Source organism: Fundulus heteroclitus, chromosome 6 (genome assembly GCF_011125445.2).
Source record: "Fundulus heteroclitus isolate FHET01 chromosome 6, MU-UCD_Fhet_4.1, whole genome shotgun sequence".
In the NCBI taxonomy this organism is placed as follows: Eukaryota; Metazoa; Chordata; class Actinopteri; order Cyprinodontiformes; family Fundulidae; genus Fundulus; species Fundulus heteroclitus.
Genome location: NC_046366.1, coordinates 13,374,411 through 13,496,105, shown reverse-complemented (window position 1 = coordinate 13,496,105; position 121,695 = coordinate 13,374,411). Strand labels below are relative to the sequence as shown.

Here is a 121,695-nt window from a genome sequence, read left to right as displayed (position 1 = left end):
GATATTTTGTCAGTTTGCTGGTCTGGAGATTACAGGTGTGTGTTAATCTAATACCAGGATAGTAAAAGTAGCAGCTATTTATCTGGGAAGGACTACAAAATCTTCTTAAACTAGTTAGTGTCAATCATTTGCAGAGAGAAGCAGAATCAGTTTTGTTACAGGAATTTAACTTTAGTTCCATTTTTAACTCAATGAACAAAATTTTAATATGAATCTTTTTAACAATTATTCACATGTCTAAAACATTTAAAATAGTCCTCTAGAAGTGGGTGTACCAGCAATTCACACCAAAGTTAAATTTTGTAATTCTGAGAAATTGCAAAGATAAGAGAACGAAACAAAACTACACCTTTATTTCTGAATCTACAGGCCTGAGTTAGCGTGTTAATTTGTGAATATCATGACAGGATAGTTAAAGACGACGTGTTTGAGACAGAAAAGCCTTTATTGTCTTAACATTTTTTTTTAAAGTAATATTTCCAACATTTCATCTGATTCAGCAGCAACACATCTGGATTATTGTCCTTTGAACAGATGTGCATAAAGTAGAGATGATTGCCCATAATGCACAGTGCCACGTGGGAAGACAACCAACCACACAACAGTCAAGCATGTCGGTGGAAGAATAATGATTCAGTTTTGCTTTGCAGCACCAGGACCTGGTGTGTGACAGCTGAGGCCCAAACTGGGTATGCAACAATAAAATGATCCCAAACATCTTTAGAAGAATGGCCAAAAATGGCAACGACCCAGTCAAAGGCCAGGCCTCTATCAGTGGAAATGCTGTAAGCTGCACCAGGTGCTGTCATGAAAGCAATGCATGGTAACCTCGACAAAACGAGAAATCCAGGCCTCCTGCACAAAGATGTCAGGAACCAAATTACTACTTTAATTTATTTTGGATGAATATGGCTTTCACATTTTTTAAATCATGGACTGTATTTCATTTTTCATGCATGCTTTTAGTTCAGCATTGCTTTATAGGTGTGTTATTACACAAATGATGAAGAAAAATTAACCGTTGTTTTAGCTTTTCAGCCTGATTGTATTGTGCAATGCTATGTGTCACTGCTCAGTTCTATAAATTTAATTTTGCCTGTTGGAAAATCATACAGTCGTGTGATATTGCAAGTTAAATGCAGGAGTGGAGTCAGGAGTTGAAATTTTCAGCAACGGAGGAATCTCCCAAATAAGTGAAAGCAGTTGCAGGAACACTAGATGTCAGTGTTTGCAAACCAGCCGCAGCTTGTTACTAATGAACCAAGCTGTCTTTATGTAATCACACTCAGTCCACGGGATGTAGTGCTATCTAGGAACCAACCCTAATAACCATTCTCTGTTTTTCCCAACTCAGAAAGATGTCTATAGCTAAAAGAAACTAAGTATTTTTTTTATATATATCTGTGAGTACAAATGGAACGCATAAAATACATTTAGTACAAATTGACATTTTTACCAGTCCTTCTCGCCTATGTTGATCTTATCAGATGGAAAACAATAATGTGTTTAGACTCTGGAAGTGTGTAAAAGAAGCTTAAGATTACACAGTGAAATCTGACAGCTAATAACCCCTGAGAATTTGTTTAACTCCACAGGCAGCTCCTTATCTGTAGCGTGTTTAATTGTGTAACAGAAACAAACTTCAACGTTACAAACAAAATTAAATTCTTCAGGTGACCAGAAAAAAAATCAGACTGCCAGTCAGTCTCTGCGTCAAGCGGAGGAGTTTAAATAACTTGGTGTCTCGTTCCCGAGTGATGATAGGATAGAACGAGAGATGGACAGACGGAATGGGACGTTGTCTGCAGAAATACGAGTACTACTTTGGTTTGTTGTGAAGAAAGAGCTGAACCGATAAGCAAAGCTCTCGATTTACCGGCCCATCTGCGCTTCGACACTGACCTATGGTCATGAGGTCTGGATCAAGACCAAAAAAACGAGAACCCGGATACAAGCGTCCAAAATCAGCTTACTCCAGAGGGTTCAGCCTTCAGAGACAGGGTGAGGTGCTCTGTTACCCAGGTGGAGCTCAAAGTAGAGCCGCTGCTTTTCTGCAGTGAAAGGAGTCAGTCAAAGGGGTTTGGACGTCTGATCAGTGCCTCCTGGGTACCTCCTCTTGGAGGTTTTCTGAGCATGTTCCACTGGGAGGGGGTCCAGAACTCACTGGAAGTACTATATATCTTGCCTGGCCTGGGAACACGTTGTGGTTTCCCAGAAGGAGCTGGAGGATGTCTCTGGGGAGAAGGATGTCTGGGTTTCCAGAAGCAGAAGAGGAGGTAAGGAGATAAAAAAATAAAAAAACATGATCCTCTTTTTGTTCACTTCACTGAATTATGGACAGAGCCAACAAATGCACAGATCCTAGCTTGAATCTGGCAAAATGCTACATTTAGAGAGATTATCCCATTCCTCTGTTTATCAGGTACGATCAGAGGTTTGGATGCATCTGCCCTCTACTGGCTGCAGGACAGAAATTATACTCCCGGTGTTCACACAGCCCAGGGATATTCCTAAACAAGTTAAAAACAACCAAAAATGTTAAGTGTGTATCATGCTCTATTTGGTACTTTGAAATATAATAAAAGACTTCACATTCAAGTTCAAAGAAATAATAAAAAAAATGGTTTCGTGACCAACATTTTTCCAATCAAACCATTGTTCCTGCTCCGTTATGTGAAGCTAGTTATCGATCCAGTGATATTTAATATATATATATATATATATATATATGCAGTGGTAGTTATTGGGATTGCTGCAGTCATGAGGGGTCTAGTTGACAACAGTGACTCGTTTAAGGGCCCAAGACGGGGATGTCAGGGAGCTCAAGTGTCTGCCTGAGCAGAAATGTTGGGAACCTCTTCTCCCTTGCGTACCCCACTGACCCAGATTTCAATTGTTTTCTCTCTCAGACAATGGGAGAAATGGTTTCATAACCGAACACAATGGTCGGGTGTTATTCAACACGATTGTTGTGAAGGTGCTCATTGTTGCCAGTGAGTTTGTGCTGAGCATTGCTTTTTCAGATTTATTTTTTGTATTGTAACCTGTTCAGGCATCCAATTGGTCATGATCTGCTGTAAACCAGACTTATAGTCCAAATCTTTTTAGTAGCTCTGGTGTCATTTGTTTTATGACTGTCAGCATATAGAAAACACATCTACTTATTCATCATGGAACAAATCTGTTTCTCATGGTTTCCCTGCAACTATGAACATTATCACAGCTTCCAGAAAGCAAAAAGCACAGCCATAGCTACTGCAGACTATTCAATTTGCCCTGGTTTCACAACTGTTTTTTAATTTATTGCTAAATAAAAACACATTTCAAGGCAAGTGTGTCTCAAAAGTGTGCACACATCTGTTAACATGCCAGGGGTTTGTAGTGTACAAAATAACACCATGATAAAGCTAGGCCCATTTGTTTCCAGATATAATGTGACAATATTCTAAACTTGACAATATGTCCACCCTGCCTTTCCAAATTTCTCCAGATCTGTTAGATGGTGTGGACATTCCTTGTCTGCAGCCCTTTTCAGGTGAGAATTGTAATCCTCTTCTGAAGATGACGTTCTTCAGTTCATTTAGATGTAGATTTGGACGCATTGTAATGAAGAAAGAAAATTAATATATCTTCTTCTTGAGCGTTCTAGCAGATACCTGACAGCTTTGGCTCAAAAGTAACTGTGTTTGGAAATATTCAGAATATTCAATCCACCTTGGTTAAAAAGGCCAAATCTCTGTAAAGTAATCCCAGACCATAATGCTCCCAACACCTGGGCGTGGTGTTCTTTCAGTGATGTTTTTGGGACAAACAAGAAATTTTCAATTGTGACCCAGAAGTTTAGTTTTGCCTCTATCCTAATACCTCTAGTTGTACATCCCAGTTGCTACTTCTTAACTTTATCGTGGGGAGGAAAGAATGTTTGGACTGCTGTGGCAATTTTGGACAGCCTTTAACTCTGACGTCATTATGTGATGGAAACGCACATGGATGATGTGAGTCAAATCCAGGTCAAAGCCTTCTGAAAAAATTAACTATAAAGTGTGCACTCCCTTCTCTCCGGACATTTTCCACGAGGTGGTCTGTGCTTATACGGCATGCCATGCAAAGGATTGTGGGATTTCTTTATAGCTCCATAGCACTGGTAAGGGACATCTCGAGTTTAAAGTAGCTACAAGAGGAAGCATACAGGTTCCCTTTCCTACCTCCATCTTTACTGACAGCACTATTCAGATTTTGTCTTGCCACAGCAATTTTTAGCCCAATAGATACGGCAGACACAGGATATTGTTGTCAGAAAGCAGTACTTTTCAGGAAAAGCCATCTCAAAAACTGAACTTTATTCAAATTTACAAGAAGCAATTTTCTGAGTGAACTTTAAAGGGTAACTCATCCCCAAATCATACCATTTTCTTGCTGATAAACTGTTAACATGGATTATTGTGGTGCAGTCTACATGTCCTGGTCATTAATTTGACAAATCGCGGCATCGCCTTTGAAATCCTGCTTTTGTGTCTAAAACCGTCAGCGTGACGCCCTTCTTGTGTCTAATGGGTGTCTTGCATTGCATTTTGATTCAGTTTTGCTATTAGCTCAAAAGATTGTGACGTCACCCAGAAAGACTGACGTCAGTAGCACTGCTGCTGTGGGGCATAAAAGCAGCTCCATCTAGTGCGCCTCCATGACGAGTTGAAACAGTGAGCGTTGCAATCCTTCTGTCAGTTTTCAGGTCTGTGACTTATTACCTTAGCATTCAGTTAGTTTATTTAGCATTTATTTAGCTTTTTCTTGTATCCGTGAACACGCCAAAAGAACAAGATCCTGGATGCAAGCAGCCAAACTAAGCTTCCTCCAGAGGGTGGCCTGCCTCAGCCTTGGAGATTGGATGAGGAACTCTGCCATCCGTGGGGAGCTCAAAGTAGAGCTTTGCTGTGTCAAAAGGAGTCCGTTAAGGTGGTTTGGAAATCTGATCAGGATGGCGCCTTGGCCCGTCCCACTGGGAGGAGACCTAGAACTCACTGGAGGGAACGAGCTGGGATCCGCCAGAAGGAGCAGGAGGATGTTGCTGGGGAGAAGAATGTCTGGGCTTCCCTCCTGGACCTGCTGCTGTGTGCGTGTAGCTCTGGCTTGTTCAGACCAATCAGGAGGAGCATATAGAGGAGCAGGTTCCCTGAGGCACATGCCACATTGTTTCTACTTGCTAAGTAGTAATCAAAAAAAAGACCTCTTCTGTTACACTGTAACCTTCATGTTCTTTAGCTTGCCTCTTGTGTCTTCCTTCCAGGAATAAAGCTGCTCTCCAGTCCATCCTCTGGTGTTCAGTTCTAAGCGTCTTTGTTTCCCAGAGTTTGTTGTCAAACTCAGGTCGCTCCCTCCTTGATCTGCTTCTTGGACCACCCGTACTCTTCTTCCTGTCCACCGTCTTATCCATTTCCCCCTACAATAAGGAAATCAACACCATCATTTTCCATTCCACACACCACAACATCCCAAGCTCAGTCCCCGTGGGTAATATACTCACGTCTCTGACAGAATCCTCTTCTGATCCGACAACTCCAGTTTCTTCTCAAACAACACTGCATTTTATGAAAACAATCCCTGCATTCACCAACCACCTACCTCTTCTCATCGGTGCTGTTCTGACACCCTCTACCAAATCTGGAAGAAACTTTCTGTTTTGTGCCAATAAACAATTTAAACCTCATCCTACGGTCTGTAGCTGTTGCACGCACAAGGATCCTGGTAACAAACACCATGACACTTTACTGATATCAGCCGCCATCTTGAATCAGCTCTGCTGTCATCTGTGCGTCCAATAAAAATTACCTCTAACAGTGGTCCGATTTCAGAATTGGGCAGGTTGGACATGCATTAGAGTTGGGACGTCTAGTGGAGTGCATTTTTACGTGTAGATCATAAAATAAGTAAAACCTCCACTTAGAAAATTAGAGGAGTCGAGCCTTCAGTAAATCTTCAAAACTAGTTGATATATTGGAATATTTTCCAATATATTAGAAATATATAATAAATAATAGCATAAACAGAAGAGTTTGTCAATGAATATGAATTGACAGAAAAGTTAAATAGTTTTTTTTTGGCAGCCTCTGTCTAAAATAACTGCGATCAAAGGTATCAAAGGAAGACTTGTGTTGTAAAAAAAAAAAAATCTGTTTTAATTAGTTGTCTTAACATAAACAATACATATACTGCCCCTTGGCTGATTAATATGGTTAACAGAGATTGTAGTTGTCTACATTTTTCCTCATATAAAGAACCTTTTCTAAAGCGATGGGTTGTGAACTACAAACGTGGTTCAGTTGACTATCAAGAATGGACCTATACAGGCGTGTGTGTATGCCTGGTAATGAAGTCAAAAGATGAAGGTAGAATGTCATAGATGTAGACACTGAGGCAGGCTGGCAGTGGACTAAAGGAAGTTGTTCATGCCTGGTGGATAAAAGAAGAAAGAGTGAGCAGAAGGCAAATTAATCAAAGGACATCAAAGGCAAATGAGTGGAGAGAAGGAAAAAATGAAAGAGAGCCGCCCGGTCGGCCCATGCCGTTCCCGCTCCACTCTGCCTGATTTCTCAGATCTCGCAGCCGTCATGCCTTTTTTCTTTGCCGGGGTTTGGGGGGGATGGGGGGGTGGGGGCATAGCCACAAAACAGAAGTAAAGCTATAAATTTCACTTTTAACTTTTAAATTTCACAGTCTGCAGCCTTTATTCTTCTTTAAACTTATGAAACAATCAGCCAAAACAACAGACAAGTCCAACACTAAAAAAAAAGCTGTATGTTGCTGTGAAAGTGCAGACCCAACTTTTGTCCCTAGTCATCAGTTATACTGGATCCAGTTGCTGTTGTTTTAAACATCCGGTTAGCTAAAATATCGAATCTGTATTCAGGTTGATTAAAAATATCATATCAATCCAAAAGGGAAAGTAAATGCTGTTTGAACGTCTATAGATTTTTATTTTTAGCTTAGGGGCAAGAAGGTTCTCCTGTAGAGGTCCATTTTCCAGTGGTTCTGCAGAGGCCTCTGACTGGAGACGCTGTTGTTGTATCAAAGTCTTGTTAAGAGGATGCTCAAGGATGCTCTTTATTGTATGAAGTCTCATTCTTTGTTTAATCTTCTCCAGAGGCTTCAGAGGAGTCCACAGAACAGATTTTTTTAAACTCCCTGTCGAGCTCTTCCTCCTCCATATTACTGGCACTCTTCCTCATCCTGACTGTGAGCAACTCCGTCTGCAGCCTGCAAGCGAACAAATCTCTTTTTCTCAACAGTTTAACTAATATTTCACCAAGTTTAAATTGCCAAACAAATATAGAGAATATTATTATGGTAGTCAGAGCTAACTCTTACTGCAATTTCATTTTAGTCATTCATTTTATGTATGTTTATATAACCTTCATTGTACCAATTTCAATAAAAGTGGGGGTAAAAATCTTATTTTAAGAACAACAAGCTAAGCTGGTGTAATTTAGAATTAGAAATACATTAAATATTTTTAAACAATATAAAACTTAAAACCAATTAATACACGAAGGGCTAAATCTTTTTATAAACTAGAAAGAATCATCTGCAGAGCTTAGTTGCAAGCTGTAGTTGGGAGTTGATAGTCCCTCAGTTTGCAAATATTTCTAAATAAAATATTTGCCCCAAAATGAGCCACTGCTGCAGATACTGCAAAGTTTAAACTCTGAGGCAGTTTAGATGCGTCAAATTTAAGGAATTACAAACTGAATTTGGACCAAACAGTCACCGGGTAATAAGTCTAATATTGTTTACATCTTAGGACAAAATACCAAAGTAGACACTAAAACTAAGTCCATGCTTTTCTTGCTAAATTATTTTTCCTGAACATCCTTCATGTTCAGAAGCAGTGCATTACAGTACCTTTATGTAACAAAGGCAGAGTTCAGCAGAGAAAGACAAAAGTGATGTGAACTGACAATATTTTAATGGGAGAGACAAAAGACTGTAAGTGATCAATGGATGCGGCAGCCAAGTGATGCCCGGCGCCCGGCTTTGATGTGGGTATCCTCAGAGGGACGCCGGAGACAATGCCCTCTTTGAGGGACACGAATGGCAGACACTTCCCTCTCCCTCGAACACTCAGCGTTGCTGTGCTTCCAGCCCACTGGGAGTCTCGGCAGCAATCTTCGCTTTAGATTTCTCGTAAAAAACCGCACGTTCCTCCGTGTCCCATCGGCGCACGTCCTTTTTCTACAAAAACTTTCTCCCGCTTTCTCTCACACTAATTATTTCAAACGACTCCCCGTTCCCTTCCGCCCAGCCAATCGCTCGGCTCTACCCCCCCCACCCCCTTCTGCGTCTCTGCATCTCCCTCCCTCTGTCTCCTTTCATAAAACCAAACCTCTTTGTGATGGTCAGCCTTGGCAAGTTGCACCCGATTTGCTGTCATAGTCTTAATGAATTCATCTGTTTGTGTATTGGCCATGGGAGCATCTCTCCCTCCCTTCCCTATCCCCCCCCTCTCTCTCTTTCTGGTCTTCCCTCTGGGACTCTATATATATTCCAGGGTCCACTTCAGGCGCCTATTGTTCCTCAGAGTACCTTACAGACAGATGCCCTGCATCACAGTGTGGGAGAGAGCCCAGAGAGTCAGGAGGAGGGAGACAGAGCCCACAGACAATAAGGACGTGGAAACTCTGCAGACCGGCCTAGTCTCCATCACCTCTGCATCCTCTTTATTCACACCGCCGCTATCCCGCCTGTTCGCCTGCCGTCACGGTGGGGGTCTGATGCTCCAGCACTATGTTGCTACTGTTCTTCTCACTGCTGCTCACGGGGCCGGACTGTTTGCACGGAGCCCCGGCAGGTAGAGAAGTCCACAGGATGCCCCAGAGCGCTCTCAGAGGTATCTTTTCTTAACTTCCTAAAGCTGTTCATCATGACGTTTACTTTGCAAAGTCACAAATGCTAGAATTAGCGGTGGAAATTCTGATTGTTAGCTCAACTTGAGAGGAGATTTTATTCAAACTAGGACTGGGTTGGTTGTATCTTAGCTGTGACTGTCGTAGTAATATTATTGCTGTGTGGCGCGGCTTGTCTTAAAATAGAGTCACATGTCTCCTTGGACACATGCAAATGCTAAAGAAACGGAGATCGTCAGTGCTCTCACCTTGGTTTTTGGGCTCTGTGTCCATTCAGTCAAAGACTTGTGAGGGGTGTATTCATAGGTGTTTGATTTCTGTTTCATGCACAGGATTAGTGATACAGCTAAACTGTGGGTGTGTGACTCTAACGGTATGATAACCTTGAGCAAAAATGGTGTAAGCTGAACTCATCTATGTTGGTCCAAACCGAGAATCCACCCGTTTCCCTGCTGTGTTTGAAATAATATACCGTACTGATTGTTGTGGTTATTCTGTAGTACATTTTTGACATTTATTGTGAATATGCTTTCTACAACCAGAAATATTTTCAGAAAGCTGAATATGTCCCTGTTGGTAAACATGTGACAGCCGTCTTTCAGCTAGCCGGCCAGCAGTGTGCAGCAACAGGTGTTAGCGGGGGGCAGCACAGTTACCTCATTCTTCTTAAAGTCAGATGAACTTGTCAAAGCCCACCCTCAAACTTCTGCACAGATACAGCTGAGCCGTCAAACATGACTGCAGAGATGCACCAAGTCTGCGGGCCCTTGCTGGCCTCACGCCTGCCGGTCCCCTCGAGGCCCATCCTAAAACCCCTTCTGCCTCTGGCCGCTAAGTCCTGGCCTTCTAATTAAGTCTCCAGTAAGCATTGTTGTTGTTAGTTGTCCTTTCCTGTGATGTGGTGCGGAGCAGGAGGGAGGGGGGGGGGGGGGGGGGCACTGAGGGGTCGGCAGCGTGATTGAAGGTTGTACGAGAAGCCTCACTGGCGGGCTGAGCACGAGCTAGCTTCCCTCAAAGGCCTGCTGTGAGCTCAAAGAGCCGCATGGACTGCAACCTGAACTGTTACGGAGACACGATCATTTAAAACAAAATATTCTGCATGCTTGTTGAGCAGGAACATTAATCTACTTGGAACACAGTTTGTCATTTTTGCATCCTCTTAGTACTAACAGATGGATGCTTAAAATCTGATTAATGCCTTTTATTTCCTGCGCTGTCCCGCAGCTCTGTCTGATCGGGGCACAGTTGTCCTGGAGGCGGCCATGGCGAGCGCCCTGTCTGCCCTCCAGCGCGCATCGTCAGAAAGAAGTCGGGCGGAGGCCGGCTGTCGAGGTTGTGCTCCCTGCCTGTTTCAGGACTGTGGACAGCTGTCAGGATCCTGCTGTGAGCTCGGTTGTCCACCTATGATCAGCCAACGTTGTCGAGTCCTCACCGGCATGTTCTTGACACCAAGTTGTCTCTGCTTCCATCGTTCACCAGCATCGCCTTCTGACGCCTTGTCGGAGCCCAGCTGTGATGTCATCAGTAAGGCCCAGAAGCTTCAAAGCGAGGCCGAGCGGAGCTGGGCTCTGAGTCAGGCCTGTGGGTACTACCGGCACCGCTGTCTCCCCGGCGAGCTGAACACCGAGAGCTGCATCAGGATCATGGGGGAGAGCTGCAGCGCCCGCGTCCTCCAGTGCAGCCTGCTCAACACCATGCAGAACCTGGAGCCTGATATGCAGTCACATGCAAAAGGTACGTTTTCCCATATTCCCCCCCATTTCCTATAGTCCTGGTTCGTATTTAAGCATCTGTTGGTGTCTGTCTTAGCAGCAGTTTGTGGTCAGAGGTCCTCCAGAGTGCAGAACGTCACACAGCCACGCTCCAGGATTGTGGGTGGCTCCGCTGCGCCTCTGGGCAGCTGGCCCTGGCTGGTGAACCTGCAGCTAAACGGTGAACTGATGTGTGGAGGGGTCTTGGTGGACAGCTCCTGGGTGGTCACTGCAGCACATTGTTTCGCCGGGTAAGTGCTCCGGTGACGCCGACCGGGATGGAATGTTTTATAGTGATTCTTTTCTTTTTCAACCTGTCGCACTTAGCTTTGCGTCTGTTTACTGCGCTGCTATTGAAGCAGTTGATCATAAGATACTGACTGAGAAACAAGAAAAGAGGAACAGGGTTTTCTGGTAGTGCGTTGAATTGGTTCAGATCCGCTTTGTTAAACCGATACTACCTTGTGTCATTTGGCACACATCATACAAATTGTAAATCTGAAATTTGATATGCTATATTCTTAGGTGCATTTTTATGAAATGTTATATACTATATTTTATCATATTTAGCTAAGTTTTATAATCTCTTCCAGCTCACATAATGAGGTACTACAACATCTCTTATCATGCATTTGTTGACGACACATTACTTTATATTTCTGTCACCACACGACTAGTGAATGACATTTTTTATTTTGGTATTTCCATCCATCCATTTTCTATCACGTCTATCCCTATTGGGGTCGTGAGGGGTGCTGGTGCCTATCTCCAGCTTATATTGGTATTTCCCTGACATATATTTTTTAATTTCAACTATATTTCCGGACTTTTGGTCTATTTAAAACAAAAACAAAGACAAGACAATCAAACTCAAAGATTGATCAGAACTATCCAAAAAAAAAAAGGTTTAAAAAGTAAAACCAGGTCATCCAGGTCATTGATCATGACCTGTATGACTGAGAACCAACACTTCTATCAGAACACCATCTAGAAAGGACAAACAGGGCTGTTTTTGGTAAAAAAAAAAAAAAAAAAAAAAAACAATGGTAGATATGAGCGCTCAGTGAGCCTTGCTACAGCTAAAGGCAAAGGATCATACAAGAAACCTTGTTGTTGTTATGGACTCTGACCTAAATTTCAAAAAGCGCTTAAGTTTATTTTTAGATCAGCCTACCACCATTGGGGGGAAAACATTCTCAGAATAAATGACACATTAAGACTGCCTTTTTCCAGTGTCTATACTGGTCTCTGTTAAAAACTAATTAGGAAGCTTTAGCTCATCCAATATGCTGCTGCTAGAGTACCAACCAACACTGGCAAAATGGATCACATCACACCACTGCACTGACTCCCTGCTTTTAAAGGCAAATTCTGTACATCTTCTTACTGGTCTATAGAGCACCAAATAGTCCTGGACCTAATAAATGTCTGAATTATATGCCATGCACCATGTAGATTCTCAGGTCATCAGACACCATCTCACTCAGTGCTCCTAGGGCCAGAACTAAAATCTGAAATGTGCAGAAACTGTTGGCTTCTTTAAATTCAGACAGCATATATATTTTTGTCCAGTTTTGGCCTTAAGAGTAAAATATAATTTTATCAGTTCATTATTTTTATCATGGGTTAGTTGAGCTTTTTATGTTTCTTTTTACATGATGCTTAAGTTTGACTATATACTTTACTCTCTCTAGTGTGATTCTCTTCAACTTTGTTGCTTTCCCCCCTATAAAACACTTTGAAAGTGTATTGACTGTGCTTTACAACTAAATCTTCATGTCCTTCCATCTTTTCTCTTTAGCAGCCGCAGTGAAAGCTACTGGAGCGCTGTGGTGGGCGAGTTTGACATCACCAAGAAAGACCCTGATGAACAGGTTCTTAAAGTCAACCGTATCATCGCCCATCCTAAGGTACAAAGAAATGATAGTCATTAAATTATAGTGAACAATAAAACTAGTCAACAGAACGCTCTAATAAGCCAAATTATCACGATTTCCTGCAGTTCAACCCAAAGACGTTTAACAATGACATAGCCCTGGTGGAGCTGACATCCCCGGTGGTCCTGTCTGAACATGTGACCCCAGTGTGTCTTCCTTCTGGTGTGGACCCCCCCACAGGCAGCCCGTGTCTGGTGGCGGGCTGGGGGTCCCTCTATGAAGGTGAGGGTATAATGTCGCGCTTTTGTTTGTCCAGTTTTTAGAGGATTTGGAAAATAGAATCTTAAAAATGTTAAGTCTGCTATCCATCTCATTATACTGTTGGTAAACTTTGTCGTTTTAGACTTTTTTAAGGGTAGATCAGATTTTCTTATACTTTGTATTAAATTGACATTGGCAGGGTTAAAATTTAAATTCTTCCTTACTTTAAATGACATTTGATCACAAACATGTTTGAATTAATTGTAGATGGGCCTTCGGCCGACATAGTGATGGAGGCCAAGGTTCCCCTGCTGCCTCAGAGCACCTGTAAGAGCGCCCTCGGCAAAGAGCTGGTCACCAACACCATGCTGTGCGCCGGCTATCTGTCTGGAGGCATAGACTCCTGTCAGGTGGGTAGAGTAGCAACTTATTTTATCCTGTGATGTCCTTCCGTGTGATTTCTCTCATGCTATAAATACACACTTTCAGAAGAGGTTGAATTCATAGGCTATGGATGCACTGTGCAAATCTTAAAGTTTTTAGCCCTTAGATATATTTTGTTGTGTACTTGGAGTCTCTAGTACAGGGGTGTCAAACTCATTTCTAAATTTGGCCAATTTGACATCATGAAGTCATTAAAAGGGCTGGTTGCACGAGTAATAATGATACTTTTGATTTTGTAATTTCATTTCAGTTCACATAGAAATATAAAGCAATGCACATTAACATAAATGCACGCTTAGGCTCCGTTTATACTGTTTATCTGCAAAAAGAAGTTGATGTTGGGGTGAGTACCACTTTAAACTCTCATCAGTCTGCATCACTTTTTCTCTTTTTGGAAATTTCTGGGTGGTTTAAATGAATTGTGGGAAAACTACACAGTTAAAAAATAAATATTTACTTCAAGAGGCACAGTTTTTGCCACTTTATACAGTTTAAAAAGATATATACCCCTACTTTATGACATGATAAGCCTTTTTTTGGCTCTTGAGGGCTGGATAAATTGCCTTGATGGGCCAGATTCGGCCCACGGGCCTTGAGTTTGACATGTGTGCTCTAGTAGAACAGAAAATTTAATGTAGTCCCTCCAGGAGCTGCATATATATCTTTATGTTGGGTTTGGGTCATATTTTACAAGCTTTTCAGTTTTCTCTATCCTCTATCGTCTTTATCGAGCAGTTACGTCACAGCATTTGTTGCAGAGCTGCTAAGCAAGGCCATGGACATCCAGCTAACCAGTCTCACAAATCCGCTAGTTATATTTCTCTGAACAATTTTGTAGTTCAAGTGGAAGGATGCCAAAGCAACAGGTGGATAAGTTTGGTTGTACTATAAAAATGGCCGATTGGGGTGGAGAGAAACGCTCTGCAACACGGAAAGGGGGGGGGGCTTTAGATTTAAAGGGACAGCACCTCACGACAGAGGTAAAAAGGGTGAAGGTGGGGGTAAATGCAGTTCCACTTTACATAGACCACAACTGAATGAATTCAATCTGAAAAGGAAGAATTGACAAGCCTGATATGTCTCCTTTTAAGCGTATTGAAAACTTTTTTATATTTAAACATCTTTCTTTCTTGCCATCTGTAGGGAGACTCTGGGGGCCCCCTGATCTACCAGGATCAAATTTCAGGTCGCTTCCAGCTCTTCGGTATCACCTCCTGGGGGGATGGCTGTGGAGAAAAAGGCAAACCTGGAGTGTATACACGGGTGTCTGCTTTCTCTGACTGGATTCAGGCTGAGATACAGAGTGAGTTTCAAGCAGCTATAACACACCACCATCTTTTCTCTCTTAATATCATCTGAAAAAGGAATTTACCAGGTTGTCTGATGTCCTGACGATAAACGTATCTGATCTTTTCAGGATCACTAGGAAGCAGGGAACCAACATGTCCAGAACTCCTGAAAACCACAGACATGACTGAAGTGGAGCAGAGGTCCGAGTTTAACTCTCTCTGCCACTTCTACACCCTGACCTGTCCTCCTGGTCAGTCTGCCAGCGCTTGCAGTCGTATGGCTGAGGACAAATGCCTCACCCGCTTCAAGAAATGCCGTAGGTCCCTCCATTCAAAAGCCAAAGTTGACATGATGCATCCCCGTTAGTTTAAAGTTGCTGAAACGTTTTTTCCCCTTTCTGTCTTGTAGAGTTACGCTCATTCCTCGAAACCCTGCTGGACTTGCTCCAGAGGGCCGAAGACTACATCAGAGACAAAATGGACTTGACCTTCTTCACCCAGACGCTTCCTCAGCTTGTGGAGCACATCTACAGCGCAGCGTTTACCCACAACAGAGAGAGGAGAGACCTCGGTCTGAGCTACAGCCTCACTCAGATTAAAGGTACACATGTGATCATGTTCCTGCGCCGTTGCATGTTTCCACAAGAATATAGACGCTCACGCATCTATTTTGCCGCTATATGATACTGAATATGCGTTACGTCATGTTTGGTTTGTAACTCATATTTCATTATTTGCAGAACAGCTAGGTGGAGCTGTGAAACGAGCAGCGCAGGATCTGCCTCATGCTCCACCAGCTTTATTTAGATATGTCGGCCCTTCAGTGGCTGAATGGGAGGAATACCTGAGAAACATGGCCGACGATATGGATAGACAACACCAGACCGGAGTTACAGACATGTCCTCCATAACAAAAAGTAATGAGGAAAAGCTTTTTCTACAGGTAAGGTTTTTTTTTAAATATACGACTGGGGTAGTACTGTTGTAGAGTTTTGGTTTTTCTTTTTTCGTTTTTGTTTAACATCAATATTTTCTTCAAAAATAAAACATTTCACAAGTACTTTAAAGAGCCATGAAGACAGGTTATTGGGTTGAAAATATGGGGTTGGGTTGAATATGGATAGAAGTAAAAAAGACACTTAGCATCCATCAGCATGTCACATCTCGATACATAAATTAATCTGTTTCATTTCAGTCCAGAAATCTAAAAAAAATATGTCTAATAGATTTTTTGTGTGTGTCAACAAGCAGGAGAGTATGAGTATATTTCATAGATCAAAATTTGTTTGCCATCAATCAACTTCCATCATCAACTTCCTTAAGGACTGTAAGAAAAAAAACACCAAGAACTGGTAATCAAAATAATCACAAATTATTTTGAACAATAATAAACTTAACAAGTATTGTCTAATGATTCAATTATTTTTAAAATAAATATGCAAACGGAAATAAAGCAAAGATTCAAATGCTAACCACCACATGAACTCCCTCTACAGCTGAGGGGTAGTTTTGTAAATAAGAAAAGAAATAACAAAAAAAATTTTTTTTGCAAAACTCTACCAGCCCCTCAGGAGTTTAAATAAAGATTAATGTGGCCTAGTTTTCTATTTTTAATACTTAATGTGGATTTATCAGGGAGAGGTTAATAAAGGAGGAGATCAAAGTTTTTTAATCACTTTTGTCCCATTAGCTTTCCACATCAGAAAAGTAAAAGAGAGCGGCCCACCATGGGACCAGTTGCACTTCTGCTCTGTAGTTGTGCCATCGGTGACTCTCCTCACTTTAGGTTCAGGAACAGGCGAAAAAGAGACATTCATTAATCAATGTCAGAGGTGCGTAAGAAAAGCTAAAACTCACAAAAACTTCACACAAGAAAAACATCTATCTCAACACCAGATCCCAGACGGGTCCCCTGGTTCTGTTCTCTTGACTGGGACAAAACTCCGACAGGAAGGAGTTGTCACAAGGTGCTGATCAACCAATCAAAAAGTGGACAAGGGACAATAAAATATATACATCATATCAGTAGACACATGATAAAAATGATCCTGACTGTTTTTACTATCACATTTCTTGCACTGTAGCAAGGCCGACTTTTTAGACACAACGAAAAAAAATATTATCTTCTATCTGGAGCTGTTTCAAACATGTGATCATTACATCCATGTTATCTTCAAGTATGATGAGGCCTTAGATGACTTATTATGAATATTCATGTGATTACTTTACCCTCTTCTCAACGTCCATTTATGTTTCTAATTCTTTACAGACACAGGATCCTTTGGTGCAACAACTGGCTGGACAATATCAGTCTGTTATTTCAGATCTTTTCTCCAAACTGGGCTCCAGAGCAGCTCCTCCTCATCTGCACCTGGAGGCAGCCCACCTTGAAGAGCGCTCTCCTGACGGTCCTTCTGCGACCGGAACATCGGGCCACGCCGCTCCATCGTCCTCGTCCCAGAAATCCCAGGAGCCCTGGTCCCTCCTGTCAGTCTTGCTAGATGAACTTAGAAGAATCAGAACGCAGGATGAGACTGTGGATGATGGCGCGTCACAAAGTGAAGCTTCCTTCAATGGGGACGTTTCTCCTGAGTGGAGCGCCACATCAGGGGATTTCACATTTGATGGCAATAGAGACGGAGAAGGATTAAAAGCTTCGGCAGTGCCGCTTCTGGATCCGTTGACATCGGCGCTCCCGAAGGTTGATGAGAGTCCGCACGCAGAAACCTCTGATCCGAAACGTGACGGAAAGTCATTCCTTCTTCTGAGAAGACCCAGGAGCGTTCTCCAAAAGAGGCAGATCCCTGGCAACAGTGCAAAAAGTACTTGTCAAACATTTGTGGCTTTCTAAAGATGTTGCTCACCAGTAAAGCTGCGGATGGATCAAACTGACATGCCGCTTTGTTTCCCTGTAGTTTGTCCTGGCCTGAGAGAGTCTTCACAACAAGTCAGCCAGATCCGCGAGTCTTACAGCTGGATCCTAAACATACCGCGGGACAACCTGCGGATGAACTTCCAAGAGGTAAATGAGTGTCAAAGGCTAGGCTTCTAGAGCTAACTTGGTTTCCATTGTGAGATAACTTTCACTTACTTCTCTTTGTCGCTTCTTAGGTCTTAGTTGATCTGACCTCCAAGAACGATCAGGGGCTTTACCAGGCGCGGATCAGAGCTGTGGTGGCAGGGAGACCCTCGACCTTCTACTGTCACGTGGGTCTTGAGAATGAATCGTTCAACCGCAGCGTGCCGAGGATTATCGCCGTGGCTCTGGATACTCTCAAGTCTTAACTATGATTACCAGGAGAGAACCCAGAAGAACTGGAAGATCTTCCTCGGCTGAAGATGCTCGTCAAGGCACGCTCAAAGACGTTTTCTACCACCTCCTGTTAAAGGCATCACTTTGACTCGGGGAGCCTGACTTTGACTCTAAATGCAAATATGAATGTACCCCTTGAATTATTGACCGTGACACACTTTCCTACTGAGCCGCATTTATGGCCCACCTCTGATAAAGATGTGTAAAATCCCCTAAACTAAATTCATCTTTTATTACAGCAACAGAATCTAAAAGTTATTCAATCCTTAATTTGACTCATTTTATATTGTGAGGAAAAATTATATATAGCACACCAGATTGTTTTTGTATTTCAAAGATTTTTTTTGCCCTGCCATTTAGCAAGATTCCCAGGATGTTGTGGAGAGAACAAAAGGCCCACATCATCACAGGTCCTCCACCGTACCTAAAGGTCGCCATGAAGTGTTTCTCCTACATTTTCATCCCACTGGATGTTTCAAGCCAAACCCATCCTGAGTGTTTACAGATGAAAAGCTCATTTTCCATTTTTCCATTTTTCCGTTTCCGTTAAGGTCCCATTAGAGTTTGTAATGGTAGGACAAAAGAGGCTTTTGTCTCTCATTACTACTAAAACAACCAGTTGGCAAGTAGATATTCTGTAATAGTCGTTATGGGGAGTTAATGATCCCAGGATGACACAATTTACTCCAGTTCTCTCCCATTGGAGATTTTTCTCCTTCTTTACCATCCTGCTCACTTTATGCGGCAGCAAGATTAATTGGGCCGTTGTCCAGCCTAGTGGCCAGCGAGGTAATGATAATGGTCCTTATCTTATAATTGTCTAAAAAAGAGTAATGGATTAGTAATTCCAAGTTTCTAAAAACTTGAATCTACTTAAAGCAGAAAAGCAAGAACTTAAAAAAATTACCGCAGTTAAATTTGCTTTACAGGATTGTAAGGCGTATCAGTAGTTGTGAGACCAGTGATTTTGTTTAAAAACAATATTTCTTAACAATTTTTCTGCCACTAAACAAATGTACATAAATCAAGGGTTGGGTTTTTCTAAAGTTTTCGAAGTGAAATTGGTTTAACGTGATAAAACGTGAATTGATTTTAGGGCTTTTCACGCATCTTTAACGGGGTTGTCAATAAATGTTGTCAGCGCTGTATGTGGTCGGAGGTGCAGCCTTGTTTAAGTTATAAATTTGTATAAGAAAATAAGTTATTCCTAATGTATTTTTACAAAGGTTGAGCCTCTTGTGAAGCACACAGATTGTATATATTATGCCAACTATCTTTATCCCTGAAATATTTATTTGTATAGAGAAAGTTGTATTTTTTATAATAAAAAAGCATATATACCTAAAATATTGTACACACTGCTGTGTGCTGGGTTGAAAGTCATTTTAGACTATTTGGTCGATTATTTAGTCTAAAATATGTGGGAAGTGCAGCTTGTCCCACAGAAATATACGGTTGCGGTTCTACCAGGAACCATGCTAGACCATACTACGGAAAACAAATGAACAGGACTTTGTGATACTTAATAATAATATTAATAAAAATAATAATACATTTTATTTCAGGGCACCTGTCAAGAAGCACAGGGTCATGATATAAAGAGAGAAATAAAACACAAACCATTAAGACAGAAGAAGAAGCAATATCAAAACAAGCAATAAAACTAGACAGTGAAATAAAAACAAAAAAAGAGATATGGATGTTTAGTTAGATATGCAATTTGGAGGAGGTGCATCATAGTCTAGTTTTAAAAACAGAAAGTGATTGAGAGTTGTGTTGATCAGGAGGAGGTGAGTTCCAGAGATGGGGAGCAGAGCAGCTGCTCCTCATAGCATTGAGAGGGCAGGAGGGACAGTAAGATTGATGGAAGAGAAGGACCTGAGGGAACGGGAGTATGTGGGAACATGAAGGAGTGCATAAAGATAAGAGGGAGCGAGGCTGTGGATGGATTTGAAAGTGAAAAGCAGACTTTTGAACTGAATGCGATAGTGGACAGGAAATCATTGAAGCTGCTGCAGAGCCGGAGTGATGTGAGGAAAGGAGGAGGTGCTGGTGACGATCCGAGCCGCTGCATTTTGAAGGAGTTGTAGTTTATGGATAGTTTTATGGGGGAGACCATCCAGGAGGCAGTTCCAGTAATCAAGTAATTTAGACTAGACTAATGGCAAGAATGGCAGCTGTGTGGGGGGTGAGGGAAGGACGAAGGCGGTTAATAATGTTTCTCAGATGAAAATAAGCAGTCCATGTGATGTTATGAATATGAGACTGGAAAGAAAGTGTACTCACAAGGACGACACCCAAGTTCTATGCCTGAGAGGATGGGAAAATAAAAGAGTTATCATTGTTATTAACAAAACTGTCGACTTTGTTAATTTGGTGTCATTTGGTGGCAATTAGGAGGACTTCAGTTTTATTGTTGCTTAGTTTCAAGAAGTTAGAGGAAAACCAGGATTTAATTTGCTGGAGACAATTGGAAAGGGAGGAGGGAGAGTATGGGTGACAGTTTGGAAGAGCTATAGAGTCAGGAGTCATCAGCATAACAATGGAAGTTTGTGTCATGTTTTCTGAAAATGTAACCAAATGGAAGGAGATTTCTTTCTGACTGACTTTCTGACTTCTCTGACACGATCCCATGGATCAGGGGTCTTTGGATCTTCCACAATAGCTGTTAAAAACTTTGGCTAAAAATGCTGGATGACCAACTAAGGTTTTTACTTATAAATATAACAAAAGCAGTTTTTGCATTGAAATTGTACAAGGGAATGACACTAAAAGAAACTAAAACAGAAATATAAATATAAATAAAATCAGAACCAATTTCCTTAAGTGGATATTTATCAAAAATTATACATTATCATTTCTTTTTCAGTCGGTCATCTGCAGCTCTAGACGAGTTTTAGTCAGCTGGACTGAGGGAAAATTACTCTTTAGATTGCAAAGGTCGCACACCCCTGCCATAGAGGTATCAGTGTAACTATCAACGTTGCAGCTGCTGCAGTGTGGACACACATACCTCTCTATTTTCTCACCATATTTCCCAAAGAGAGAATCAAGAGTGCACCAGGAGCCACAGCGGCTCAACGTAGCCCGTTAATATTTAACACTCCTTTTGCACCGAGTGGTTTTTTGTGCGCTTTGCTTTGCTTTGCTGCTTGTGTGTGGCAGTGGCTGCCTGACATAACTCCTCTCTGTGAGTTTGCTTTAGTAGTCCAGCCCAGTCACGTGCGATTTTGAAAAAGAAAAATATAATAAAATGGATACTCCTTTGAGTGAAACTCGACGATACTTAGCCGTGATTCATCAGTTCCCACTTGACGCTTACGTGTTGATCTGAGTGGGAAGTGCTTCTTATTATGGGAAGTGTTTTTACACCCACACCCAAAGTAACCTCAGCAGATCCCAGTCAGTCATCACACAGAGTATGCGGCAAATTAATAGGACTCACCACCTGTTCTCATGACCACCATGGACTTCCCTTTTTTTTCTACTTTTCCTGTATCACAGACAGACATCATCTAGCTTTACTTATTTTCTAATGCTTGTCTTGTTTAAACATATTAAACAGAGATGTGTTGTTTTTTTTAAATCATGAAAAGTGGACTGCGTGCTAAATTTACCACCAGAGACTCCATATTACATTGTCCGTGCCAAGCGATGATGAATGACAATGGCCAGGTGCACGGAGCAAATCTCCACCACCCGGAGGACAGGGGTGCTCAGAGTGCTTTGTCCAAACTGTTAGCGTGCCGTGTCCCCTGTGTATGTGTGTCCCAGCTGCTTATGACAGAAATACATTTTGGATTTGACCCTAACCAGCAACGACTTCTCCATCCTTACTATCAGCCCCTCCTTATTGAGCCCAGGCCCTGACTCGATAACCGCAGCTACCCCACCTGGTAGTGTCCGTGCACACATGCAGGGCTTTCTTTCAGACTCTGCTGCACAAACGCACTCATGGGTTCTGGACCTGGATGCTCCCCGTTGCTCTTTCTAAGAGTCCTCATGATTTCTGCTGCAGGTAGGGACTCACAGCAAAGACCGCTATAACGCTAACTGTCTTGGGAATTAGCATTTTCTTTAAATTGGTTAAATTATGAAGAAATTACTTTATTTCATAAAGATGATCCCAGCTGTTTCAGCAGCTTGTGTGCTACTTTTTAACTTTAGAAAAACAATAATGACAATATCTCTTTTGGGTTGAAGATGAAAGGTTTGCAAAAATGCAATCAAAAATCTTAATTTATGTTTTTTTATTACATTAGTTTAAATCATTTGATTTATGGCTTTTCATTTGCACGCACACAACAAAAGAAATACCTGAAATATCTGACAGAAAGTGCTCATGCTTTGTGTCAGTGTGTTTGTCATGATCTGCTATAAACACCAATTTATAAGCCATGTGAGAAAGTATACATAGAAACAATGCAGGTTTTATTAAGGAACTTTAAATGTCAATGAAAAAAACGTCCTTGAAATGCATCTAAAAACATCGGGTTTGCCAAGTGAATGAACAATTTCATCATCTTTGCTGTTTGGTTAAGGCCATATGTCTTTCAAAGTGATTTGATAAGTATTGAAAATTATGCTCTCATTTATTCTAAACAATCATATTTTTTGCCATTAAATTTAAGATTGAAAATGTAATAAATAAATAAATAAAAAAAGGTCCACTATAACCAGGTAAAAACTGACAATGAGACATTTCAGTTGTGTTCCTGTTATTTCCCGAAAACAATTAAAGAGACACGTTTGGCTCCAGAAATCACAGATTATTTGTTTTTCTTCTTGGAAGACAAGATTAGATCCAAGATTGTTTTTTAAACCCTAAAACTTAAACTTTTTTCTGATTCTTTTTCCACTAATAATAGAAGTTCTATTAATTTCTAAAGTATAATATTTCCATGGCACTATTATGTCTAATTTATTTGTCTGACACGGTCAGTGTTTTATATTTCCCTAATTTCTGTGCTTTGCTTACAGCATGTGCGGTCAACCTGGAAGGAGCCCTTTTCAAGGATTTGATGGAGGGCTATAACAAGAATGTGCAACCAAATGAGAAAAATGGAAACGTCACCCAAGTCTCCATCAAGATGATTCTCACCAACCTCATCTCTCTGGTGATCTGGTCTCAGTCTGATGTTTTTTTTCCCTTGTAGCCAGAGGCTGCACAGGCCTATAAGCTGACTCTGTCGCCTATTCTGTCTTCACTAAAGAATGAAAAAGAGGAAGTCCTGACAACCAGCGTGTGGATCGAAATGGTAACCTCACATGCCGTTAAACTGCTGACATGTTTGTTTGCCACTGTGCAGTTATCTGTTTGAAAGTGAAAAGTTAATCACGCAGATATGCTGTGTGAAGGTGTGGTGTGACTACAGGCTGAGGTGGGACAAACCACCAAGATCAGCTTTGTATGGGAACATAACGTCGAAACTACGCGTTCCCTCCAAAAACATCTGGCTGCCGGATATCGTGTTGGAGAACAAGTAGGTATATTTAAACTAACGTGACTTTAAACTCAGACTGATTGTTGTTGGGTTTTTTTTTTTTAATGAGCTGCATCAATTCAAATGAATAGTATGAAGAGCAAAAGACAAAAAAACTATTTTTTCAAAATACATATATATAATATATTAATATATATAAATTATTAAGGGTCTGATGTGTAAATTTTCTCTGCAGGGGAGCCTAAATTGCAAAATGATGAATAAATTGTCTACAATATTGCTCCCGGTGTCGTCTTAAAATTTATGATTATGATGTTACTGAGTTGATAAGAAGCCGAAATGCAAATGGAAGAATAGATAAAAGTGAGTGTACATAAAGTGTGAGCTCAGAAATGTTGCAGAATAACTTTTTATTTGTGGGTGTTTTTAACAAACCTGCCTGAGTTAATTCTGCTTCCCCTTCTTTTCTCCAGCGTGGACGGACAGTTTGAGATAGCATATTACTGTAACGCGCTGGTGTCCCCGGACGGCTGCGTGTACTGGCTGCCTCCTGCCATCTACCGTAGCGCCTGTGCCATCACAGTGAACTATTTCCCCTTTGACTGGCAAAACTGCACTATGATCTTCCGGTAAGCATCCCCAGATAATGATCACACCTCTAAAAACAATAATGGAGAGAAAAGGGGAAAAAAGTTATGTATAATATAAACAATTTTAAAATCACTTAAGGTCCTAACCCTCCTTAATTTCCCTCTGGGATAAATAATTTTTTAATTGAATTGAATTAAATTGAACACATTAAAGAAAAAAATCAGTTGCATTGAAGTGATCTGTGTATTTTAGCTATTTTGGGGATGTCAGATGGTTTGTTGCACTATTTTTTAATTGAATTGAATTAAATTGAACACGTTAAAGAAAAAAATCAGTTGCATTGAAGTGATCTGTGTATTTTAGCTATTTTGGGGATGTCAGATGGTTTGTTGCACTTATATCCTATAATTTGAACATCTAATGTCTTAATTTATGTTTGCCATATTTCTGCATTGTGTCTTGTAGTTTTTACTTCTTTTTTTTTTTTAAATTTACCTTCTTGAGCGTAGATACCCCTTGGGTTTCTTTATTTAGTGTAAGGGCCATTTGAAAGTTTGCTAGCGTTTCCTCACATCCTTTTTTTTATCTTATTTGGTTTATTGATTGAAAGTCTGTTGCTTGCTAATTTCTTTAAAAAACATTAAATTTCGGCCTTGTGTCGGGATCTCTGGGAACTGTATGCAAGGATTCAGATGTAGACTTTCAGGAAGCGATAAAATAAATTAACCAACAGTATATGAGCTAAATACACAGCAACTGTGAGTAGCATTAATCAAAAACATGAAAACATGGCAGGATCAAAGCCAAAGCCAACAAAAGATGAAAAACACAAAGCATAAAACCAAGACGAGACTCGCATACATCCTGAGGTAATTAAAACTATTCCAATACATTCAAGTAACAATCAAACGTCGGCTTAAAAAGGGAAACACTGGAACAGATTATTTCTAATCAAGTTTCTTTGGGCATTAAAATAAGTCACTGTGCATGTATGAACTCTGGTCATCAACTTCTCATGTGAAATAGGACTTTTGTTAGATGTATCATACTTATAGTTAAACGTACCGAGGAGATATATTATGTGTTTCTTGTCTTTTCAGCTCCCAGAGTTACAGCGCCAATGAGATTGAACTGGATCTCCAAAAAACGGAGAACTATACCCTGGAGTGGGTGGAAATTGATAAAGAAGCTTGTACAGGTACAGAAACGCAATAGCAAAGCGGTTATTGAACTAGAAGCTGATGTTTTCTACAGTGGAAGCAAAAGACTTTGGTGCTTGTGGTTTTAGAGAACGGCGAGTGGACCATCAGACACCGACCCGCCAAGAAGGTGATCGACACACAGTATACTAAAGATGACCTGGAGTACCAGCAGATTGTTTTCTTCCTCATCATCCAGAGAAAGCCAGTTTTCTACATCATCAACATCATAGTCCCCTGTGTCCTCTTCTCCTCCCTTAGCCTGCTGGTTTACTTCTTGCCTGCTCGAGGTTTTTATCCTTTTAAGATCCCTTTCATCTTTTTAATATAGCATGTTAAGCTTATACAGCAGTTGTGCAATCTCTAAATACTGCATTAGAAAATTAAAAACTATGCAATACCTTTGCATATGGTTATAAATGTACTAAAGGTATGCAAACATCTTTGTTTCTTCCTAGATGATATTAGAAGAACACAGCATGAAAAGTTTCATGCTGTAGATAAGTTAGGACTACCAAAGTTATTTCTATTTTTTAAATGCCAAAAATAATGACAGATTTCTCAGAGAATTTCCAATTCATTGCCTCAAATTAAAAGTTCACGTACATCTCCACCAAACTTGTTAGAATTTCATTCTAAGCTGTTTTACTTGGGTCAGATGTTCTCCATGTCCTTCAGCAATCTTCTCGCAATAGTTTGCTGGAGCCTTGGCCCGTCCCTCCTGGCCGAACTGGTGGGAGCGAGTCGGGTTTGTTGACCGTGCTGTTCACTCATACCTTTTCCACTCTGAACCACAAATTCTCTACAATTTGTGTTCCTGATTACATTTTTTAACTGTAGTGTGGGTTTTACGGTTGCTTTTGCAATGAAGGCTTCCTCCTCTCTGAGAGACCTTTTGGCCCATGTGGGTACAGAACTCATAATAATATGAGTGGATCATAATGATATTCTCTGGCCAATGAAGTCTATTGTATTGATGAAAATAAGCCAACGTTTATTTGTCATTAATCTGGGATTTAACCAATAGAAGTAAATCTGGTAATTTTGGTAATCCGGGCTGACTGTTTAGACTGATCTATGTCAGTAAGCAAGCAAAAGGTATATTTCTGTAAACCGTATGTACATTTCTGGTTTCAGCTCTTGCTCTGAGTGAATATTGATTTAAATTTTCATAGCTGGGGGTCAGAAGTGCAACATGGCTATTTACTCGCTTCTGGGTCAGACCGTGTTTCTCTTCTTGATCGCTAAGAAAGTTCCAGAGACTTCAAAAGCCGTGCCTCTAATTGGGAAGTAAGTTCACGGGTCTCGCTTTTGTTTCCCTTTTAGTTCCACTTGATTTCAAACTGTGATTTATGTCTTTTATGAACTTTTCATTGCAGATATCTGATGTTTGTGATGTCAGTGACCACCATTGTAATAATAAACTGTGTGATTGTCCTCAACGTGTCTTTAAGGACTCCGAACACTCACAGAATGACAGACAAAGTTCGTAAGGTAGGACTTTTACCAGACCACCGTTCCAGATCTTCTGAAGGAGCTGGTTAAAAACCTGTAAGTGTGGTTTATTTCGTGGATTCACTCTAATTCTGTTTCCACTTCAGATCTTCTTGAACGTGCTGCCTCAGCTGCTCAGGATGAGGATGAAAGTCTGGACACCAGACGATGAGAAAACTTCTGAAACTCCTGACGGAAAACCTCTTTACAGAGACCGACTCCACTGCCGCCGCTGCAGCTCCATTTCTCTCATCACTAAAGCGGAGGAATATTTAGTGGAAGTGGCCCGATCTGAGCTGATGTTTGAAAAACTCAAAGAGAGGAACGGATTAATGAAGTCAGTTTTAGAAACGCTTCGTAAGTATTGCAGCTTAAATACTCTAAAGAAATGTTTTACTCATGATGGAGCGAAACATTATAATAATATTGGGCTTTTTATGATTTATTTGAACCATTCTTTCTCTATTGTGGAATAATTACCTAGTATACAGTGTCAATAATTAAAAAAAATAAGATTTGAGAACACAGGTTTGAATTTATTATAGATTTTCTCTAATCCAGGGTCAAAATTATACATATAAATGTCCATGTACTCATTTGGTAGGTGGTGTTCATGTGACAAAGCTACACTACAAACCTCTCTTTGGTTACCTTAATTGACCACAATATGGCTGGATTATATAGAAAAAATCGATATCGATAATTAACAGAAACTTCAAAACATATATTTTAAGTGCTGGCCTTTCCATTTTATGCTGTTGGCTAATTACCTATTTTTTAGATAAAGAACACACAAACACTGAATTCAAACTCAACCCTTTATTCAACCAACTATTTACCACTGCAAGTTTTTGCAAGTTTTTAAAGAAGACAAAGAAGAAAGCGTGATCTCTGAACTCTTTAAAGGGGGCGGAGCTTGGTGACGAAGTGTTCCTGGGTCTGCGTTTGATTGGTTGGGAGGATGTAATGACTGTTGTATTAACCTACATGTTAGGCTAGAATGCAAAAGAAATCAAAACTCTTCTATTGAACTTTTTATTGACCCTTTTTTTTCCTATCGAACTACACGTCTATCAGTCAATATACATTGGTATTGAATTATCATGCATCCCTAGACCACAGCTGGTAGTTTGTTTTCACTGCATTTAATAAAGAACGTGTTTAAAAACACAGCACAAAGCGTAAGGAGCTTGTGAAGGATAAAGGTGACAACTCATAAAAGTTGGGGGAACACAGATTGCAGCTTCATCAGTTCCTCCAGTTGTGAAAATATAACTGTGAATGTAATTTCTCCATGAACCTGTACATGGGCCGCTTTGATCTTGCAGAACAACTGCACTCCACTCAGAGATTTACATTTTTCATGAAAGCCTCTTAGGGGGTGATCACTGGTTTATACACGGTTTACTAAGAAGAGGAGAAGAAACAGAGCTCCTCTTTGGTATTGCCAGGGATCTCTGTTCTGTAGTGGAGTAGGCGTGGTTGGGACAGGCTGGGACCTTACAGAGCTCCCCAACACTTTGCTTGGCCCCATCCAGCACCTCAGTTTTAATTAAAGCCCAGTTCCACTCGCTCTTATTGGCAGGACACCGCAGGGCTGCTCAGGAGCAGTTGTTTTTTTGTTTTTTTTTGTCAGGGTCAGCCGGGGGTTCTGCTTCTCTGCTGAGGAGTAAGGCCAAACCGTGCTGACTCGAGAGGAGTTTTGAGTAAACACGCCTCTTTTCAGTGATTGGCCGAGGGGGGGAGGAGAAATTAGAAGGTTTTCTCTGAGGAGGAGTCCAGAAAAACTGAATATTAAGGACCACTACGAACAGAGTGGGTCAAACCAACATAAATATTTGTAAAACCATGAATCACACCTGAGGAATAAAATAAGAAAAAGGACACTTCAGGTTTCTATTATCGCCCTATATCATTATATTTATCGAGGCTTTCTCTCATTTCATCCTGGAAGCTGTTAAGTTTCGTCTCTAAAGTGTCCATCCATCCACCTCATGTGGTACAAGATCACAAGTGTGACTGTAATGTTACTGATTTGTCTTTTGCACAGACGGTGGAGTGAAAGGAGGCACCGCTGAACAGCTTAGTGTCAGCCTGGCGCAGGCCTCACCGGAGCTGAGGCAGTGCGTGGCCTCCTGCAAACACATAGCAGAGACTGCAAGACAACAGAACAACTTCCAGAGTGTAAGCTCTCACAAAGCGGTGCCCAACTTTGATGCTCACAAAGAGTCAGACAGATGCATTTTCAGACTCAAGGGGGGGAAGTTTTTTGATTTCATCATGCTTGTGCTGTTAGTAGGGGGAAGAAATTAACATTTCCTTCATCCTAGGAAAATGAAGAATGGTTCCTGGTGGCTCGTGTGATCGACAGGGTCTGCTTCATCGTCATGGCGTTAGTGTTTTTCGTCGGCACAACTGGCATTTTCCTGATGGGCCACTTCAACCAGCCTCCCTCAACACCATTTGATGGGGATCCAAAGGAGTATCTCCCGCCCTATTAAAGAAATCCCAGTGATGTAACTGTGAGGGCAGAACAGGAGCAAACCTCCTGGGCCGGACCAGGAACAAGTCTTTAATTGAATCTGATCACCAAACATTGAATTCTGATGGCTTTTGTTGCAGGTACATCACAGACATCTCTGGCACAAAGAATTGAGAGATGACTGTTGAAGCAGGAGTGGAGAGTCCTTCAAAGATTCAGATTTTGCTCTCAATGGTTCAGTCTGAAAGTCAACTTTCATTGTATCCAAATGAATGCATTTATAAATAAAGTCACTGGACAATGTTTTGACATTTTTTTATTGTTATTTTACATCATCTTATGTTTGAGACCCTCCATGAGGAAAAAGAGCCCGTCCAGCTATCAGGTTACATTCCACCAATGAGATGAAATTTCACCAGCAGCAAGACTATCCATCCACATCCCTGTTTGTAAAATAGCATCTTAGTGTGGTACAGAAATAGTAGCCATATAAGAATAGAACAGAAAATAAATATCTTCATTCTCCCACAGTAGAAAAATTACTAAAGTGAAGTTTATTGAGAACAGAAGGTAGAGGGGTCAGGGGAAGAAGATTATGAGGAAGAGGAGTCCGTGAACAAGGTGGCAGTGTAGCTGGAGGGGCTGAAGTTACAGATGAAATTTGGGCATCTATGATTGATCATGTGGTAAATCATGGCCATTCACTTAGAGGGGCGGGACAAAGAGTCCAAACTTTTCTCAATAGAAACAAGGTTGCATCCATGGTAAGAGTTTTTCGACGGGAGAACAGGTATTGCTGCTATACAGTATATACATCTCTATCTATTCCTATAGAGGAATTCTTCAGTGCATGGAGATGGAAGGTATATGATCACTGTCCCTATGAGCAAATGTCCTTGCTCAATGCAATGTCTGCTGCTGCCCATGATATAGATGCAGAGGCATGTCAAGGATGGATCAGGCATGAAAGAAGATTTTTCCCTAGGTGCAAGGAAAAATATTGAATGTGACGTAGATGGGGCCATGTGGCCTATTCGTCTGGACAGAATGGACCACAAGGAACAAACAGCCCTAGTATTTTCTGTTGGAATCTTTCATTTTTTGGAATATTTCATTTGTTTATCTGGAAAAAAAAGAATGAAGAATCAATAAAAATTGCATCACAACATATTTGCTTCTGGATTAATTTTTTGCAAAAAGGCAAATTTGACTACAAATGACACTGCCATGTAAGCTGCGTACAGTCTTTGGCTACAATGAACCAGCAATGCTCCACTGATTCACATTGAGTGTGGTGTTTTGTATTTTGTTGCCCCTTGTGTAACAAATGATTGGAAGGGCTCCAACATTTGTGTGCAAGTTGTGTTGTTTGAGGGCAAATTTAGCTTTTGGTTCATATTTTAAATGTTTTGGCAGAGTTGGAGCCTTTTGCAAACGAAATTTGCAATTTTGACCATTGGTGCCACTGTTTAGGTCTCTGCGTTAACTGTTTTGAAAAATGTGGGTTTTGAGTTGACTGCTGCGTCAAAGCAATCTATAAAAACTGTAAGGAAACCCCAAAACACCCAGGATCATGACAAATCTCTAACATCATCTTTGAGCATAAGAGAGCAGAAACATCTCCTCCCTTCCCCCTGAAACACAATCTCACCGTACCAGCCGCCCACCTCTAGAACCAGGATTTCAATTACATGGCTGAGTGGTGCCTTTCTAGCGCAACAAAAGGCAGAGAGCCGGCTGGTTGAGATGGAAACGTAAGTAGAGGAGGGGGTTCACTTAGTTGGCTCAAGACATCCAGAGACACACACACACACACACACACACACACACACACACACACACCAAGGCATTGCCCCATGAATAGTTACACACAGGTGTTGGTTGACGCTGAACTCCTCCTGATCATTAAAGTTGGCCTGGTTGCTTCCATCTCGTTGTTAGCTGACCCGACACATGGAGGTTGACCACTACTGGTAAGAAAGCATGACATGATTTTGTTTATTGCTGTCAGAAATATGGGATCAGAGGAAGATTATAACGTTTAACCTTTTCACTTTGTTGAGGGTCATATTACATGCGTGGTGCACTGTTGAGCAGGGCATTAGCTTGGTATCCCTAGGAGCTGTATTGTAAAACAGAAGTGCTGTGAACGTGAATACAAAAACAGCCCCAGGCTTTTTTCTGTGGCTACCAGGGAGCAGACTTGACTCTGTAGGGAGGACCACTGAGTCAGAGGGGGAAACTGTTTTCAAGAGGTCTTCCACAACATTTATCAATATTCAATAAGGTAAGGCGTCTGTGGATTTTTACAAAAGAGGATTATGATTTGAAAAAGTCTAATGTTTGGGGAGTAGGTCTTTAACGTTACCTTGCAAAGGGAGTGGTCGTGCTCACATAGTGTCCCTTGGGAACATCAGATTTAAATGTTTGTGTAGTGCAGAGAACTAACTCTGCACATAACCCTGAACCCATCATCTCCACTGTCAAGCACGGTGTTGGCAGCATGATGCTGTGGGAATGCTATTCTTGTGCAGAGCTAAGGAAGCTGGTAAGAGTTGATGAAAAGAATGGATGGAGCTAAATACAGAGCAGTCCAAGAAGAAAACCTGTTGGAGGCTGCAAAAAAATTGACACTGGGGGAAAAGTTCACTTTTCAGCAAGTTAGCGACATCAAATATAGCCAGGGCTAAACTGGAATGGTTCATACTATAGTGACGGCTTGTATTAGAATGGCCCAGTCAAAGTCCAAACTTAAATGCAATTAAAAATCGATTCCCAGACTTGAAAATGGGACCCTCACAGACCCTTTCCAGCTTACGTGACTGAGCTTGTGTATTAAAATAAAAACTCTGGCTATGTATGAAATTTTCAGGTATACATCATGTCGGCCGTGACCAGTCAGCCTCTCCCATTTGGTCCACTTGAGCGGGAGAAGCACATCCAGGGGGTCTCCAGAGCTTTCAAGAACCGTTGTGGGACTTCGTGTGAGTGCCAGACTCACCCAGTGGGAGCCAAATCGCGCCAAGGGCTTCCTGACAGGGAATCTGATGGACACGATTCAGATCTTAATGCTCGCAGGGGGACGCAGAACATGCGCGCACAGCCACCAGCGCAACTGATGCTCGAGGCTGTGAAGCAGAACCTTAAAGAGGACGCCGGATTGCAGTTTTTGTCAGAGTTAGAGACAGTAAGGCAGATACATGTCACTGCAAGACCTGAGCTGCAGGGTGAGTACGGGGAAATATGGCCATGGTAAAAAGAAAAACACTTTACTAGGTTCCAACATGATTTAATGCAACCTCAGTCATGTCAAATTACACAACAGAGTTCACAGTGCCATTGTTAACTAAGTACATACCCAGCTACCTTCATATAGTGTATGCCAAATGGATTTTACTTGTCTGCATTCACACACATCCAAACTTGAGTCAGATTCTCTTCTTAATCTGTGGGTTCAATATGATGTTGCTTCACGCCTTGGTGCTACAACAGCTGGTAGGGTTAGGTGTCTGTTAATGGAAACTTTTGACTATTCTTTGAGAAGGCCATGGCTCATGTGATTGACAGGGTCTGTTTTATGGGAGGTCAGATGCTAATGTTGGGCAAGAAGGCCTGGCTCTAATTCAGCCCAAAGGTTTTCTACCGAGTTGAGATCAGGATCTTAACCCAATAGAAAATCCCATCCCCTGAAAAAGCAGCCCTACACCGTGATCCTCTCTGCACCAACATTTCCTCTCACACAATGCAGTCAAGCATGGGGTGTTTTTGCTGGCAGCTGCCAAACCCAGACTGGTCCAGAGCGGCATAATTCATCACTGCAGAGAACACTTCTCCGCTACTCTAGAGTCCAGTGCCGGCGTGCTTCACACAACTACATCTAGCACCTTGCATTGCACTTGGTGATGCAAGGCTGTGACACAGCTGCTCTGTTACAAAAAGCCATTACATGCAGCTCTTTATGTAATGTTCTTGAGCTAATCTGACCACCACACGTTGCTTGAAGGTGTAGCTATTAACCCTACAGAGAGCTAGCAAGCTCTGCATGCTGTGTACCTCGGCATCTGCTGACCAGGTGCTGTGATTTTACATGGGCTACTGAGTTGTTGTTTTTCCCAATGGTGTTGACTTTGTTATAAGACCACTAACAGCTGACCGCTGTGAAATAGTCAGTAGCAAGAAAAATCAACAACTGGATTCATTGCAGAGGTTGTATACTGTTACGGTACCATGCTGAAATTGATTGAGCTCCTGGGAGTGACCCGGTCCTTCAAAAATGTGTTTAGAGGCCCTTACATGCTGAGGGGCTGCAGTTTATGGCCATGGAAGTGGTTTAAAGACCTGAGTACAATGATTTTGATGGGTGACCCAATACTTTTGGCAATATTGTGTCAAACTTTCCTAATATGAAAAAATATCAGCCAGGGGTCGTCTATCAAGTTCACGTCATTCACTGATCATCATGTGATCACCACCTGACGAGCAGCCGTTATAGCAGGTCTCGGGTCTGGAGCGCAGGGGTGTGTGCAAATATAATGGAAAGAGATCGTCAATAACCTTGGATTAGCTATTGCTTCTGCCTGTGTGATCAGAAACTATTTAGACTTCATAATTCCACAGTTAGAATCATTATTTACAAGTGGAAAATATTTAAGGCATTTACCAATCCTCCCAGTAATGTGTATATCTCACAACACCTCAAGTCAAACCAACATGGCACAAAGAAACAGCAAAGAAACGACGACTATATTTTAGACCCTGTCAGCTTGAAATATGTTAAAGTGCAATTAGAAAAAAGGGACTAAACTAGTTGAGAGGAGAACAACACTTCTCTCTAAAATATGACTGTGGCAGCAATATTTAGGTTCGCAAATATGCATCTGAATGATATCCGGCCATCTTATATCTGGCCATAAAGTACCACGTTTGGGGCAAGTCACTCAGCTCACACACTGCTCACATCAGCTCTAACAGCTCTAACGGCGCTTCTAGAAGCTATTTAGTCATGGAGATGATCATGGAGTAAGTTTAGATTTTCGCATACAGCCTTTCCAGATTAGCTTTGTTTTTGCTGTGTGGAGTCTGTACTGTGTTTTTTGTACATTAAAGCTTAACAATGTTTAAAACCAGGTTGAGAGCAGGCCATTTTTAATTACTTCCTGACAAGTGAAACCCTATAACCGAGAGAAGCCGTACCTTTTCCTTGTACCGTGACTTTCCTTTTGTCTATTTGAGCATTTCGCTGTGTTGAAGCGGGACTCTTGCCCTTTCATCGCAGGTCCACGGTGTGCCTCCAGAAGGATTCACAGCATCACCACAGGAAGTAGCAAGTCCCAGATGTTTGTGGCTGTAGAGGGTACTCGTTTCTTTCATCTATGACCAAACTGACCGTAGAGTCATAAATAATGTGCTGTAGTGCATTTTCCTTATTCACCGTTCTCCCATTTCTGCCAGAGAGCTCCTGCGTGTGTCCCCAGTGCCGCGGTCCAGCTCGGGCCTGCTCCTTCCAGGGTTTTGACTATCAGGGAAGACAGGTCTTTTACTTTGAAAGGACCCTTAGGGCGGACACCTGCTGCTTTGGCTGCTGCCTGATGGAGATGAGGGCATATTCACCTCAAAAGCATCTCGTCGGCACTGTATGTCAGAGGTCAGCATTGTTCTGTAGGTCTTTATAGGAACCTGAGCTTTGTTTATTCTGTTTTAAGAGTTCTGTACCTGTTTTGCTAATTTTTCATAAGTAACAGAACTGATTAAATTACTTTTTGATAAAAAAAATAACATTTTGCAAATCTAAATATTGTGACATAGAACTTTAGAACCTTATTGGATTAGTCAAATATAGATGATGCCTTACACTTTCTCAGACTGTCTGACTGAATAGCTTATCTTACTTTTTCAATGTCACTCCATCCTCTGACCAGACTGAGCCACTTTAGATTCCCAGGCCTTTCTGTAAATAGCAATAAGAGTCTTTAATGTTCCACACAACCCAGCTGCTGTCTAAACCTGGACGAGCTCATGCACAAAGCAGCTGCCTGCATGGAAATACACCGACAGAGATGTTTCTGGCTCTCAGTGATGGGAAGAGTCAAAATACTTCATTTATACATACGGTCTAAATCTGACTCCATGGCTAGCTGGAGAGCCTTTATGTGCATCCGCGATATTCGACGTTGTGTCTAATTGGGACTGACCTGGCAGAGGTTCGAGTGACCAGAGATTGACTTGATATAAATATTCTCTCGGTCATGTGAGAATGAATTGTGCTCCAATTTGAGCCCTTCTGATGCTGAGCAGACCCTGGTTTTTGGTGCTGCGGAGCAGAGAGTCACGACAGCTGAAAATGCGGTCCCCCGAGCATCAGAGCGTGTGAAGTTCTGGACGATGTTTCTGCCAGGTTGCTTATTGCTGCGTGTTGGCTGATTGTGTGGTCAGGTGGAGCATGTTTACCCCTCGGCTGGAGGTGTGCGACCCAGAAGGAGGCTCCACAATCCGAATCCAGGGTCCTTGCTGCCCGTGCCGCTGCTTGTCCAACCCAAAATTCCAGGTAATCTTATTTATATGCAGAACCTTGCAATAGGTATTCATACCTGTTGAACATATTCATATTTTATCACATTATTTGCCCTATGTAGATGTAGAGCACATCACCCCAGTTCTAAAGTCCTTACATTGGTTCCCTGTATCTCAGAGAATAGACTTTAAAATCCTTCTGTTAGTCTATAAATCCCTAAATGGCTTAGCACCTAAATACATCACAGACTTGTTATCAGTGTATCAACCCTCCAGACCACTCAGGTCTTCTGGCTCCAGCCTGCTCTGCATACCTAGAACACAAACCAAACACAGAGAAGCAGCATTTAGTTCCTATGCTCTACTTATCTGGAATAAACTTCCAGAAAACTGTAAAAGTGCGGAAAGCCTGAGTTCTTTTAAATCAAGATTAAAAACACATTTGTTTAAAATTGCCTTTGAATGTTCAAGTTAAACTGTTTTACTGTTTTTAAATGTTCTTTTTTTTGTTTCTACATTCTATCCCTACTTGCTTTTATTCTTATATTTTAATCATGTAAAGCACTTTGCATTGTCTCTGTACTGAATTGTGCTATATAAATAAATTTGCCTTGCCTTGCCTTGCCTTGCCTTGCCTATATCTATCTCCATTCATCAGCTCTGACCAGCTCCCAGTATTAAAGAAGCATCCCCTCATCATCATGCTTCCACCAGCATGTTTCACTGTGGGGATGGTGTGCTGAGGGTGATGGGCAGTGTTGGTTTTCTTTCACTTTTTTAAATGTAGGTTTAAATCTAGGCTCAAAACGTTTTGGTCTCACCCCAAAGCATCCTATTCCTCCACATAACGTGTAACCAAACTGCAGTTATGGCTTTTTAAGAGTAAAGGGAAGTGAATGTGGCCTGCATAGGGGTGCAATTGGTAGCACTGCTGTCTTGCAGCAGGAATGTCCTGGCCCCTCTAAATTGCCCTTAGGTGTGAGGCTGTGCATGGCTGTCTGTCCTGTGTCTCTATGTTACCCTGTGATGGACTGGCGACCTGTCCACGGTGTACCCTTCGCTGGAGATAGGCACTAGCCCCAGTCCCCTGCCCCCACCCCTGACTTTGCACAGATAAGCGAGTATAGCTGATGGATGGATGGGAACTGAGTGCAAATGCACACCCTCGTTTTTTTTATTGTATCTGTAAAATGTCCTTCCACTTCACAATTACGTATGCACAACTTTACTGCATACAAATCCCAATAAAATACATTGTATGTTGTGGTTCTATCACTGAGAGGTTCAAGGGGTTCAAAGTCTTCAGCTGATCCAAAATGCTGCAGCTAGAGTTCTGATGAAAATCAACAAGAGGGATCATATTTCTCCAATTTTAGCTTCCCTTCATTGGCTTCCTGTTAAATCAAGAATAGAATTTAAAATTCTCCTCCTCACGTATAAAGCCCTTAATAATCAAGCTCCATCATATATCAGAGCTCTGATTACCCCGTATGTTCCTAACAGAGCACTTCGCTCTCAGACTGCAGGTCTGCTGGTGGTTCCTAGAGTCTCTAAAAGTAGAATGGGAGGCAGATCCTTTAGCTATCAGGCTCCTCTCCTGTGGAACCAACTCCCAGTTTTGGTCCGTGAGGCAGACACCCTGTCTACTTTTAAGACTAGGCTTAAAACTTTCCTTTTTGACAAAGCTTATAGTTGGAGTGGCTCATGTTAGTCTGAGCTACCTTTATAGTTATGCTGCTATAAGCTTAGGCTGCTGGAGGACATCAGGGTCTATTTTTCCCACTCTGCTGAGTTCTCCTACTGTTCTCCAATTTACATTGTTGTTGTTATTTCAACTTTTAACTTTATGTTCTGTCTTTTTTCGCTTCATAGTAGGTACACCTGGTCTGGTGTTCAGTTAGCTGTGACAACATCAGGGGTGTCACAGCTATGTTACCCTACAACATAGAAAGGATTCCTGGATCAATGTCTCTGCTCTGTCTTCTCTAACCCCCAGTCAGTCGAAGCAGATGACCGTTCATACTGACTCTGGTTCTGGTTCTGCTGGAGGTTTTCCTTCCTGTTAACGGGGAGTTTTCCTCTCCACTGCCGCTTCATGCATGCTCAGTATGAGGGATTGCTGAAAAGCCATCAACAATGCAGATGAATGTCCGCTGTGGCTCTACTCTCTTTCAGGAGGAGTGAAAGACTTGATGAAATCTGCTGGATTTCCTTAGATAGGAAACTTTTTGACCAATCTGTCTGTATGATTTGATTGAATTTGACTTTGTAAAGTGCCTTGAGATGATGTGTAGTGAATTGGCGCAATATAAATAAAACTGAATTGAATACTTTTGCAAGTGACTCGAAATCTTCACAACACCTATGCAGTGCTCTTTTGATAATGATTTTAAAATTGACAGATTGTTTCCAACATTGGAGAGCAAATAGGTACGATATGGAAGAAATGGCCCGGCTTCGGCGATGAACGTAACATGGATCATGAATATTTTGGGCTGGAGGGTGAGTTCTACTTCGATAAAATATATTTTCTTCTTTTCTTTTCCTGTGATGTGGTTCATTCTTTTGAGTTTTAGTGCAACACGTTTATTTTCCTTCTCCTGTACTGACAGGAACTTCAACAGAAAAATCAACTATAAGTCCTTTGAAATAAGCAAAACCTTTTCTGTCACATACGACCATCCTGCAGCTCAGTCATGTACATATAAATCTGAAATGGCTGGCGTGCATTTTTATTCAGCCCCCCAGAGTCAGTTTTCTGTATAAAAACCCTTTTGCTGCAGCTACAGATGCAAGCCTCATGGCTCTGACAGCTTCGTAGAGATTGTGATTTATTTATTTCCCCCATTTTATTTTTAATACTAGCCACTGATTCTCAGCCGGAGTTGGTTTTGGACTTTGAATATGGTTTGATTGAAGACATTCCTTTGTAGCTCTGGTGGGATATTCAGGGATAATTTACTGGCAAAAGGTGAACCTGCATCACAAACTCAACTGCTTTAACAGATTTTCTTACAGTATTGTCCTTTATTCGGCTCCGCCCAGCTGCCCATTGCCTGGTTTTATTTGGGTGTATCACTCAGTGTTGGTGTATCACAGTAAAATCCCGACAAAAATACTTTGAAGCTTGTGGTTGTTACGTGACTAAACGTAAAAAGGTTTAAGGGGTATGAACACTGTAGCTCTTCAGATAAGTGTAAGTGGGAACAATTGGAAACTAACATTTATACCTTGATTTATTGGATCAGTCTCTTCCAGCAACAGAACCTGCCCCGGGTTACTAAACAGACTCAGTGGTGAATCTGAAATCTAAGAGCTTGAAAGAAAACATGCTAAGAAACAAAGTTGTTCTGGTACGTGATCAAACATTTTAATAGGGCACATTAAGCGTTTTTCTGTCGTTTCTTTCGTTTGGTAAATTACATTCTTCTGAGATAAGACCTTGAACTTGCACCAAATAAGATATCAGTCCCCTAACTTTGGCGGGTTTGTGCTTTTTCTGCAGTGTTGCAGACTCTGGATCCACAGACTAAACTCCTGCTCCTGGCAGCTACTTTCTTACTGGTAAGTATGGAGCTGCTGTCAGTGAAGCTGGTTGATGCATAAAGATTAAAGCCGTACATCTTCTCTCATGCTTTTTATAAGCGAGCAACATCCGTAGTTTATCCACAGCATCTCATCAACCACCAAAGGATAATGTAGGACCTCAAGCTGGTAGATCTGATGCAATGTAGGCATGGGTTGGTTAACGTTATAACTTTTTACTAAGGTTTGGAAGTTTTAAAATTGCTGATTTTTCTTTTTGCCCTGACGTTCCTGCAGTCAAGTCTTTTTCACAAGCTGCCAGAGTTCTCTCCAGTTGCGTGGAGCATAGAGTAAGGAAGTCCTCCTCCTCGCCCACCTGTTGCTGCACCATGCTGGTCAGCTGGCTGAACGAGGACTCCTCCACTCCACCCCACTTAAGTGTAGTCAGGCTGTTTGGAAATATTTCCAGTTGGGAAAAACAGACACTCATGGTGTGGAAACCTAGCCCAGCCAGCCAGATACTGAGCATAAGTCAGTCTGGTAAGGCTGCATTCACAGCACGGGAGGTGGGACTTTACGATGCGTCCCTTGCAGCAGCAGAATTGCCCATAATGCAACCGCGCTTTTCTGCTACCATAACAGTCTCGAAACGTACAGAGATTTTTGTTGCTTGGTGCCTTGGAAGATTAAGAAAATGTGTGTGAGTACAGCATGTGTCCTCTGATTTTTTTTTTTTTTTTTTTTTTGGTAGACAAAAGTGGCAAAAAGAATAGTTTACTGAAGAGTTTGCTTGATGGGATGACATGATTCACAGACTGCAAATTGAAAAAACAAAAACAAAAAAAAAAACAGCATGTTGCTTGGAGTTTATTTGCGTAATATCAGTAGTTATCCGATTGGTTCCAACCTGATGACGCTGACCCGGATGGTCCCGCCTTTGAAATCTGGCTCTACTAGCCACTGAGCTATATTATACACTGGAGTGATGATTTTGCCGAAAAACTGAAGTGACTGGCCGCCATCTTGCTACTCCCTACTCTCACAGAACCAAATCATAGGATTTGGTTGCAACAAGCAGATTTCTGGCTGTGTGAAAACGTTTCACAGGTAATTCTACAGACAGTGGATGTACTAACACTATCAACTACTAGGAAATTAGGTGCTGAAATATTTTACATGTTATTCATATTAAATATACATATATGTATATATAAGTATGTGTATATGTATATATGTATATATATGTATACACATTTGTAAATATATGTTTTTGTATATTGTTATTTATATATTTATAAATGTTAAACATATATATTTAAATATAAAAAATGCAAAATATTTCAGCACATGACTTTTTCAGTACTTGATAGTTTTAGAACATAACATAAAAGTATATGGCATTTGACATTTTAAAAGTTTTAAGCCCCCCCCCCCCTGAACATGACAAAATCTTCGTTATTCGATGCTGTAGCGCACATATTCCCTAGTTACTGGGGGGGAAATAGGGAGTACCAATATGGCGGCTGGTGGCTTCAAAGCGACTCGTTCAAACAGACGGTGATTAGCACTCCAGTGCATAATATAGCTCAGTGCTACTAGCTCCTTACCAGACTGATACGCCAGGCTAGTATAAACCAGGAGCGCCACCCACCCCTCTGAAACCAAAACCCTGTTTCAGAGGTAAACTTGGCTAGCTATGAGGTACGTTTCCATTAAGCAGCAAACTGCAGGCTAATACCAGCTTGTTTTACTCTTTAAAAAGCAGTACAGCAAAAAGCACAATATTCTGCACAATGAGCACTTTATTACAGGTTTTTGCTCAAGTCTATGTATCAAAATAAATGATATTTCTATAATGTATTTTTGCAGGAATAACAGTTTTTATGTTTTAAATGAAAGCATTTAGGTCATATACATTTTTGTTTAAAAGCTGTGCAAATACCTTAATATTTGCACTCAAGGCTAAAGCATCAGATACTAAACACCAGCCTGTCTAATGCAGCCTTGCTAATAAACATCACCTTCATGTTGTCGTTACCTAACCCGCTGCTCTCCTTTCAGAATCACATGTTCTTTGAGATGAGCTGAAAACCAAACAAGAGACCAGAAGAAGGAAAAAAAAAAAAAAAAAAGAGATTGCATACATACGAGTCAAAAGCTATCTTGGCACGGCACCGATGGAAAAAAGGCAAGAAATAAAACTGCAGCAGCGGTTTGGTTCCTTCAGCTCTGTGGCTTCTTTTCATTAATGAGAGAATCTGAGCCAGCTTTAGCAGCAGATGCATGTTTAACTTTTATTGCTAGAATCCATCAGGTGCACATCCCCAGCAGTGTTTCCATTCCAGCATTTGCACCAACGGTTTGGGCAAAAATTAAGACTTCCTCACAAACTTTAGATGTAAAAAAAAAAAAAAAAAAAAAAAAAAAACTGTGCACAGTGTGAAATTACACAAAAACCCTGATCCTGGCCAAAGCTTCATGAATTTTGAACTGTGATGAATGTCGGTTTCAGGGTGCCGTTACACTTTTACTGTCGACTTTTAAGCAAAGTCCTTTCTATGAACCATCTGAAGACCGTATTGACCGTGGACTGGTCTGGGAGACGCCCGGTGCAGCCCTGAGCCTGAGGCCGGCCCCTGTGACTAAAGCAGCTGGTGGTGAACTTTAAAGACCGCTCTCATACGACCTCCTGCTCGGCACAGGACGGTCCGCCTCTGTTCAGAGTAAACACGGATAGTAAAATGATGCAGACCCATGGTGTACATACAAACACATTGTGCACAGAAACGTGTTTAGAATGACTGAGGAATGGCATTTCAACGGCATCGCTGTAATGAAACGTCGTCCACCTGCTGCTCCTGCTAAAACTGCTCAGCACAGGCTGGTGTCATCAGCTCGGGTGAAATCCGTTTAACAATAAATGACATTCGTTGTTTTGTTTTTTATATAAAACAGGGTTTGTTGTATTTTTTTTGTCAAGTACACTTTGTCAACAGCAAACAGCCAGATAAGACATACCCAACAGTCACACAGCAACCCTCTCTGTTGGCAGGTTAACGTGTTAAAACTTGCCCACAAGAATAATGAAGGCTTTGTTTTTCCTCCGGCTGACCGGTCGCTTCTCTCTCTTCGGTTCGCTTTAACCGGTCGCCGACATGTCTTTCCACTCAAACATCAAATTGGACAAAAATAGGGAATGGTCTTCAGGCCCTCTGATCCTGCGGATATTTCCTCGGTCCTCATGTTGCACGGTGCCGATCCACGCAGAGGTATCCAGCCCCGGACTCGTCCACCCCTCAACACGCCACATATACACACAAACCTGCACGGCACAGACAGACCCAGCGGGGGGTTGGTGGGGGGGATTAAAGCGCATGGGGGGGAAGATCTGTGTAGCTCTGGTTAACTACGATAGGAGCGGCTCTTACTCTTCACAGAGCATCTTCGTGTGAGGGGCTAACGTCCGCCGCTAGCATTCACCAGACCATGGAAGTCTTCCCAGGCTCTGAGAAGAGAGGAGCATCCAGTGCATCATCATTCAAAGTAAAATACAAAGGTTTAGATAAATAGCTTTTTTTTTTTTTTAAAGGAGACTTAAAACAGCAAGACGAAAAAAATGCACATTAAACATATGAACATATTTAGAATGCTTTAATAACATTCGTGATCTTAATGTTAAGGTAACTCTGGGGAACTGGGGGCAGCACAACTGGATCAGTGCAGCCAGCTGACTGACTCCATTTTCTTATCACAACCACAGACCTCAATATATTATTAGAATGTTTAAATGATGCACCCTTGACTCCAATATCAATATTTATTATTTCAAAGTCATTCAATCAACAAAACCAGCCAAATGTTATATTTATGTTCAATTTATTGAACACTGCATATTAAAAACAGGAAAATAAAGTTAATTTGGTTCAATGCATAAATAATTAAATTATATAAATAAATTAAATAATTTCCCTCTGGGATTATTAAAGTATTTCTGATTCTGATGCATTTAACGTATCACAGAAACCAAAAAAGGTGCCATTCCAAAAAAGTTAAAAAACAAAACAACTGGACCTTTTTCTGAAGTTCAAAGATGTTTCACTTCCATATCCAGAAAGCTTTCTCAATTCAAAATGTCTGGAGTAATGTGGAGTTCCAAGCTTTACACTACTGCCCAACAAAGGCCTTGTAATGGCTTAGATAACATGCAAATTGAACCGAAACTGGTCCACCCCTTAGTAATGGGGAGTAGAAAATGTGCCCAAACGTCTGATTTTAGGGATGAAGACGCTTCTAAAATCCTGTCTGCCATTCTGCAAATTCGTCTCACTTGCTCTTCCTTGCTATGGACAGCAATGGTGTGCTGCAATAACGCCCCCTAGGGATGGGAGGTATATCGATATTGAAAGCCAGAATATCGATATTAAATTGTTTTTGAAAACATCGATATTAATCTTTGTATCGATTTTTATGCACGACCCTAAAGAGTACTGTGGAGAAACTACAGTCTGCTCAGGTATTCTAGCTGAATTTTATTAAAACAACACCACATGATTAAGAGGTTTTGATTTTGTAATGTCACAAATGAATTTAGAGATCAAGAGGCAGGTTCGTAGGAATCCACTGGCATCACTATTGTAATGAAAAGAGGAACTGGTTCTAATAATACAGACAAGAGGAGCATAAAACAAATACTGTTGCCAAGCAGGTTAAGTGGGTTCACAACACTGGGCTTAATTCACAACATGCCAACAAAGAGTTTCCTCCCACATGCAGCAGATGTCTTCTTCATCTACACATGGCTGTTGTTTTAAACGATAGTTTTATAATATGAGCTGATCTCTCTACCAAAGGTTTATATTCGACAAAATACTCTATTTAAATCTAGACGACCTAGAAACAGGACATTTATGGTCCAAAACGCAGAATGATTTCTCAGATATGATGTGACAACAAGTATTTCTGTCTCGTTAGAACCGCAAACCCCAATGTGTTTATTAGGATTTATGTGACAGTAGTGAATAACTCAAGCAGAAGGAAAATGACACATGGGTTTTACATTTTTGACTATAATTTTAAAAAGTGCTGTGCACATGTATTTAGGGCAAGTCTTTTGGGACACGTCTACCAGCTTCTAACATCAGACTGACGTTTTTCCCCCTGACCAGCGGATCTGTTTCTGCTGAAGAAAACCGTCTTCAACATTAGTATGTAGGCAAAAAGTATGAATTTCGGTCTCCTGTGATCCCAGCACGGTCTTCGTTTGGCATGTCCTCTACGAGGCTCGTGGCAAACGTAAAAAGGAACCTCTAATGGGTTTGAACAGTGCTTTTCCAGCTGTCCAGTCCACAGGTTTCACTAGCAGAGGCGTAAATCTCTGCAGCTCCTCCAGAGTTACCGTAGACCTCCTGGCAGCATCTATGAGTTAGTGCTCTCCTGGCCTGGACTATAAAGTCCGCCCGTGTCTTGGCAGGTTTGCAGTCGGGCCATAGTCTCTGATGAATGACTGAACAGGGCTGCTGTGTGAGATGCTTAATGCTTTCTAAACTAACCCTGCTTTATAATTGATCCCGACCTGTCTGCTATGTTCACTGGTCTTCAGAGCGGATTCGTTTAAGTGATTAAGTAACTGCTAAAGGTGACTGGTTAATCTGGATTTTGTTTAAGGATGTATAGCTTAAAGTTCTAATAGCATTACACAGACCTAAACATATGAAGGCGTGTAAACTTCTACAGACTGTGTTTATACGTCACGCAAAGGACTGTGGGATTCCTTATAGCTTCTTAGCACTGGCGAGGGACCTAGTGAGGTTCTAATGCTAAAGGAAGCATACAGGCTACTTTTCCTACCCCCTTCCTTACTGACTGCACTATTCGTACAGCACTTATCATGGTGACTGCTGACCCACTTCCCCTTTGGCTAAAGAGTCTTTACAATTAGACCTTTTCGGATGCAGCCCTAGAACGCCTGTCTGTCTCCTGAAATCCCCTCATTGCTCTGGAGACGGAGCTGAGAGAGGCAGGAAACCTTCTGGCAGACTGATGTGCCAACCCGGTGCAGTTGGAGTACACTCATGCTACCAGTAGTGACGCTGAGCCTGGTCATTTGCAAAACTACTGAAAAGCTGTCAAAAAAGTAAATAAATAAATGAGGGAAAACATGCCTGTGACCTCCACCTGCAAAACCCTTCCTTTCTTTTGTCCCGCTCCTATTGTTGTCCCTTTAGTGCTCCTGTTTTTGATTTAATTAACACTAAAACAGCTAAAACTCACTAATAACCTCCTCTAATGCTGACCTGATATATTCTGACTGAGAAGCGTCCCTTTAATATTTGAGCAGTGTATTATGCAAGTCACTGGACGTCATATCAATTTAAAGAAATTATGCGGGAAAAGTTATGAGAATTTAAATTCAAGTGGCTGCCGACTAAGACAACATTTTTAAACAGGAAAAACATCGACAACGACAAGTAAACAGAATAGTAATAAAAAAATAATAAAGCGTGGAGACATACATACTTAATGCTGTCTGTGTGAGTCTTGTACTCCATGATGGTGTTGGGCGGCAGGTTGAGGACTCGGCGCAACGTGTCTCTGATGCGAGCCGTCGTCGCTTGGTCGCTCGCCGTTTTGTTCCAGATGGATATAATGTCCTCCTGATAAAAAAAAAAAAAAAAAAAACTAAGTGGTGAGATGAGGTGATAAACGTGCAACCGCAGTGTGCCTATGTGTAACTGGATTTACCTGGAAGCGCACGGACACGACCGCCCCGCAGATCTCCTCTCCTACCATGAACTGCTCCCCCAGCATGGCCAGGATCAGGTTCTCCCAGCATCGAGACGCCAGGCCTTTCCTTAAGCGGATGATCCACTTCCCACCCATCTTATTGGCATCATCCTAAAAAGAGCAAACGTTTCCAAAGCACGGTGAAAACTCACGTTCCAGGTGGACTACACAGAAAAATCAAGCTATCGAACAAACCTTAGGATGTGAGAAAATAATCCTTACCTCCCACATAGGCTTGATGCCTTCCTTAAACAGGTGGAAGTCGCTATGACCTGTTAGATCACCAGGCCGGATCATGTGGCTATAAAAACGCCAAAACTGCTCCACCTTGAGAGAATCGAAGAATTTTTTTACATTAATAAGAGACGAAATGAGGCAACAAAGCTAGCGTGTAGAGACGGCTGGTAAACAACGGCCAACGGCGGCCTTTTGTGAATTTGGAAGTAGCAACCGACCGAAGCGAAGCTGCCGATCTGTTTGATGTTCTGCTCGTAGCTCTGCGTGCTGGCCGGCCTCCCGGGAGTACGCCTCGAGTACCAGAACGTGTAGTTGTACTGAAGGGGATGCTCTCCTGGCCCTGGAACCACCATCTACCACAAGAAAAAAAAAACGGTTTATCTGCATCTGTAATTATACGGGTGAGAGGCAAGGATAAACCAGGCATTCAGTGACTGGAACAAGTCAACATTTTTCTAGATTAGTCTTGACTGGCAGGTAATTTACTGATAAATTTCCCCACCCCCATAGTCAGTAAATCCATCTAAACTAAGAACTCTCCTTTAACACACTGACTGACAGTGGTTTTTAGTTCAATTAAAACCAGATACATTTGCATGCAACTGGGGATGATCTTGTTTTCTCCATTTTCTGCCAGATTCTAATCTTTTTTTGCATCCTTAAGAAAAACAGACAAAACTAGAATCATTGATTCTGATCTCCAAGCCATAATGGCCTCGGCCAGAAAGAGCCTGACCCGTCCACTTCTTGCATTTCTGCAAGGCTGACAAGAAAAACGCTATGCCTCCTTACTTTTCTCTTTATAATGTTCTGTTCCTTGTCGTCTTCTTCGAGTTTTTCCTTTTCACTGTCTTTCGGTGAGCCTTGATCCTGCTCGTGATCTCCACTGTCATCGTCTTTCAGCCTGGATTGGACGGAACCAGAGAAAGCAGAAAATATATATATTGCAGGTGTTGCCTTAACTGACGTCAAATGCAAACTGATTTTAACAAAAACCATTTAGAGTCAGGAATCGGAATGAGCTTCATTGCCAAGTAGTATTTTACACCATAATCCAGTTTACGGTCATAATGGAGGCCGTAACTATTAGTGGAGGTGTAAATCTATGGCGCTTTAGTGAGAACTAGGTCCATATTTGTTTAGCTTATGAAATAGGAACTAAACGTTAACTGTGACCTCGTGGCGTGAAGATCCGCTGCAGATTACTTTAGTTAGCAGAGTCCGATACATTTACGTGCTCTTACAACGAATAATGCTTAATGGGAAAACGTGAGTCCATGTTCCCTGTTAATTAGCTCTAGAGATTGAATGCAAGTCCATTCCTGTCAAACGTGGCGGTAGTCCACCCGCTTGTCAACCGGGGACCTGGGAGTCTACTTTGCTTCCCGTGTTCACGCGCCGTCTTCGGCTTCTCGACAACCGCCGCCCCGAGGTCTGAGGGCCTACCTGCTTTACGGCATGCTAAGCTACGGCTAACCGCTAGCCGAATCCCTCCTATAAACCAATGTCTACCGTTACATTACTGGTTTTGTTTGGCAGGAAACGCTTCCATGTGAGAAGAGCACACTCTGAGACGAGTTAAAAAAAATTAATTCAGAGAATATAGCACCACGCCATGAAGCTGACACACCTCTCATTTAACACAGCGTAGCCCCGAGAAACTTTCCAATCTTCGGTGAACGGCTGAAAAGCGACAAATAGACAGCTCCAGCGCACGAGTTTCAACAAAACCTTTACTCACGCATCAAATTTGTTGTTCATTATTTTCTGGATAGGAGTCTAGCTTTCGGAGTCCGAGAACAGCCTCCTGGGTTCCGCAGGGACGGTGACGCGCAGCCCCGGCGCATGGACGCGCATGCGGCTTGATGGCAGTTGCGGTGAGCTGGGGAGGTCAGGGGTGAAGCGCGCATGCGCAAGGCCGCGACAGGTCTGAAGCTCGGAAATCTCCGTTTCACAAAAGCCGGGCTGCTCGAAAAGTGTGTGTGCGCCATTCATTGATACCAATGTTGCCTCTAAAGCTGAGAAGTTTAGGAGAGTTTGCTGGCTAATGAGGGCGCAGTGACCCTATGGTTGTTAAACCAGAATGTAGACATTTGACCATGTGGGCAGGTGCTACGTTCTGCTGAAAACCAAAGCAGCATCTCCAAAAGCTTGTTCATAATTGGGACCATTTGGTTATTACCTAATAATACACAGCAGATCAACACCTGCAGATTGACACGCTCCCATAGTTATATCTCACAATAGAAACGTTGGACCTCAAGTGACTTAGATTCAAGTAAGTAAACTTTATTTATATAGCACCTTTTACAGGATGAAAACCACTAAGTGCTTCACAATAAAAATAAAATACAAAATAAAAAGATAAAAACAACATAAATGCAACATTATAGCATAAAACTAGTTTAAAACCAGTCAGAACAAGTGGGTCTTAAACTTCTTAAAAGAAAGAAGAGTCAAGACAGCGTAAAGATAAATGCAACACAATACTCAGTCTGGGGGCGACAGCTTTAAAAGACCAATCTGCTCTGGTCCTGTAATTAGCTCGTGGATCCATTAACAGGATCTCAAACTACTATTCAATGCCTCCTTGACCTCCTCTTGATTTCTCAATAAGATGCAAAATTTATATTCAGCTGAAAAAAAAAAAAAGATTGAGAATATCAAAACACGCTGCACAAGCAGCAATCCTCATTTCAAATGGTGAACATAGCTTCTTCCAGCATGACGGAGAACTGTGACAAGAGAAAACCGGCCCAGTTCTGAGCTCAAACAAACACTGATGCATTTCCCCAATAAGGCTCTAAATCAAATGGCACATTACTAAACTTTAGCATGCCAGAGATATCTGAGAAAAAGATGCAACAGAACTGAAACAACAAAGTTCATGAAGAACAACATTTCTGTCAGTCTCAAACTTTTGCCAACAAATGTTTTTACAGGAAAAAGAAAAATGAACTGTGACACCTGAAAAATCACATAAAAACAACTCACTTAGTTTTAAAGATTTTTATTTAGAATACTTTCAGTAAATGTTAATACATTATAAATATTTCCAAACATGACAAACAGCTAATGATATAATTACAAAGTACCACAGATCGGTCAGATACCGTTTATTTAAAAGTCGTGAGTAAGTCGGGTTGCAGCGATCAGTGATCCTGTGACTTCAGCTCACGGATATGGACGGGGACGAGCAGACGGACGCGCAAAGCCGCACATGCACGGCCTCAACGCAAGAGACCCACAACCGGCGGCCTTGTTGTTTGAACCGCCAGCCTCTGATGTGCTGCGTTTTCTCCTTTCGTCCCCCTCCGCTCCACTCGCCCTCTGTTCTTGCGGCGACTTCAAACGGCGCCTCTGTTCAGGTCCAGGAAGAGTTTTGGACTGAGTCGACGGGACTAGAAGGGAGGAGGGGGTGGAGGGCGAGGACGGGAGCTTGGTTCTACTGGTCGGGCTCACAGATTTAGCTGCGATTAGGCCACTGTAGAAGCAGCGTTTGCCTCTTGAAACAATAATAATGTATGCGGGGGGGAAGGATTGTCTGGGAACTTCTGGGTTGGTATGGTATGGTGTGGTGCGGTTTGGTTGGCTCTGCTACTGCAGACCATCCCCGCACCCCTTGCTCCCCCCCACCCCACCCTACACTCCCAAGCCTCTGTGAGGACCTTCATGAGAGGATTCTTTGTTCCGGGCCGGCGGGCGTACCAGTGAGTGAATGAGCGAGAGAGCAGTGGCGGTATTCTTCAGTGGCCGCTGTTTGTTTACACCAGCCAGTCCCCGTCATACTTCATTAGCAGCCCAGCCCAGCGACAACCTCTGATGTCCTAATCACAGATCATTGTGGAGCTGCGCAGAAACCCCTTCGGTGGTTTGTCCCCCCCCGGGGCCAGGCCGGCCACTCACGGTCCATATATACGAACACAAACACAGTCATGCCTTCTGTGGTCGGCGCTGATGGTGGAACCGGCCGTTTCATCGCAGGCCAAGAGGCACGGGGTGGCGGGCTGACGTCAGTCCCGGAGAACTAGGTTTTCATCACAGAGATGTGAGAGACCTGCCACCCAGAGACACGAGAAAAAAAAACAAAAAAAAAACAGGACGGATGGATTATTAAGTGCTGCCACCTTCTGACGACAAGTGATGGAGTTCAAACCTAAACCTAAGTACAGCGTGTATGCTGCAGTGTGTCCCTGGTTGTTACTGAGGTGATACTGATACCCCTTCAGCTGATGTACCATAAATATTATTTGGTTTCTAGAGAGCAGAAACAGTTGGATATAAAAGGTCCTGACTGAGTTAATATATATGGTTGATCATACACCAGGCAGATTTAGATTTAAAATAATTTTCAAAAAGCTTTTCAAACATATTAATCCACCTTTAGTTACATGTTGAAAAGTATTTGTACCATTTTCAATAATCAATAGAAAGATATCTATTAAAGCAATCAGATCTTTCTCATCTTTGCTGGCCTGATTTTTGCACGTTTCCACTGGCATTTTAATCCGGTGATGAGCTCCAAGGAATGCAAGACAATTCCTGTACTTTAACAACAGCTGTCTTAAATCTTACATTATAACTGATGGATTCATATGCTGGTTTTATTACTTTATTGTAGTTGCAGGCTATCGTTTCCAGATTTGCGTCTTTAAAATGTCAGAAAACTCACTGCGATCCAAACAACAAGCAATATATAAAATAAAGAACAACAAACCCTTTTATACAAAAGGTGTATAACAACAATATTAACATTTTATCGATAGTAAAAGTCAAAACATTTCTTTATCACTTTATTTGAATCAGTTAATTTAAAAAAAAGCTTTAATTCTGACACGGCGCATCAGATAATCAGACCAACCAACCTCGTGAATGGCTCTCCCCAGCTTCTCCTGACTGTTCACCACTTTCCTGGGAGAAAAACAAAACAAACATTGGTTCGGATCAATAAAATAAGTAATTATAAGCAAACTCATTTCAGTTCACATCATCCTCTCTTCTTTAAGTTTAGATGAGTTGACATGTAACAATCAGCCTTAACATTGTCTCCACTTGACCAAAAACAGAAGTCAGACATGCTCAGAGCAGACTGCAAAGCAGTAGGAAGGACGTTTTGGGGGGGTTTCTGAGGTTAGGAAACCACATCAGAACTAGATCTAAGCTTTTTCAAGAGAGAGAGTCAGCGCAGAGTCAGCACAGCCTTTAGCCAGCCCGTGCCCAGAGTACACGCTAGCAACAATAAACCTAGTGAGTTAATTCAATATAAAAGTTATGTTTATTTGGCCATTTGTTAGAAAGAGGGCAGTGTAGTCCAACTTCTCTGTCCTCCCAATAGAGACGGATAGAGAGCTGTGTACATGAAGGGGCGGAGTTATATTACACACTTGGGAAGAATATTTTACAGCGCTATATAATCCGGTGTGCCTTACGGTCCAAAAAATAAGGTATATATTTTTATGAAACACAAAACTGTAGCAATGTCAACATTACCCTGAAAGGCTCTTGAAAACCCAACTTGCTGTCTCTGTATGAAGACCTACAGTTGAAAACATATTTACAGATGTCCCACTGACTCACCCACCTTAAATCAGACTCAACTTTTTCTATTCCAGGTCAGTTCGTTTAACCAAAATTACTAAGATTTGCTAGTTTAAAGACTAATAATGCAGCGGTATTACTTTATTCAAAGTCAGAAGTTTGGATACGCCAAGACTACTATGCCTTTAAACAATTTGGTTAAGCCCAGATGATGATGTCACGGTTTTGTAAACTCTGTCTGTCCCAGAGATTTAACGTGTTTTGGTGTGAAATGTGTGTTTCAGCAGCTACTCCGCAACAAATATAAAAAGACAGATTACAGGGAGAAAGACATGCGCTGGGGTCTAAAGAGACTAAAACTCAAGTGTTTCAACCCAAAGCCCTGATCTCAGTGCCATAGAAAAGTTTGCTTTGAAAAGCTGGATTAGCAAATTAGCCTACAGGACTGACGCGGCTGAAGCAGTTCTGTCAGGAGGATTGTCTGGAACTTAGCAAAACTAAAAAACTAAAAGTAGAGACGCTTAGTCTGATTCAATGTCACAGAGTAAGACAAATAAAAGGGATGTACGTGTCGTTTAAAAGTATCTGGTTAGGAATGTACATAAGAACAGAATTAGGTTAGCAAATAGGTGAGAGATAAGGGGCGGCTTAGATTTAGGGGCTTGTGTTTGAGTACAGCTGTACCATCTAAGGTTGGCCTGTTAACGCCACAGTTTAATACATTTACACTTTCTCGCAGCGGCCCCTGTTAATGAGAAAAAAAAAACAGAACCCAGAGCAAACCTGTTAATTCTCCGAGCCAGGCTGATTGTAAAGTCTGCTGAGCAGTCGGGCTGATACGTGGAAGGCACTATGGTGTAAGATCCAGGAGGAAGAGTGCAGGTCAGACTGACATCCTGGGTGTAACAGTGCGGGGTGCAACTGGCCACAGGCTCCTCATCTTTGGCTACTGGCTGCTCTGAGTCCACCTGTTGTACCTGCGGCAAATCGGACACCAAAAGTTAAATCGCTAGCTCTGATTCATTTTTTTTACCAAGAGGAGTTTAATTTTATCTTAGTTTGTTAATAGCGGTGACGCTAACTGGAGCAATTTAACTACTCTTTAGAGTCAAAAAGTCAAAAATGAGGATTTTTCCCCATCTCAGCTGACTTGTAAACAGACTGTACTCCCTTGACCTCTGACTGACCTTGTAAACATGGAAACCAATGGGATGTAGATCGGTGTCGGGGCAACTCTGGTGCAGAGTAATCCTGACAGCCTCTCCGGATGTCAGCGCTGGCTCATCATCACAAACTGTAAAAGGGAAGCAGGGGTTCTGCCAGTACGACGGGAAGTTCCTGCTTCCGCCCGCCGTCCTTCCCTCCGTCCACGAGCCACGGAAAAAAATGGTCTCCCACTCGCCGTCCGTCGTCAGTGGCAGTGAGGGCGCTGGGCTTTTTAGGGCACTGGCAATAAGAACGGTGTGCCGTTAGGTCACGAGCAAACAACAATACCACTTCTTCTTGGGGGAAGAAATGTGGTATTTAAAGATAAAAAAAAAATCTTTGCAGAATAATAAATCCATGTTCTGTAAAAAGAAAACCCCAAAGTTTTCTGTGGGTTTAACTTCCATGTTGTTTAAATGTCAATTTTTGACAAACATCTTTAATTCAGTGGACTGTGGTCAGGACACATCCAAGCAAATCGACGAAATAAAAATTCACATTCGCACATTACAAGCACCTCCTCCTGTATGGTTTACAGGGATTTTATGTGATAGACCGATGTACAGTAGCACATATTTAAAATGGAAGGAAAACGATACATAGTTGTCAATTTTCTTAACACATAATATGAAAATGTGGACTGCATCCGCATTTAGTCCATATGAGCACTGCTCCAAAACCACCTTTCTTTAAGTTTATGTCTCTACCAGCTGTGCAGATCTCTAGTCTGCCTACTATCCCCCATCAAGCGAAAGCTCAACCAGGTTGGATGGAGAGAGTCTGTGAACGTTAACGCTGATGTCTTTTCTCCTGTAACTGAGCTGTGGGTCTCTGCAGCTCCTCCAGAGTTGTCATGAGCCTCCTGGATCCTATTTACACTCTCCTAAATCAGCTGGTCGGTTTAGAGGGACAGTCATGTCTGGGTAGGTTAGAAGCTGTGGCGTACGCTGTTAAAAGTTCAAATGATAGATTAAGCAGAGCTCCATGATGGCGTGCAGCTGCAGGATCCGTGTGTGTGGTTACTTCTCCAAAGAGACCCCGTCTCACAGGGTTCTGTGAATCTGTCAATTATTAGAAGAGATTTGTTCTCAGGTAAAAACTGATTTCCGTTCCGTTTCACAGCTTAACCTCTATGAGATTCCCATGAGTGATGTTTTAAGATAGCAGGTTGTAATCCCAATGAAGGATCTACGACTTCCTGCCTTTGGAATCGGGATCAGCTTAGTTCATTAAAGATCTTTCTTACGACACATTTCCCCACGGTCTGAAAAGCAATTTGGGACTTTTAAACCATTACAAAATGAACCAACCTGGGATTAATGCTGTGTTGGTCTGATTTCACGGACTCAGTCCCGCTCAGGGCTCCGCTGTTGAGCTGGGCGCAGATCTGTGTGCCGACGTCGGAGCAGCTATCCTAGAGGAGGACTGCTGGAAGTCAGCGCACCTAATCTACATAAAGAGCTCATCTGACGTGACGCCTCATGTTAGTCAATCCTGGAGGCTCGTCAGTAACTGACCAATCAGTGATGGCAGTTTGCCCCAAAGTCAAACACTTCGAAGCTGCAGGACCTGTCAGCTATGGTCAGTTAACAGGACTCCTGATTTCTCACAAAGCTTTTTGTAAAGTAAAATTTGCAATCAATACAGAATTTGCTGCATGTAAATTTGCGCCATGGATAGCTTGGCAGAAACATGAAAACATGTTACTGCTTTAATCTGCAGTAACTATTTTAAGTTACTAATATATATTTTAAGTTGGGTATTTAAACTTGTGCTTTATCATCGATTTGTCTGTTGTTACCTTGAAATAACTTCACTGACTTAATGTACGACTCGTTTGAACTTTTTTGTCCCTGTCTTCTTTGCCTTTATGTGGATAGATAAAGGAAAAATGTCTCTGTTAGCACCGTGAGCTTCACTATCACTGACATTACAACTTCTTTTCTGTGAGATCAATCTTAGCGGAAACAGCAGAACAGCCTAGGTAGACAAAAAGGCTGCTTAAAGTTAGAATCCTTAAAAAAACTCGCAGGAACTCATAACAGAAACACTTTTTGTGCTGCTCTATCACACAAAAAAAAAAAATATTGAAGTTTGTTGTTCTGATGGGATTGAATTACAGGTGACTCCTACCTGAGTGATGCGGGGGAGGAGGAGAAGACCCGGATGAGGAAGTGGGCCTCGGCTCCCGGCTGGTAGGTGCTAGGAATAAGGAGGTAGTATCCAGGCTCGAGCTGCCTGCAGAGGACCACCTCTCTCTCGTAGGAGTGGCAGTGAGTAGAAGCACGAGGCGCTTTGTTTACCATCCGGCTCAGATTAAAACGCTTCTTTTCCACCTGGGGAGAGTGATTTACACGTCCGTCATAGAGTAATGCCCCGCGTCACCGCCGTGTTTCTCGTGGCACAGACCTTCCACATGTGAAGAGCGATGGCTTGGTAGTGCTGGTGCTTTGTGTTACTGCTGTCCTCGAGGGCCGCCTGTGGGCATTTCGTTGTGCTACTGCGTTTCCGACGCTGCAGCAGGGATACCAGTACCTCGCCTCCCTCGCACACTTTCAGCCAGAACTTGGGATTGCTGCTGTAGCTGCTGGTGTTTCGGCTTCCGCCAGCAGAGTAGCCTTTGACCCACCGGCCAGCCAGCTGATGGCTGTGTGTGAGAAGGTTTCCTGTAAGAGGAGGAGGGATGTACATGGTTTAAAAGAAAACATCTAAGTCTGAACCAACCACTAAATGCTGGTTTAACAAGATAAAGGAACAACCTGTGTAAACGCTCTTCAGGTGTCCATCTTTGCTAATAGGATAGCCCACTGTGATGTCATCAAACTGGGACGTAAACTCGGCCTCATCCAACCAGAATTCCCCCTCGGCTGTTCGGCTTTGCAGCTCTGCTGCAGTGACGGGGTCAAGGGAACTCCAACCAACACCACTGAAAGTCAAAGTTTGACACATGAAATGCAGGAAATGCAGGATGGAGGAAAAAAGTGGTTTCATACATCCACTGATCCGGCAGAACATTTTTAATCCCTGAAAGGTGATGTGAACAAATCTGGATTATTTTACTGGTGAGCAATCAAAAAAAAACTAACCGAGAAACAAAGCAACATTGTCAGTGTGAAGCTTAGACATGTGGGTCAGATAATAGAGAGGAACTACCAAAACTGAAAATCTGCAGATTTTTCAAACATTAAGGTGACCGACTTTTTTTGTTTTTGTTAACAGATGGAGCTGTGTGAGATTGTGACGCTAATCTGCGTCTGCAGCTTAAAGCAGTTACACCAAAGATGAATGGCAGAACAGCCAAAGAGAATGAACTGGTCTGACGACGAAAATATAAAGTCTCAGATGGGGGTTTGCCTCTGAACTGAGGAAGACAAAGCACAAGGTGGCGCTATAGGAAAGACAAGGCACTCTCGTGGGTTAAAGGAAGCTCTACTGGGAGATTTCAGCTAGTGCTCCTGATGCAGAACAATAAAACTACTAGTTCTACCTCTGAACTAAAACGATCCAGTGAGATCCTGCAGAGCAACGCTTCTACAAGAGTCTTTAGGATTGTTTTGTGTCAGAAGGTGAAGTTGCACAACACTAGTAGTTAATGTAGTTTATATTCCACACCTTTGTCCTGTTAATATAAAAATTATTTATTACAAGAAGAGATGGATTTAGCATTTATTGTTCTGTTTCTAAAAATACATTGCATCATAAATAGACAAGAGTATGAACAAAATTTGAAAATTCTCCTTTAATATCCCTGATTAAAAAAAAGAAGATCCTTCAAGCTACAATGAGCTCAGAGAAAAAAAAAAAACATTACTGTGGGCAAAAAGTTGCTAAAATGTTTTCAAATCCTAAACTTGGGTTACATCGATTACCAGCCCCCATGGTGTGTAAAAACGGCTTAAAATTAATCTGTTTATAAAAGTAACTACATCTCACCCTGAAGATCAAACCTTTAATTTAAGAACATTTATTTAGCAGAAAAAAATTTCCTATAAAATTACATCTCCTCCATTTATTAGCAAATTTATTGCAGGTCTGGAATTTTTGGCTATGCATAAGACACGTCCTTTAGGTGTTGGTAATACATTTAAAGGGGGTTTGCCTCCACATGGAAGGGAAGAGACCTGCAGCAATGAGATAAGTTAAAGAAAGATTGATGTCCAACTTAACAAGCTATTGTCTGGAATAATAATATTCTGATTAATAAAAATGTTTCACTTTCTTGTTTTAAAATAGTCTTTATCTGCAGGGCATTTTTGTTGCTTGTGGTTAATGCATAGAAAAGTCAAAAGAAAAGAAACAAATCGCAATTATGGTTGAAATGGAACACAATTTTGACGAATTTTTTTTTTTGGCAAAATCATAAAGCCCTACAATACACTAAGATTACGCAATTTTGATTAAACAAATATAGTCGATTTTTGAAGGAAAGAGGTTTGTAAATCATTGTAGGTCCAAACCGTAAAAGGGTTTTCCACATTTGCCTTATTAAAATAGAAGATATCCAGTTTGTACATTCTTTTAGGCTCAATTCATAAGTGTCTCTCTTTCTTTAAAAACGCTTGCTGGATTTAAACCAAGTCTAAGAAATGACCTAAAAGCAGATTTGGGTGCACCACTGTAGATGGTCCACCTAATTGATTTTTATGGAGCCTAGCAAGTGTCAACGGGTGTATAAACATATATAAATAAACAAAGCAGGTGGAAATCGGTGCTCACACTTTATGTGCTCTGTTTTGTCCATTCGTGCACATTATTCAGTGACATCTATCAAGAGTTTGGACGCCCCACCCCCACCTTCAAGGTACATTCTGTGGAAATGTTGTCAGATACAAAGTTAAACCACTGCCCTGTTTAAATCAGCCCACCTCACAGAAACCGAGCGCACAGTCTAGTAACCCATGAACACGGATTTCCACCTGCTGTGCTTTTTTTTTTTACCCGCTGACACTTGCTGGGCTTTGTAGATTCTGGTGACACTAAAAAGAAGAAAATTACCTTTCTGAAGTTTGTCAGAGTGTGAAAAAAACTGTAAACTCATACATAGTGAGCCTTGCTTGGAAAAGAAAACAGAACATCTATGCAATTAGGGCAGAAATTCATTAATCTTAAAGACTCAAATGATGAGCAGCAACATAGAAAAGCAGAAACGTAGAAAAAGCTGGAGAGCAATTAGAAGATAGGTTTGATTGCTGCAGTCGTCCAGAAAGATTTTTTCCATGAATTATTGAGAAGGGTATAAAAATATTGACATTATTTGTTTACATGTTTTGTTTTTATCTTTTGAGAGATGCCAGTCGTATTTCCTTTAATGAAATAATGTATTTTAAATCTAAACCTGCCATAATTATAGATTTAATTGTGTTGTAAATGTTTTCAACAAGAAAAAGAATTGTTATTCATCCAAGTTTGACCATTTATACAGCAGGAACAATAAGTAAAAATAGTAAAACTACTGGAATTATGACAACTTGCCACTGTGTACAGCAAAAGGACGGTAAGGGGGGGTGAATAATATTGCAGTATATATTTTTCTGTTTCAGATTATGTTGCCATTATGAAAGTTGAACTACACTATCCCACTGAAATATTGCTCCTTCCCCCAAAAGGAGTCACGCATCTCAAAACACTTTATAAAATCCGCAGGGGATGCTCAAATATTGACAGAGAAATTGATTCTGTATGGGAGAGAGAGCAAAGGTTGAGGAAAAGATGTGGAAAAATGTCAAATCAATAACGTGTTGCAATAAATCTCTGGCCTTACAACATAAAATGTTACAGTGTATACCCATTTCTCCCCAAAATTTAAGCCTACGGCATCTTCTTTATGTGCTAAAATAAACAAACTGCTTCTTGTTCCTGCTCTGTGCTGCACAGATGCGGGGAGCCAATGTGGCTTGAACTGCAGACCGTGTTACAAATCCAGCTGCCTTTCCTATTTGGTGTCAACAAAAAAAAAGATTGTTTTATGTTTAAGCATATTGTGCAAGAAAAAAAAATCTTTTACTCCCATAAGATTGGTTGTTACAGGATAGCAGTGGATTCCCCAAGACATATCGGTTTTACAAAACAATAAAAAAAAAACAGACTAATTTAGATTAGATTTAAATTTGAGGGATGCCAATACTAGTGAAGAGTGTTGCAGTCATATTGTGACAGTGTGGCAATAAGGGATGTTTAAAAAACTGATAACTGTGTCATCCAGATTTTTTCAACATAAACAGGTATTTCTTGCAGTGAGTTTCGATGTACTCGATTATGACATTTTCTCACACCCATTGAGCCACGCCCCTTTAAATCAAACAATAAGGCAAGCAGGAGTCATGACCCAATATACTATTAGTTCATAATCAGCTTAAAGAATATTTGTAGAGAGCTGTCATGACATGACTCTGGTTTCAGGAAAGGGCACAGTCCAGTCACAGCAAAGATGGAGTTGTAAATGACATCCCTGAAGCCTTGGATGCTAATTACTACTGTTAACCTGCTGATCATACTATCCTTTGTCAAAAGCAGTCAGGAGTTGGTTTATTAGATAGTGCTGTAAGTCCGTTTTCTAATCATCTGTCAAATTGTAGACAACGTGTGCAACACAGTGGTCTGTCATCAGATTATTTTAACATCACAAAAGGTGTGCCACAGGGTTGAATTTTAGGTCCAATTCTGCAATTATTGTAAACGATGTCAATAAAAATAATACTGATGCTTGAACATGTTTTTATGCTGATGACACTAGTTTTTACTGCCACGCAGAAACGGACACCGCTGTGCTTCGGTGTCTGCAGTCTGCGTTTGACACTATTCAGTCTGACGTGCTTCATCTGAGACTTAGACAGTCCAGCCACAAACTTCGCTTTCAAGACTGCCTCTTCTATAGTGCTCCATTAGTACAATAATAAAAAATAAATAAATGAATAAATCTGAAACTCTTACTTTTATTCCTCTGGGACAATTTAAAATAATTTTTAAAAAGGAGCATAGCGCAAGTTCCAGGATTTTTGCAGACGTCTGCCCCCTCTGGTGACAAATTGAAATGACAACAGATGCACATGCATGGAAGAGGAAAAGCATCTGCCGCTGCGACTGCACAGGTCTTTTGTTTAGAGGCGTGATGTCTTCTGAGGAGAGAAAGCTATAAATATTGAAATTAGCTCACGTTCTCTCGCTAATGCATCGATTACGGTGGAGATTAAACAAAGTAGCAGGGTGAATGAGAGCGCGCAGCGCATCACACCCACACAGGCGCCCAGAGGACTCGGCACTAATCGCTCTCTCATGAACTGACTAATCCAAACTGCAGAGGCAGCTGCAGTAAATAGAGGATAATTCATTCATTCATTTTGTCTGTCAATTGTAAGGTCATGTATGGGAAAGAAAATAAATAATTATTACCTTCAAAACATGCACTTTTCAGAAAACAAGAGAAATCTTTTGCAACTTGCTCTTGTTTTTAATCGGTTCATTTAATTGAGTCGAATGCTTTAATTACTGGTATTGTTAACGTGTTTGTAAAATTTTATTGTTTTCGTTGCTGCCGTTTTATCTAACAGGTCTCTCTTGAAAATGAGAGGTTGGATTTTAACAAGAATACCTGTATAAAGGTTATAAGAGGGAGAAAAAAAACTATGGTATGTAGTCTATGATAACCATCCTCACATGTTTCCATAGTTAGATTTAGAAGTATGTGATAAGCAGCTAGAAAAATGTGCCTGACTGCCTAATCAGATTTGTCAACTTCCGATGTCGTCATCAGTGAGTAGTTTATTTTTCTGCAGAGTTTTAACGGCTTTCCAAGCCATCACAGCATATAATTGGCTATTCCTAAAACCCGATGCAACTATAAAAAGTTCCCTCTTGGCAAAATTCTACCTCCAAGTCCAAGCACCTGCCCAGCAGCATCGTCCCCACGGGTTTCTGATCCTCAGCAGCCGCACCTCACCCCCCGACACCTTCCTCGCGTCCAACCACTCCATCACAGCCAGAGCGTGGTGCTGATCCAGCTCACCGACTCCTAATTCGAGTCAGAACGTCAACCACGGGCTTTGGCAGAGGATCAGCGGTCGCATTTATCTACAAAGCAGCGCTTTTCTAACCTCCGGGGGTGCTGCGGGTGGAGCAGCTCAGCGCACACTCTCCTCTCACGCGGCGCAGGAGGTTCAGGTCCAGCTTCTTCCTCCGGGCGTCGTCGCTGTCCCACTCCGCCCGTCGCTCTTCCTCCTCTGAACCGAACTCCCCCAGGCTCCAGCGCTCGGCGACGCCACCGGTCAGATCCACGAGGGCCTCCGACACCTGCCCGGCCCACAGCTGCTCATACGACCCGTGGACCCTGGGGGTGGGATTAAGCAGGAAATCGATGAAATGTGGGAACGCACAAAGACGCAGCAAGAATAGAAAACCTTGCCGCCGGGTAAACAGAGAAACGAGAATCGGGGGGAATCCTTGAGCCACCTACTTGGCATAGGCCTTCTCCAGCAGAGCAACCCAAAAGGCAGAGGGGGAGTGGCAGCGCGAGAAGCAGAGAGAGGAGTTCATGCAGGGGAGACGGTCGTCGACGGTCACCTCCGTCCAGTGGCCGTGCTGCCAGAGGAGGAAGTGAAAGGAGCCCCTGTACCTGCTGCTGCCCCACTGGGGCTGGCCGGGAGGAAACACCTGCGACGGGAACCCAAAGACGCTGTGAGCAGAGCAGAAGCCAAACCCCCCCCCCACAAAGCCCAGGATTTATAAACGCTCACAGAGAGAATAGAACTGCTGCTGGTGTACCTTGTTTAAAAGGTGCTGGTTCTTGAGCAGGAAGGTGCACGCACAGAGAAACCAGCAGTCTCCCAGCAGGCCTTGCTTCGCATGAGCCAGGTTGGCGTTGGCGGGGAAGAGGGCCGGCGACCGACAGATCTCCTGGAGATTTAAAAAAAATAAAGACGACAAGGAAGTAAAGTTACACTCAGAAAGTGCCTGCAGGGATGTGTCGTGAACAGCTTAAACGATGAAGAAACTGCAACAATTGCAGTTTAAAGACCTTTTAATAACATTTTCTCCTCACTTAGAAGGAAGGCAAATTCTGCTGTTTGGATACATTTCTGGCTGCGACAAACATGGACGGTCATGTCGTAAAAAAAGCTAAACCAATACCATCTAGCACTTAAATTCAAATTACAGTAGTCAAGCTGCTAAAAGCTCAGACAGCCTGCCAGCGGACAAGCTCGTAGCCCAAAGGTCTACAGCTCCAGTCTTTGAGAGCCACTGCCCTGCAACCTTTAGATGCATCCCTAGTCCAACACACCCGAATCAAATGAACGGCTGAGTTACCTCCTCGGTACGTCTTCAGGTGCTGCACATTTTTCCTACTCCTATCACATCCGCTTTGAGGAAACGTAATACTTCCCACCCACTAAAAAGTGGCATAATAAAAAGACGATCAGTGTCGTTCACTTCAGCAGTCTATGATCATTATGGTAGGGCCGGACGATAATTCATTAACAATATATATCGATCGACAGACATAAAAAGTTTGTGATAGAAAAAAAGGGTCAAAGAAAAGTTCAATAGAATAGCAGTTTTTCTTCCTTTTGCATTCTAGCCATGTTAGTTAATACTACAGTCGTTACATCCTCCCAACCAATCACAACGCAGACCCAGGAACGCTTTGTCTCCTTCAAAGAGTTCAGCAAGTATGCATTCTTTTTTTTTTAAACTTGTAGTTTTGGTAAAAAGTTGGTTGAATAAAGGGTTGAGTTTGAATTCGGTGTTTGTGTGTTCTGTATCTAAAAATGAATCACAAAGCAACAGCATAAAATGGCCAGGGCTGCACTCAAAATATATGTTTTGAATTTGTTGATAATCATTGATAAATGTGATTTATATTTTATTCATATGTTTTTTTCCGTCCACCCCTATATTATGGTATGCTGGATCAGTGTACTTGTGTTAGGGTTAGGGTAAAACAACAAAATGGTATAATATTCAGTATAAAAGGTGCTTAAAAACTACAACAAAATCTAGCAGGAATGTTCTACATCTTGCCTCGGTCAGTCGGTCTACCCTGCCCGTATAAGCGGGTAAAGGAAAATGGATGGACGGATATTTTTATTTAACATTTTACATTCCATTTTTTCCCAGTGAGTTCCTACTTATTTGTGAAGCACAGGCTTCACAAGTAAGCCTGTGCTTTCCCTCCCTCCTTGTGAACCTGCATGCGTGACCTGTCCTGTCAAAATCTCTCATCATCAACTCATCCACCTGACGTGGAAAGTCACTCCCTGGCTGAGTGGATGAACCAGCAGAAAGTTTTAACCCTAATCAGCCAAAAGCATCAAAGGTCGGCCTGGCCAGGAATTTCCCACCATCCCAATCCCCGGGTAGATTAACCTGCGGACGCCGCCATGTGATTTGTCCTTGCAGCCTAGCGATGGGCGAGGAGCTGTCAGAGAACAGGGAGGTGTCCGCGGTGGGAAAGTCCCGGTCCTGGAACAGAGCTTCACCTGCACACTCCTCCCTCATGGCTCCTGGAGGCCCGCAGCCTGCAGTCACAGTGCAAGCACAGCTGGAACACAGCTGGGCAGGAAAGAAGGGCTGCGTTAGGTGCTTAGCTTTAACAGTCTTGTACAGAAGCATCGAGCAGAGAGTTTCGATGGCCGCATGCGGGGTTTATAGCTTCTTCCAAGACATTGGATGATGTCAAAACATTTTAAAAGTGTATGTTGTATTATTCTCTAAAAACAACATTGTCACGCACAGAAATGCTGCGTAAATTAGTAAGAAGAGCTGGCAATTAGAGCTGGTTCGTGCATTTGTCTCTTCTTCTATCTCTTACCTTTGCTGTCTTTTCCGCATCTCACCCTCTGCTGTTGTCATGGTGCACAGAGCTGCAGCGCAGCTAGCTAAAGCTAGCGCGGTTAGCTTCTGCTAGCTTCAGTTAGCTTTAGCTAGCTCGGTTAGCTTTAGCTAGCTTGTGCTCCGTTCACAGGCGCTCTGGCATTCTCGTATCTCTTTATCGCTTCGCGGTTTCAGGTCTAGAACCGCATGGACGCCTTATCAGATCGACGGCTTTCGTTATGCGCAACATTCACATATGAACCGACGTGCACCTTGCTGCTATAGGTTAAGCGTCGCCAGCTCAGGCATGTTGCTAACCAACCATTCAGGCTGCGGACGCTCGCTGTTTGTCACTTCCGCCCACCGTCGGCTCCCTAAATGACACATTATTGTCCATCGAAGGTGTCAAAAGTTCAACGTGAGACGCTCTTCGTTTTGATGCTTTATATTAAAATGTGGGCATGGGGTATCAGCGGGCTGCGTGGTGACATATTACAAGATAGGATCATAACCTTTATTTTTTCTTACATTTTAGCGTCTTTAAAAGCATCAGAGACATAAAATAACAGAAACATTTAAAGGCGTATATATGGCTCACTTATATGTTTTCTTTTTCAAAACATGGGTTATAGATTAGGTTTTTATTCCATTTTAGTTAAATGAAGATTGATTGTTTGGCACTTCAACAGATTTTCATGTGGCTTTAGGTCTGGGCTCTAGCTGGACCATTCTAGCACATCAATGTGTCTTGATCTGAACCATTTTTTTCTTGCTCTGGCTCTGAGTTTAGGGTCGATTTCCAGCATGAAGGGGAACCTCCAGCTCAGTACTGCCGCAGTCCATCACAGGATTTTGATTCAATTCAATAAAATTTTATCTATATGGCCCCAATTCACAACACATCTCAACCAAATTCAGTCAAAGCATACAGACAGGTTGGTCAAGAAGTTTCCTATCTAAGAAAACCCAGCAGTCTTGACAAGCAGCATTCACTCCTGAAAGAGCTTAGGGCCACAGTCGTCTGCATTGTCGATGGATTTGCAGCAATCCTTCATACTGAGCAAGCATGAAGCGACAGTGGAGAGGAAAACTCCCCTTTTACAGGAATGATAAACCTCCAGCAGAACAAGGCTCAGTGTGAACGGTCATCTGCTTCGGCCGACTGGGGGTTAGAAAAGACAGAGCAGAGACACAAAAAAGCACATAAGCACACATTGATCCAGGAATCCTTTCTCTGTCTTCTTCCATGATTGCTTTGTGTTTATCTCCAGCCACATTCACATCAGCTCTGACCAGCTTCAGCTGTGTCCCCTTCAGGGCTTGTTGCAAAAAAAAATATTTTTTTATGTCCTATTTTCTATCTACATTCTATCCCTACTTGCTTTTATTCTGTTTTATTTTGCTATATTTTAATCATGTAAAGCACTTTGCATTGTCTTTGTACTGAATTGTGCTATATAAATAAATTTGCCTTGCCTTGCCTTGCCTTGCAAGAATCTTTATTGTCATTATGTGACCATAGTGAAATTTTTGGTGTGACACCAGCTCAGAATTCACACATAACACACAGACACAAGTCAAGACATATTTGGGCAATAGTTTAATACACCGACAACACTTCCTGAGAAGCTAAAAGCGTGCAAATAGTCCTTAGCATCTGATAACATTTAAATGTTTGAGTCAGGAGAGGCTAGAAAGTGTGCAAATAGTCATTAGCAAAAGCTGAAATGTTCAAGTAGATTGATGTTGTTGAACTTCAATCAAATCATGAGGTCAGAGGAGACAGGTAGCAGTCAGTTTATAGGATGATGTAAAATACCGTGTGATTGGATGGATGGATTGGACAAACATTCCCGGAGAAATAACCTGCTAATGGAACTGCATATGGTTTTCTTTCAACAATGACTTTTTTCTTGCCGCTCTACTTTCAGAGCCAGATTTCTAAATTGTCAAAACACTTTCTTTTTTTCTTTTCTTTTTTCAACTCTGAGCCATCTTCTATGGTGTAGTTTGTTGGAGCAACAACTTATCTAAAATAAACGTCTTGAAAAGCTCATGAGGAGTTCCAGGGTGTCCCCTCGATAACAAAGGGGCATCATTGCAGTGCAGATCCTTCCTCCCAGCAAGAAGCATTTTATTTTTATAACCATCACTGACTAAACTCTGTATGTGTTTACATCCTGGCTGTTTTTGAACACATTTTTCATTCTTGTAAATAGTCTGTTGATGTTTTTTTTTTAATGCGTAAACATACATACAGGTTTACAACATTTTCTTAAATTGACCCTCTCCGTTTCACACTTCTTTCATTTTTAAGTGGCTATTTTAAGAAATAATAACTGTACAGAATGTTTTTCTTATGCTGTAAATTTGCCCTTTACAGCTGGTACGTCTGAATATCTCCACAGTGGGACAATAAATTATCTTTCTATTCTATTCTATTCAAAGTTAAATTCCTGGTTTGTGAGTGCAAACTTGACAAATAAAGCTGGTTCTGAATATAACTGATTTCTTTTCCTCTCTTGCTTTGAGCAACCGTCAATGGAGCTGCCGCTTGAATTTTCTTCAGTGGTAATTCTGGCAGCAAAAATCTACAGTATCTTAAAAATGTAGGACCACTACATAAAGCCTCTTAAATTGATAAATCAGTGCACAGAAACATTTAACAAAATATTTGATTTATTGAATATAAGTGAGTACAAAAGTAATAACAAATATAATATGAATGCTGTTTAAATATATATATTCTTGTGAATAAAAATATAATGATAAGGCGGATCCCGTCAGAAGAACGTCCACAGTTCCAGCTCAGAGCGCTCTGCTGAAGAAGAAAAAAAAGAGTTAAGAATTTAAATGATATGTTAAATCTTGAATAAAACGTGATGCTGGTGTGCTGGGTGAGAATTGCTCACTTTTTCAGATGCTTCATGGCTCTGATCACCCATGGCTTCTTAGGATCAGTACAGATGAGTTTGTTTTTCTCAGTGAAGAAGCTGTAATAGAAAAAGAGAAGTCTTAATTATGCTGTCTCGGTAGCAGCACCCGTAAAGTGTGTAAAACCGATACATTTTAATCTTACATCGTTGAGTTGATGTTGCAGATGCCTGTGTCGAGTTGCACAGCAAAGTTTTTCAGATACTTTAATTTGATTATTCCGTCATAGTTTTCCGTGCAGCAAGGTACCGGGCGACCTGTTAAAAAAAAAAAAAAAAAAAGAAAGAATCAACGACATGTTGGAGAAAACATAATTCTATAGATATATATCCCTTTAACACCTGAAAAATTACACAATACTAAAAAGAAAAAAAGGTGTAGATTCTCTACAGATCTAAAATATTGGAAGTATTGGAAATTACAATAGAGCAGCCGCAAAGCCTCACTTACGAGTTTCACTGAGCACCACGAGCATCAGGAGCAGCGCAGAGACACACACAGCCAGCTTTGCCATAATTCTCAGCGGTAAATCACAGAGGTGATGTCAGTCTTCAGATGGGATGGAGAGATATAGTCTGCCTCTGGCTGTGAAGTTTAAATACTTTGTGACGTGGAAGGAACTCGTCCAACCACTGCAGAAGCTGGAAAGAACAGGGCAGTGATGTATTTGGGTCAGGCCAGAAAGTACGGCGTTCTGGGTGCTTTACCCCCATTGTGGGATGAAACCCCGTGTGCACAGCCCAACTTCAGGACATTGTGCTGATGTGCCCAGAAAAATTACTATTTAAAAAAATCTAGCACTTCATATTTGTTACACTTTATACTTTCCTTCATCATGGGAATTCATGTAACACTGATTACGCAATTCCATCATTTGATACTTCAAAGGTTAATGAGGTCGTTTGATAGATAGATAGATAGATAGATAGATAGATAGATAGATAGATAGATAGATAGATAGATAGATAGATAGATAGATAGATAGATAGATAGATAGATAGATAGATAGATAGATAGATAGATAGATAGATAGATAGATAGATAGATAGAGAAAGAGAGAGATAGAGAGATAGATAGATAGATAGATAGATAGATAGATAGATAGATAGATAGATAGATAGATAGATAGATAGATAGATAGATAGATAGATAGATAGATAGATAGATAGATAGATAGATAGATAGATAGATAGATAGATAGATAGATAGATAGATAGATAGATAGATAGATAGATAGATTAGATAGATAGATAGATGTATACGCGTATATATATTTAGTGGCAAATTTCAAGATGTGTTTACGATGAGAGGAATATTTCAGTGAGTCATTCTACACTAAGCCATAAAGCTCCACCTTACTCAAAAATAGAAAGTAGTTGTTTCACGTGTTGGCAAATATCAGGACTGCATTACAATGTAGTACCGATTATGTAATTAACAAAAGGTTCAGTTAAATTAAATTTTTATTGCCATCCCTTCACTCCATGCGCGCCGAACACTGCTGCAGAGCTTCCTTTGAAGCCTTCTAAGCACTTGCATAATTCTCCCCCCCCCCCCCCCCCCCCCCCCCCCCCCCCTCCCCACTCCTCAGGGTTCTAGATCGAGATGAAAGCGTAAAACAAAATGTACAACTCCCCCGAAACCTCACAACACATCCTGCTGACCTTATTGTTGCAGCGTCAGCATTGTGTTGCAATGCGTGGCAGCCATTTTGTTCATCCAAAAGCTCTTATCTTCATTTGATGTCCTCAGTACTAATTATAGTATCTTCCTCGACAGTTTTAAAAGGCCTTCTAAATCTTGCAGACTATATAAACGTGCTATTGCAGTGGCAGTCGTTGCGGCGCAGCTGAAGAGGGAAGGCCTGTGAAACCAGAACAAAATCAACCCCGTCTGGAGCCAGAAAGTCACGTCTACTGGACATGGACGTGCTGTCTAAAAGATCGCAACCTGTCAACGAAGCAAATATGTTGAGTCCTTTGCTCTTTGACGTCAAATAGATGCCTGAGCAACGATGACTGTATTGCATGCATGGGGATTTTCTGGAAAACTGCATTGTTCAGGTCCGCTCGACGTTGCTGTCATCTCTCTCAGGTAGCGCAATAAATCCTGCCGCTAAGCTCATCTTTGTCTATTGTTTGTTTTGTTGTCTGCTGGATCGAAACCAGCGCAAGTTAATATTCCAGTGAACTGAAGGTAAATGTGTGTGCTCAGTTCATTCAGTTGCCAAGTGTCGTGTTCTTATTGTCTATCCGACGAGTCATATCGGCAATTAAAAGGCCCGGCTGAAATTACACAACCTAAATAGATGGCAATAATGTTTACTCAAGTGAACTGTCGGCCTGTGGTCTTCTGTGACGTATCGAGACGTCAAAGATTAAAAGGACCTCGTCTGAACAAGTTGAGTGTGGTACGGTAGATCTTTATCTGTGAAAGGAAGTCAGGCTTCAAACAAAGCGGACACGTTCTCAGGACCCACTTCTCTTAAAGACCCCAAATGATGAGGGTTTGAACTTCAACTTGACTCAAAAGTAATTCGATTCAGTTGAAGGGTTCAGTTAGTCCCATTATCTTCAATTCTTGACGTAAAAGATGATGAATAAAGATCTTGTTCAGGACACAACTCTGTTATGAAGCTGTGAAACCTTGTTGAATCAGACAAGAAGGGACTCAGAGTTTTATTTTCGATCATTAACCTCCAAATCACTCTCCATGTTGGCCATTTTTGTCTGGTCTGAACAAGAGGTGCAGTTGGAGAGATAAAAAAATAAAATAAAAATTGTTGGTTGCTATTGCAGTAGAACTGGTTGTTAAATTGTGAACATTGTACAATCCAGAGTCAAATTCCTGGTATGTGTGCACATACCTGGCAAATAAAGTTGATTCTGATTGTATGAAATGCTGTTTTAAATATTATTCAGGATATCTAATATAATACCAACATTTATGGAGTATAAAAAGGCACTTACGATAAAACAAATTTATATTTATTTCCCGTGAAGCAACATTGCACCCATTTACTTTAAATAAATTAATAAACCTATGTGAAAACAGCTTATATAACGTTTCGACTCTGACGATTTGAGAAGGCATGCAAAGGAACGTACGGGAAAGAGATGTCCCTGAATGAGTGGCGTGGTTTTGGTGGAAAGTTGGTGACACAATATTTTAGGTTATTGTGACCTATTTTGGTGCACTAAATGCACTCTGCCTTTGAAGCACATGTCTCGAGAATAAGCTTAAGTGTTCCTCTGACCTAGAAAAGAACCCATGTGGAACCCCACACCAACCCACAATAGGCGACCCACATTAAGCAAAAGCACGGAGGTCTTCTCACTTTTTCATCTTCCTTGAGCATGTTCCACTACCTCTAAATGTCATGTGTTTGATATTTCAAAAATTAGCCCTGCTTCTGTTTTATATGCAAAAATAGAGTATAGTCATGGTGGGACCAATGGAAATACCGAGCATGCAAACCCAAAGAGAGCTATTTTAGGAAAGAGCTGGCTTATTGCTATTTTTCTAATTACATTTTTTAAGCACATTTGCTCAAATAAAGCACACTAATTAAATCACACAAAGCTTTTATTAGAGTGTCTGCTTGTCATGCCAGCTGATGCAGGAAGACTCTGCCAGGTGTGGTGCGGCGTTCTCACTCACATCCTTAGAGATCGTTATCAAGGAGCGATCCAGAAAGAAAGCTTTCAGTATTCTGTGCGAGCCTTTTCACCCCGTCCAAAAAACTGTTCCTCGGCCAAATGCCGCACAAAGGGTAATCAAATCAAGAACAACCAGAATTTGCAACAGCTTCTGTTCTTAGGGAATAATCTCCAGAGACAACAGGACGAAACAATGAGGCTTACTTTCACTAAATGTTTTCATTTGATGAAATGACAAAGGAAAATAGCTGAGACGTGAAGCTTGATTTGTTGCTTGACATCGAGTTTCTCTCCTTCACGTGACAGCTCCAATCAAAATTTCTTATGACAAATTACAACTTTCCTATATTGTTTTTTTTTCCTTATTTATCTATTTAATTATCTAGCCTAGAGTAAAAACGGCTGGGTTCGGAGAGTCATTTTAAGTTTCTGTGTGTAACTACATTATTAGCTAGTGAGTTTATTATTGCTGGAACAGGCAAATCTGCAAAGTAATTTAATGCGAGAGAAACATTATTCAAATAAGAAACAACTGTACTATGAAATCTTGTATGAATAAACACACAGAATAAAGCTCACTGTTCTCAGCTAAACAGTAAAAATGAGAGGAACCCCAGGTTTCTGTTGAGTGCTGTTGCCATTTTCAATATTCCCCCTGTGTTCAGCTGTCATGATGTTTTGGACCCTTTGATCAGGAGAAAGTGATAAAATGGAGACGATGTTCTTCCCATCCCTGCAGCTAGTACAGTTTCTCTGTCTCTTTACTTGCCTTCAAAAAAGTATAAATGCCCTGACACAGATATCATTTTAAACAATTTTACACATCTATTTGCTTAAGAAAATGTTTTATATATATATATATATATATATATATATATATATATATATATATATATATATATATATATATATATATACAGACATTTCATAAAGCCCAAACTTAAATAAAAACTGTGTATCATTTAAATATGATACATGGTGTTTTTTATTGACCTGATGCAGTATTCCTATCTTAAATGTCATGTTTTCATTACCTGTGTTTGGAAATTCGTGGGGAAAGTCAACAACAAAAATAAATGCTTTAAAACACCAGACTGTGTGTACGAATGTCCTGACACAGATGGCATCCATCTATCTATCTATCTATCTATCTATCTATCTATCTATCTATCTATCTATCTATCTATCTATCTATCTATCTATCTATCTATCTATCTATCTATCTATATATAGATATGTGTGTGTGTGTGTGTGTGTGTGTGTGTGTGTATTATTTTGCATACATGTTGTAGGCCTTTTAAACTTGCCTCTTTTAGCGGATTGTTTACCTCAGGTGTCCTAATCCTGGGGTGTGCTGTCTGTCCTTTTTTTCCCCTCTGTTGCTGTGGTACCCCAAGGGAGGAGCAAAACCTCTACTCCCTGCCTAATTTTTCAAAAGTTGTGTGGGAATCATGCCACCCTTTTGTTATGCTCTGGGCTTGTTTCCCATTACTTAACCTCTGTCTCTGATTTCTACAAAGCCTCACCTGAGCCTGAATACATGCTTGCACGACTTTGTGTCTCATTCCTCTACTCCGTCGGCTCTGGCTGCACTTTACTTAAACTCTAGCCCGAAATCGTACTTACTCCTAAACAATTTTAGGTTTAAAGTAATTGTTTAATGTTACCAGGATACTTCTTCTCACATAAAGTGGTATTATGTAAGATTTTGAAGTTGCTCAGGCTGAGACTAATAGGGAATCTGTGGTGGGAGCAAAAATATTAAGGTAATGGTAAAGAGGCCTTCCAATTTAAATTAATAGTTTAGGGTTTTTGGTAACTGTAGAGTTAAACAGTTAATTTTATAGAAAATTTAAACTTTTTCTAAGTGAAATATTTTCCTTTTGATGTCTTGGTATGAGGACTATTCCTACATCGTTTTGTGGAAAAAAGGAGATGCTTGCGAGCTGGTGAACCTCAACCCACATTTCAGTACAGAGACAATACAGAAAGCTTTACATGTTTAAAATACTGAAAAAAACAGAATAAAAGCAAGTAGGAATAAAATGTAGAAACAAAATAGAACATGGAAAAATAGAAACTAAAAGCAAATATTAAAAACAGTTGGACTACAAAGTTGAACAAATGATGTTTCAGTAAAACAGTTTAACTAGAAGGGGAGTTTACATTTCTGTGTTTATAACTAAGTAACTTAATTGTAGTGCTGCTGCCTATCTTGAACAGGACGAGGTCCTTTTTTTGTCTCAACAGGATCTTCATGTAAAGATAATGGTAACTGGTCAAAATTCCTGCAAATCCTTGTGAGCAGCCAGCATACAGTGTAAGAAGACAGTTCCACGATGTACTAAGGGAAAGCATGGGAATAGTTTAATATAAAAATGAAAAAGTAAAAAAGCTAGAAATCAGTGTCAATGATCCTAACAAAAAACGAAGGGTATATATATATATATATATATATATATATATATATATATATATATATATATATATATATATATATATATATATATATATATATATATATATATACGCCCACAGACATAGCTTTGTGCTTTATATTATACTACATCCCTTTGATGACCTTTTATTTTGCTATTTTTAGACCTCCAGTGGAAAAACCTGCTCACTAGATATGGAGAAAAGCGGTAATCAAATCCGTGGAACACATTTATATAAACAAGTGGGAGTACCCAAGCGTTTTGGAGCTGATTTATATATAGTAATATTTTCTTTAAATAGAGCATTTATTTTTGCTGCGTGTGTAGTTTGGTTTGCATCTGTAAACAAACACTGCGGATCAGATTCACATGTAAATTCGCCTTTTTTCTACTACAGCACTGACTGGTGTAAATTACTTCAGCCTTTTGTTGGGGAAAACACTGGGGCTTTTTGTTACTGCTATTACCAATCAGTTCCTGTGGGCAGAGCTCTGAAGTGTATATAAGGCTTCCACAACTTGCGCCCACCTGAGAGAGAACAGACGAGACCACTTTCAGATCGGAGCAGCGTCTGCCGGCGTCTTTGAAACTATGATATCAATCAAGGTCACAGTGATGGTGGCGACACTTGTTACTCTTTGCATCCTGTCTACAGACACGCGCGCAGGTATGCATTTGTTTTCTTCTATTTTTTTTTTGCTACAACACAAACGACAGACACAAAGACTTACAGCAACGTGTTTTACTCATCTCTTGTCTTTGCTTGCAGCGTACGTAAGTTGCTGTCGAAGATACATGGTTGGCAGGATCCGGTTTCCAGATATCAAAGGCTTCTCAGTGCAGAATAGCACAGAACTATGTCCCATCAGTGCTATCATGTAAGTTTAGTTTTTCATTTGTTTATGAACAAAAACTCACAATTTATACCTTTCATTTGATTACCAACCATTTATAATCATGAATACGGTTTTTATTAACTTTGACTCCCTTCTTCATTAGTTTCCACACAACAAAAGGGAAAAGATGTGCCGACCCTGCTCGAGAATGGGTGATGGACTACGTCAACCGAATAGAGTGAGTAATTTTTTGGCAAACTTGAATAAAAAAGCTGAAATTTTAAAACAAAAAAATCATGACATATAACTTTTCATCCAACTGATTTTATTGCAGATATATGGCACTAAAAGTTCATCAGAAGGCCCAAGAGAAGGATTAGAGGTTCTGGAAGAAGAGGCTGCAGAGGACCCAAAGGCCAGCTACTCCAAACAGAAAAGGCTTTCCCGTTTATAGCATAGTGAAAACCTGCTTAAAACGCAACGCTGACATCATGATGCTGTAAAACAATGTATATACTGGCTCAGTTGTAAGAGCGCTGAATGTATTATGTTCTTTATATTCCTGTACATGTGTTTTTTGTACATATTTCACACAAAATAAAGACGCGCTTCAGAAAAAAATCTTTTGTCTGATCTGTGGAGTTTAAGATAAAATTTAATTCCAAACAATAGGCCTATAAACAGGATAAGTCTTGGTCCTTTAAAAGGTGCCAAACTTCATACCAGCAGGCGAATGTAACACAACTTCCTGGTTGGCTCTCTCGCTGTCAGGAAATCCCACCTCTGGAGGCTTGGCTAATGTAATCTCAAGCTGAATAAACATTCAAACATGAGAAAATAATACTAAGAATTACTGTTATGTCTTGTACATAACACACATTTTAATAAAAATGTGGGAGTATCCAGACTTTTTGCAGCTGAGTTATATATAGCAATATCTTCTTTAAATAGAGCACTTATTTCTGCTGAGCGTGTAGTTTGGTTTGCATCTGTAAACAAACGTTCTGGATCAGATTCACATCGACACCATTCCTCTGCTACAGCACTGACCGGTTTAAATTCCTTGGTCGGGGAAAACACTGGGACTTTCTGTTACTGCTATTACCAATCAGTTCCTGTGGGCAGAGCTTGATGCTTCTGCTCTAAAGTGTATATAAGGCTCCAGCCACTTGCGCCCACCTGAGACAGAACAGACGAGACCACTTTCGGATCGGAGCAGCGTCGGCCGGCGTCGTTGAAGCTATGATATCAATCAAGGTCACAGTGATGGTGGCGACACTTGTTACTCTTTGCATCCTGTCTACAGACACGCACGCAGGTATGCATTTGTTTTCATATTGCTTCTCTTCATCTTTTCTTCTGTTGTCTTGTATTTTTTACGCTACAAACACAAACGACAGACACAAAGACTTGCACCAACATGTTTTACTCATCTCTTGTCTTTACTTGCAGCGCACATGTCTTGCTGTCGAAGACACATGGTTGGCAGGATCCCATTTTCAGATATCAAGGGCTTCTCGGTGCAGAAAATCACAGAACTATGTCCCATCAGTGCTATCATGTAAGTTTAGTTTGTTTTTTTCCTTGTTTATGAACAAAGATTCACAGTTTATACCTTTCATTTGCTTACTCACCCTATATATACGTGAATACACTTCTTATTGACTTTGCCTCCTTTTTAACGCAGTTTTCACACAAAAAAAGGCAAAAGATGTGCCAACCCGGCTCTGGCATGGGTGATGGACTACGTTAGTCGTTTAGAGTAAGTTTTGGCAAAAACAATAACAAAATTTAAAAAAGCTGAAATTTTAAAACAAAATACAAGAAATGTAACATTTCATCCGACTGATTTTTATTGCAGAAATATGGCACTTGACGTTCATCAGAAGGCCCAAGAGAAGGATTAGAGGCTCCAGAAAAAGAGGCAGCAGAGGATGCAGAGGCCAGCTACCGCAAACACGCACAGAAAAGGCTTTCCCTTTTATAGCTTAGTGAAAACCAGCTTAAAACACAACGCTGACATCATGATGCTGTAAAACAATGTATATAATGGTTAATTTGTAAGAGCGCTTAATATATTGCGTGCTTTATATTCCTGTACATGTTGTTTTTATACATTTTTTACACAAAATAAAGATGCACTTCGGAAAAAAAAAAAACTTCTGTCGGATCTGTTGCATTTATAACCAAATTTAGTTCCTAACAACAGGCCTATTTCTATGAACAGGACCACTCTTTGACCCTTTAAAAGGCAGCAAACATCAGACCAGCAGGCGAATATAATAAAACTTCCTCGTTGGGTCTCTCGCTGTCAGGAAATTCCACCTCTGGAGGTTTCGATTAATGTAATCGGAGCTGAAAAAAACATTATTCAAACAAGAGAAAATAATACTACGAATTATTATGTCTTGTACATAACACGCATTTATATAAACATGGGAGTATTCAAACCTTTTGCAGCTGAGTTATATATATCAATATTTTCTTTAAATAGAGCATTTATTGTGTAGTTTGATTTACATCTGTAAACAATTCTGCGGATCAGATCTAAACTGACTATTCCTCTGCTACAGGCCTGACTGGGGCTTTTTTTGGAGAGAAATGATCTGGAAAAGACTCAAAGTCGAGACGAAACAAAGCTGCTCCTTCTTATCGGCCAACAGGGGGACCTTCTTATTGTACAGACACCGAGTTGGACGTTCACATTTCCATTCAGCAGAATCCCCAACATCACAAGTCTCACAGGTCATTTATAGGATTTCATTTACATGGATGTGGATGTGGGGTATTCTAGTCACTTATCACAAAAGATGTTTCCTCTTATTCCTAGAAAGAATGCTTATATAACTATTTTACTGTGAATATCAGGAATTAGCTAAACATTAACCAGTCTTGATACCGTTAGGAGGATCTCCAGTGTTAGCGAAAAACAGAGCAGTTGTCCTCTTTTTACCTTTACCAGTACTTTGGAACTGTCCAGTCTGCCATAGAAATCAATTCCTGAGGGCAAAGTTTGATGCTTCTGCTCTAAAGTGTATATAAGGCTCCAGCCACTTGTGGCCACCTGAGACAGAACATAGACGAGACCACTTTCAGATCGGATAAGCGTCTGCCAGCATTGTTGAAGCTATGATATCAATCAAGGTCACAGTGATGGTGGCGACACTTGTTACTCTTTGCATCCTGTCTACAGACATGCAGCCAGGTATGCATTTGTTTTTCCTCTATTTATTTGTTTTTTATGCTACAACACAAAGACTTGCAGCAACGTGTTTTACTCATCTCTTGTCTTTGCTTGCAGCGCACATAGGTTGCTGTCGAAGATACACGGTTGGTAGGATCCGGTTTCAAGATATCAAAGGTATCTCAGTGCAGAATAGCACAGAACAATGTCCCTTTAGTGCTATCATGTAAGTTTTTTTTAACTTGTTTATGAACAACGATTCACAATTTATATGTTTCATTTGCTTACTCACCATTTATAAACATGAATGCCCTTTTATTAACTTTAACTCCTTTTTCACCCAGTTTCCACACAGCAAAAGGGAAAAGATGTGTCAACCCGGCTCTGGAATGGGTGATGGACTGCGTCAACCGAATAGAGTGAGTAATTTTTGGCAAAATTTTATAAAAAAGCTGAAATTTTGAAACAAAAAAGATCATGACATATAACTTTTCATCCAACTGATTTTATTGCAGATATATCTCACTAAAAGTTAATCAGAAGGCCCAAGAGAAGGATTAGAGGCTCCAGAAAAAGAGGCAGCAGAGGATGCAGAGGCCAGCTACTAAAAGAAAAGGCTTTCCCATTTATAGCATAGTGAAAACCTGCTTAAAACGCAACGCTGACATCATGACGCTGTAAAACAATGTATATACTGGCTCAGTTGTAAGAGCACTGAATGTATTATGTTCTTTATATTCCTGTACATGTGGTTTTTGTACATATTTCACACAAAATAAGGACACACCTCAGAAAGAATCCTCTGTCTGTCTACTCAGTGCAGTTTATAATAAAATATAACACTAAATAATGGCGTATTGTCTGCAGTTCTATAAACAGAAACACTCTGGGCCGTGTAAGAGGCGCCAAACATCAGAGCAGCGTGCGAATGTGATACAACTTCCTAGTTGGCTCTCTCGCTGTCAGGAAATTCCGCCTCTGGAGGTTTTGACTGATGTAATCGGAGCTGAAAGCGAGTTCAGCTTTGAAAGTCCTACATGTGACGCGGGCGGGAGGAATTTACAGGAAATCTTTTCTCTGAAAGCGCTCAACAGAACAGGCTTTTCACACCGACGGTCAGAGCTGCTGGCATCGACGTGAACTCAGACCTGTTTGTTTACCTGCTGGGAGGTTTGTTTATGACTGCTAGGAAGTTGTTATTAGTGTAAATTGGAGATCTAAATCCTATTTTGCTGTCATGGGTGTGTTGTTTTTTCCCTCCAGACGCACTTTACTCCCATTTAAACAATCCAGTCCTGTTCTGCAGCTGCGTGATGCAACATCCGAAACCTGTCAGACATTGGCATGCATCATAATACATGATGGGCATAATCTTTATAGTACTTGCCTTTTAGTGATGCATTTGAACGGTTCTTGTTAGACGACGGATTATTTTAGCGATTTACAACTTCAGTCATTTTTCAGAGGATCTGCATATGCAAGATTAAATTTATTATAGATTTTCTCTAACCCCCACTGGGTCAAAATCATACATACAGGCTCAGATATATCCATACAACGGCACTAATGATTAGACAAATGTTTCTTGCTGCTGACAAACCACACGTGTTTCTTTAGCCATCGTCGCGCCCCCGTCATAATTCTGGATGCCTGCTTCACCACTCTGCTTATCAAAAACCGCAGGGTTCATTTACTTTAGTTGGTTTCCTTTCATTAAGCCAAGGACATTCCAGAAGCTCAAACCTGCTTTTTCTAGTTCAGAACCATCTCTGATTTGAGTTCGGGATAGCTACCAAATAAAACCTACAAGTTTCAGTCTTCTGACCCAAACTGACACGCTCAGATGAAAGAAAATAATCAAAACAACTTAGGACAAACCAAACATAAAATGACAGATGCTAGAAAATTAGTGAAGGGAGCCAGGCCACGTATAGGGTACAAACAAGAAAAAAGGCCCCGCTCAAAACTCCACACCTATAAGCACGACAGAAATTTGGAGACGCAATTTATAGTCAGATGTGAAAAAGATCGAGTTAGCCGGCTGCAGTAAGAAAAAAAAAATAGAGTCATACTGAGGCTTTCAACCCACCACCACAAGATGTACCTGCTGACGTGCTTGGTGGTGGCAGCATCATCCAGGCGGTCTGCTTTCAGGCCACAGTTTTTGCAGCGCAGAGTGGGGGAAAGAATCAAAGATCATATCAAAAGAGCAACTAGATGACTCAGCCTTGGACATTGGCCCCAAACAAACAACAGTTTGCTTTTAGGTTGGTTGAATCAGGTTAACTTTGGCCTTCTGGACTGAACCCGACTACAGTTTTAGTGAAAACTGTAGTGAAAAATGTTGAGTCTGTGGCAGGAAATCAACAAACTGAAAATCAACGTCACAAACTGCGATGATGGGTGGTCAGAAATACGCCAAGATGTCTTTGATGGGCACAAAAAGGATGCGGTTTGTCTAAATTTATAGTGGGTCATGTCCAAACCCTTTTGATAAACTTGATTATTGCAAAGTTAATTCATATCAGTAATCCAAATCAAACACAACGCTTATTTACATAAAGAGTGAATGTTTTCCTGCCTTTGTTTCTGTTTATGTTCTGCATCACGTTTGGCTTTTCCATGATAACTCTAAATAGAACAACAAACATGAAGGCAGAGGGACATTTTGGCGGTTTATTGGCTGGCTGGGAAAAGGGGGGGGCTCGGGTCACAGAGATGGCCACAGACAGCAAACAGGTAGGCAATGCGACTGGTGACATTGTTGTCTTATTGGCTGGAGGACAGTGAGTCGGTGCTCTGAGAGCTGCAGATGACAGTCTGAGCAGTGGCTTGTGGTGAATAGCAGGTGGAGAAACGCGTCACAGGGTGGACAGGAAGGTGATGGTTCAGCAAGGAATGAGAGGCGTCCTTTGTAGAACCGGAGCAGGTGCTACCAGGAGTGTCAGGAAGGCTCTTTAATACGGTCAGGGAGATGCGTACGGATCCTTTCCGAGAAAGCTGGAACGGAGCAGAACCAGGGTGATGGTCTGATAACCTGGTCGGAGCTTTCTGGAAGGAAAAGGCATGGATGAGTCTCTGGAGACGACATAGGTACAGGAACAAGAGTCTCTCGATCAGGTTACCACTCTGGGTGAGCCAAAGCTCTGCCGCCTTCCTTCTGCCTCCTGCTCCCTTTAAAGCTCTGCTTGATAAAATTAATGAGGATCACCATGGTGGCTGCCACCTGCCTGTCACACCCTGCCGATTAAAAAGAGGGGGAAAAAAACACAAAAAACCAACACACACATGACATTTAAAATGATGTTCCATCAGACAGACACACAGGGGTGGTTCTAGACAGGGGCCAACAGGGGCCCATGCCCCTGTAGAAATGGTACTGGCCCCTGCTATGGTCCCTGTACTAAAGACATAACATTACATAAACTTCTCATAACTATTTGCAATGGCAAAGAAACCATAACTGATTGGTCACTTTGACCAATTTTATTTTTTACCTATACAGTTTTACTCTAAGAAGGATTTAGAAATTAAGATGTTTCACGTTTAGCTTTAGCCATATTGAGCTGGGGGGCAAAGTTTTTTAACTGCTAGATCAGGTGTCTGAAACCTGCACTTCCAAAACCACAAGTGGCTCACTTAATATTATTACACAGTTAAATATTGCCATTTTATTGTTTCACTTTTTTGTTCTGTTGTGCCCCTGTGAAAAAACACTGGCCCCACCTTGGCCCCCCTGGTAAACTTGGTCTAGAACCGCCACTGCACACACACACACACACACACCCATATATATATATATATATATATATATATATATATATATATATATATATATACAGATATAGGAGTATGTGTGTAGTGTTTACCCATTTCATGTGTTGGAATTAGGAAAATCCAAGATCCACATAACTGCGTGACTTAAATCAGTCATCTTTCAGGGGGAAAAAACTGTAGCATTTCCTTTTGTTTTGTAATCCCCGTAAAACAAAGTCATTGTCAGAGTCAAAGTATGGAAACATGTAAACAGCAGCTAACTCACTTCCTCTACAGTCGGTTGAACAATGACACTAACAAGTTGGAAACAACAATTAACAGGACCACGGACCAGACCAAGACTGCTGAAGATCAGAATAAACCAGGGATAAAGCAGTAACTGTGCTGGGAAGGGGGTTATACTAATTTAATGAGAAAACATGAGGTTGATATTTCATTTATGAAATGACTGTTTGATACAGCAGCTGTCAGCACCTTTATTTCCTGCTCAATGTGATTTTATGTTTACGTGTCTAAACTTTTTTTTAGGGCCGGAAATCAAACCCAGGACATCTGCATCAAGGATGTAGCCTCTGCATATGGTGCACCTGCTCAACTGGTGAACCGCTTAGTACTCCTACCACTAAACATTGACATTTTCTTATTTTCTTACATTTTTCTGCATGCTTCAATGTTTTCATGTGGAGAGCTGTCCCACAGAAAGACATTTAAAATCCACATTGCATTAAAATTTCTCTCATGTTTCATTCCTCTCTATAGCTCAGACTGCTTTAACTTCCTGTTATATGAAAAAAAAAAAAGCAGGTTACCTCTTCTTGCTGATGAAGCAGAAAAACAGACAGAGCTGCTGGCAGGTTAGGTGTGAGGTCGAAACAGCTCAGTCCTTTTTTTGAGGATTTCAAAGCCTGTCGGTCAATACACTGTACATTTAAGCAATAACCTACATGCCAGGTTTAACAATGAATCTAAGCAATGCATGCCTCTGACGTTTTTCACGTTTTATCAGGTCACCACCAAAAGCTTCAATGTATTTTACAGGGACTTTGTGTTGATAGACCGACATGACTTAACGCAGAGCTCTGAAGTTGAAGAAATCATTCCTAATTTGTAGTCTGAATAGTGTGGAGCATATTTGCATCTAGCCCCCTTTTCTCGGATTCCCCATCATTAAATCCCTTGCAGCCAACAGCCTTCAGATGTAACATATTTAGTTTGTTTGCAATTTAGTCTCAGTATAAATCCCGCTGTTCTAAGAAGGCTTCAGAGGGTAGGGGATATGGCTTAGCTTAGAAATCAATACCCCAAACTTCAAAGAGCACCATTTATCCATCATCCAAAAATAACACAACACTGAAACCTACCAACAAATGGCTCCCCAACTATAGTAAAGGAGAATATTATTCAGAGACGCAACTAAGAGGCTCAAGTTAACACTGGAGGAGTTGTTGAGATCTACACTAATTGACTGCACAAATATTACCCATTCATTCTATAAATCTGGCATTTATTGAAGAATGGCAAGAGGAAAACAAAAGTCTTCATAATGAGGACACCATCCCCACTGTGAGACTCGGTGGTGGCAGCATCATGCTGTGGGGATGCTTTACGTCAGCGGGGACAAAAGAACCGGTGAAAGTGAGTGTCAAGATAGATGGAGCTAAATGCAGCTTATTTGGAGGCTGCATAATAATTCCAACTAGGGTGGAGGTTCAGCTTCAAACATAAGCCTTATTTCCACCACCTTGGCTTGGCTGCAGTCCACCCGGCTCCACCCGCCTGCAAGCATTTCAGCGATAATGTTTTCAGGCCTGGTTTCTCTGCTCCTGCTCTGGAGGGTCAAACAATGTTTTAATACGTCACCACTGCAGCACGTTGCACAAAGCTAACTGTGAGAGGTACACTGAAGCTGCAGGGGCAGCTGACCTCAAATCAAAATGACATAAACACCAGACCCCCAACCACACAGGAGTCTGCACGAGCAACAGCGGTCAAGGGGGGTTGGTGGTCTAGTGGCTTGAGCATTGTGATTTTGTCCTGGAGGTTATGAGATCAACTCCACAGACTGCCACTCTGGGTCCTTGAGCAAGGCCCTTAGCACAGTGGCAGCCTACTGCTCCCTAAGGAATGGATTAAATACAAGTTTCCTTGGAATGCGTGTTGCGACGACAAATAAAGATGATTATTATAAAATAAATCACATCACATAGCTGTTTTAAATTTGCTTCAAACGTGTTCCTACTTATTAAAGAAGAGCACGACTGCTATACATGCATGTATGTTTAACATGAACTATGTAGTGATGTGGAGATGAAACCTTTTGAAGCACCCCATCCAACTGCTCAACACTGCCGGGCATCAAGATAGTTAATTTGCTCTATTGTGCCATCAAGTGGAAAATAAATGTATAACAGGCAGAGAGGGATTATTTGACATGAATTCAGTGTTTGACGCTTTAAACTGAATAAAGGAAAGGTGCATGTGATGCCAATAAACAAATCCTGGCCATGATCTGAATCAGCCTTTAAAGATACAATAGCTGAATGGAAAACGAAAGTGAGCTTACGTTACTTTATAATTATGTTTATAATGATGACCTAAATTTAAACAGGTTAAGCCACTTGGAGTAAAAAGAAACATTTTTACAAGCTAAACTGCTAAATTGTAAACTTTAACAGGTAAGTGAACCTATGACTTACCGGTGAAGCAACATAACATAACCAGCTGGACCAACAGAAATGATGTATTATGTGTCACAACTGGTTGATAAAATATCTTTTAACAAGGCAGAGATGAAGTTAGAGAACCAGAAGAGTGACAGCCAGTTTATATAAGCCGGGATAAGCATTTTCAGTCTGTTGCAACACTCTCGTCTGTCTTGCTGATTTCAAAACTAAAAATGACACTTAAATATATTGCAAATTAAACCAAGACCAGGTGTGACAGGGGAATCGGCAGCGTTTGGCTGCCGGTTCGAATCCCACGCAACCCGGCATCTCAGTTCTTGAATCAGTCGCATGGCACGCCTGGCTGTCAAGGCTTCAAATGTCACCACATACGTCATCGACACAAGTCCTGATGCATGCTTAGCAAAAAAAAAAAAGAAAACTGCCCAGACTCTTCAGCACACACTCAAAAATGTTCGATCACTGGACACATCTATAGAAATGTGTTAAGGGGCCTGGTCACGTACCATGACTTTCTGAATTTATATGCCAGTAGCTCTCTCTGGTTGTGTTCAAAGAACACCTGGCATGTATTTTTTTATTTAAAGATGAATGCATGTTTTTTTCTTTTATGGTAAAAATACACAACGAAGCCCCTTTAAGCACTGTATGTTGGTTATATAAACATACATACACAGACATATGAAAGGGCAGTTTTATTATACCAAGTTACAGTTTTGGCCCTCTGGAAGTGTTGCCAAAAAGTCGCAGCCCCTTCCTTAAATTAAAGGAGCATAGCTTTCAAGGATTTTTTTAGCAATCCTCCCCCTCTGGAAACAAGTTGAAATGACACCACGGTTGTGCACGTGTTCGACTGTACAGGTCTTTTGTTCAGAGGCGTAATGTCTTCTGATGCATCTCGCTAATGCATTGGGACTCCACAAAGCAGCCAGGTGAACGAGAGCGACCAACGCGTCGCACCCACTCGCACCCACTGGCCGAATCCCCAGAGGATTCGGCCAGAATCCCACACTCAGGAACTGACTAATGGAGCCTGTAGAGGCAACATGCGGAAAATAGAGGAAAACTAGTTTTTCACATCAGGTAAGGTCAAGTGCATGTATGTGAAAGAAAATAAATGATATTTAAAAAGTTGCACTATGTACCTTTAATTTCCCCCATCCCTAGTTTAGATAAAATAAAATAAAAATCATGTGCCAGAATGCACAGCACACCTTTCAGATCTTGGTTTGTAAAAATTATCAAAATCTATAATTTTCCTCAACGCTTCACAGTTATGCACGACATAAAGTGCAATGAAATGAATTAAATTTAGTTCCTGTAACATGCGGGGGGTAAATCCAAACACCCAATACATTTACGGTAAAATGTCTGCATCGCAGTGTTTGCATTTTGTTAAATGCATTTTAAATTAACTCAATCAAATGTTGGAATGTTGTAAGAGATGAAACAATAAATAAATCACAAGGATTAATCATTTTAAGTGTTGTCATCTTCCGTTTGTTAAAAGGAGGATGTCGTGTCAAAGACCCAACACTAGATGGCGGTAGCAGCCCTTCAGTTGTATCAGAAACGCGCGGGTCCCCTGCCACACTGTGAAGCTTCATTAAAACCGGCATGTAAAACTTTTATCTGCATGTTCGCCCTATTTCCTTCACTTTTAACACCTTAACTCGGGCATCTGCAAGACAAACGATTCAAATGTGACATTTTAAGTTTAATTGAAGCGAGCGCGTGATAGAAATCTGACCCAAAACGCGCAGACATAAATAAATACATTTTTTTAAAAAAGCCACGTTTTAATAGTTGTTGGCAGCGTCGACAAAGCTGAAGCAGCTTGAAATGTTCCGCCTGTCGCTTGAATTCATCCCAGATGACAGTCCGAGGCGCAGCTCGCAGGCAGCCGCTGTTACATCACCTGCACTCTTCTGCACCACTGCGCAGAGAGCTTTACTATGAATAATACAGGGAGACTTGGGAGACGGGGACGTGGACACGGGGCTTGGTTACTAAATGACAGAAAAAGCACTTTGGAGAAGCAGTGATGGAGACATGAGAGAATGCTCCAGGTGGGTTATTGGTGTGATTCGGGCGGCACAAACACACATCAAATACTGATAAATTGGTCTGCATTGAACTTTTATTCACTTTAGTCATGGAAATCAGAAACCTTGTTGCAGGAATTTAAAAAAAAAAGGGCACACATGCAGCTGAAACCAGATATTTGCATAATCTCAAAATCACATTAAATCTGATAAAACCTGTTAAAATTACCTACATTATTTCTGTCCGCTAGATTTCCAGAATAATGAGATTTTTTGCAGTTTTCCACAAGTTTCTTCAGAGTCAGAGGTTTACATATACACTGAGCTTCCTGTCCCTTTGTAAATGCTTTTGAGTTAATTGGAGGCATACCTGTGGTATGTGTAGTAAGGAAACACTGCATCCATGTTTGACATCATGGAACAATCAAAGCAAATTAGCCAAGAATGCCAGAATGCAACCTCGTTAAAAAAAAAACTCTGTTAGGAGACTGTAATTATCCACAGTGAGGAAACAACTTTATGTGGAAATACTGAAGAAACTGCTTAAAGATGCAATCACCAATGGGCCCTCAAAGTGGGCAATGACCCAAAACGTACCACTAGGGTACACAAGGGTCACACAAGGTCAGGGCTTTTGGAGTGGCCATCACAAAGCACTGATGTCAGCCGCAAAATATTTGAGGGCAGAGGAAGTGTGTCAACAAGGTAGCCTGCAAACCTGAGTCCGTTACACCGCTCCTGTCCGGAGGAATGGGCCAAAATCCTAGCAAACTGGTGCGAAAAGTTTGTAAGATGTTTGAACCAAGTCATACGGTTTGAAAGGCCAAATACACCCATATACTAAAGAAAGGTATGTAAACTACTAAACTTAAAGAAAGTTTAAAAAAAAGAACCTTTTTCTTTTCCAAGCTCATGATTCTGGCATGGAGATTACGTCAAACAGAGAGAAATAAGGCTTGTGCGTCTTTTTGTAATAGTGTGTGTAAACCTACGTGTAATCCGGCTTCAGCTGTGTGTCTGTTTACCTTACATGAATAACTTAGACGGGACACGGGGTCTGAGAGGTAGGCTACCACAGAAGGCAGCAGTAAGGTGGGTCGCAGACTGTGGAGGAAGAAAGGGTTATTGACAGCTCACTGTCTCCCACCCACCCCCCGCACCCCGTGAGATAGCTGGTAAAATATCATTGCACCCTGAGATCACATCAGCAGACATGTCCTCTGTCGTGGAGAGCAACACGAGCACACACACACACACACACACACACACACACACACACACACGCACACACACACGCACACAGACAGGAACTGGTAGGACACCAAGAAATTCAAATACAGATAATTAGACCATCTTTCACCAAAAAGGTGGAAATACTCTTCCTTTCACATCGCCAAATTGCTCTCATTCAAACGGATCACCAAGGGGGAATTATTATAAGGAATAAACTCAAAACTAAATTTATTTCTTTATTTTCTAAAGCTGTAATCTTCTTTTTCCCCCCTCGTCCATTGTCCTCCCTTTTTTTTTTGCAAATCTGTCTTCCCTGCCAGCGCAGACACACAGTTAACTGAGCTCGGTGTATAATTAGACAAACAAAAAAGAGAGGGATGAAACATCTAAAGGAGAAGAGACTCCAAATGATTACACATTCACTCGGCTTCCTTCCCCCCATGCTGCACACATAACCATCAATTAGAGGAGAGGAGAGCAGGATGAGGACAAGCAGGCAGCCAGAAGTCTATTTGAGCCGCCTATCTCTCTGCCTTCCTCCTCTAAAAACTCCCGGCACCGGGGAGGGAGGAAGAGACGGGGGGGGGGGGGGGGGGGGAGAAGGGAAAAACAAGAAGTACACAAATACAGAAATCAGAGTGCTTCACATCCGGTCGTCTGATTGGCTGAGACGCGAGTCAGGCAGAACTGGGCCACAGTTGCACTCATTGTTCAGTGAGCTTTCTTACAGAGTCCAACCCAGCGACAGCAATGAATGTTGATTGTGACCTTTGGTCTTTGGGTACAGTGAACACAAAGTGGCACTTATGAGCATGTGCGCATGTGGTTTCCCATCTCAGCATTTGCATGTGGCGCCCGCTTGCCCTTTTGTTCTTTTTCCGTCTTCTTTTCCCCGGGATTTTTTATTTTTTTTCTCCCCCCTCCGTTCTTTGCTCCGATGTGACGTCGCCAGAGCGAGCCGCGGGGCACAGTCAACGGTCGATGGTTTATGTGCTACTCAAACCAAAACTCACCGACAGCGTTGAATGTTCACCGAGGCAGGCGGGGCGGCGGGCCCTGACCCGATGTGACAGAGGAGGAAGAGGAGGAGGAGGAGGAGGATAGAGACTCGGGGCAAGACCACAGAGGTCAGGTTGCACAACGGGAGGGGGGGATATAATGACACAAGACAGTGGCGGAGCGTTCTGTCCGTGGGGGGGGCGCTGACGGTTCTGATCGTGTTATACACGGCAGAGTATGACGAGGTGTGTTTTAAGCCTGGGTGTGAGCTGTGAGAATCTGCTTTATTGCAGCGGTACCATCTTGTAATCGGCGGCACTTGAAGACTTTCTTCCTCTTTCAGATTGCAGCAGCTTCTGAAACACACATGAATATCCAATTGTTAGCGATCGTACTGCACACAAGCACAAAAAGGAAGACTGTTTTCCCCTATTTAATTCCCCAGTGCCTGTTAAATTTCCTCACAAGGCCTGCGGATACATTTGACTACCAAAGACTGAGCAGCACAAATCTGGATATTTTTACCTCCGGTCAAAAAGGAGCAGAAATTTGCATCTAGGGGGTAGATTCTGTAATACCTACGCTCCTCCAGCAGGAGTCTTGAGGACAAAAGAAGACCTTGTATGTGGCTAAAGCTGTGCTAGGGTCAAATGTTCTCCCGAGACAATTATAGCTCGTGTTTTTACTCTAAACTTTCAGTCGCTCATTTCTCCAGCTCACATTTGAAGTTTAAATGAAACAATCAGGACAGATGGAGAAAGACTGAGAAATCTTTCTCCGTTTCTCCTGAATGTTGTTGTGGTGTGTGTGGCACAGACAGCAACAGTGAGCATTTACAAAGAGGACCATTGTGTCGTCGCTTCTCGTTATCTCCGGACACCCGATCCACACGTATCATCGCTTCCAAAACTGTTTTTGACTGTCTGTGTTTTTGACTGTCTGTGTTTTTGACTGTCTGCGTGCGCCCGGTAGGTGTGAAGAGAGCGGGACTTATTTTTCCACAATGTGGTTGGGTTTTTTCCACAATATCCAGATTTTTAATAATCACCAAGGGACTTTCTGATCATAAATGGTGCTATAAGAAGAATAATTTTCATGGAAATATTTTATAAAAATATAAAAAAATATTTTTTTTATTTTTCCAAATAAATGGACAAGTCTTCCCTTGCATTTCAGCAATCCAACCCCTTCTACTACATGCCTTTTGCATGTTTCTGGTATTTTTATTTATTATCTTCCTGATGAGCTCCAAGTCACTCAGGGAGGAAGGCCTCTTTGCCATCCTCCTCCTCTTTAGGTCCCCCTACAGTTTCTCTATCAAATCGGGACTCTGGCTGGGCCACTTCAACACGCTAATATTACTTCCATCAATGAATTCCTGCCTATTCAAAGTCTAATAATATTTTCTATAACATTTTTTACAGCGTTTATTGGGTGTAGGCAGGATTTCTGCGACTGAAAGTATTTCCATGTCGCTCAAATTTGTTGTTAATGTAAAGAAGGAAGCATAATGGCCTTTTTTTTCAGCCAGCTCTCCAGCAGTGTGCAGCGACTGGTGAGGGAGGGGCAGCACCATCGAGCTCTGTGCTCCATAAAGCTGCAGAAATCTATGGATACCCTGCGAGGTAGCATTTTATCCGGCATTAAAACCCCGTCGAACATCTAAGGACAGTGTGACAGAAAATTGTAGCTGTTTCTAAAGCGTTTATTTTTGGACCGCCAATCTGTCTCCTGACCCCGTGACCATAGGAGATGGGCCCCAGGATGGCCCCCGTGACCCTGCACGGTATAGCAAACAGAGAGGTGGACGGATGAAAGCCTTTTCTAAGTCATCGTAGAGAAAGATGCAGCAATCAATCAGACAACCAGTCGGGAATCTGACGGGAGTCTTCTCTTGATCTGCACGGATCAGTGATCGGCAGGTAAAACGCTGAAAAAAAAAAAAGAAAAATCTGTCTTCGTTTTCCCACATTCATCAAATGCATCGTAACTAAGAGCCATGACTGTATGTGATCTATAAATGCATCACACGACAGCGTGCACGCTAATGCACTTTCTGTCTCATAAAAAACCAGATAAAGGTTAGAGAGGCATAAATGCAGATAACCTCGATGATGCATAAACGTGAAACCTCTATCAGAACCTGCAGTGCATTCTTTCAGATCATGCCTGATCGGTAAAATCTCTAGTTTAATTGACAGTTTAAAGCAGATCCTCTGAATAATGAACAAAATCTTCTGCCATTCCTTTCATTCTGGCTTTTTTTTTTATTCTAAAACACCTTCATTTATAAGTGAAAGCATCTTTTGGATGCAGCGAGCAACCTCTCTGTAACAAACCTGTATCCAGCTTTAACGGCGTCGAACTGGAGGCTCCAATCTTAGAAGCAAAAGCATTTATTTATGTTCTCAGAGCGAACTAGCCTTTCAGTTAGGCCGGCCTTTCCGAAATGAATGCCTATCAAAAACTGGAAAAATGCAAGCACCGCTTTTTATTCTTCTTCCTTTTCTCATCCTCGGCTCACGATTGCTGAGCCATTTTCAAATGTGTGGACATCCAGCCTTGGGGAACAATAACGACGTCCCGCTGTGTCGCCCGGCTTCTTTCTGACCCCCTCTGCGGCGTGGCCCCCACTTAGACCAGGAGCTCCCATTGTCAGGAGCGGGGCCAAACGACACTAGACAGTGTCCCTGCAGCGCTGCGTGGAAAACAGGGGAGTTCGGGAAGGGGGGGGGGGGGCTGACGTCAGAATGACAAATGCTGATCTACGGTCATCCATCGCCTTATTTCATCAGCTTCGGGCTGCTGATGTCATTATGCAAGCCAGACCCTGCATCCATTACTCTGGCGGGGTAGGGGAGGTAGAGCTATGGCGTGATAAGACACTGGCTACAATGGATGAGTAATGCGTCACATCATTGGAGCCGTAATTCAGACGGCAATAAAACAGACAAAACGGTTTTTGTCCCGCGAGTGTTGCAGAGGATCTTTGAGTTAGTGCCTCTGCGTTCTTTCACGCTTGCGTCCGCGGAGGCGCTCGACGCCCTCAAACGAAAAGGGGAGAACCACACGGGCGGCTCTGTGAATAATCTCAAAAAAAAAAAAAACGCGGTACGATATTCGCAGGTAACCTTGTAAACATGCGTCGGGTCTGTGTGCCCGCCGAAGTGGGAGCGTCTGTTCTGTCGGGGGCCTCAGATAAGAGACCAAAAAAAAATCATACGCCTTATTACATCTTCCCCACTCCATCACAGTCACAAGCACAAGCGCACACACACACACACACACACACACACACACACACACAGGCTTACACCTCGCCCCACAATGAGACGCAAAATGAAAAATAGGCAGAGGGCCGGCGGAGAGGGGAAAAGAGGGCTTTGCCATGGCAACCCTAGTGTCAGCCAGCCATTTCTTCTTAATACCCCCCCCCCCCCATCCCAGTTCAATGTCGCGCCCTCTGAAGGGACCCCCCTCTCTACAGCTGAATATTTCTTTTGTGTTGAGAGAGACTCTGCTTGGATATATATGAGTGTGTGTGTGAGGAGAGGCTTACAGAGGAGGAAGGGATTGGGGTTAGAGAGGTTGGGTGGGTGGGTGGGTGGGTGGGGGGCGCAGATCATGGCTAACACAGCTTAAGGGTGGGCTTGGGTGGGGGGGGGGCAAAGAGTCTCAGCATTACATCGAGGTTAAAAACCAGAGATCAAATCACACGCGCACACACATATTGATATATACCTTCTGATATACGTTTAAACGCTGCACTGATTAAGGATATAATCTTCTGAAATAGCAGATAATTATCCCATATGGCAAACAGCCGGATCCCCCCCCCCCTTTCAAGCCTATCGCCAGCGAACCCCGCACTTCTTTTTTTTTTTTTTTTCTTTTTCTCCTCCTCCTCGGAAACCCTCACGGTCTCTCTTGCTCTCGCCTGAGCGGCCCACTCTACATTACTGACAAAAGCGGTTTTAGAGGAGTGGGTGGGGAGAGGCGTCAGCTGCTAGACAAAATAAAAAAAAAAAAAAAGGCCTCTATTTGTTCCTGACAATAAACGTGGCCCATCTTTGGAGAACCTCCACAGCTGCAGCCAGATAGGCTTTCGTTTCTAACTGCGGACTAATAGAGAGCGCCGTTCTCCGTCCTCGACTGTAAGCGGATTTTATTGTGCGGGGCGAAGTGCTGCGGCTTTGCAGTCTTTTAGTCGGGTGGACCCGCCTAGAAAATTTTCTGGTGGCGACCGACTGAAAAGGGGGGTCATGCTTGGAAACCCGGAGGCCAAACCGGAGCGCGCGTAAGCACAAAACGCGCTAGACGGACAACCCGATATTCCATAAGTGCAACAACAAGGGGGAAAAAAAAAAAGCATGTTTTCTGTAAGCCTACAGACATTTCTCTCCTCCAAGGGCGATTAATGTCCAGTGCATCCTCTGGAAAACCCAAAACACGGTCCCCCCGGGGCCGACTAAAGGAAGCTGGCAGAGGAAGTGCCAGTGGTATGTCTCTGGGGTGGTCTGATGTGGACTTTAATGTCCACTGCAGTGTATACTGTATGTTGACTCGTAATTACTAACAGACCCGCAGTCTGCCTGTAGGGCTTTCACATGCAGCAGTATGCCGACACATGCATATGCTCCATTTTAATAGCAGCCAAGCCTTCGCTGGAAGCGTGCTGTAGTGAGCCGAACATGAAGTTTTTATTTAATAAGGTAAGAAAAAAATATATATATACGTTTCTTTTCTGGAATATTCATTGACCCTGGTGGGATGATTATATAAAACAGGCAGAGATCTGTTTTGCTTTTTCTTTTATTATGGCCAATAATTATAGCCAAGCTGCTCCGTGGTGGGTCTTTTCAACCACATTATAGATCTGGCTTTGCAAAAACATCTGGCAGGGTTATTGTATGCGCCATAGGCCGCAGAAACTGTTTAGGCAGTATAATGCCAAGCCTGTAAATGTGCACATTTTTTTCTGCACCTAGCTTAATTTTTTTTCTCGGTTTCCTGTCTTTAGTTAATGCCCTCCTTCCTGAAAGTTTAAACCGTGCTTAAATGTGCAGAGATACTTCAATCAAGCTACTCCTGGCCAACGGCATTTTTTTTTTCTTTCTTTCTTTCTTCGAGCTGCCGGGTCCGATTGCGACCGATTCTTGTGACTGTAATGCAGAGAACACAAAAGAAATATCCTGCAGATGCTTTGATAGAGGCAGGAGCTTTAAATCCAGCACAAATGGAGGCGATACGACATTACGTCCATTTATGCATCAAAGCAAATCTGTTCCTCACCTTGATCTGATTTTTAGCAAACACAAAAAGGTGCTTGGACATGGTGGGACGTTGTATTTTTGATACAACTCCATGAGTAGTAAAAAAAAATATCAGATTTTTCAGTTACAACCTACAACAATCGGATCCAATCAAGGGGGGGGGGGGGAGCAGATTGTAATTGCTCTATCTCTAATCAAGCAAGCAAAAAGTAATGAAAAATGCATTAGAAAATGGTTAAAAGTGATCTAGGGACTCTCAGTATACCAGAGAGCAAAGGGCACGTTGTAACACAAGGTGCAGAGTCTGTTCAACAAGTGCCAAGACATAAAGCAAAAAGGCACAGAGTTAGTGCCCTGCCACTGATTGGCAGGGTGGGGTCACCGGGTGATCCCTGAACCTTTTAACCTTAAGGAATGTCGTTATGCTGGTGCGCCTATTGTTCCTGCCTCCCCGAGGCCAGCGAGGCCGAGCGTCAAATGAATGTGAGCGATGGAGGTTCCTGATGGGTCTCCCTTTCCCCCCACCTAAAAAAAAAAAAAAGAAAAACTCTCTTTTTCTTCCCCTAATCCCTTCTTTTCTGCCCTTCATCCCTCAAATTTCCGCAAACAAAAGGCATCAACAAGTCTAATACTGATCCGCTGTCGACAGGCTGGAGTGCGCGGGGATGCAAAAATAGCCTCCGATCACGTGGCCGACCCTCCTCTGTGACGAAGAAAGAAAAAGAAAATGCACTAGTGGAAAACTATAGGGCTGAACAAAAAAAAAAAAAAAAAAACATCACTTGTCACAGAAACAATTGTTTTTATTGCTTGGCTGTCCAGATCTGATCATCCGAAGATGGCCTGAGAAGCTGCCTCTGGAGGAAATCACCAGCAGCAAAATGAATCTGACAGCGACAGGACCAGACAGACGGACAAGTACCCTCAGTAAACCCACCTAGAGCTGGTCGGAGGAAATGGAGGGGGTGGGGGGGGTTATGATGTCTTAAAGAGTGCCAGCAGAGAGGAGAGGAGTCTGTGAACAGGTTGTCTCTGGAGCTGGGACCATAAAAGTCTCTTCCACTCCCTCCCCCTGACCAGCGCCAGCAGACCGAGATGCTGGCTGTAAGTTTACAATAATGTGCAAAGAAATGCTCACCTCTAACTCTATAATGTGGCTCGGAAAATGAGGAGATTAGCGGGAATTCATTTGCGTGAAGTACGAACCTGTACGGGAATTTAAAGTATCGTGGTTTGAACACACAAATGTGTATACAGCATGATCGATAAATATAATACAACATATCGATTTAAATATGAGTGTTATCTATAATATAAATGTAAAGTTTTTGTTTTTAACATTCTGTTTTTCATAGATTACCACAGGGCGGATAAGACGGACGGATGGCTGTTTTTCAGCCAGCTGACTGGCAGCGCACAGCGACCACCTGATTGTTCAAACGACCAAAGAAAACCCCAGGAGCCCAAACCGTTTGGGGAGGTGTGATGGAGAATTTAATGCGTTTTTTAAACTTTATGTCTCAGTTCAAGTAAAGTGAGCGGGACAAGACAAATGAAAAGGAATTTCACCCCTTTGCTTGAACATTACATGGTATAATTTTCCTTCCAAACCAATGCATCGGCACCATTAGGTTTGCTATTTAAAGGTGATGTTACTTTTATACCTAACTTTTCTTTTTTTACATTATCTGATGTCTATTTACGCCTGAATTCACCATATAGTTTGATGACAATAACCAGAAAAAAAACGCACAGAATCGCACAACAATCCATCACTTGAACTATATAACATATTTATTATAGGCTTAAAGACACGTATCATCCTGAAAACCTCTTTCAAAAGCGCTTTTTTAAATTAATATATAAAAGTTAATATTTATAACTTTGTATAAAGCCCCCCCCTTTTTTAAAAAGGAATGTTTCTACATTTGTTGTTGGGCTTCCAAGCCTTGGCTTTCCATGTGAGTAATTATTGATCCAAATAATTATTTGTAATACTCCTTCATAAGAACATACACATTTAGATCCACCTGGCTACTCTAGCCATATTTATATCGCTAAAAACACATTTCTAGCTTCCACTCTTCTCTTTCTAGTCGAAAAACTACAAGACCTCAATATGGGGAATGTATTTAAAAAAGTGAGGCGCCATCTGTCAGCCCAGACTAAACAGGTGTAAGGGAGAGAAAGCTGATATTCACTCTTTAGATGTAAAGAATACCCCCTCTTCCCCATGTGCTCACACAGGACTAGGATCGGCACGGTTTGTACGCGGGCAGCAGTGATTCTGCAACAAAGGCCTGGAGACACACTCTCACAGTCTCGGGGCTTGTTAAAAACTACAACTACAACAACAACAACAACAACAAAAAAGAGGAGAGATTGTAGTTATTTGCTCTACAGCCTCACTAAAGAGGTTTCCCATTGTAAACAGGAGTGGCTGCACAGCCCTGTTTCCTTTCATCCCTCTCCTGGAGGCACGCTGCCTTTGTCTCGCCGAGGACAGAACAACCGGCCTCCCGGCTACGCTACGCTGGTCAAATACCAGGGAACTACCCCTGGCCTGTTGGGAAAAACAACCAAGGGGAAGAGAAGGAAGAGCGACAGAAACGGAGAAGGGGAGGGGGGGGGGTTAGGGTGTGAGATTTCTGCTGGAGTTAGGACAGAAGCATAAACATCTGGTGCAAAGAGACGGGAAAACGCCGACGGTTTCTCACCGTTCCTACAATTTCAAGTTGTTTTAAAGAGATTCCTTAAAAAAAAAATGCTAGTTGTTTTTATTTATCTCTCCCCCCCATCTATACAGAGCATAGAGTAGAAAAAGTTGGCCCTTTATCACATGTTGCTGCAAACTGCTGGTCAGCTGTTTAAAAGAAAGCTGCTACGTTTTTTTTATACTCACAAAAACGCGCTAGATGCAAAAGCTAACAGTGTTTCTGCTACATCTCTTCGTTTGGAGGAGAGACATCCCAGCTATTGGCTATGGGCTAGTTATCGGCATCAAGGTACGGAAATGACCGAGGTTTTTACGGGAGCTAAAGTTTTACGTCATACGGTTTCCAGTGTTTCGTGGAAAGAGAGGAAACGCCGGTGACGTAATGTGAAGCTGCTCCTTCCCCTGTTCACCCCCGTTTACTGCTAGTCAGCTGGCTGAATCACACACTTGATTACAACAAACGCACCGCATGCAAACTCTAAAGATATTTCCCTTCTAAATCGGCAGGAGAGTTACGTTAGCCATCGGGCCTCGGCCGGTTAGCGTTGACGACGTCAACCGAGGCTTGTAGTTTCCCCTCTCCCATGTTTTGCTATGCACTGCCGGTCAGCTGGCTGAAAGCTGGCTACTACACTCTTCCCGTGCTCACAACAAAGACAAATTTGTCTCAATGGAAATATTATTATATTTATTAAAATAAAGAACAAAAAATGTATGTTTTACACAACTTTAGCTGCTATAGAAATAATTGTTGATTGTTTTTTGTTTTTTTAAAACAAAGCAACAGCTCATATTCTTTTTTTTTGTGGCTGGTCTGTTATCACACGGTGACAATCTCACATCCGCCCGTGTCTAATTTGAACATGAAACAACTTTAATAAAAAAAAAGTCTCTATTAACCTCAAACATACCTATTTATAAATGTCTTTTATTTTTGCAGCTGTTCCCTTATAAGTGCGCCCACTCCGCGTGCAGCTGTAAGAGCCGGCGAGGTTAAACAAAGCAGTTCTCTCTTTTCTCTATCTCCCCACTCTTTCTTCCTATTTTGCACTTTCATGCCAGCTCAGCAGAAAGAGAGGGGAGCTCCTGCGTGCCAGTAAATGTATACAGCCCAAGTAAATTCAAGCCCTTCTCAAAGCGGGTGAGGGTAAAGCCGCACGTTCCGGTGCACGCAGCCTGTCCCGAGAGCCGGACCTCACTGTCACACCTCATAAAGCAAAGCTCCAGCAGCAGAGTTGAGTTTAAAGTCGGGGGGGGGAGGAGGAAGGTAAGGGAAAATAAGGACAAATAAGGAGGAATATAAAGGATGCACCCATTCAAAAACAGAAAAGAGGGAAAAGCTCCCGACAAAAGCTCCTTAAGCTTCAGGCTCTGATGGCCCGTCTTTCAGGTGCGCTCAATAGAAAAAAAATACACTTTGAGAACCAGACAGCAGCAGAAAATATCTGAAAGTGGGGAAAAAAAAGAAAGAAAGAAAAGAAAACGCCACCGAGGAGTTGTTAATCTTCAATCCTCTCCTCTAATTTATAGTCTTTGCTCAGCTGTAGGGTGAGAGGCAAGGAGCCACAAGTTTATTTTCAAATCGTCCACAAAGAATGCCTGTCATTTCCTGGCGTTCCCCACTTCCATATGAAAGCCCCCCCCCCCCCCCCCCTTTCCTTCAGGAACAATGGGAAAGATTCCAAAATTTCCACGGGGAGTGTCTAGCGCGGTGATACAATAAGAAAGCATGTTGTGACAGAATGGAGACAGGCTGTTTCTCTCAGCTGCGACAAGACCGGGGCAAGCTCCGGTGCTGAAGCATTTTCGCGACTGAAAAGCAGGAACGCCGGCGCTTTAATGAGGGAAATCTGCCGCCGATAACACAAACGCGCCTTCCAACAACAGGAATATTGCCGACAACGTATTTGCATTATTAAAGCAGCAAACGGCAGATTTGACTCTTTAATATATTCCCTCTCACGTATAAATGCACATTCGAAACACCCTCAGAGATTCCTAATTGCCCAGACGAGTGTGTTTGGCTCGAAAGTGCAACGAGTTCAAACGCCATGTGCTTCTAAACGGACCAATAGGCTCTTGAAAGCCACCTGGCTTGACCCGCGCAGACCCGGGCCCTCGGCTAGACGAGGGGTCAGAGGCCAACCACTCATCTAGATAGGCAGTATGTCGCAATGCCCGAGGCGGGGGCCAGGGGTCTCCATTACCTAACCTTTCCATTTACCCTTGGCTGCACAGGGAAGCACAAACACACAACGACTCCCACACCGGTTCCTGCCGCTGCCGTCGACTCATTCAGGCCTTTAACGTCCATTTGACCCAAACATGTGGATGCAAAAAAAAAAAATACGACTTGCTGCTTGGGTGCATAAAGAAAAATCTATGAGGTGGGGTGGGGGGGAAGGGGGGGAGGTGCAGTATCAGCTAACGAGGCTCGGAAACACAGTATTAACACAAGAGTATAGAACAAAAACGAACCATTTGGTCTAATTACTTTTATTTGAAGCCAGAAAGTGCTGCTTCGATAGAACATATTAGCACATTTACAGTCATCTATGAGATTTTGTTTTTTATTTGGATGTTAATACATAGACGTAAGCAGAAATGAAGTAAACACTGATTAAATTTGGTCATTTTCGTTGTGGCAACGCATAATCAAAATTACCAAATTTAATGGGTGTCTGGTTTTTTTTATAACCAGAGATATTTCCGAGCAGCCACATTTTTTCTACCTGCTGACCAGCAGTGCGCAGCCAGCAGGTTCGGAAGGGGCGGTGCTACGTTACCGTTTTGCTCCCGTGGTTTCACCTGCACTTTCACTCGCATTTCTTTAAAAGGTGGACGATTTTAGCGGTTTATAAATCTTTTTTTTTGTTTAAAACCATGGTGCACATTGGTGTGCAGACATGTGACTGTTGCTCATAATTTCAAAAATAATAAAAAATCATATAATTAATCTGCAGCAACAGTAGTTTTAATCTGAATCCATCTAAAAGGGAGGAAGCAAAAACCATCTGCTAAGCTTCCTCGCCACGACAGTCCAGGTATTTTGCGAGCTGGAATATCTACGCGCCAAACCTGTCTTTCTTTCTTAAAATGAGGCGGAAACTGTTGTCGCCTTTCGGCCAGCTGATCAGCAGTGCGTAGCAAAAGGGACAAGAGGGGCAGGGTTCATCTCTGCTCCCGATAAACAGAGAAAACCTCCCTGAAAAACTCATTAAGAGGATTTTATCTGGCAAAAAACCTAATTACAAATATTTTTTGCAGTTTTAAAACAGTAACTGTTTAAAGCCTTGTTATACCTTTATATGCAAGCATACGGCAAATTCAGATAATTACAAAAAAAAAGATTTTTATCACATTATATACAAGCTATTTTCTAGATGCTAAGAATGCAGTGACTGTGTTGTAGGAGAGATGGCACTGCAAGAGGCCAACATTATACTCTTACATAGACCTCTTACATAGACAAAAAAAAAACTAAAATAATAAAATTAAAACGAATTTCAGTTTTAGTATGAATCGATGTGAAAGAGTCGAGGAGCTGAGCAGCGATTCGCAGATGGGATCGCCTCCCATCTGATGGCAGTCGGACAGAATTACAGGTTGCAGCTGATGAACCTCATCGTATGTCAAAGTGAATTACACAGGAATGATGGCCATAGCTTCAGCTGGAGGTAAGACAGGCAGACATCCACGTGTCCTCTGTCCAGCATGACAGCAGCAATATGGAAATTTACTTTCTCTGTCATCTGGGCAGAAAGTAATTCGGACATTTGCAGGTCTTTGCGATAAGGGACGCACGGGCTGGTGCCTTTTTTTTTTTTCTTTCTTCAGAAGGAATAAAGCCAAAGTGGTTTAGTTCTGACTCAGCCCTAAGAGGGATGTAAGTGGAGACCATCGGTCTGGATCACATCAGGACCAGTTCCGACCCAAGATGGTACTGAGCCCTAGGCAGAATCTGATTAGGGGCCTCCTTTCCAGCTTCTACATTATAATGTCCAAGCTGGTATCAGCGGTGTACATTTTACGTGCCGTAACTGATTATATCACAGAATGCGCTTCGCTTGACCCTCACATTATTCATCACACCTTATTTATTACAGACATAACTACGAATAAATTGTGATAACAATGTTATCTCTCTAAATTAGTCATAAACTCTGACTGTTCACATTAATTAATTAAACTGTGAAGATTTTCATCTGCGTGTGTTTACATCTAATGTATCTGTCAGTTCTTCTGAATCCTGAATACATTTACATTTTTTTCAAGCTTTTTAAAACTCCTCGCAGTTTGCACCAATGTCAAACAGCTCCCACTAAGAACTTGAGGTTTTGGGATCTGTACCCTGTTTGGAAAGTTAAGAGCTCTAAAAGCTCCAGGTCAATTTGTCCTCTCGCTAATTCATGCCCCCATTTTGTTCCCTCACTATGCCACTTCCTCTTAGAAAAGAAGAGCACACAGAGGTTTATTTCTCATCTAATTTCAATATACCGTAGAGATAAATAATTGCTCAAATATCAAATATAGATATTTTATCTGATCATATCTTCTTTTCTGGGATGTTTGTATTAAAGCCTATTTCCGTTGCCTCTGATGCCTGTTTGGCCCAGATGACTCTAATAAGATATATGACAGATTATTTCCCCAGATTAAAGCAAAATAAATTTAAAGGGCTTCCTGCTGATAGATGTAATTTGTTAGAGTCACACTCCCACATTTCCTTATTGTAGACAATGAGAAGAAATTAATTTTGTTAAAGTAGGTTCAAAATGTCGGCCTGGCGGGTACCAGCTGACACACGCTCCGTATGAAATGTCCCATGCCACCTGCTTTAAGCCGCCCCCTGCTGGACTGGGCTCCCCAAACAGCAGCAATGGTTGCTTATGCCTTGGGCCAGCTCCAATCAGGATCATTCATTTGTTTTGCTTTACATGGTGCTTTAGATCAAAAGGAAACACAAATATGTAAATTCTTGTTTTCACTAACTCACAGCACATTTCATAAACTGTTAGTCCAGCTCTGAGCTACTGGATCTAATGTATCCAGATGGCAGAAGAATTAATGGAGACTGCCTCATTAACCTTAGAGCATATTAGTGCTTGGCACTGCACAGTGAGAACCTAAGCAGGGCAATTTTACCAGCAACAGAAATAATGTCTCAGCTGGCCTAAAGTGAGCTATAGTTTCCAAGCTTCAACGCGTCTGATTGAAGTATGTTTATTTAGAGTATATGCATCCTCTCTGAGTGCCCATCCTGAAAATGGCAGTCTGGCTTTTTTTCTTCCTCTTCTTCTTTTTTTTTCTCTCTTTTTTCATACAATGTGCCGAAGGCTCCGATTCCGGGAGGAAGTCTGATGCGCAGCGACCGTTTCCGAGAATTCAAGATGCGCAAAACCGTGCTCCTAATCCTGTTCGCGCTCTTCCAGTTTTCTCGTTAGAAAGAACAGGTCTGCGGGTGATTTGTCTATGATTTATCTCCGTGTTTTCATCCGCACAACTTTGCTCCGGTGACTGGCTATTCTGGGTATTCCGGCTGCTTTTACGCACGCATACAACACCCCAGACGGATCGCGTCATGAGTCAGGGCTCAGACGTAGAAGGAGAGAGAGAGAGAGACGGGTGGTGGCTCTGAATGATCGCTGTATGTTTTTGAGCTCTTCAGGTGTCTTTGAGGGGTGCAGGAGGGGGTGGCTAATGTCGATATAATGACAGATGGTCCGCACAAAGCCGATCCGCATTATTCATCCGGGGAGGAAAAAAATTACAGTAGCCACCGTTTATCAGTCTTTACAAAAAAAAAAAAAAGGGGGGGGGGGGGGACAGGAACGCTCTCTGGTGCCAGGAATGAATCTAAGTTAGATTATTGTGGAGCCTCTGATAAGTGGTCGGAGCTTCTGGAGCAGGTTAAAATGCGTAAAAACTTTGCGAGCAAGCCAAATCTACATCTACGTCCACGTGCATCTTCAGCAAAAAAAAAAAAAAGCCTTTAAAAGTTCAAGCGGACGCACAAATCTGGTTCATGCGCGTTCAGTCTGGGGTTATACAAGAAATCAGAACTAGACGTGGAAGAAATTCACATGCGCTTACCGCCTGGTTACAGGGCTGAGCGCCAAACCCGCAGTTTCGCCCTCATTTTACGCACATTATATGCATATATATCCTATTGTCCACATCGAATTCACATAATGTATTTCTAAATATCGCATCTATTTGCGCGGACGTTTTCCCTTCATTAAACAAGATCTTTCTATTCTTCTATGTTGCGATTTTTTTTTTTTTTTTTTTTTTTTTTTTTTGCATGATAGCATACTCACAGCAATTTCCCTTCATCTTTTACCCATTAAAAACATCAGGATTCACCTTCCGGTCGAGGTGGGACTGATGTAATTTCTTCTTTTTCATCCTCTTCACCTCCATCTGAGCCCAAGTCCACGCCGCCTGTGTGCGTCTGCCTCCCCTGATCCCCAGATTACGCTGCGTTTGAGGGGCCGGAGGGAAGGGCATCCGGTTTACAGGGATCACTGGAGCAATGGGGATTGGCTCTGAAGGGGTTGCTTGATGAAAAAAAAATGCCCGCTTGCCATTGGATGGAGGCGCCGCTGCGTGTGGGAATGGGAGGGAATGGGGGAGTTGTCCTATAATATTCAAGAGAACTCGGGTGGGGAATACAGGAGGAGGAGGAGTACACTGTGAGGGCACAGCGGCGTAAGAAGACAATGCACTGTCAGTATTGTTTTGTTTGTTTTGTTCATTTTTATGTTAATTCTGATAATCCCATCATAGAGAAATAACGGTCATTTTGGAGTTAAACTTTGTGGCAGGTTTTAGGACCCCAGGACAGTTACGGGAAATTCTGGTTTGCATCAGCACCACGGCATCTTCCCTCCCTTTTTTTCTTTTACTCTGATTAGCTTAACAAGAAAATATGAATTTAGACGGAGAGGAATTATAATGAATACATAATACGTTTTAAACCTGACCACAGCATGTGTGTGTGTGTATGAGTGCGTGTGTTCTTGAACGGTAGACTTGAGCTGCAGACTGTTTCCAAACAGGAGCAGAGTAGGAAATGGTGCATGGATAATTCTCTCGTCAGATCTTAACTCTGAGAGTACTTGACTGAATCGATTCTGCTCAAAGCTTTCTCATGTTCCCGCCCTTCCATCAGTCCAGGGAGAACCATTTTAGGTAACGATGCTCTTAAACGTCACGGCGCCTTCGTTCAGGAGGATGAACATCCCACTCACCCATACAGTACGTTAAAAAGTACTTGCAGTCCTTACATTTTATGATTTTATGATGATACGGCCATAAATTTCCATTTATTTTATTGGGTTCTTTTCTGAGGGGCAACAAAGCGGTCTATGCTTGTGCAGAGGTAAGAAATCGGCTCTGATACTTTTCAAGTAAAATCCTGCACAATCCATTGCATTCAGTTTCTGATTATCAGAGTCAGTTAACTAATCAATAACCCGTACTTATGTTTCACACAGCCCTGTTCAGTCCATCAACTGAACATATAAGGGAGCCTGGCACAGCTGCAATCCTCCTGATCCACAAATGTCCACCTGAACTGACAGGCCAGGTAAGCAGAGTGTTATCATAATCAGGGAAGCAGCCAAGAGGACCTTAGCAGCTCAAAAGGACCTGCAGGAGAGATCCACAGCTTGGGTGGGATGATCCGTTTACAGGACAACTGTTAGGCGTGCACTCCATAAATCTGGCCTTTATGGAAGAGTGGCAAGAAGAAAGCCATAAAAAGTCATGTTTTGTAGTTTGCCGTGTAGGGCACACAGCAAACGTGTGGGTGTCAATGCTACTCTCAAATGAGAGAAAACCTTAGGTTAGTGGCTGAAAACAACTCGGTGAGTAATTGAGAGCACTGAATAAAAGCCTGGGAGGTGGCGCTGGTTCCGATACGTGGGTCCAAGGGCTCTGTTTGGTTGCTGAGTTTGTTACAAGCTGGGCGACTGATCCGCTCCATGCAGACAGATGGCTGGGCTGAGACAAAGGGGAAATCCGAGATACAGGCCTGGGTCATACACAGTGAAGCAGAGGCAGGCAGAGGTAACCAGAAGGCTTGGTGGTCAGGCTTGGTCAGATGGTGGATACTAGCGGGTTCGATGTCCAGAATCAGAGACCAACAGGAGAATCCGACAGGGGCAAGGCAAGACAGTCCACAGAGCAAAGCTAGGCCAGGAAGAGGTAGGAAACCAACAAACGCTGGATGGTCTTCTCACACGATGGCTTTCAAGAATCTGGCAGCAACGCACAGAGCGAGGCAGGTGTATATAGGCAGATCTACAGGTGCAACAAGTTTCCGTTGATTACAGCGCGGCAGGTGTTGCTGCTTGCGCTGATGAGCAGAGCAGAGTGGACTCGGAGCAGCCTGGGAGTGAAACACGGCCAACCAGACCAAAACATAGCAAATCCCCACAACAAGCAGAGGGTTGTTTCACAAAACCAAGATGGCGGATTGAGCCGGGATTTTCCAGACATCCTGGCTGAATTAAGCCTTGACTCGGGTTCACAAAAGCAGTAACACATCGGTTACCTTGGTGGTTTAGTCTGTGCTGCTCCAGACCAGGCTAACAGCCAGGCTTAGTTAATCCTGGAGCTTTCTCTGTTCAGGCGGTCACACCGATCAGAAACCAATGAGTTTTATCAGTGGGTCCATTTTCATACTGGAGTGTTTATCAGAGCACTGGTACATAATGGCATTTACTTAAGTACTATTAATATTTTAACATGATGATGGCAGCCTATACCATTTTTAACTTCATAATTATCCATATGGGCTACTACTACTGTTCGATTGTAGTTTTGAAGACTGATGTTTTAAGTTTAACATGTTGGGGCGACAGTGGCGCAGGAATTAGGAAGTTTGATCCCCTGCTCTGACCGTCTCTGTCGTTGTGTCCTTGAGCAAGACACTTCACCCGCATTGCCTGCTGGCAGTGATCAGTCTGCCCCAGGGCAGCTGTGGCTACTAACACAGCTCACCACCATCAGGGTGAATGTGTGAATGACTGATTGTAGTGTGAAGCGCATTTGCCATGACATATCAGACTTTGTGACTCTAGGGGGCGCTGTTTTGCTGACTCCGGCGGAACAAACGTAGTGCCCCTCAAGTGCACAGAATTGATATTCAGTCTCACAGCCCCCAAAAGGAAATATACATTTAAACCCTAAGGCGCAGTGACTTAACAACAGTTAAGGGAAAGAAAGTTGCTATGTTAATTGATACCTTGTGTCACAAATACTTAATTTAGTTTCATATCAGGTATCCCTCCTGAGTCACAGAATCGGATAGATCAGAGAAAATGGTTTAACATTGTTTTGCCATATAAGTAGTACCACATCTGTGTTCCTTTAGCAGCGTTTCCTTTCATGACTTTGAGCCTGAGCAAACAAGATGAACCCTAATAACTACTGCTGGGGCTTTTCAAGCAGAATTAAAAATGATCTAAACTAAAATGACTAAACTGGTGGAAAACAAATCACCAAAATCAGAATCATATTTGATTTCACAATTTTACAACCACCAAAAAGGCTGCCAACCATAAATTAACTGTTTATTATGAGGCACAAGATAGTCTGTTCTCCTAAAACCAGCACCGACCGACCGCATGCTCAGGCCCCCAAAAAAGCAGCACATCATCTGATTATCGTGTGAATGCGGAGGCTAATTTGCATTACCGGTGGGACTGATTCTCTCAGAAGTATGGCACCTAGATTTATTCAGCATTCAGTCTAATTTCAAACAGCCAAACGGGAACAACAGCCCTGGCTTGATTTCCTTTAAGCCTCTAATCTCTCTTTCCTCTTAATTTAGCCGGCAGCTTCAATCACAGCTCCTTCACAAATCTGACCGAGTGGGTGTTCACATGTGAGACTTCAGTCCTGTGAAAATCTCCTAATTCCATTCTGGTGCACTTTGTTGTTAATTTCAAACTTAAGATAATCTCCTTCTGCCTACATTGAATATATTTTTTATTACTTTACCTTTGTAAAATTCACCGTTTGCTTCTTTTTTAAGGTTTATTGGTTGAGCTCCTTGCCAGGTGAATCGTCTGTTGCCTATATGAGACGTCACAGGTGTTGTCACTTACTGTTGAGGCACAATAATATTAAAATTACCTTTTAGAATTGATTAAGAAAACATTAAAGAATAAAGATACTTTCATTCATGATTGGTGCACATTGTTTTTTTTGTCTGAGCTCTTGCACAAAGCTCTTGACCAATTTAAAAAAGATGTCCTTTGCATCCGTCCCTTCTACCCTACTCTAGCCCTAATACTCTGATCACTGATGGGGTAGAACAAGGCACCCAGTAAATCTGGTAGCCGCATGCAAAATGTTTTAAATCAGGTTTAGGAATGAAAAAAAATTTACATTTGTTTGTAAAAACGTGTATTTTATCAAGGATTTTTGCATGTCCATGCAGACAACATGCATTTACAGTTTGAAATGTCTATGTGGCAAACGAATAATACATCAAAGTGACTGAAAAGAAAAAAATAATTAATTTTTTGACATTGTTCATTATATTTAAAAAAAACAAAACATGTCCCTGACTTTTTGTCATCTTTTTACTGCACATATGCTGTATTAATATGTTGACTTAGCTCTGGAGCCATGCCTGGTGGCAACTCCTCAGCTTCCTCTGCATCTTTCCTTCTGTACTTCAGCAGTTTCGGCATCCTCAGCTTCAACGTCACTACATCATGTCCCTAGAGACATCCACAGACTCTGTGTCTCTCATCATTCTTATTTAACAAACAGTCAACTTCCCCTGCCTTTGGGTCTTTATTTCATGCACTGTTCTTCACCCTTATGAAATAAAAACCCAAATCTATAAAAAGTATTCTAAGATACAGTCTAACAAATGTTTCCCCTGCAGAAACAGTAATATTTATCAATACCACAATATTCACAGTAATGGTCAAAGTTTCAGGTTAAATCTATAGGCGAGGCCATGAATTATTAATACCCCTGGCAGATTTTTTAAATATTTTGATCAATCATTGTTTGATTCTGAGAAGCATCTCTCAAAAGATAATAAAACAATGTTAAAGATGATCAGTCTTGGAAAAAATATGAATCCTTTATTTATTACATTTTATTTAAAAAATTGCATCTTGTAAGTTGTTTACATATTTCTTAATGATTAATTAAATTATATTTTCTTTTTATAATAGTTTTTTTCTTGTTTCCACTGGTATGTTGATAACTAATCTTCAGTGATGAGCTCCAAGTCATTGAGTTTGGAAAGCCTCATGACCATAACCCTAATCTTTAACTCCTTCCACAGATTTTTGTTAGACTCAACACTCTGGCTGGACCCCTCCTAAACATTAATAATACCTCCAATCCATAGAAACAAGTTGGTAAAAATAAAAGATCACTGTAAACCTAAATCTGCCAGGGTCATGAATACTTTTGACCGCAACCGTAACCAGTGAAGCATTGTATCCACTTTTTGTCACATTTTGACAGAAATGTTCTCCTCACGTTAAAACATTACTTCAAATGTTTAACAATTATATCAATTATCATTTGATATTCTCATTATTTTTGATATTCATAAGGTCTTCTCCATTTTTGGCGAACTGTAGACCACGTGTCAATAGAAAAGCTTTTCACTGATGGGTCTAAATGCACTGAAACTGACTTTTGTTGCTTATAATAAAATCCAGAAAATATCCAACAACACAGTAGTTTTTCATACTCTTTGTGATTGTTAGCTTTGACTATAACAGATGGTTTAAGAGCGTCATTATGGACTCCAACCACTCCCTCTATTTCTTCCTTAGGAGGACTTAGTGAAGGCTTAGTGAAGGAAGTTCTTGAAAACAATGTTTAGTCTGACGTCTTTTAAGTCTTTGGAAACAGACAAGTTTTTTTACGTGTCTTCGGTCTGCCCCTCCCCACTGCTACTAGAGTAGGCACCGGCACGCCCATCCTACTGAATGAATCTACAAAAACATATTCACAGGCGTTTGTCTTTCAACTCAAAGAAAATTACACAAACATTGTTTGATAAGTCAAGCATGCAATGTTATTAAGTGCTGCTGCGCGTTTTGTTTCATTGTGATCAACACACAAGTTCAACGACTTAGCTGAGAGATTTTGAAGAGCAATAAAGATGTTTTCAGTGGTGTTTGTCTGCAGGAGAAAGCTTTCATAACATAATAATTTTGGAGGAACAGAAAGATAAGCTAGCTAATTAATTTCTTCCAATTCACCAAAATGTTCATTCATATCATTATTTACCTGTAAATTTAACATAAATATGATTATACAAACATTTCCTAAACTGTTATAATATCATTAAGAAGTATTTTCCCTGTTAGGATTATTTTCGTTTTTTTGTTTGATTTTTTTTTTTTTTAAAAGCTTGCCACCAAGCTTTATTATAGCCTGACCAGTAGAATCAAGCGATCACTCCAATAGAACCGATCTGACAACATGAAGTAAGTTAAATGATCTCAAAAAGCAGCACATCAAGCCCTGATCTAAAAGATTTCAAAAAAACCCTGAGAAAGTCTCTGACTTCTACACTTCCAGAATTATTCACACTCCTGCCAGATTTAGACATATTTATTTTCATTCAATCAAGAAGGTTGTTTCTGATGTGAAATCAGACAAGCATCTCAAAAAGGAAATAAAAAAATATTCATCTGTTGTTTTTTTTGTAATTGATGGACAAATATCACGTTGAAAATTATATGTAACCTTTCTTAGTCATCAGCAAAACAAACCTTTGTTGTTATTGCAGCAAACCCCTTCTTATCATTGCTGAGTAGCCTTTTTTCACGTTTCCTCTGGTGTTTTGATGATTTATCTTTGGTGATGAGCTCCGAGTCTTTGAGGTTGACAGGCGTCCTAACTATCACACTAATCCGTAGCTCTAAAGCACTGCAGGTCTGTCATGGCTGAACGCCTGTGCTCATAATTCAGCGAGAGAAAGAGACTGGGCAAAATGGCATCCATAGGAGGGCTGCTGAGCAAAAAACACCACTGACCAAAAACAACACAAAGACCCGCCTCCCTTTTGCTAAACAAATCTTGGTGAACCCCGTGACTTTTAGGGAAATATTCTGGGGATTGTTGGGGAAAAAAGCTGAACTTTTTGTAAGATGTCTATCCTGCTATATCTGGAGAGAGAAAAACAGAGCATTTTAGAAAAAGATCATAATATATATCAAACATGTCCTGGTTTAGATCTGCTTCAGAACCTGGATGGCTTGCTGTTACTGATGAAATCAGGATTTTCTTTTGTCCAGCAGAAGAAAAATGTCCAGACATCAGATTGTGACCTGAAGCTAAACCATACAGGTGAACGAGGTTCTGCAGCACTCCAGCTAGTCCACCTCCAAACAACAACTGGGCGACTGTGGCTTGATGGGTTGAGTAGCTGGCTTGCAACCGGACGGTTATAGGTTCAATTCCAGCTTCCCCTTGTCACATGTTGATGTGTCCCTAGGCAAGTCACTTAACCTCAAGTTACCCTCTGAGCTTTGTATTGGTGTATAAATGAGTGTGCAATTAGGTGAATGTGGCTCTAGTGTACAGTGCTTTGAGTGGTCAGTACGACTGGAAAAGGCACTATATAAATTCAGTCCATCTAACAAAAATAATAATAAAGCTTTTGGAGAGACATAATCAAAGTCTGGACTAACGTCAGATGAGATGCAGGCCTCAAACAGTTTAAATCCCCCCCCACACACACACACACACACACCAATGTTGGTGGAATAAAAGAAGAGCTGACTATTAATTCTCTATAGGAATGTTAAAGACTTCTTTGCAAACTGCATGTTGTATTTTCTTTGATGATACTAAAATATGTTTGATGATGTGAAACATTATAGTGTGACCTGTGTTTTTACCGTGACTGGAAGTACAATGTTGTGCATAGAGATACTGCCCACAGACATTTTAATGACGTTAGAATGAATAAATACAATCATAAGTGTATGTTCATTCATAGGTTCATACGTGTGTGTAAGTAGATCTGATTTGCACTATGAATTGGTTGTTACATATCCACGCAGCAAATTAATGTGGCATCTTCTCAGAATCGCTCCACTATGCCATCTCCAACATGGCGCCAATGTCGACAATAGATTCAGGGCTCAACAATGCATCTATGTCTCTCTGTGACTGAGCCGAGCGAGTCAGCAACGTCCAGAGGTAGTACGAAAAGAAAGAGGTAAAGTAGCCCTGACCCTGTAGATCGGGTTGGTCTTTGACTAGGCCAAGCTGTCACTTTACTGTGAGGCATTGCAAGACGGTCTGCTGCCTCTCACAGCAGCTGTAGACTGTTTTATTTAAAGATGAATACATGGTTTTGTGTTGTTGTTTTTTTTTTGGTTAAAATACGTGACTAGGCCCCTTTCAATTATCAATCTTATGCTGATGACATAGCTATATCTGTCTGTGATGTCATATGAGCCTTATCATTTATTTAAAATACAGGAACTGTAAAGACTGTCTAATATTAAAAAAAAAAGGCCTAAAAGATCTGAGATTTTATTCTAGCAACATCAACTTTCTGATGGTGGGCCTGCCTTGGCAACCTCAATTTATTCTATCTTCATACTTATTAGGTTATGGCCACATCTATTCAACCTACCAGTTTTATTGTCACTTGCATCAGCATCACACGATATTGCCAACGCTTTATGATACTTTGAAAAAAATATATTTATAATTGTTTCTTTAACAAAAACTCTCAAATTTGTTCACCTGTTTTGCGCGTTATTTTTGGACATATGTTTCATGTACCCAGTAAATCAACCAAGTAACACCTGGTTATTATTTTGGATTTAATGGATAATGCAGCACTGTCACCATCATCAAAAAGGTCCATCGGAGGATAGACTTTCTGCACCAGCTCAACCTGCCTAAGGAGTTTTGGTGTACTTAGCACTGTTGGCCAAAACCAACGGACTCATGCTGGGAACAATGTCTTCCCACAAGCCACCACTCCAATGAACAGCTGACTCTGACAACAACAAATAAGCGCTGTTCATTTTTACTGTTTAAGCACAGATTCCTCCCAGCTGCAGTTCGACTTTATAATCCCTGGTACTCACTGCAGACTCAATTACTGTTTAGAAACACGCTAATGGCTGCACAGGTTCTGATCCGACCATCAATCATTTACACTGTTTCCCAGATGCTAAGGTAGCTTGCTAATGCCTTAGCTACATCAGGATGCTGCTGCACGTTATATTATCACATGTCTGTAAATAGGCTGGAGTCTTTTCCATTTCTTTGTGCAATATCTCCTCTGGTATTTACTTTTTATCTTCTATTCTTAGCGTTTCCCTGCAGCAAATGTTTTTAGATTAGACTAGTTTCTTCTATTTCTTCTTTATTCATTGCTAATAATTGTGCGTAACTAAGCGTCTGTGTCTTTGTCACGGTCACATCCAAATTTCCCCATTGCAGGACAATAAAGGAATTCTTATTCTAAATTTTCATTGTATAAATTATATACCAAATACTCTGTCATGTACACAATAATAACAAAAAATGGAATTATTATTTACTTCTGCATGCTTTGCACTCTGCTCATTACACAATTGCATTATTGTCTCAATTTGTCCGCTTGTTTACAGTGTGTTCATATGTGTCCTCTTTACTGCAGTGTGTTTGATATTATCACTGCATTATTGTGTTACTGTATTACTGCATAAGTAAACACATTGTGATTATTGTACAATCAAGGTTTAAATTCCTCATACGTGTACACAGACCTGGTAAACAAAGCCGATTGTTATTCTGATGTTATCTACATTATTACAGCGTTGAATTTTAAGATGATCTTTCTGGTTAAAAATCTGTATGCTTACAAGTCTGGTGTAAAAACAGTTGTTTATTTTCTTTACATGGCAAAACAAATGTTTACAAGACATAGAGCTCATTTCTGCTACATTACGCAGCAAATTATTTAATCCAGTGTGTGAAAAACAGATACACTCCCAGGGCAGGACAGATCATCTTTCAAACAATTATTTTTTAGTAGTTCCTGTTTTGTTATTTACGTTTTGAAGTGAGTAATACTGAGCAATCTCATGACTGGACTTTTGTATTAGATTTAATATTGTTGAAACTCAGTGGCAGTTTTGGATGCTGTTTGCTGTTCTTTTTTGTGCACATTTTTTTTATTACTGCAGCCTGCAACAGCTTGGGGCAGGAAATGCCCTTTAAACTGATTTTATTTTCTGGCATAAACTTATTCCTTTATGAAAGTGTCCTCGCCACTTTCCAACCCAAAATGACTTTTGCATAGCTAATTGTTCAATCAGCGCTTAATTCTGCATTAAACTCAAGTTTACATGCCAGCAAACAAAGCCCTCTTTACCCATCATGATGCAGGAGTCATGCTATATGTAATGTGTTGTTACATCCACAGGTGTGTGTGTGTGTGTGTGTGTGTGTGTGTGTGTGTGTGTGTGTGTGTGTGTGTGTGTGTGTGTGTGTGTGCGTGTGTGTGTGTGTGTGTGTGTGTGTGTGTCTCTGCAGGGTGCGGCCAGCAGGTGTGTCCTCAAAGCTGGAGCTCATCGAGTCAAAGAGGGAGGAGCTTATGGAGGAGCGGACTCCCTGAGGTAGATGCCAGATTGTGCCTCCTTCTCTGCCCTCTACCTCCTTGTGTCTCGTCGACTCTGCTCTGTTCCTTCTAGGAATCGCTCTCCTGACCTCCACTCCTATCTCCGCTATTGCTCACCTGCCCGTCCGCCGCCGTCTCCCTCTCTTCCTGGAAATAAGGAAAATTACATTAACGGTCCACGCCACGCACACTCTCGTTCTCCGTGGGTTTACTCACCTCCCTCCTGGAAAAACCCCATCGTCTATGACAGCAAGACATCAGCTTCCTCTCAATATCTCCGAAACACCAAAACTCTACCATAATGACCAGCTACCCCTCCACCTCAGTGATGTCCTGGAACCCGCTCCTGAAAGAAACCCTTTCCTTTTCTTTTATGTCACTAAATGAAACCTTTCTCGTGCGTCCGCAGTTGTTGCCTCACTAGCAAAAAGCCTGGCACCTTTCTTCTTTTATAATTGGATACACAAAGATCTACAATTGGTTGCCTGGCATTGATACGGCAACAGTATTGGGCTGTCCTCATTATTTTCATCCCGGTATTATTTAGAACGGCAGAGAGGTTGCCTTTTTGTTAAGTACAAAGTTCTACCCTTTTCTGGTTAGATGGAGAGTGTTCACAGATTTAGTTCCTCATAACGAAACAAAACTTTGAACAACTGCTAAGAATAAATCCTCTACTCGTTTCACAATTGATCAGATTTTGACAATTATCCTGTGTAAAGCGGCCGCATGAACTCTAAACTGTGTGTTTGATCAGTCTGGAAACGTGCATTCCTGTTTAGCTTATGAAAAGTTGGCACACTGGGGCCAGGGTTCACTGGCAGCAAAACCCCAGTAATCTCCACTGATATGAGGATTCACTCTCGTGTCCATGTGTGATGCCTATCCTGCCAGCGCCGGTCGCAACACAAACTATAAGTGTACGTGCTACTGTTAATTTCCATGATAACGTTTTAAGCTGAGGCTTAAATTTGCGGCTGTGCCATACTGTGCCTAGTCAGAGTGACATCTCCAACTGCTGCATTAATGAGCTGTCTAACATGCTGTCGTCTTCCACAGATGGAGGATGTGCACGCAGCCATACAGCGGGCCCCTCAAAGCTCTTTGTAATTATCTGGTTGGAACCGATACTGTAGGAGGAAACTGACATTATGGGAAACATTTAGTGCGCAAAAAAAAAAAAAAAAAAACATGTTAGCGCTCCTGTGTGTGGATGCACAAAGTGGAAACGCAGAAAAAGTACAAGAATATGAATAAATGTTAAACAACACGAGGAAAAAGAGGTTCATTATTCTAACAACGTGAGGACTTTTCAGAAAACAAAGCAACCAAACATGAGAATACTTTTTGTAAATTAAAACAAAATAAAAACGAGAAAATACATACCTTACAACCAAGATACGTCGAACAGTAATTCTCGGGACTCACAAGATGTTGAACATAGAAGTAGATGAGCTAGAGCACACCGGCTGCCATCTAAGAACAGGAGGCAACAATTGGCTCTTGCTCTCCAAAATGCAATGCAACAATTTGGAAAAACATCGCAAACAAACAAGTCAAACAAGTTTTACTTTAAGCTGCGGCTTTCAGATGATAAGATTTGAGTTTTGTGTGAAGAGCATGAAAGCATGGATCTATCTTTGTTTGTATCAGCAGTTCAGGCGATAGGCGTTGGTGTTAAGGTGTGGTATGTATTTTCTTTGTCTACTTAAGAACAACCAAGTGTAGTTTGGACACCACAGCCAACCTGAGTATGGTTGCTGACGTGTGCCTCCCCCTGGGACCACCATGACGGCTTTGTTCTGCAGGACACTGATTTCCTGAACATAACAGTGAGCTCACGGAGTCCCAGAGGCCTCCGCAGTCACCAGATCTTAATCAAACAGAGCACCTTTGGGACGTGGTGGAACGGTAGGATGGAGCGTGCGAGCCATCATATCAATGTGGACCAAGATCCCTGAGAAACGCTTGTGGAATCTATGAAACGAGAACTAAAGCAGTTCTGAAGGGAAAAGGTCTCCAACCCAGTAGTAGTTAGACTTAGACTTAGACTTTCTTTATTGTCATTTTGTATGCACAGAGTGCATACAGAACGAAATTTTGTTTCCATACAGCTCAGAATGTAAGGTTCATAGTGAAAAGTGTGAAATTAAATTGCTGAATTAAAACAGATGATACAGTCTAGGGGCTTACAATCAGGGAATGAAGCTAGCACCGGTTGACCAAAACAATTAAGGCATTTAGGTGTCATGTTAGTAGTGCTTTGTTTTATTTTAGGGGTTGTAAAGTTATCTGCTTTTAGTTGAAATCTTTGCAACAACATCTGCAACAATAACAGAAGTCATATGCCAGCAAATCCCAACCTTGAAAAAAAAATGCCATATGCAGCCTTTCTCCTCGAAAAACAAATGAAACCGTCTCTTTTCATTTATCCGAATGCATCGGTATGGCAGCCATCTCACTCAGCTAAAGGGCCCTTTTCCCCGATTTGTGAATCCAGGTATGAAGCGGTCCAGATTGAGAACCGCAGCAACACCATCCTGAAGCAGCCATAAAACCTGGATTATCATTAGACACACACAGGTTCTGTTTACTCGATGGGTCAGATACTCGTCGTCTGGCAACTATTCCGATCCAGCTAATTACAAACCCCAGTGTGTGAGGGCCGCATCTCAATGGTCCCCACCGACTCCGGACCTCCTCCTCTTCCTCCTTGTCCACCCCTGTGCTCAGCTCTGACACCGCGGATGCCGCCCGTCGGGTTTCATTCTTGCCGGATGCCAGAAGCTAGTTCTGTGTCTCAATTAATCTCTGGGCTTCTAATGGAACGCTTCCCTACAGGATGAGGCCCTTCTCAGAGGGGGCTGCAGTCAGTGCTGTCGCTGAAGCTGCTCTGATTGCCTGAATGCACTCCCGGCTTTGGCGACACTGCAGATGTCTGCTAATTGTGGTGATTATGGGGAGCGGAGGGGGGTAGGAATACGTAATGAATTTCCCATTGCTTTCATGCCTCGCATCCTTTGGTTCCCGCGCATCTGCTGTAAAAGCGGAGCATCAGCGGGGTTTGGAAACGGACAAAAGTGACATGGTGGATTGAGCGGGGGCTTTTTTTTGGACGGGCAGCCTTTCCAGCACCAGAATGCAGAGTTGCCAGAACGGGTCCATTTATTCTTTTAATTCTCTGTATTGCTGATACAATGCAGGTTTTAATTCCTATACTCCGTGTTCTTAGCCTCATATTTCCTTTATCCCTTATTCTGAGTTTACTTTTTTGTTTGGCAGCACTATTGGCCTTTATGTGAAAGTAGGATGACAGGAAATGGGGTTGAGAGAGAGGGGAAGATATTCGGCAAAGGTCCACAGGCCGGGACCCAAGCCCTGGACGGCTGTGTTGAGGACTGAGACCCCCTGCGCCTCCACTGTGCCAAACTTTGGGTTTACTTCAACGAATTTCATAGCTTACTTTTCTTTGTCCTTCACAAGAGCAATCAAAACAAGAAATGTACAATCCTGAGATCTTGAAGGAGAGGAGAAGCAGAGATGCCAACATTGCAGGAGACACAGATTAGGAGGACATGCAGTATAATTGATGCAAAGTCAGCAGAAAATAGCAGTAGGAGTTACAACATGGTGAAAAAAAAACAGCTTTTTGATTCATTTTCTTCACATGGCAGCAGCTAAACTCAAAGTCCTCAGTGAGTTCTTGCAACCTCGTTGCATGTCTGCCTTCATTTTTGATGCCAGCTGAACTTCAAAATAGTTTTATGACTGGAACTTTAAAACCTTCCAAAATTAGCAGTCCTCCTTGTAAACGTTGTGTAAAACAAAATTCGCCTCTTTTTTGCAGACGCAGCATAGTCTCACTCAGAAAATGTTAGAAATGTTTATTTGTGCACATTTATTAAGTGAAGGAGACAATGCACATCGAACTGATTCTTATAAAATATATTAATGTTTATTTAATAGTTATTGCTATCCATAGTAAATCTTAAAAAGTAACTGTCTTTGTTTTTTATCATTTTATTGAAAGGGCTGCCCAAGTCCCGTACTTGCTACTATTCTGTAATATTCAGATAGATCCTCAAAACAACTTAGTGTACTGAATTGTATTGTATTATGAATTGTGATGTTATAAATAATCATGATACCATATATTTGGCATCACACAAAGGCTCATTTTCTTGGCTTCAATTCAAAACAAGACAAGAGAACAGTCGTTCAAGTAAGCCAGACGTGATTTTCACAACTTCTTCCTCCATGAAGGTTTGAGTCCCCAAACCTAAATTCTTTAGAAAGACCCAGAGATGTGCTGAAGAGAAGAGAGGACAATGATCATGATCGCAGGTAAAACACATTTCTCAACTGGGGATTTTTTTCCTCACCGGATAAACAGACTCAAATTAAGGATGGATTTATGTTTTCCGCAACAAAATATAAATTTATGCCAAGGCTTTTGCACATCTTCACCGGGGAGAGACGACAGTTGTGAAGGACGCTGCATATATTGTTGAGAAATCCACTGAACGCATTAATCTTACAAAAACCTTACTTTGAATTTACATGTGAATGCCGTACTTGTTGGACCCAAAAACGCAATAAAATCAAGCTCCTCCGAGTCGGGCTAAAGCGTGAAGCGAACGTGGTGTTTGGAGTTGAATTAATCCCGCTCGTAGACATTCAAAAGTGGCCTACGCTTTCTCTCAGTCTGCTGCAGGTTTTCTAAAAGCAGCCATGGGCTACGATCTGATAGCTGCTGAAGATGACGGTTAGAAGAAGAAAATAAAGCGGGCTTACAAAAGAGAAAGTCTGGGATAGAAAGTGAATAAAGAGTCCAAAAGCACGAAGCTCTGTTATAAATAAGGACAGCTCAATGTATTATAAACATGTCGTTACTGCATCATCACTACATGTTAGCCAGCTATTTAAGTACCATGTATGCCTGTAATATATTCAGCATCACTTGTTGTTTCACGCTGCTTAAAAAGTATATTAAAAGATAAAGAGTTAGTGAGTTAGTGAACTAAGTTGTGTTTAACGTCCAAACAGAGGAAAACTACCAGAAGCAACTTTTCAATTAAAAGTGGTTGTTGAGATGGAAATAATCTCTGGATCCTCCCGCACTCACCATCGAATAACTGGATACAAAGCAGAGGGTGATGGACAGTATTCAAGTAAAATGATTATAAGTATCTGTTTATGTGTTCCAAGTCATATCGTTATTGCTAATTTATTGCAGGTTTTTCTAATATTCTGCATCCCTAAAGGTAAATCTCCTCAGTTTGGAGTTCAAACGTTCGGTTCTGAGCCCAACAAAACAATTCAGCGAGCTGAAAGAGGCGCATCGATGCACATTTCATTGGAGCGCAGCAGGAACGGAGATCCAGATTTAATTTGATCCAAACAGGTTTATCTTTTTATTATTATTAATTATCCGTGTATTTAGCTAATTTGTATGTTTTCAACACACGAGACGGCCCAGACAGTTTGTTCTTCCTGGTTCATCCTGATTAGTGTACTGTGCCCTAATGAACATCACTCCACCCTGTATGGCTTGCAATCAGTGCGTGGAAGTAAAATGTATAACAAACCTGTTATTCCAGCTCAGCCTGGAATTTTTTTCTTATGTCAACTTTCAATTTGTTACCGGATCAATAACTCAGATGCTCTCACTGCGTTTCCCTACTGAGACCAGGCTGAATAATTGGCTCGGTTAGCTACAGGAGCAGTGACTGTTCTGATCTGAAGATGTTCTGTTCTTGGTGAATAATAACGTTTTGTGAAAGACACAGAGAGAGGTCCAGCAGGATGGGCAGTCTCTTAAAGAATTGCTTATACAGCTTCAACTTTTCCCCATTTGGTCTCGTTACAACTGCAATCCTGATGGTATTTTTTTGTTTTTTTGGCATTTCATGTTAAAAGACCAACAAAAAGTAGAGCATAATTATGAGTTGGAAGAGAAATGATACATGGTTTTTCAAATTCTTTTACAAATAAACATCTTAAAAGTGTGCATTGGCTTTCCAATCAGACCCTTTTATTTCAATACCCCTAAAAACAATCCAGTGCAACAAATTGCCTTTTGAAACCACTTGTGGGTGGTCTAACTTCAGAGGTTCGTTAGAGGACATTAGAGAACCAAAGGCATCGTGGCGACCAAGGAACACAGCAGACAGGTCAGGGAGGAAGATATGGAAAAGCCAAAGCAGAGTTACCTTAATAAAACAATATCCCAAGTCCATCATCTGACAATGATTGTGACTAAACTGAAAACTTACAAAGACATGTCTGTTTACATAAATACGCATTGTGCTCTACTTTGTGACGTTACTGTAACATGACAAAATGTAAAAAAGCAGTATAACCACTTCAAAGGCCACTTTAAGGAACACAAACCTGACAGAAGACGGATCAATACAAAAATACAGTGTAATTAATTAATCATACTGAACATGTCATTTTTTTTGGGTTGTTTTAAGTTACATGTGAACTGCGTGTGCTAATTAATTGGCCGCTAAACTGAGCGGATCGTGGGGTACATCCTGAATTTCTGCACATTCTGCTCTTTGTGCTCGTCGTTCCACTCTGGACAGTGAACTGGAACAAATCATATTCATACAATTTAGCATATTAATGAAGCTAAATATCAGACATCCTCTCCACCCTGCGCCGCAGAGTTGAGCACGGCTGATTTATTGTGGATGTGCTTTTTTCCAAAGCAAGAGTTAGCTAATTCCTCGGGGGCGAGTGCCCTTCCTGTCACACTGATCAAAGACTTTCCCTTGATATGAGCATAAACTGCTCCATGCCCCATCACCGTCAATGTCTGCGCATGTGTGCGAGTCTGGGTGCTTGCACAGCCAAGTGTGTATGTGTGTGTGTGTGTGTGTGTGTGTGTGTGTTGCCATCCCCCATCACCAGAGGCTGTATTATGCCTTGTTGTTGGCATGGCCTACATGCTTATCCAAGCATGCAGCAGTGTGGTACAGTACACACGTCTTCCCATCCCCGCTGCACTGCCCTGTCTTGTCCGCGGGCCCGCTTCATTTGCGTTGGCTCCTGAATTAATCCCAGTTAACTGTCACATTAACTCAGATCTGTTGGCCTGCTTTGTCAACAGCATAAACTAGCCCCGGTACGTGATATCGTGGGTTATTTTTCGCTTTGCCACACACTCTGCGTGCATGAATGTATTGAGGATGGCCAGAGCTGCGTCTCTAAATGACCTCTGTCTTATCAGAGCAACCCACACGGTCCGTCTTCGGAGCTCCCTGTGTGTGTTGCCTTGCATTTGCTTGACCTGCAGGTGCCTGCCGAAACGCAGACCTAAATGTTGCCGCCGGGGTTCGCCATTCTGTATGTGCCTGAATGTATGGCCTTCAGTTCTGTGAGAAAAAAAAAAGTTTTGGGCCACTCATAATTTCTTTGTATCGCGATTCTGAGGGCGTTTTGTGTAATTTGTTAACGTGGTCCAACCTCGAGGAAGCATATTGTGCGTCTACAAATTGAGTAAAATGGAAAAAGTTGGCGACAGATTAAGAAGCAGCAGATGAACCACATCTGAAAATCATATCTTTGAAAGGAAAAAAAATCCAGCATAGTCAAGATCTGGGGGAACATTTGGTTCCTTCTGATCAGGACTAAAAACCTAATTATTTACTGCAGATTTCCCGTGAAGGCCAGTGCTTGTTTTCTTAGTTCATGTTTTTGTCGGTTTGTGGCTGTTTGTTTTAAATTTGCATTTTACCGTGTTTTTTTATGAGCCGTATTGTTGTGCGGTTGTTCCTGGATTCAAATCCATGCCCACAGCTGCTTTATTTTGTGGAGTGTGCATGTTCTCCCTGTGCGTGTGTGGCTTCTCTCCGGGTAATACGGCTTCCTCTCTGAATCCACACACATGCAGGTTAGCTTCATCATCGAGCATGTCTTGTTTTTACTGCAAGCGTTCATTGGTTGTTGTTTTCATCTATTTCTGTCAAGCACATTTGAACAGAAGACAATATTCTTCTGTACGAATAACACGTGAAATTAAACTTGCCTTGCAGACAGGGCTGGGGGACGAGCAGCAGGCAAGTTTAAAGTAAAGTAAGGTTATAAAACTAAAGCCGGCGTCATACTGCGCCGATGCTTTTCTTCAGCAGCGACAGGAAAACTGGTCAGACTCGATGGGAAGGAAGATGGCACTAAACATAAAATAATCCTGTAAAGAACCCCCTTCCAGCAGGATAACAACAACATACAGCCAGAGCTACAATGGAGCTGGTCAGATGGACAAATATTCCTGTGCTAGGCTGACCCAGGCCAGGCCTAAAAATGTGTGGCATGACCTGAAAGCTGATGAAGTCCATTGATGCCCTTCACGTCTAATCTGACTGAGTTTGAGCTATTTTGACAGGAACAATAAGTAAAGTATTTGATCCCTTTGCCTCTTTAAAGTTACATCATTAAAAACAATCAAAGAAGGGTTCTAGAAAGTTTTGACCCTGGGTGGCTACATATAAACATACACCACAGATTATAAGAAATACATTTCTGGTTGTAATGTAAAAAAAAGTGTGGAACAGTACAGCTGATGTAAACATCTTTTCAAGGTGCTATGATAAAAAAGAAAGATTTAAGGAACTGTGAGAAGACTTTCGTTTAACATTCGCAACAAATCCTGTTTGCTGGGGTTTTCACCCACTTGAACAAGTCCATCGATCTTCAGATTCACTTCAGTGTCACATCCTTCTGCTTTTTTCATCCCTTGCTCCGTATCTTTCGCCGAGCACCTCTTCCTACTCGTTTAAAATGGATGTGATGCAGAGAGATGCGCCGAGTGGGTGCCACAAGAGAGTGCATCCCCCACTCATGTGTCTTTCATCCTAATCCTCAGTCCCTGTCCAAGAAAAGGGCCTCCTTTTCACTCGTCCGCCCCAAAGCCTCTTTTCCGTGACCCCTCCGTGCCTCCCTCAGAGCTCCGTCCCCACGGCCACAAACCCCGCATGCTAGCACAATGAATCGCACGTGGGCCTCGCCGCCGACGGTCAGAAACCACGTGACCGGAGAGACGTCCACGCCCCGACCCCAAAAGATAAACCAAGCCCGGGTCAGAACGTGTTTGCTCCAAACGGCGCAACGGAGGATGTTTAATGCCGGGATCTGCAGAACTGACACAGCCTCTTACTATATGCGTTTGCCTGAAGGTGGAGGCAGATTTAGTGCCAGGCTGACTAACACAGCTGCTGGGGGAGCATGTCTCTCGTTAAAGGAATTGTCCTCAATAGAGATGGACGTTTGGAGGCACGTTACGTAACTGACTGGGGATCATCTCCAGGCAGTGTTGGTGTTGGGATTTGGTGTGTGTGTGTGTGTCTCTGTGTGGGTATGTGAAAGTTTTTTTTCCCCGCTGGGTTGAGCGACTCAGAGCAGTTTAAATAAAATCAAAGAGAATCAAATACACATTTATTCTTTTCTACCAACCAACCATACGACCCATCCTGCTATCGTAAAAGTGTGTAAAACGAGAAAGTAATGCATGTCTGTTTTTTGCAGACATCTAATGCTTTTCAGGTGCTATTTCCTTATCAAATGTCACACTGCAGCTAGAGCTCTGATGTCATTTAAAAAAGTTTATTTGTATGGCATATTTCAGCAGCAAGAC

The 121,695-nt window shown here is 41.7% G+C and overlaps 9 protein-coding genes across 13 annotated transcripts; 6 read left to right on the top strand and 3 right to left on the bottom strand.

The window, feature by feature from the left end:
• Positions 1 to 8,544: 8,544 nt before the first annotated feature.
• Positions 8,545 to 18,347, top strand: prss56 (serine protease 56). The gene is made up of 14 exons (XM_036137772.1): positions 8,545 to 8,881; positions 10,122 to 10,280; positions 10,377 to 10,631; positions 10,710 to 10,899; positions 12,450 to 12,558; positions 12,651 to 12,807; positions 13,054 to 13,196; positions 14,374 to 14,533; positions 14,648 to 14,836; positions 14,929 to 15,120; positions 15,260 to 15,462; positions 16,789 to 17,341; positions 17,435 to 17,541; positions 17,631 to 18,347. The coding sequence occupies exons 1-14, from the start codon at positions 8,779 to 8,781 to the stop codon at positions 17,802 to 17,804; spliced, it is 2,694 nt and encodes an 897-aa protein (XP_035993665.1). The 5' UTR covers positions 8,545 to 8,778; the 3' UTR covers positions 17,805 to 18,347.
• Positions 18,348 to 21,651: 3,304 nt separating this feature from the next.
• chrng (cholinergic receptor, nicotinic, gamma) lies at positions 21,652 to 29,345 on the top strand. 2 transcript variants are annotated; one of them, XM_021322636.2, is made up of 12 exons: positions 21,652 to 21,850; positions 22,813 to 22,949; positions 23,046 to 23,090; positions 23,191 to 23,315; positions 23,750 to 23,905; positions 24,968 to 25,065; positions 25,156 to 25,356; positions 26,242 to 26,356; positions 26,521 to 26,560; positions 26,668 to 26,917; positions 28,611 to 28,744; positions 28,891 to 29,345. In XM_021322636.2, exons 1-12 carry the CDS (start codon positions 21,787 to 21,789, stop codon positions 29,059 to 29,061), a joined length of 1,536 nt encoding a protein of 511 aa, XP_021178311.2. In that variant the 5' UTR covers positions 21,652 to 21,786; the 3' UTR covers positions 29,062 to 29,345. The 2 variants fall into 2 exon arrangements, with proteins under 2 accessions (XP_021178311.2, XP_021178310.2); XM_021322635.2 differs by having other exon boundaries at positions 21,679 to 21,850; positions 26,446 to 26,560.
• Positions 29,346 to 31,010: 1,665 nt separating this feature from the next.
• LOC118563435 (phospholipid scramblase family member 5) lies at positions 31,011 to 39,244 on the top strand. Its single transcript, XM_036138091.1, has 7 exons — positions 31,011 to 31,329; positions 31,915 to 32,269; positions 34,318 to 34,395; positions 34,494 to 34,686; positions 35,475 to 35,586; positions 37,955 to 38,054; positions 39,058 to 39,244. Exons 2-7 carry the CDS (start codon positions 31,924 to 31,926, stop codon positions 39,156 to 39,158), a joined length of 930 nt encoding a protein of 309 aa, XP_035993984.1. The 5' UTR covers positions 31,011 to 31,329; positions 31,915 to 31,923; the 3' UTR covers positions 39,159 to 39,244.
• A 1,617-nt stretch (positions 39,245 to 40,861) lies between these two features.
• On the bottom strand, positions 40,862 to 47,972 carry eif4e2 (eukaryotic translation initiation factor 4E family member 2). Of its 3 annotated transcripts, none has more exons than XM_012874682.3 (8): positions 47,839 to 47,972; positions 46,890 to 47,001; positions 46,316 to 46,450; positions 46,083 to 46,187; positions 45,819 to 45,971; positions 45,590 to 45,730; positions 42,506 to 42,582; positions 40,862 to 42,399 (listed from the first exon to the last, which is right to left on the bottom strand). In XM_012874682.3, the coding sequence occupies exons 1-7, from the start codon at positions 47,856 to 47,858 to the stop codon at positions 42,547 to 42,549; spliced, it is 702 nt and encodes a 233-aa protein (XP_012730136.1). In that variant the 5' UTR covers positions 47,859 to 47,972; the 3' UTR covers positions 40,862 to 42,399; positions 42,506 to 42,546. The 3 variants fall into 3 exon arrangements, with proteins under 3 accessions (XP_012730136.1, XP_012730135.1, XP_021178307.1); XM_012874681.3 differs by having other exon boundaries at positions 45,594 to 45,730; XM_021322632.2 differs by lacking the exon at positions 47,839 to 47,972 and adding an exon at positions 47,728 to 47,746 and having other exon boundaries at positions 45,594 to 45,730.
• Positions 47,973 to 49,091: 1,119 nt separating this feature from the next.
• On the bottom strand, positions 49,092 to 64,017 carry capn10 (calpain 10). The gene is made up of 13 exons (XM_012874683.3): positions 63,646 to 64,017; positions 63,201 to 63,386; positions 61,599 to 61,730; positions 61,291 to 61,487; positions 60,932 to 61,164; positions 60,708 to 60,849; positions 55,601 to 55,767; positions 55,251 to 55,507; positions 54,975 to 55,177; positions 52,823 to 53,081; positions 52,419 to 52,612; positions 50,963 to 51,008; positions 49,092 to 50,154 (listed from the first exon to the last, which is right to left on the bottom strand). Exons 2-13 carry the CDS (start codon positions 63,330 to 63,332, stop codon positions 50,125 to 50,127), a joined length of 1,992 nt encoding a protein of 663 aa, XP_012730137.2. The 5' UTR covers positions 63,333 to 63,386; positions 63,646 to 64,017; the 3' UTR covers positions 49,092 to 50,124.
• Positions 64,018 to 66,308: 2,291 nt separating this feature from the next.
• Positions 66,309 to 67,452, bottom strand: LOC105934561 (C-C motif chemokine 20). 2 transcript variants are annotated; one of them, XM_012874610.3, is made up of 4 exons: positions 67,032 to 67,452; positions 66,727 to 66,838; positions 66,560 to 66,640; positions 66,309 to 66,465 (listed from the first exon to the last, which is right to left on the bottom strand). In XM_012874610.3, exons 1-4 carry the CDS (start codon positions 67,093 to 67,095, stop codon positions 66,456 to 66,458), a joined length of 267 nt encoding a protein of 88 aa, XP_012730064.1. In that variant the 5' UTR covers positions 67,096 to 67,452; the 3' UTR covers positions 66,309 to 66,455. The 2 variants fall into 2 exon arrangements, with proteins under 2 accessions (XP_012730064.1, XP_012730063.1); XM_012874609.3 differs by having other exon boundaries at positions 66,309 to 66,468; positions 67,032 to 67,451.
• A 5,741-nt stretch (positions 67,453 to 73,193) lies between these two features.
• LOC110366388 (C-C motif chemokine 4 homolog) lies at positions 73,194 to 74,135 on the top strand. The gene is made up of 4 exons (XM_021322643.2): positions 73,194 to 73,345; positions 73,448 to 73,556; positions 73,678 to 73,752; positions 73,849 to 74,135. Exons 1-4 carry the CDS (start codon positions 73,270 to 73,272, stop codon positions 73,892 to 73,894), a joined length of 306 nt encoding a protein of 101 aa, XP_021178318.2. The 5' UTR covers positions 73,194 to 73,269; the 3' UTR covers positions 73,895 to 74,135.
• A 64-nt stretch (positions 74,136 to 74,199) lies between these two features.
• On the top strand, positions 74,200 to 75,720 carry LOC118563434 (regakine-1-like). Its single transcript, XM_036138089.1, has 4 exons — positions 74,200 to 74,832; positions 74,967 to 75,075; positions 75,202 to 75,276; positions 75,376 to 75,720. The coding sequence occupies exons 1-4, from the start codon at positions 74,757 to 74,759 to the stop codon at positions 75,419 to 75,421; spliced, it is 306 nt and encodes a 101-aa protein (XP_035993982.1). The 5' UTR covers positions 74,200 to 74,756; the 3' UTR covers positions 75,422 to 75,720.
• A 27-nt stretch (positions 75,721 to 75,747) lies between these two features.
• Positions 75,748 to 77,306, top strand: LOC105934588 (eotaxin). Its single transcript, XM_036138090.1, has 4 exons — positions 75,748 to 76,719; positions 76,816 to 76,924; positions 77,043 to 77,117; positions 77,214 to 77,306. Exons 1-4 carry the CDS (start codon positions 76,644 to 76,646, stop codon positions 77,257 to 77,259), a joined length of 306 nt encoding a protein of 101 aa, XP_035993983.1. The 5' UTR covers positions 75,748 to 76,643; the 3' UTR covers positions 77,260 to 77,306.
• The last annotated feature ends 44,389 nt before the right edge of the window (positions 77,307 to 121,695 follow it).

Excerpts from the sequence above, each read along its gene's own strand:
- chrng (XM_021322635.2), top strand. The coding sequence starts at position 21,787 with ATGGGTTCTGGACCTGGATGCTCCCCGTTGCTCTTTCTAAGAGTCCTC. Across the intron at positions 26,561-26,667 it reads TGACAGACAAAGTTCGTAAG|ATCTTCTTGAACGTGCTGCC; the intron begins GTAGGACTTTTA and ends TTTCCACTTCAG. Across the intron at positions 26,918-28,610 it reads GTCAGTTTTAGAAACGCTTC|ACGGTGGAGTGAAAGGAGGC; the intron begins GTAAGTATTGCA and ends TCTTTTGCACAG.
- LOC105934588 (XM_036138090.1), top strand. The coding sequence starts at position 76,644 with ATGATATCAATCAAGGTCACAGTGATGGTGGCGACACTTGTTACTCTT. Across the intron at positions 76,720-76,815 it reads GTCTACAGACATGCAGCCAG|CGCACATAGGTTGCTGTCGA; the intron begins GTATGCATTTGT and ends CTTTGCTTGCAG. Across the intron at positions 77,118-77,213 it reads GACTGCGTCAACCGAATAGA|ATATATCTCACTAAAAGTTA; the intron begins GTGAGTAATTTT and ends ATTTTATTGCAG.
- LOC110366388 (XM_021322643.2), top strand. The coding sequence starts at position 73,270 with ATGATATCAATCAAGGTCACAGTGATGGTGGCGACACTTGTTACTCTT. Across the intron at positions 73,557-73,677 it reads TGTCCCATCAGTGCTATCAT|TTTCCACACAACAAAAGGGA; the intron begins GTAAGTTTAGTT and ends CTTCTTCATTAG. Across the intron at positions 73,753-73,848 it reads GACTACGTCAACCGAATAGA|ATATATGGCACTAAAAGTTC; the intron begins GTGAGTAATTTT and ends ATTTTATTGCAG.
- LOC118563435 (XM_036138091.1), top strand. The coding sequence starts at position 31,924 with ATGTCGGCCGTGACCAGTCAGCCTCTCCCATTTGGTCCACTTGAGCGG. Across the intron at positions 35,587-37,954 it reads TGTCCAACCCAAAATTCCAG|ATTGTTTCCAACATTGGAGA; the intron begins GTAATCTTATTT and ends TAAAATTGACAG. Across the intron at positions 38,055-39,057 it reads TGAATATTTTGGGCTGGAGG|TGTTGCAGACTCTGGATCCA; the intron begins GTGAGTTCTACT and ends CTTTTTCTGCAG.
- eif4e2 (XM_012874681.3), bottom strand. The coding sequence starts at position 47,858 with ATGAACAACAAATTTGATGC. Across the intron at positions 46,188-46,315 it reads AGATCGGCAGCTTCGCTTCG|GTGGAGCAGTTTTGGCGTTT; the intron begins GTCGGTTGCTAC and ends GATTCTCTCAAG. Across the intron at positions 45,731-45,818 it reads TCGTGTCCGTGCGCTTCCAG|GAGGACATTATATCCATCTG; the intron begins GTAAATCCAGTT and ends TTTTTTTATCAG.
- prss56 (XM_036137772.1), top strand. The coding sequence starts at position 8,779 with ATGTTGCTACTGTTCTTCTCACTGCTGCTCACGGGGCCGGACTGTTTG. Across the intron at positions 15,121-15,259 it reads CAGCCTCACTCAGATTAAAG|AACAGCTAGGTGGAGCTGTG; the intron begins GTACACATGTGA and ends CATTATTTGCAG. Across the intron at positions 15,463-16,788 it reads AGGAAAAGCTTTTTCTACAG|ACACAGGATCCTTTGGTGCA; the intron begins GTAAGGTTTTTT and ends AATTCTTTACAG.
- LOC118563434 (XM_036138089.1), top strand. The coding sequence starts at position 74,757 with ATGATATCAATCAAGGTCACAGTGATGGTGGCGACACTTGTTACTCTT. Across the intron at positions 74,833-74,966 it reads GTCTACAGACACGCACGCAG|CGCACATGTCTTGCTGTCGA; the intron begins GTATGCATTTGT and ends CTTTACTTGCAG. Across the intron at positions 75,076-75,201 it reads TGTCCCATCAGTGCTATCAT|TTTTCACACAAAAAAAGGCA; the intron begins GTAAGTTTAGTT and ends TTTTTAACGCAG.
- capn10 (XM_012874683.3), bottom strand. The coding sequence starts at position 63,332 with ATGAGGGAGGAGTGTGCAGGTGAAGCTCTGTTCCAGGACCGGGACTTT. Across the intron at positions 53,082-54,974 it reads TCCTCCCCCGCATCACTCAG|TGCCCTAAAAAGCCCAGCGC; the intron begins GTAGGAGTCACC and ends TCTTATTGCCAG. Across the intron at positions 50,155-50,962 it reads TGGGGAGAGCCATTCACGAG|GTCTCTCACATCTCTGTGAT; the intron begins GTTGGTTGGTCT and ends TCTGGGTGGCAG.
- LOC105934561 (XM_012874609.3), bottom strand. The coding sequence starts at position 67,095 with ATGGCAAAGCTGGCTGTGTGTGTCTCTGCGCTGCTCCTGATGCTCGTG. Across the intron at positions 66,839-67,031 it reads CGTGGTGCTCAGTGAAACTC|GTCGCCCGGTACCTTGCTGC; the intron begins GTAAGTGAGGCT and ends TTTTTTTAACAG. Across the intron at positions 66,641-66,726 it reads TGCAACATCAACTCAACGAT|CTTCTTCACTGAGAAAAACA; the intron begins GTAAGATTAAAA and ends TTTCTATTACAG.